At 32.9% G+C, this 144,179-nt stretch overlaps 2 pseudogenes; one reads left to right on the top strand and one right to left on the bottom strand.

The window, feature by feature from the left end:
* The first annotated feature begins 34,704 nt into the window (after window positions 1-34,704).
* Window positions 34,705-87,819, top strand: LOC149530266 (scarecrow-like protein 1; annotated as a pseudogene).
* Window positions 87,820-92,367: 4,548 nt separating this feature from the next.
* LOC149530265 (exocyst complex component EXO84B pseudogene) lies at window positions 92,368-99,801 on the bottom strand (annotated as a pseudogene).
* Between the last annotated feature and the right edge of the window lie 44,378 nt (window positions 99,802-144,179).

The raw sequence follows: 144,179 nt of genomic DNA, 5'->3' as shown, positions 1-144,179 counted from the left end.
ACGGGACTACATAAATATTTCAGAGTAAGGTCTAGTTATTGAGAGCTAGATATTCTCATAACATCTCAAAATCAAAGACATAAACTATAACCTACAAACAAAGTGCACCCTATAACTAGGTGAAAGATGAGACAAAATATTAAGGAATCCTAAAATCCTCTTTCCTATTTCATCAATCAAGAATTCACACAAAGTAATAGAAAGAAAGAAGGACAATTTTTTGGAAAATCTTCACAAATAATTCAGTCTATACATTTAGAATTTAGAATGAGTTACAAAAAAAAATTAGAATTAGACTCGGGGCCAAAGAAATGTCACCAAATTCTCCTATGTATAATAAGAACTGCCCAAAACAATAAGAGTCTAATAGACTAAGTACAAACCCCTTGGAGTCATAATCAACAAAAATGATGATGAACTACTACATAATTACCACTAAGTCATTAAGAAACCAATGACTTGTGCTAAATTGTTTGTATAATCATACTCAAATTGGCCATAAAGACCCCCAAACTGACTAGGAAGAGTCTAATCTAACCCAATCTAACTCCTATAATCACTCCTTATAACTCCAACTAATTTACAACACTAAGTCTCCTCATAATATCTTTGACTCTCAAGACTAAGTATTATGATACATGTCAAATTCCATAATAATATGATTAAATTCCCTCCATTTGCATTTTTTGAAAATAACAAACATATTAAATGGTTTATAACATACCATTTTATATATATATTGTTTTACAATATAGACCTTATGCAAATAAAAAGTTTCAAATTTTCAAAATTTAAACACCTCCTCAAGTCCACAACATACAGTATGCTCTAGCTTAAGTAGAAATAACTCATCAAAAAAGCATCAGACTCCAAACATATTATTTTTTAGTTTAAAACCATATATAGTGTTGAATTAAACCCTAAGCATTCATTTTGTACATTGCATGTTCTTGAAATTGAGAGATAAGAGGCATTTGTAGGGTTTTGAACTATGAATATCCATGGCTAATGCATACAATTTCATGGTGTTCTCTATATACTTCTTTGGTATCCATTTCTTGGACAAATTTAGAGTTTAGTTGGCATTTGTAAGAGCCATTACTCTTTTAAATTATCATTTTTCTATTCTAACCTACCTAGGATAAGGTATTTGTGAAATTTATGCACATGTTTTTTGAGAGTTGCATTTTCTACAAACTATGGCCCTAAATTTTGTTGTAGTGTTGCTTGGACACCATGTAGGGAAGGCTCTTATGACATGAGTTCTACTACTTTGAAGGTATTTTCCTTTATTTTTGGAAGCCATTTTGAAGTTTTTTTTGCCTACTATGGATGATTTTCTTTCTGGAACAAGTCATGGCTTTGATACACATGATTTTCCATTTCGTTTGATTTCTTCTTATGTTGATGTTGTGACCTAGATAGATATTGCCATTTATTTTAATGGAGTATAATAGTAATGTGATTCTTCATTTTGAGGTTCTCATACTTGATTATGGATTCACAAGTATTTGTTGGAACATTTTTTTCCTTGCATAGGTTTCTCTTGTCTCCTCCTATGGCCTCTCTTTTTGTGACATGCAATAATTTTGACATTTTCTCTTTTCGATATTGCATCTAGGTATTCTTTTTTTCCTAGAAACTTGTTGATAATGGTTTCATTATTTATGCCATGACTAATTTTTTCTTCTTTTCTAGCATATAAATGCTCTCTTTTGTATCAGAGATTGAACCCCAAAAGGATTTCTTTTCTTTCATGATGTTGAATAGAAGATAAGCTCATAGATTCATTTTCTTGACTTTCCATTTAAAGATGTAGCTGAAACTTTTCTTTCATTTTTCTCATGGAATGATATTCATTGATGCTGCTTCTTTTGTGACACAAAAGTACTCCCATGTTCTCTCAACACAAGTCCATGGCCATAATAGGTGGATATTATGTGCTTGATATTAGTGGATGCTTACTATTCCTTCTATGGCTACCAACTAGCATCAAGGGAGGTATTGTATTATCAATATACTTACCTCCAGCAAAAACCCCTACTTCTATTGGCATTGTCTTTAGCTTAGAGTCTCACAATCATCTCAACCTTGAATGAAATGTCATTTTCAAATTTTTAGATGATTTTCATTATCAACCTATTCCCACCTTTTCTATCAATTATGCTACATTATGGAACCTTTGTCCATGTTTCACCAGGTTCAAAATATTCCATCTATGCAAATGATATAGACTTGAACTTAAAATTTCATCATTATCTATATTTTTCATTATTTCCTAAAACACATTTTCTGATTACTATTTTTTTATGTTCATAGGCATACTCTTCTCAAAGGATCTAAAACTCTTTATATCATATATGAAGTACAAATTTTCTTATGAAACTTGCTAATGATATTTCATGCAAATTTGGAGCTTATCTTTAGTCACCTATTGATCTTATTGATGCCATGTACTTGACAATTCATTTATATATTTTTACTTGTTTCTTACCACACATCATTTTGCTTGACTTGTAGCTTTTACATTCATACTTTCCTCTAACACTTATGATGTAGATCATTACACTTGTTTAATGCTTCCATCTGTCATACCATTATTTGCAATAGCTTGAATATTATGGTTTCAACTTTTATACTTTGTTTTTTGTATACCATGCTCTTTTAGTTGACTATACTTTGAATGTAATAAACATCAACTTTGAAGTCTTTTGTCTACAACTGAACCAAGAAAGACTTATCACTTTAATGTTTATCTTTTCTAAAAATGAGTCTATTGTAGAACACTTCTATTATAAGATTAAAAGGGTCCATAAATGGATATGTCTCTTTAATACATTCATTGAACTTGTTCTGATCAGCTTCATAGGTCATATCTTTTATAGGCATGCTAAACTCAATAACCCTCGTAGGAGGCTATAGTTATATTTTCATAACTATAAAAGATAGATAGTTGGATAAAAAATAAACATGTTAGTAGTAAAGCATTGATGTCATCATTGTTTTACTTTCTTGATGATATATATACACACACACACACACATATATATACATATAGATATATATATATATATATATACATATACATATATGTACATATATGTATATATATGTATATACATATACATATACATATATGTATATGTATATGTATATGTATATACATATAGATATACATATATGTACATATATGTATATGTATATACATATATATACATATACATATATATATATACACATATAAATATATATATACATAAACATATACATATATGTACATATACATATACATATGTATATGTATATATATGTGTGTGTGTGTGTGTGTGTGTGTGTGTGTGTGTGTGTGTATGTATATGTATGTATGTATATAGATATATATTTATTTTGTGAAGATGGATGGCATGATAGGAAAATGAATATGAGGCAAGATGAGACACTTAGCATTGCTTAGATCCATTAGATCTAACAATATTTTCTATTAATACAGGGTTTAGATACATGGATGGGATGTGGTTCGAGGTAACGAAATGGGTGAAAGAAAATGGATGTAACTCAACTAGTCATTATAGGCAATGACTGGTGTCCATGACCTTTTCCTCTCTCTTTTTCTTTCATGTTATTTATTTTGACAAAGTAGGAATATATATCAGCAGTTTAGGGACTACTCTTGTGGTCAATTGTGTGACAGAATTTCACTTCCAACATTCTTTGATTATTTCAATTTTGTAATTATCGGTTGTATAATCAGAATGAATAATACAAGGACATTTTATATTCTTTGAATATGAATGAAATGTGTTTTCTACAATTTTGAGTATAAGTTGAAAATGACAAACATGTATGCTTTACTTCATTTGATCTTTTTCAGAACTGAATTTTAACATGAGTTAAAATTAAGTAATGTTTTTGGCAATCTTTTTCGATTGTTTGCTTGCTAGAGTTTTGATCAGTTGTCTTTCATCCGTTGGGCATGAGAGTCTAAAAATTATGCATTCCTAGGACCTAAAACTAACATGACATGACTTCTAAAGTTGTTGGTTAGGTTTGGGTATGCATATCAATGAGCCTATTATGACCTATGACACTTATTAGACTGACTTGTATGCATGAACATACTTAAGTAAAAACTTTAGGAGTTGAAACCTTTTGATATTTGTGTATGTTAGTCATGCATTTATGAATGAGTTTGTTGGATGGATAAATGTGGTTGGTAGAGACACACACACACATATATATATATATATATATATGCATATGAGTAAGACTAATAATGAGATAACAAGCATGAACTTTTGAGACTTGACTTGAAATAGTTACATAAACTAGTCATATATATATGGATGGATGTGCTAAATATCTACGTCTTTTCAATAGATGCATTTGTATATTTATGAATGATGTACATGACTACGAAAATGAGACTTGAACTCCTCAACTAGCAATTTAAAACAACAACTAGACCTAGGAAAAATAGGGAAACTACACTAGGAAAGAAAAAAAAAATGACTAGTCTTTGGACAACACTAAGGAAAAACCAAACCAAGATATAGATGCATTGATTGAAAGCAAGAAAGAGTAACCTAATATATTAAAAAAAGGACTAATCAATCATACCTCAAAACATTATTTGAGATGAATACCATTGACTAGTATTGAGAGCACATTTCTCTCCATAGTTGACAATTGATACACATTAAGCTCCTTACATTCCGCAATCATGAATGGTCCACTCCACATATGATCAAATTTTGAACTATGACTAGGTCTCCTTTTGAGCACATTCCACTAGAGAGCCATGTCCCCTTCCTTGAACAATTTTAGAGTTGTATTTTTATCAAAGAACATTTTTGTTTGTAGCTGATGATACTCCATATGATGTATAGCCTTACTTATGGCTTCTTCTAACTCCATGAATTAAGAATAGCTAACTCCTATAGGTTCTCCTTCTTTGAATAACATCAACTAAATTTCCATGTCCACTATAGGAAATTCTATAGAGATAGGTAACCATGACTCAATACCATATACTATATAACATAGGGAAAATTTTTGATAGCTTGCTTAGGTGTTATCCGATCAACCCATAATGCAGTCTTTAGCTTAGAGTGCCAATCCCTTTGATTGTCCTATAATGTGCACTTGATTATCTTAATCAAATTCTTATTTTTAGATTTAGCCAACCCATTACCATTAGGGTAGTATTTAGAAGAAGTATTAAGGTATATTCCATTTTTCAAAGCCCAATTCAGCAACCCTTAAACCAATGAATGCCAATACATTAACTAAGATAAAAGAATCTAGCATACCAAACCTGGTCACCAATATCTTCATAAAAGTTCAAGACAACAATTTCATTAGCTTCCTTCAAGACAATTGCTTCTGTCCATCTTGTGAAATAATTAGGTTTTGTCAAAATCCATTTATGTCTAGCACTAGAGGGTGGGTTTATAGAGCCTAAAATCAATTCCCCATCTCACAAAGGGTTGTTCCACTTGAACTGGATGTAGGGGTATTGCTGGTAATCTCTATTTTCCTACAAACATAGAATTCTTGATGCACTTCCTAGTCCAAGTATGAAAGTCTCTAAACAATGTATGCTAGTAATAACTAGCCCACATGATTTTCCATGTAGTAGTTCTAGCTAAAAAATGACCTCCAATAGAACCATCATGAAACTTGGAAAAGGATTTCTCCACCTAGTCCTTATCAATAAACCTCAATAGTACACCATTATGATCCTTTCTAAAAAGCACATCATCTATTAACACATAAGGAACAAAATACAACCTATAGTACTTCTTTTTGTCTTATCTAGCCTTAATCAACATTTACCAATTCTAAGGAAATGAGCCATATCTTTCAGCCAACTTCCTATCTTATTATTGTTTTCTATAATTTGTAGCACTAGAACCATCTCCTTTCATTCTTTGGCATTCAAAATATATTCACCACTCAGTTGCTCACAAATGCCCTTACCCCTAACTAGCTTGGTCACTTGTATATCTACATCTTATTCCATTAATTTTTTTATCCAATCAACCTTCTTTTCATTCAAGTCCTTACTTAATAGAAACTTGTTAACACTTGGATGAGCTACTCACAAAAACACCTTGTTTATGTGTCAAAAAATGTCTAATTTTTTTAAGGCTTTTAATAACAACAAGCACATGTCTTTTGACAAAACTATACCTTTGTTCATAGTCTTAAAGGCCTTTACTAAAGAATGTGATTGGCTATTCTAAACCCTCCAATATTTTGTACTAGCATAGTAGAAATGACTTCAATTCCTCAATATACATAAAGAATAAAATCCCTACTGAAATAAGGATTTACCAATACAAGGGTTGCTGCTAGAGCTTCTTTAATATCCTAAAAACTATTCTTTGTCTCTTTAGTCCAAGTAAAAACAACATTTTTCTTGAGCACAGTTGTTAGTGGCTTAAGAAATGTTGCAATGTTAGGTAGAAATCTTCTAATAAAATTAATATGACCAATGAAACTCAAAAGTCCCTCTTACGCTATGGTAAAGGTACCTCCAAGATTGATGCAACTTGCTTAAGTTCCATTGTGATTCCTTCTTTTGACACCATGTAACCAAGTAGCTTACCCTCATGGACAAAAAAATACACTTCTTGGGATTCAACAAAATACCAAACTCCTAATAGTGTTAAAAAATTTGCCTCAAATGATCAATTTGATCTATTGCCTTCTTGGAGTAGATGGTGATATCATCAAGATATACCAAAAGAAACTTGTACATTAAAGTGTTGAAGGTTATTCCCATTGCCTTTTGAAATGTTTCTCCCACCTTAGAAAATCCAAATAGCATTCTTTTGTACACCATTTTACCCCACTTTGTAGTTGAATGTTATCTTGAATTGGTCCTCTCCCTTCACCAAAACCTTGTTATAACTAGATTTTGGTGAAGGGAGAGGACCAATTCAAGAAATCCACCTAGTAAGGAAAACCACTCAGCTCTTGAAACATATTGCAATATCTATTCCATTGATGGGAGTGGATGCTTATCTTTAAATGAGATTCTATTCAAATCTCTTAAATCTACACACAACCTAAGTTCTTTGTTCTTCTTTCTTATAGGAACCAAGTTTGCAACCCAACTAGTATATTTGATGGAAATTTTCATTTTGCTTTCTATGAGCCTACAAGCCTCCTTTTCCATTAATGGCTCCAATCTAGGATTTACTAGCCTTTGTTTCTACCTAATAAGCTTGGCTATTGGTTCCAGTTCTATAGTATATTGTGTGAGCTGTGGATCAAAACCTTTCAAATATTTATATTCCCATGCAAAGATGTTGTTGAACTCTTGGAATAGATGAAGAAATTATTGTTTCTCATTAGAAAAATTTACCTTACCAATTTTAAGGGTTTTCCCAAGTGCAATCTCCAAATCTTCATACTGATTTAGTTGTACTAGCAAGTTACCTTTACCAGTTTTAATTTAGTCATCTGAATTGAAAGCACTCACTAGAGTAACCAACCCCTTAGGTAAGTTATTATTCTTCAATTGCAGTACTTGATCTCTATATTGCTCTTTATATCTCTACTAGTTTGAACTGGAAAAAAATCCTCTTCAAACAAAAATTGTAAAATCTGTTCATCATTTTTGAAAACTTACCAATTAACATTGTTATCAGGTACTAAAGGTTTAATAATGATCTTAATGTGTTGCTGGTCACAACCTATTATAAGGTTGTTTTTAATATCATACTGAGCTTCCACAACTTCCAACCTATTAGCATGCTGATTTTTATTTCTTGGGATGACAAGTATGTTGAAAGCATCAAAATCCTCAAGGGATCCAAAACTTTGTGCCTATAAGACTTAAGGATGTCATTTTTAACATCAATCAAACCCCTAATTAGGTTTACTACTAACTCAGTATCACCATGTACCTTTAAAACTTTAATACCTTATTTCCTTTCCCATTCCATCCCGTTGATCAAACCTTCATATTTCATTGTATTATTGGTGCAGGCAAAACTAAACCCAAATATTGCATAATACTTAACTCCATTAGGAGAAACCAACATGGTGCCTACACCAACACCCTTTTTACTCCTTCAGCCATCAAAAAACATACTCCAGACCTTATTTTTCTATTTAGAATCAATTTTTTCTCCTTATACTAAATTTGGCATAACCAAACCAGCTTCTTGAAATATGTGTTGCCCTTACCAATATCTAAAATAGGATTGCATTCAGTTTCCAAGGCATTCTTTGTTGCCTAGTCATCTAAAAGAATATCAAGAATATCTTTGGTTTGGGTTTTAGTTTGCAGAGCTAGAGAGGACATCATCTTCTTCTAATACAAGACAATTTCCATTAATTGCACAAGGAACATATGGCTCAATATTGTTCTTTTCAAGTACCTTAGACTTAATGGAAACCTTAGTACCATATTTGGTATGGAACAACATATGGGACCAATCTGATGAAAGGCATCCCCATATTTTTATAGTGATATCCTGTGAAAAATATAGGCCAAAATATGGGGAAATTAATAACATAAATATCCTAGGAGATAGAGAAATTGGGACAAGCATGTAAGGTCAAACAAAAAACTTAAATCAGACCTATGGAATTAATAGATGTACCATCTAATTAAACTACCCCCTTTTTGTACAAGCTCATATTGTAAACCAAGTTGATCTGCTACTTGCTTAGGCATCACAAAGCAAGCAGCCCCACTATCCACCATAGAATTATGTACTAGGTTCTTTCCAATGATTAGTGAAACATAGAAGGGAGGGGGTCTCATGTTCTTACCTTAAACCATTGTATTTGACTTCTTGTCCACATCATTTTTTTGCTCAACATTTTTCATGACTACCTTCTCATGATCACCAACAACTTATTTTTGTATATCTTTACCATTCAATGTCATCTTCAACATTTCATCTTTTCCAAGAACAAATAGGGAATCCCACATAGACATTGACAAGTTTATCCTCTTCATACTATCCAAGATGTTCTTAGGCATAGCAGGCTGCACCTTCTAATGTATCTTAGCAGCACCTGAATCTGCATCTTTGTGAGGTTGATTGCTAGTTTTCTGACTTGAAAACTTATGTAAGATACTTGGATTATGTATGGTTGATGATCCTATATTTGTAACTCCTTTGGATATACCTTCTACTTCTAATTCTCTTTTCTTTGCTTGAGCATATGTTATAATTGTTGGATCACCATTCACAATGCAAAACTTTTCACTTTGCCAATTTAAAAATGTTATCTTATTTGGATGTGTCTGTAGTTGTTTCTTAGGTATAGGAGTAGATGCATCAAGTTGTGTACTTATGAAATTTTGGACCATAAGCTCTTGGTTGAGTAATCCATGAGATGAAGTTGCTTGATAATGTGCTTCATTGCATAGATAACACCTTTCATAATCTACTACAAGATTGTTTTGAGCTAGAATAATATCTCTGACCAGATTTGTTGCATTCAAAGGTGCTGGATTATATGGCTGAAATGGCCTTTGATTAAAATTTTGACACCGTCTTAGATAATTTCCTTGGTATGGCTACCTATTCTATTGGTATTGTTGATTAAACCCTTGATTCTGATATGGCTGATTTTCTCCTTGCTCCTACTAGTTATATTGTTGAAATGGTAGCCTTTGACTTTGGTATTGATATTTTTTTGTGTTGGTTAACTCATTCCCCAAGCTCTACAAAAAGGCCTCTATCTTCTGTTGATTTCTTTTGAGGGTCCGGTAATGGTATTTTTTTGACTTCCAATAGACTATATAGTTGGAACAAGTATTTTAGCAAGAGGGGATGTAATGACATATTTGGTTGAATATCTGGAAAGTATGGCATATGATGCCTTGGGGCTATCCTTCTTACTTGAATAAGGCTATTTTTTGCTCCTATAGCTATACTATAGGCTTAAGGTAATGATTGACCCCCAATGAATTGTATCATTATAGATATATTACTATTAAGGCTCTTCAAGTAATATAAAAATGTGTGACCAGCAAAGGATCTTACCACAATAGGTATCCTATTCCAAGTTTTTTGAAATTGGATGTTGAAATCTGTCATTAGCTCTTGAGTAGCTCTCTTGATAGTGGTCAATTTCTATACTAATGAGAAATGATCAAACTTTTCTTCAAACTATTTTGTAAAAGTGTCCCCAAGCTCACCCCAAGTGGATATGGATGCCACAGGTAAACTTAAGAACCATTCTAATGCCTTCTTCTTGAATGACTTGGCTAACAATTTGATAGTCACACTTTCTTAAGTTTTATAGTGAACATTACATAATGCTACAACATCTATTATATGTTCAAAAGGCATGATTTTATCCTCTCCTATCAACTTTGGTAGTCCTTTCAAGGCTGTTAATCATATATCATTGTGCTATTGAAGATTTAGGAGGCTACCTTGGTTGAAAGGTATTGTTAACTCCTAAAATTGCACCCTTTCCAAATTCAACAAAAACTTGACATTTCAAGATAACAATGGAATCACTCCTAAGTTGTGGGTGACCTAAAACAGAGTGAATCTTTAGATAAGGATGAATCCTATCTTTCTCACACTTTAAACTACTAAATTTTCTAGGAAAACTAAATTGAGATACTAGTCACTATGAATAACATTAAAAATTAAAGCTTGAACTACACCTAAATTAGAGAGATATCAACTTTAACAAAGATGGATAGTTATGAATGATACTTAATCTCAAATGAAAAGAGGAAAGAATATCACAACATATTATGGACCTCAATGCATAAATATTTTAGTAACTAGTCAGAATTATATAAATACTAATAAGGAAAGATAAAATTCACAAATTAGTAACTGAACATTTTTATGACACAACTAATAACCCACACAAGAGAGGCACTTGTAGAAAGATGAAGAGGTGTGAAATAGAGGCCATAAAATAAAATGTTCAAATGACACTTCATATTTTCCTTATCAATCACATGACACATTAAACTACAATAACAAGCATGATGGAAAACTCTGCAAATAAGATCAGACCTGCTAAATATATTCAATCCTCTAATGAAAAAGAGTTTTAAAAAAATGATGCCAAAAAGACCAAGGATTGATGATAATCACTAAGTCTCTCTAAATCACTAATTAGAACTCCCTCAACAAAAAGAGTCCAAGAAAAGATCCTCTGTAATAGGAGTCTTAATCATCAAAATGATGACTAACTACTACAAAATTGCCACTAAGTCAAAAATGAACCTATGACTCATTCCTGACTGCCCATATAATACACAAACTACCTAGTCAAAGTCAAATATTTTTGTATGAATCTTAAGACTAAGTATTATGGCACATCTCAAATTTGGCCTAATTGCTAATTATAGCAAGACAATGAGTCATATAGAAAAAATCATGTTCTAACAATTTGCATAACAATAAAAATATAAAATAGTTTATAAAACACTATCTTATACCTTTATTTCACATATAACATATGCAAATATTTACAAGTGTTAATAAACACTTAAACACATAACCTATGGCCATCTAGAATACATATAATGTGGAAATAAATCACATCAAATGTCTCAAATTCAAAAGCTATGAAAACAAGTTTGGGACATTATATTTTCAATCTATAACCCTAAAATGATTCATCCCACATGTTACATTTTTGGAGAGCTTGCGGGGAATGAGACACATAGGGTTTTTGAAGAAAAATCAATGATGGCTATTGTTGGAGAATTGGAGAAAATTTCATTTTTAGAATTGTTCCATTCCATTTGGTGGGCAAATTATTTGATGTTTCAGTCACCATTAACAAAGTTTAATAGGCAAAAGATAACATTCTATCTTAGGAAGCTGCTATTCCCCTTCTCTTCCAGTCTTCTTGCTATTGTGTATGCTTTTTTGGATTTTTCTTTCTCATGGAACAAGTTTCATAAGGTATTAAACTCGTCATAGTTACATATTATGTTGCTTCTGAAAGATTCAATCACTTCTACGATATTTTTCATAACTGGAGCTAGGGTTGTAATATCTCCATTAGGGATGGCTCTTCTTTTCAGCCATATCTATAATCTTTTGATGAGAAAATCATGGCTTCATCTATTTTGATCATAGAGGGTTTTTATTTGTTGATCTTTATTGCAAAGATTTAGCTGAAGATGATTTTGATATTTCTTTGCTTCACTTGTATCTTTCTTGGGGTTCTATTACTTAATTTTAACTCATGTTAAAATTCAGTTCTAAAAGATAAAATGAAGTAAAGTATATGTTTTTCATTTTCAGACTCATATTCAAAATTACAAAAAAAAAACTTATCATTCATATTGAAAGAATAGAAAATGTCCTTGTAAATATTAAAGAATGCTGAAAATGAAATTCTCTCACAAAATTGACCATGAGAGTAGTCCCTAATTGTTGATATTTATCCTACTTTGTAGGTAAATAACATGAAAGGAAAAGAGAGAGGAAAGATTCATGGGCACCATTCATTGCCTATAATGAATGGTCATTTTGTATCCATGCACTTCCACCCATTTGCTACCTCGAAGTACATCCCATCTATGCATCCAATCCTTGCATTCACAATTTTTTTTTGTTAGATCTAATGGATATAAGCAATGCTATAACCAACAAAAAGGGAAAATAATCATGACAAGTATTTTAATGCTAACATGTTCATTTCTTGTGTAGCATCCTTTTTCTAACAGGTATGCAGATATAACAGTAGTCTCCCAAAATGGTTATTGAGCTTGGTGTACTCGCTAGAAACAAGACCTATGAAGATAATTAAAACAAGTAAGAATAGAAGAATGGAAGTATTAAAGGGAAATATTAATTTATGAAACCTTTTTCTTTTGTAATAGGTATACTCCAACTAGTTCAATATTTGATATATGAAAATATAAAAGGGATAGGTCTCTTGGGATTGAAACTTTCATTTCTTTTAAAAGCTAAAAGTCTTTCAAGGAATGAGATGTTGATTGAATAAAAGCTCCAGTGGAAAGTGTTTAATAAAAAGGTTGTAGCAAGTATTTCAAAGTAAAACATGATTTTTAGGGGTAATTAGATTGAATGATATAAGGAAAAATAATTAGATCAAATAAGTGATACATAGAATCAAAAAGTACAATATTCTTCATGCATATAATTTAGTAAGGCTACTATCTAAAGTTGTAGATGAAGGTAGTACAATTATAGAGCTATTATACAAACCAACTAATAGTTTTGAAGGAGATTTCACAAAGCAGACAAATTCAATAAACAATAGAAATACCAAGAATCCAAATTTCATGTCAAAGAAATTATATCAGATCAATGTGAAGAGATTGTATCAGTCCATAATTTGTTAAAGGTTAAACTTGTGTTTGAGGAAATACTATTCTCACTTCAAAATCCTTCTGATGTATCATCATTTTTATCTATGCATTTCTCAATTATCAGTCATTCTTACCCCTTTTTTCACAAGTTTAGTTGATCTTCCACTTTTAAAGTGATTCATCATTTAAAACTTATAGGAACTAGCCTAGAATCTAGAGGTTGTCTTGTTATAGGTCACCCACACCTTGGACTGATCCCATGTTCTTTAGAAATCTCTTGTATTTTGATACTTGAGATAGGGTGCAATTTCTAGAGTTAACAATTTTGGCACACTTGGTGGGACATCCTATCAATTTTCTAAAAATTTGTTATTTTGATACACAAAAAGAAAAGTATCCAATAGCTTAGGAGGTTATTTTGTATATATGGTGACTCTATTATGAAGAGATCAATGTTTTTCACTAAAGTGTATGAGAAAAGTTCTAGCTAGAAGTTCTACCATTTTTGAATACTTATAGTTGAAAACTCTAAAAAGAAGTGGGAGGACTATTTCTAGAACTAAACTAGTCAAGAGGACACAACTTTCAATACTTGATATTTGTTTGTATTTATAGGAGGAGAAATCAATCAAGTGAAATAATTACAAGGCATTTAGAAAGTAAAACTTCAAAGACTAATCCTTTTGAACCTGATACTTTTGTTGTTTCAAGTGTAACAATAATAGGTACAAGTGCTACAATAGAAAGTACAACTGATTTTGCAAATCAAACAACCCTAGTCAAAGCTCCTATTCAGAAACTACAAACACATTCACCTCAAATGGTGAGAAGGTTTGTGTTTGTGCTTTTCAATCAAGGAAGCCCCTTGAATTTTGTGCAGCATCATGATATACCTTTGGCTACCTTGAAGAGCTTACCAGATTTTACTGGAGGAACTCAAACTAAAGTGTTTGAAGATATTAGAGACATTGTAACATTGTGAAATGTTCATCATATCAAAGAAGAAGATGTTGCTATTAAGCTACTTTCAAATTCATTGAAGGGAAAATCTCTCCAGTAGTTCAAAATTCTAGCTATTGGCTCTATTGATTCATGGGATGTCCAAGGAGATGTGCTAAATAAGGCATTTTAAAGATAAGCCAAACTACCTATCTATTGTAGAGAAGCTCACAACTATAAAGTGTGCTCCCCAAGACTAGATGATGGATTTCGACAATAGATTCCAAAGGACTTGGACTAAATACATGTCTTGGTAAGACCTTTAATAGACCATGCATTTCTATATTTTTTGAGAAGCTTAAATAGTGATATTTTTGTGATGATCCAATCAATGGGAGGTGTCTTGCTACCTCAAACATATAATATTTCTATTAGAGCTAAGAATAGTTTATTCAAGAAGGAAAGATAGCCCCTAGGCCTCCAATGCCTATTTTCCCAAATATTTAGCCAAATATGCCATTATCAATTCTTCCTTTTAATACCTTACCTGTTGTTCCTAGCCAAGAAATAGTTGTAGTAGGCCCTTGATAGGAGTTGTAGGAGATTAAGAATAGCTCGGTTAAGATTAAGAATTTGATCCAAACCTTAAGAAATGAGTTAGTAAATTTGACAAGATAGCAATTTCAAGCTATGAAACCTTATCAACAACAAAATTAAGGTGTAAATCAACCTTACCATTAGTAGAACCAAGGCCAGATTCAAGAAAATGGACAATCATATCAAGCCAATATAGCTGGTTATAGGCCACATATCAAAGACCTTTCTAACCTTATAACCTAGTGCCTCTAAATGCTACTAATCCTATCAAAAACATTGTACTTGTCAAAAATAACCTAGCTACAAATTTTGAGTGGTGCTATCCCTATAATGAAGTGTATAATCAGACTACTTGCAAAAATGGGATGATTAAACAAACTTTGATGGTACAAAATATAGTTATGGATCAAGAAAATGCAACTGCTAATGTACTTGAACAACAACATGATACACATGCTCCTAAGATTGCATTCCTTAATTGGCACAGAGAGGAGTTCTATGTAGTAAATAATGACTCACCAGTATTAGCCAATACTAGAGCAAAGAAGAGAGCTCCTAAAATGGAGAAAATGGAAAATAAAGGAAAATGACCTGTTACTAATGAGTTAATATCTACTACAGAGGCTACAACTAGTATTCCTATCCCTAGAGTCAAAGATAGCATTCCAAAGCAAGTAGATCATGTTGTAATTCATACACATTAAAGATTACATCATGTTGTTCCATTTAGTATAGTAGACAATATGAAGAGGATGAACATGACTATGTCAATGTGGGATATGTTGGCAATTGTAGGGAAGATTGATATTCTAAGGCAAGCTTTATCTAATGAAGTGACTCTTAAAGAGGCTATGAATGAACCTCAACAACTTGTATTGACAAATGCCAATCACAATGATGAAAGACAAGATGGTGCAAGGGAGCCAACAGTGAATCAAGTAAGAGTGTTGAGCCTTGACCTTTCCATATTTCATTAATTATTGGTGATAAATTATTCCATAACTGTATGGTTGATAGTGGAGCTATAAGCTTAGTCATGCCTAAAAAAGTAGCAGATCAGTTAGGATTGAAATACTAGCCAAATGAAAAGGGAGTTATCCAACTTGATGGAAGATCCATTGGTACTATAGGTCTTATTAAAGATGCAAGCCTCACCCTCCATGCATGTCCTAATTTTTCTAGTTAGTAGGATGTCTATGTAATAGATTTACCATCATATTTCACTATTTTTTTATCTAGAGATTTCATTGCTAAGATTCTAGGGTATATATCATGTGAATGTTCCCACATGTTATTTAGGACTGGGTATGGTACCAAGGTAATGATTGAGTCATAATTTCTTGCAAAAGATCATATAGAACCATATGTACCTAGTGCCATAAATGCAAACTTAGTTTCATTTGATGAAGGATGACATGGTAATACTCTTGAGAATAAAACCCATCTAGACGATATCCCAGATATCCTTCCTAATGAATGGGCATCAAGTCAAAATATTGAAAGTTATTTTTCTGATTTATAGCATGTTGGTTTGAGAACTTATATTATTCATGAGCAAGATGAAACTATCCCAAATTTAATCAAGTCATAAAATCAGATGCAAGAAAAGAAAAATTAGATATGGGAAATGTTCTTTGATGGATCTAAAAGCAAAAATGTTGCTATGTTGGTTTCACCTTATGGAGAGAGGTGCTATGCTTCTTTTTTTTTCTCTTTTACATTCTCTAATAATATTGCAAAATACAAGGGTTTGATTCAAGGTTTGGAGTGGGCAAAGAAAAGAGGAGTTGAATGTATAAAGGTATATGGGGATAGCGAGTTGATTGTCAATCAAGTAAGAGGTTTAAACACAAAAAATAATGACACCTTTGAAGCTATATAAAAATTGAATTTGGGATATTATTGAGGATTTTTATGCCTTCAATATAATCTATATTCCAAGAAATTAGAATCAACAAGTTGAGAGACTTGCAGCAATTGGTGCTCAATTTGACATATGTATGAAAATCAACAAAGAGAATATCCAACATGATGTCAAGGTTGTAGTAAGACTGTCTATTTCTAGTAACAACACTAACTAGCAATTTTTTGATAGTGATGAGAAATTTTTTAGTTTTTTGTTAGAAGAAGATGTATTTTCTATTTCAAATCAGGATAAGCTAAAACAATATTACGATGATCAGATTATTCAACTTGAGTAAAATAAACTTCTAAAGGGTTTGGTCACTTTGGAGTCTATTTTCAATAGAGATGTTATGTTAAGGAAAAACAAATCTACTATGCAAGTAAAGGAAGAACAATATGAAAGTGTTGAAGTGACTGAAGGCAAGTTTTTGAAGGTTGGTAAAGTGTATATAGCAAAGGAAAAATCTGAATTTTTTGATTTATAAGAAGAATTTCCAAATGTTTTTGCCTAGAAGTATTCAAATCTCAAGGGTTTTGATCGAGATATAGCTCAGCATACTATTGAGCTACTTCCAAATGCTAAGCCTATAAAAAAAAAATGGAGGCATATTAACCCCAAGCTAGAACCTTTAATGTTCAAAGAATTGACTAAGCGGATTGAAGCCGGTATCATTATGAAATTAGACACACTAGTTGGGTTTCTAATTTGGTTCTAGTAAGAAAGAAAAATAGAGAAATCAGACTTTGTGTTGATTTCAAGGATTTAAATAGAGCATCACTAAAAGATTATTACTCATTACCCTCAATGGAACAAATAATCCAAGTTGTTGTTGGTTTAGCAAGATTCTCATCACTTGACAATTTTTTAAGGTATAATTAGGTACATGAGGAAGGCCAATATAAAGTAGCATTTATCACAAAATGGGTACAATGGCTTATCAAAGAATGCCTTTTGGCCTATCTAATGTTGGTTCCACATTCCATAGGGCAATGGACATGACCTTCAAGGGACTGTTGTAAAAAATAGTTTTGGTGTACCTTGATGATATAATTGTATTTTTAGAGGATGTTGATGATCATTTTGCTGATTTAAGGTTGGTTTTTGAGAGATACAAATAGTTTGGAATCTCATTAAATCCCAAGAAATGTATATTTGTCATGCATGAAGGAAAATTATTAGGTCACATTGTATCAAAGGAAGGCATAATAGTTGATCTAGAAGGAGTTGAAGCAATACTTGAGTTTTCATTGCCAAGCCACAAAAAAGGGATTCAAAGTTTCATTGGACAAATAAATTTTCCGAGAAGATTCATACTTGACATTGCTAGTTTACTTAAGCCTCTCGTAGTAATGCTTAAAAAGAATGCAGTTTTCATGTTGACTAAAGAAGGTAAGAAAAGTTATCAACTGTTTAAAGAAGCTTTTTCATCAGCCCCAACTTTGGTTAACCCAGATTTTTCTAAGGACTTCATTTTATATGCATATGGGAGTATGGATGTCATTTCAGCTATTCTAGATCAAAAAAAAATGAAGGATATGAACAACCTATTACTTTTTATAGCAGAGGCCTTGAAAACTATGAGCAACATTATACTTTTAAGGAGAAACATGCTTTTGTTGTCATTAAAATTCTCAAAAAGTTTAGGCATTTTTTGTCTAATTATAAAGTTCACCTTATGGTTTTGTACCCAAGTATTAAGGATTTCTTTCTTGGTAAAAATCTTTAAAAAAAGTATGCAGGTTGGATTACCAAGGTGATGGAGTACAACGTAGATATAAAAATCACCAAATTAGTAAGGGGAAAGGGGTTATGTGAACAAATGTTGGATCAATCCTTACAAGATGAAGAGTTTGATAATGAAAAAACATTATTTAATGGTGATATGGATATTTTAAATGAACATTGAGCTAGTTAATTGACAAAAATGATCCATTTCCTACAAACTAGAGAGTGTCCACCACTACTTGATAGAGCCAAGCAACAAGTTACAATCCACACCCTATGTCTTAACTGAAAGTGTTTTGTTAGGAAAGAAAAGAATTGTGTTCTCCTTAATTGTATTGATAATAGTCAAACCAGCAAGCATCTAGAGAAGTTTCATGATGTAGGGGGTCACTTTTTCCCAAAAACAACAACTTATAAAATAATGAGTTTTGGGTACTATTGGCCCAACCTATTCAAAGATGTTCATGTCTGGGAAAGGAAATAAAAACAATGTGTATTGTTTGTTTAGAAGGAGAGATTGGTTGCTTTACCCCTACATCATATTTTAGTTGATCAACCATTTTTTAAATGGGGTATCAATTTCATGGGGCCTATAAATCCAAACTCTAGTGCTGGTCATAAATGGATCCTCACTTCCACATATTACTTTTCTCATTTGATAGAGGCTATAACACTAAAGGACACAAATGAAAATTTTATTTTTGAATTTCTACGATGAGTTGGCTACAAGGTTTGGGGTCCCTGAATCTATAGTCTTAGATAATGCTTTAGTATTTGTGGGTGCTAGAAAAACTTATTGGGCTTTGAGAAATGGTGTCTATCTCAACATTTCATCAAATTATTCCCCTCTAAGTAATGGTTTGGCTGAAAGTACCAATAAAAATTTATTGAGGATAATTAAAAGGACTTTAGAAGAAAGCAAGAAAACAAGTGAGATTGGCATTCTAAACTAAGATCATCCTTGTGGCTTGACATAATAACTCCTAAACAAATTCTTGGCAATTCACCTTACATTCTAGTATATGGAAAGCAAGACAACATGCCAATTTCTACAGAATTCCCTTCATTGGAGTTAGCTAATAATTTAATGCTTTTAGAAGAGGATGATCCACTAAAGTTGAGGTATGCTAAATTGCTAGAGTTGGAGGAGGAAAGACTTAGAGCATTAAAAATATTGGAGTACCAATAGATTCAAACTAAAAAGGTGTTTGATAAGAAGTCTAGATCCATAAGCTTTAAAGAATGAGATCTCATCCTTAAGTGGGATGCCTTGAAAAGAAGACTAGATCACCATAACAAGGTCTATCACATGTGTCTTGGGACATTTCTGATAGTTTAATGTAAAGAGCACAATGTGTTTCAACTGGCTACAATGGAGGGAGATGTTTTACCAATACAAGTCAATGGTATTCACCTCAAGAATTGCTTCAAGGCATGATCTACCAATTTTTTTTTCTAGATTTGGTTTCTTGTTTCAAATAAATGCATTCGCCTATTAGTCAATTTTCCTAAGTGTTCTCCAAGCACATGTTAGTTTTTGTTTTCTTTCCTTTGATAGTTTCCTGTTTTCCTTAGGTTTTAGGTTTTTCAAGTTGTTGGTTTGGGTTGTTCAAGTTTCATTTTCCATACCTTTTCACCTCATTTATACCTATATCAATGCATGTGTTGAGTGCATACACCTAATCAACACACATATGCATATGCATACATTTAGTGTTGTAGCTATTTAGTGTTAAGCTATCAAGTTCATACCCATACTCTTGTTGTCAAACTCGTACATATGCATACGCACACATCTACCAATCACCCACATCCATTAAATACATACATTCTTATATTCATAACTAAGATGGTCAACTATGAAGGTTTCAGCTTCTAAAGTTGATACTTGAGTTTAATCATACATACCAATTAGTTCAATAAGAATTTTTAGGTCTCATTAGGATCATTCACATGCATCCCAAACCTAACCAACAACTTTAGAAGTTTTTTTGTGTCAAGTATAAGTTTCAAGAATTTATCAAGTTTAGAATCCATGCCCAATGGCTATCAAAGGCAATTGGTCAAAATTCTACTAAGCAGACAATTAGCAAGAGGTCGCTAAAAATGTTACTTAATTTTAACTCATGTTAAAATTCAGTTCTAAAAGATAAAATGAAGTAAATTATACATGTTTTTCATTTTCAAACTCATATTCAAAATTGCAGAAAAACACTTTTCATTCATATTGAAAAAATTGCAAATGCCTTTGTATTATTCATTTTTTAATACACAACTAATATTTATAAAATAAATGAAATGATCAAAGAATTCTGAAAATGAAATTCTCTCACACAATTGATCATGTGATTAGACCCTAATTGGTGATAAATAATATGAAAGGAAAAGAGAGAGGAAATATTCATGGTCACAAGTCATTCTAGGCAATGACTAGTCATTTTTCTTACATTCGCTTCCACCCATCCATTGCATCCCATCCACACATCCAATCCCTGCATTCACAAAAAATGTTTGTTAGATCCAATGGATCTAAGAAATGTCAACACCTCATCTCACCTCACATTAATATTCATAACATGTAATTCATCTCAGTAAGATAGGAACATACATTAGAAAAAAAGGGCAAATAATCAGGACAAGTGTTTTAATGCTAACATGTCTATTTCTCATGCAGTGTCCTATTTCTAACAGGTATGCAGATATAATAGTAGGCTCCTACAAGGGTTATTGATCCCAACATACCTGCTAGAAATAGGACCTATGAGTTTGATTAAAGAAAATAAGAATAGAAGAATGAAAGTATTAAAGGGATGTATTAATTTATGAAACCTTTTTCTTTTGTAACAGGTATACTCCAGCTTGTTCAACATTTGACAAATAAAAACATTAAAGGGACAAGTCTATTGGGCTTGAAACTTTTGTTTCTTTTAAAAGTTGAAATTCTTTTAAGGAATGGGATGTTGATTGAATAAAAGCTATAGTGGAAAGTGTTTAATAAAAAAGGTTGTAGCGAGTATTTCAAAGAAAAAAATGATGTTTAGGGGTAATTAGATTGAATGTTATAGGGAAAGATAATTAGATTAGAGAAGTGATACAAAGAATCAAAGGGTTCAATATTATTCATGCATATAATTCAGTAATTCTCCTATCTAAAGCTACAGATGAAGCTAGTACAACTATAGAGCTATTAGACAAAACAATTGATAGTTTTGAAGGAGATTTCACAAAGCGAACAAATTCAATAAACAATAGAAATACCAAGAATCCAAACTTCATGTGAAAGAAATTTTTGTGAAATATACATTCTCAAAAAAGGAAAAATAAATTTTAGGCTTCAATCATAATAGCAACTATGGTATCAAAGACCACAAAGCAACCAGTTTTTCCACCATGAAGACAACAAAAAAAATTACAAAGTTGTGACTAATGAAGGAATGATCACTAGATCTTAGAAAATGTGATTTCACTATTTTTGCACTTTTATAACTTGTAATATAGATGATAAAGCCCTCATGAAAATAGGGGTTCTAGAGTTATTTAAATTTATGTACCAACAAACAAGGATGTAATCACAACCCCTATAGTGGAATGAAAATAAAGTCCTTGTATTTTCTAGAAAATAAAGCTAAAGCAATGGAGTTTCATAAGTTTTTTTTTTCAAAAAACCCTACACAAATAGTAATGGAGTCCTCTAACAGAAAATGGACTTGACATTACTTCTAACACCAATATAGGTTAGAGTTATGATCTAAACACTTAGGAAAATGCATAGTAATTTATGTGTGAGAATGAGAATGTCTTACCTTGCTAAAAAATAAATGGAAAAGAAAATAGACTCACTTTTACAACCACAACATGAAAAGCAATGCCAAGTCAATGGCTACAGGTATAAAAACCCAAATGCATGAACATATATATCTTACATAAAATATATAGGAGAACTCATGGCATCCACAAAGCTCCAGATTAGTGTTGAATCTTCATGAGAAGAACATGAATATCTTCCAGTCATAGTATTAGAAAGGAGCAAAAAGTGGTTTAATCATTCCAAATCTAAAGATTTGTTCACTATTGAAAATGTAGAGTAGTCTTTAGAATGATGAGAAGGTCATAAGATGAATCAAATAATAGTTATGACAAAGAAGTCAACTTAATAATGACATTTTGGATGGAGAAAATACTATAAAAAATCTCCAGAAATGACTTCAATATTCATGATTCCAAATCATAGAAAATAACTCTAGAAGTTCACGACTATAGTAGAAGATGAAAATAGTGAAAATGTGCAAGAAACCTCCATTCCATCATGATGACAAACAAGAACTTTCTCTAGAAAACACTAGCTCTACAGAAAGTTTGAAAGCACAAATGAAAATAAAAAATGAGGAAATGAGTTAGGTTTTGTTTTAGTTTTCATTCTCAAAGAGTTGGAGAAAATTTTTCCACATTGCCTTTTCCTGGCCAAATGGTTTTTATTCCTTTTACCTTGTAATATTTATTTTCATCAATAATATGTGTTTAGGTGATATCATAAAATTTGTAAACATTAGTATTTTTTATATTGATTTTGCATCTTTCTATTGTAATTAATATTACTTATTTTGATAATTTATAAGTCAAATAAGTAATATTCCAATAAAAAATTAATATCAATGTTTTCATATTAGGGGTGATAAGACTCTATGACTTATTCTTTGTGACATATGGGGATTGGTTTTGAATAAGAAAAGGTCTTTTGGTTGGATAAATTCCTAATAAGAAGGTAACTAAGTTGTATTTTTGCCAACTAGTGAGATTGACTTGGAGTTTAAAGAGTATTTCTAGGGGTTGGTTTGGGTTGAATTTGACTTTTCCTACTCAGTTTGGGGGTCTTTATGGCCAATTGGAGCATTTTTTGGATAGTTAGGAGTGAGTAATAGGTTTTTTTTATGGCCTAGTAGATTTTATGTATCAATTAGTCATCATTTTGATGAGTATTGACTCCTATTGTGTAATGCCCTGCCAAGGGATCCAAAGAATTAACCTAGAATTTCACTAAGTTTAGTAGCATTTTTTTTTCATGAAAGTAAACATCACATATAACTTATGCACATTAACGGAAGCAATAGCAATGTCCATCTAAAAATAAACATAACATAAATAACATATTACATTCTTTAAGATCCCTTAACATTGAATTACATACATGAATCCATCTAGTACAACATCCACATGAAACAATAATGATAAGTCAATTGTTTATACATTATATTTCAAATACTTAATCATTCGATGTACATGTCACAGGATATGAAAAGCTCAAAAGAATATACATACATAGAATACGGTACATCATCCTATTCTAATCCATGATACATCAAAGTAGAGATAATCACATAATACAACATCATAGAGAACATATACATCCATCATAAAGATCAAACATAATAAACTAAGTGCACGGTTCCTCCCAACCGTCAATAGCATCATTAGACCATCGTGGATCCTAGCCATCCCTCCGTGCGTAACATTCCAAATCACCGAAGAGATCATCAGTATGACATAGTAGGAATGTCACTCCTAATAAATACAACATCATATGTAGAAGTAATCTAACATGCAAATAAAAGCATAAGATAACATCATCTAACATATGCTAATAAAAAAGGATACATATCCACCGTCATGAAGGATGCATCAGCCACGATGTCTCAATGAATCTCAAAATGATAAGAGTGGAAAATACACTACCACCCGACCGCGTGGTACCTAAGTGGTCCACTCCCACTGTGCCAAGGAGATAATCTCAAGTCCCAAATAGGCTATCAAAATCACATAGCACATATCTCTATAAGTCCAAGAATCCTAAAATTATACTAACTCAAAGGTTCCAAACACAAAATCTGATATCTAATCCCAGAGGCACACAATGACATGTAGGAACCTACTATGCAAGCGGGAAAGTGTCATCACAATTATCATGTACAAGTTACCCTGGCAGTTAGCTAAACTCCACTGCTCCATACTAATTTCATGCGGCCACTAGTCTCCTCTCATACTAACGAGGCATACTACGGAATGCAAGGTCATAACCATGCATCTCACTACTCCCATCCTATTTTGTACAAGCACTCAAGGCATGGGCGAGAACAAAACACTTATCTTTTTAGGTTCATTCAATTAGTATTAGGTGTGAATGTTATCACTTATTAATCCAACTTACAATGAGTTACCCCGGCAGCCTCTTAGGGCCCCGGCCCCCATTGCAAGCCACTTCCCATCACTACATGCAGATATCCTAACCTAATGCTCATGGACTCATAAATCTCAAAATCACAAAAGATAATCCATAAAATCATCAAATATGCATAAAAGCATCAAATCTCCATGAGCAAACAACCATAAAAAATCATGAACACCACAGCTCTCTATTGGCAATTGAAGTATCACTGATAATCAAATATCCAATGGTTCTCAATAACCAAAAAAAATATATATATATATATCAATCATACTGATCGAAGACTCCAAAAATGGTTGAGTCAACATGTCACAACATGACATAATTAAAATAAATCCACATTATAGTCCCATCATGGTGACTAGAAAAATAACCAAGGATAACTGATTGATGACCAAAATAATGGTTAAGTCAAGTGTCTCATACATAATAATCTCAACTATAACAATCAGTAATCACAATCAATACATAAAATATTGCATCACATAACCATGGTTGGGTTTATAAAGATCTAGATTAAAACATCATCATGTCACCACATTCACATAACCCCCAAGCCTCTGGTAGATGTCCTATACTGGTCAACACTAGTCAACCCAAAAGCCAAAACAATAGCATAAAGAATACACAATGCAAACACATGTTTTGGTTTTACAACTTGAATTTCAATGTAGAGATCTCAGTTTAAATTTCCAAGTTTGTAGAATATTTGAAGGAACATTTATATATGAATACAAATCCATTCTTTAATTATAATTTCAATCCAAACGTCCCCCTTCCAAATCCATTTTTAATAAAACAATTAATTTTAATCATGAGCCCTTGATATATACCAATTAACAAATTCATAATTATAAAACATATAATTATATTTACATATTATATGCATACTTATATATATATATTTATTAAAATATATATATATAAATACATATATGAATATATAAATTATTTATCATTTAACAAAATCGATTTAATCAAATTCGATTAATGCCAAATCGAATATGGCAAACATTTTTTTTTAAAAACAACACACACATTATTAATATAATCGCTAGTACGCAGGACCCTGCGGTTGCAGGGCCTGCAGTGTCAGTGGTACTGCGTACCATACCTGCGACGGGGTACATTGTGTCCGTAGTGGGGTGCGAGTCTCATCCCACCTTGACTCAATGCTTAAAAATGTTTTTTTTTTTAACAATCGCTACACGATTTTCATTTGCGAAAAACATTTATTAAAATATTTCCGCCCATAGGTATGTTATCTGATTTTTTTTACAACATATATATATATATATATATATATATACAAAATTAAAATATCAAAGCATATGAGCGTATATACATAAATATATATAATTGCATATATATATATGTATGTATCTATGTATGTATGTATGTATGCATGCAAACATGCATGTATGTATGTATGTATAAACAAATTGACAATATATGAATACAAACTTCAATTTTCAGAATTCCTCCATAGACCTTTAATCTCCAAAAATTTCCAATAATTAATCTAATGGGTTTGACTATAAATTTCAACCCTAGCCCCGTGTTTTTTTTTTTTTTTTTTAAGATCCATGCATATAAAAACTCTCAAATAAATTAATCTACCCATATTGAGATTGCACAGTAAATTATGAAATTTTTCAGAAGACATATGGAAGACACGAAGAAGATAGGAAATGCATGATGCAGAAATAGCATAAGTGAAAACACAAAAATTTACCCAGATTCTGATGCTAAATTTCTCTTCCTCAAAAAACCTACAGAGCAAGCTCCCTTCTTCAGAATTCTTGAATCCTCCAATGCTCCAATTGCACTCCAAATGCTATGACTAAGCTTCTAGGAATGCCTGAATATAAAGAGCTTTCAGGAAACATCTAGAATGCTTCTAGAAACAGCTGGAAGGTGTCACCAACTAAGCATGGGTCTTTTCCAACCTTCAAGATGAGCCTTAGGGTTGTAGACACCATGTGCTTAATTGATGCACTAACCCCCGTGTTGTTGACACATGAGAAATAGAGAAGTGCGTTAATTCCCATGCAAGCTTATAACTCCAATTCACTCTTTATATAATTTCTATTTAAATATTTATAACTTTCATTTTAACTTTATAACTTTTATTATTATTATTTATTTATTACTTCATTATTATTTTATTATTATTAATTTTAATTTCTAATTTTTTTTTATTTAATTCATTTTCCTCAATAATTCACATTTAATTTATTAAAATATCAAATAACATGATATTTTATATTAATCTTCTCAAATAATTAATTAATTAATTAAATCTATTTATTAAGACTTAATTAATAGAAAATTCACCATAGACCTCCAAGATAAAATATGAAAACCCATCATAGAGAAAATCACTCAAAATCAGTCTAAAGGGTTAAAAATCATGAATCATGTCATCTGACACATTCGGTGGGTAAAATATCTAGATACTTGTCCTACCTCACTAGGACAATTGGCTTAAAGGTTTGGGATTTGGAGTTGAGAATTTATCTCCCTTCTCTTATCACTGAGATAGTATAATAGGGTACGCTCATCCTGGCAATTCAGGGAAGTTGATACTCAGTACTTGCAACCTGCAAAAAAACTATGCATGTACATACAATATATATAATGCTAAGCTAAATAGACAATGGCAAGAAGTGGTGCATTGTGTAGATCCCGACTAAGCAGGTGACTATGACTCCCTTCCTTAACCACATTAGAAATGCCATACAATAAGAAAACACGCACACCATACACATGCAAGTATGGGGTAAGTATCCATAATAAAACACATAAGATAATAAACCATCCATCTAATCATAAATAATAATTGAAAGCAGTATAATGATCATCATGTATGCATGAAATATAAAATCTAAATGATCTCATCATATAACCACTAAATCCATAACATAATGTCTGATAGTGTCAAAACAATACCACTAATCCATCAACATAAAACTAGTCTATCATAGTCTGAAGATAATAACAATGTCCAGAAAAGATGTGAATGAGGGTAGGCACTACATCCACCCCCCCTTGGGTTAGGCTTACTCCTAGAAGCCTACAAACAAGTAGGGATATAACTCCCTCAATCTAGCTGCATCCTCCCAAGTAGCTGAAGAATCATCAGTAGGGTCCCATTGGACCCTTACCTGCTCAATGATTTGACCCCTGAGGGTCAACTCCCGCTGCTCTAGAATACGAATCGGCTCCAAAGCCAACTGCCCATCCTCTACCTACAACGCATTCCAATCAAGAACATGTACAATATTAGGTATATACTGTCAAAATACTGAAACATGGAAAATATCATGAATGCGAGCTAGGCTGGGCAGTAGAGCAAGATGGTAAGCAACTAGGCCAATCCTCTCTAGAATCTCGAATGGTCCCACAAAGTGAGGTGCTAGCTTAGAACCCTTTCCATATCGGATCGGACTCTTTCACGGTCGCACTCTCAAGAAGACCTTATCACCCACAGAAAACTGCTTATCAGTCCTATAAGCATCGGCATACTTCTTCTGCCTATCATGTGCCGTAGTCAAATGCTCACGGATACGCACTACCTGTTGCTCCATATCATGAAGCATCTCAGGACCCAACATGATGCGATCCTCAAGACTGTCCCAACTCAATGGTGTATGACAAGGATGTCCATATAATGCCTGAAATGGTGCCATACCAATAACACTATGATACCCATTGTTGTAAGAAAACTCCACTAAGTAGAGATAATCCTCCCAATGTGTCTGCCTATCCATCACATACATCTGTAACATATCCTCCAAAACTTGATTCACCCTCTCTATCTGACCATCAGTCTCTGGATGATATGCTAAACTGAAGTTTAACTGTGCTCCAAGCTCATGCTGCAGCGATGTCCAGAATGCAGATGTGAATATAGGATCCCTGTCAGAAATGATCTTTCTAGGAATACCATGTAATCTCACAATATCATGCATAAAGACATTAGCTACAGAAGCTGCTGTGTAGGAAGACCTAATCGGTGAAAAATGTGCCACCTTAGTCAACCAATCAATGGTGACCATGATAGCATCATGACATTGAGTTGTCATAGGTAATCCCACAATAAAATCCATGGAGATGACATCCCACTTCCAAGAAGGAATGAGATTAGGCTTCAAAAGTCCAGTCGGGTGCTAATGTTTTGCGTTAACTCTCTGACACTCAAGGCACCTAGCCACAAAATCAGCAATATCTCGCTTCATCCCAGACCAAAAGAACAAACGTCTCAAATCAGCATGCATCTTCTTGACACCTGGATGTGCTAAGTAAGGTGTACGATAGGCTTCTGCCAGTATCAAGGTGCGAAGCTCATTCAAAAATGGCACATAAATCCTCCCTAAATGTCTCAGAAGACCATATGACTCTCGAACATAACCTGCAAACTTACCTTCCAAAGATCTTCCTGAATCAATCTCTTCACACACTTCTTGATACCAGGAATCCGTAGTAAGTGCCTAAAGAATCCGACTCCTCAAATCCACAATAAGAGTCATCGATGATAACACATGTCTCCTGTGACTCAAAGCATCTGCCACCACATTCTCCTTACCCTAAATGTACTTAATCTCAAAATCATACTCGCATAGAAACTCCATCCATCACCTCTGGCGAACATTCAAATTAGGCTGAGTAAAAATGTACTAAAGACTACGATGATCACTATGTAGCTCAAATCTATGCCCCAACAAGAAATGTCTCCACCTTGTCAAAGCATGAACTACTGCTGCTAACTCAAGATCATGTGTAGGATAATTTAACTCATGATCCTTGAGCTTGCGTGATTCATATGCAATCACCTATCCATTCTGCATTAATACTGCCCCAATCCCTTCAAGAGAAGCATCTGTACATACCATGAAATCACCTTCTGGATCCGATACAACTAGTATCGATGCACTAGTCAATAGCTCCTTGAGCTTTTGAAAAGCTTCCTCACATTTTTCTGTCCATATGAACCTCTTTCCTTTCCTTTGAAGAGAAGTGATAGGATGTGCTATCCTAGAGAAGTTTTGGACAAATCTGCGATAATAACCAGCTAAACCCATGAAACTACGAATCTCTGATACATTAGTCAGTGTCGGCCAATCTATTATCACCTGAATCTTTACAGAATCCACTGAAATACCATCACCTAAAATAACATGCCATAAATACTGAATCTTCGATTTGAAGAATTCACATTTAGCTGCATTAGCATAAAGCTGTCCAGATAAGATCAAAACACACCATTCATCAAACTCATGAAAATCAATGGAGCATTAATCAATCCAAAAGGTACCACTATGAACTCATAATTCCCATAACGAGTTCGAAAAGTAGTCTTGTGAATATTGGCTTCCTTAATGCGAAGCTGGTGGTATCCTGACTTAAGATCAATCTTAGAGAATACTATAGCTCCCTTGATCTAGTCAAATAAGTCATCAATCCTAGGTAAAGGATACCTATTCTTAATAGTCACCTTATTCAACTATCTATAGTCAATACAAAGGTGCAAAGAACTGTCTTTCTTCTTCACAAAGAGCACTGGAGCTCCCCATGGTGATACACTAGGTCAAATGCTCCCTTTGGCTAGAAGTTCCTCTAGCTGAAGACGTAGCTCACCCAATTCCTAAGTAGTCATGCGATAAGGAGCTTTAGAGATAGGCTCCACTCTAGGAATCAAATCAATACTAAAGTCAATGTGCCTCTTTGGAGGCATGCCTAGAATCTCACTTGGAAAAACATCTGCATAATCCTGCAAAATCAGGTGATCTAAAGTCTCCCCCATGGAATCTTCCTCATCAAGATCATTTACCATAACAAAAAATATCTAACATCCCTTACGAAAACTTTGCTTCAATTGCATAGCAGAAATCATCCGCAAAGATATAGGCCTCGGTATCCCAACTATCTGCACATCATTCCCTTGGTCATCTTAGCACATAATAATCTTCTTCTTGCAATCTATACTAGCTCTATGAGATCCAAAGCCAGTCCATGCCTAGAACCACATCATAGGAACTAAGGGGTATGACTCAAAGATCCACTGCCGTATCGAAGCTTCCTAAACTAAGCCCACACATATGAACTACAGAATCTATGGAGACCTTAATGCCTGAGGCTAGTTCCACTTGCCAACCATGATCTTGCTTCACCACATCCAGCTTACACTTAGAAACTATAGATGGTGAAATAAATGAATCTATAGCTCTTGAATCAAACAATACTGAAATAGATATACCTCTAATAGCACTTGTGGTCTCAACCACTATTCCTTGATGATCAGCCTGACGCTGATCAACTGCTGCAAAAACTCTATGAGTTCTACCTGCATCATCCACTGTAGGCTCTAAAACTATAGGTCTAGGTCCTGAAAATTGAGGTGCTCACTAAGGACACTGAGCTACATAATGTCCAATCTGACCACACAAAAAATATTCTGTATTTCTGCCAGAACCTCTTCCCATAGGTGGTACATTTGATTGCTGACAACTGTTCCTGCGCACAAAGGACTGGCTACTCTGAGCTGGCTGATTGGTCTAATTTTGTTTATTGCATTGAGCATTGTGGTTTTTCTTAGTGTTAGAAGCTTTTCCACCACCTTGAGCTTGAGAATTTGAGCCCTTCTGTTGCTGTGTCTGTTGAGACTGCTGTTGATACTGTTTCCCCTTAGAGAAAAAAAACTTCTTGTTACCACCTGAATTGTAGTTGCTTTTAGATCCTGATGTTGTTGGTGCTCCTACAAAACCACCTTGACCAAGGTTGACACTTTTCTCAATAAGGATAGCTCGATGCACCACATCCTTGAGGATTTTTGGCTCAAATACCTTAACTCCCCCAATAATATGGTTATTCAAACCCCTAATAAAATGTTGTGTCAACTGAGCTGAATTTTCACTAAACCCTGAAAAAGGCATAAGCTCATAAAACTTACACTCATACTCAATCACTGATAAAGTGTACTGTTTGAGATTATGAAATTCATCAGCCCTTTGTTGTTTCCATTCCTCTGGTAGGAATCGTTCATAAAATAACTCCCATGTAACACTGCTCATATCAATTCCCAACTTCTTCTCCTCAATCGTCCACCAAGTGGCCCCAAAATTCTCTAGATTAGTGATCGCAAACCTTGCCTTAACATTGTTTTCGAACTCCTGCATGGCAAAAATCTTGTCAAGAGAAATAAGCCATTGCTCAGCCATATAACCAGAACCTTGCCCATTGAAAGGCTTAACCTTGGATCTTGAAAGATCCTTCATCTGAGTGGACACAATGGACCTCTGACGTTCCTTCTGAGGACTTCTAGATCTGGGTCTATGCTCTTGTTCTGTCTGATGCACTTTAGGCTATTCTTGAATACAAGGTAGATGTTCTAGAATAGTCTTCATCATCTACCTCAAATCAACCTCTTCAGACTCAGCTTGGTCCTCTCTATGACTCTCTTCCTGTTGCCTACTAGAGTGCTCTTCCTTGCTCTCTACATGAGTCGATCCCTCATGGGCAGAATCATGGACACTAATAGTTTTGCCACATCCACGACCTCTACCACAGCCTCTAATAGAAGACCTAGTCCCAAATACCATCCTACAATAGTACAAGGTACTAAGTTTAGTTCTATGTTTAGGTTTAAGGAAAATTTTTAGTTTTGAAACTAAGTGTTGAAGTATGAAAAATACTCAAGTAACAGTTTGAGTCCTATTTTGTTTCAGTTCACCTAGATCAAGTTTGGAAAGTTATACTTAATAGTTCATAGTCCTAGTTGTTCCAAAATACCCAGAGCTCCCAATGTAGAAACTCGGGCTCTAATACCAAATATAATGCCCCGCCAAGGGATCCAAAGAATTAACCTAAAATTTCACTAAGTTTAGTAGCATTTTTTTTCATGAAAGTAAACATCATATATAACTTATGCATAATAACAGAAGCAATAGCAATGTCCATCTAAAAATAAACATAACATAAATAACAGATTACATTCTTTAATATCCCTTAACATTGAATTACATACATGAATCCATCTAGTACAACATCCACATGAAACAATAATGATAAGTCCAATGTTTATACATTATATTTCAAATACTTAATCATCCACTGTACATGTCACAGGGTATGACAAGCTCAAAATAATATACATACATAGAATATGGTACATCATCCTATTCTAATCCATGATACATCAAAGTAGAGATAATCACATGATACAACATCATAGAGAACATATACATCCATCATAAAGATCAAACATAATAAACTAAGTGCACGGTTCCTCCCAACCATCAATAGCATCATTAGACCATCATGGATCCTAGCCATCCCTCTGTGCGTAACATTCCAAATCACCGAAGAGATCATCGGTATTCCATAGTAGGAATGTCACTCCTAATAAATACAACATCATATGTAGAAGTAATCTAACATGCAAATAAAAGCATAAGATAACATCATCTAACATATGCTAATAAAAAAGGATACATATCCACCATCGTGAAGGATGCATCAGCCATGATGTCTCAATGAATCTCAAAATGATAAGAGTGGAAAATACACTACCACCCGACCGCGTGGTACCTAAGTGGTCCACTCCCACTGTGCCAAGGAGATAATCTCAAGTCCCAAATAGGCTATCAAAATCACATAGCACATATCTCTATAAGTCCAAGAATCCTAAAAGTATACTAACTCAAAGGTTCCAAACAGAAAATCTGACATCTAATCCCAAAGGCACACAATGACATGTAGGAACCTACTATGCAAGCGGAAAAGTGTCATCATAATTATCACGTACAAGTTACCTTGGCAGTTAGCTAAACTCCACAGGTCCATACTAATTTCATGCAACCACTAGTATCCTCTCATACTGATGAGGCATACTATGGAATGCAAGGTCGCAACCATGCATCTCACTACTCCCATCCTAGTTTGTACAAGCACTCAAGGCATGGGCAAGAACAAAACACTTATCTTTTTAGGTTCATTTAGTTAGTATTAGGTGTGAATGTTATCACTTATTAATCCAACTTACAATGAGTTACCTTGGCAGCCTCTTAGGGCCCCGACCCCCATTGCAAGCCACTTCCCGTCACTACATGCAGATATCCTACCCTAATGCTGATGGACTCATAAATCTCAAAATCACAAAAGATAATCCATAAAATCATCAAATATGCATAAAAGCATCAAATCTCCATGAGAAAACAACCATAAAAAATCATGAACACCACAATTCTCTATTGGCAACTGAAGTATCACTGATAATCAAATATCCAATGGTTCTCTAATACCAAAAAAAAAATATATATATATATATATATCAATCATACTGATCGAAGACTCCAAAAATGGTTGAGTCAACATGTCACAACATGACATCATCAAAATAAATCCACATTACAGTCCCATCATGGTGACTAGAAAAATAACCAAGGATAACTGATCGATGACCAAAATAATGGTTAGGTCAAGTGTCTCATACATAAGAATCTCAACTATAACAATCAGTAATCACAATCAATACATAGAGCATTCCATCACATAACCATGGTTGGGTTTATAAAGATCGAGACTAAAACATCATCATGTCACCACAAGCACATAACCCCCAAGCCTCTGGTAGACGTCCTATACTGGCAACACTAGTCAACCCAAAACCCAAAACAATAGCATAAAGAATACACAATGCAAACACATGTTTTGGTTTTACAACTTGAATTTAAATGTAGAGATCTCAGTTTAAATTTCCAAGTCTGAAGAATGAATTTGAAGGAACATTTATATATGAATAGAAATCCATTCTTTAATTATAATTTCAATCCAAACGTCCCCCTTCCAAATCCATTTTTAATAAAACAATTAATTTAATCATGAGCCCTTAATATATACCAATTAACAAATTCATAATTATAAAATAATATATATATACATATAAATACATATATGAATATATAAATTATTTATCATTTAACAAAATCAATTTAATCAAATTCGATTAATGCCAAATCGAAAATGGCAAACGTTTTAAAAAAAAAACAACACACACATTATTAATATAATCACCGGTACGTAGGACCCTGTGGTTGCAGGGCCTACGGCGTCAGTGGTACTGTGGACCATTGCTATCACAGTACCTAAGACAGGGTACGCTGCGTCTGCAGTGGGGTGCGAGTCTCGTCCCACCCCGACTCAATGCTTAAAAATGTTTTTTTTTTAACAATCACTATGCGATTTTCATTTGTGAAAAATGTTTATTAAAACATTTCCGCCCACGGGTATGTTATCCCATTTTTTTTACAACATATATATATTATATACATATGTATGTATATATATATATATATACATATATATATATATATCTATATAAAGGTATATGTATATATATATATATAAATATATACAAAATTAAAATATCATAGCATATGAACATATATATATATATATATATATATGTTTGTATGTATGTATATATGTATAAACAAATTGACAATATATGAATACAAACTTCAATTTTCAGAATTCCTCCATAGACCTTTAATCTCCAAAAATTTCCAATAATTAATCTAATGGGTTTGACTATAAATTTCAACCCTAGACCCGTGTTTTTTTTTTTTTTTTTAGATCCATGCATATAAAAACTCTCAAATAAATTAATCTACCCATATTGAGATTGCACAGTAAATTATGAAATTCTTCAGAAGACATATGGAAGACATGAAGAAGACAAGAAATGCATGATGCAAAAATAGCATAAGTGAAAATACAAGAATCTACCTAGATTCTGATGCTAAATTTCTCTTCCTCAGAAAACCCGCAGAGCAAGCTCCCTTCTTTAGAATTCTCAAATCGTCCAATGCTCCAAACGTTATGACTAAGCTTCTAGGAATGCCTAAATATAAAGAGCTTTCAGGAAACATCTAGAATGCTTCTAGAAACAACTAAAAGGTGTCACCAACTAAGCATGGGTCTTTTCCAACCTTCAAGATGAGCCTTAGGGTTGTAGACACCATGTGCTTAATTGATGCACTAACCCCCGTGTTGTTGACACATGAGAAATAGAGAAGTGTGTTAATTCCCATGCAAGCTTATAACTCCAATTCACTCTTTATATAATTTCTATTTAAATATTTATAACTTTCATTTTAACTTTATAACTTTTATTATTATTATTTATTTATTACTTTATTATTATTTTATTATTATTATTAATTTTAATTTCTAATTTTTTTTTATTTAATTCATTTTCCTCAATAATTCACATTTAATTTATTAAAATATCAAATAACATGATATTTTATATTAATCTTCTCAAATAATTAATTTATTAATTAAATCTATTTATTAAGACTTAATTAATAAAAAATTCACCATAGACCTCCAAGATAAAATATGAAAACCCATCATAGAGCAAATCACTCAAAATCAGTCTAAAGGGTTAAAAATCATGAATCATGTCATCCGACACATTCGGTGGGTAAAATATCCAAATACTTGTCCTACCTCACTAGGACAATTGGCTTAAAGGTTTGGGATTTGGACTTGAGAATTTATCTTCCTTCTCTTATCATTGAGATAGTATAATAGGGTACGCTCATCCTGGCAATTCAGAGAAGTCGATACCCGGTACCTGCAACCTGCAAAAAAACCATGCATGTACATACAATATATATAATGCTAAGCTAAATAGACAATGGTAGGAAGTGGTGCATCGTGTAGATCCCGACTAAGCAGGTGACTACGACTCCCTTCCTTAACCACATCAGAAACGCCATACAATAAGAAAACACGCACACCATACACATGCAAGTATGGGGTAAGTATCCATAATAAAACACATAAGATAATAAACCATCCGTCTAATCATCAATAATAACTGAAAATAGTATAATGATCATCATGTATGCATGAAATGTAAAATTTAAATGATCTCATCATATAACCACTGAATCCATAACATAATGTCTGATAGTGTCAAAACAATACCACTAATCCATCAACATAAAACTAGTCTATCATAGTCTAAAGATAATAAGAATGTCTAGAAAAGATGTGAATGAGGGTAGGCACTACATATTGTAGAGGTTCTTTTCATGATTTTGACCCAAGGTGGCTCCTCATTTTTAGGTTCATTTGTTAAGTAATGAAGGAGGATTTTGATATATTCTATCACTTGTACTTGAAAAGGCATTTAATATTGAGGAGAGACCTTTGATTTCTACTCATTGTGTCTTCAATATTGTTTCAGATTGGAAATATATTTTTAGAACCTTGGCTATATTGAGCATTTGGTATCTATCTTTGGTGTGATGTAATTTGTATGCAAATTAATGGTTGATATCCCTTATACTATTTTTCTGAAACCTTTAAGATTTTTCTTATTAAGCATCTTTTCATGTTTGTTATTGTTCTTTACAAGTCAAAAGTCATACTAGTTTTGGCATGTGTTAAATGTGATTAAGTTTTTTTAATACCTTCCAATACTAGGCCTTCTTTTGAAATACTTATGTGCAGATCAATGTGTCAGAGATTGTATTATTTCATAAATTACTAAAGGTTCAACTTGCATTTGAGGAAATACTATTTTCACTTGAAAATTCTTCTGGTGTATCACCATTTCTATCTTTGTATTTCTTAATTATCAGTCATTCTTATCACTTTTTCTTCCAAATTTAGTTGATCTTTCATTTTTGAAGTGATTCACTATTAAAACTTATAGGAATCAACCTAGAATTCAGAGGTTCAATCTTGTTATATGTCATCGACACCTTGGAGTGATCCCATGTTCTCTAGAAATCTCTAGTATTTTGATACTTGAGATAGGGTGCAATTTCTAGAGTTAACAGGTTCCTTTTCATCTATTATATCTCGAAACTTGGTCTGTGTGTTAAGTTGTTATATATTTTCTTTGTGATTTTCTTCATACTGTAGCTAAAATTTTTCCTTCCCATTTCACTATTACATGGCTATCACTTTCTTTTTCTTTTATATAGCCACAAACTTGGATAATTTGCACAAACAATCACTCATAACCATAGTAGAGGGTTTTACTCTTTTGTCTCTAACTGTTCCTTATAGTAGAAATGCAAAATATTTCCATTATTTATATACATAAAGGGGATTCTTTCGAGTATCTTTTGTTGTTACTCCCAATTGTAGATGATTTTGGTATGAAAACATTTGTTGAAGGGTTTCAGTTTGCTGGGTTTTTAAAACATGAATCTTTGTTGGATTTTCTTGGAGCTTTTCACATAATTGGATACTCTCTCACTATTTCTATCTATTGGTACCATTATATTATTTATTTTTTGTGTACATGCCTTGAAGGCTCATGGCTACAACTATTATGAAGATCTCTGAGTTTTTTATAAAAAATAAAACCCTTGTCATTTTCTAGATTCCTCCTATTTGATAAAATTTCTTGCTACTCCTTGAAATTCTAATGTATTTGTATGGAGTGCACTCATGAAAATATTTGTTATTGAATTGGATTTTTCCATTAATTCTTAAGCAAGAAGCTTATATCTTCTATTTTATGGATGCTTCAATTTTTTATGGTTCCTTGGAGTTGAGATCTGATCTTTTTGAAATTCACCCTTACTAAAGGAAATTCTTTCTAGGATAATACTGAAAATACCTTTCAAATTTCTCTTCTATTTGAAAGCACATTCTCTTTATGTTCCAGCCACTTATTAAATACCAAATTTCACTTGTAATCAATCAATTAACTATTTTATTTGTTATCACATTTGCATCTACTACTTTCAGGCTAACAAGACACACTTTCCACGATAGCTAAAATAAAATTGCATTCTTCTAATATGTTCTTCTTCTCCATGTTCATTGCCTTACAAAGCTCCATGTTTCAATTTTTTTTGTAGTATTATCAATTGATAAAACTTTAATTCCTTCACTAAAATTTTATTAGAAGTCCTTTTTATAGCATGACATTTTAGATTAAGGTAAAAATAAGTTTTGAAGGGACACAAAACCCTTTAACAAAAGCAAAATATTAGCATTAGGAACAAACTAGGTTTTACAAGGACTTGAAACCTAGAGTAAAGCAAGAAAAACTCAAAAATCAAGTTGTACAATGACTTTAAATTAAAAGTTAAACTAAACACACACAAGTTTTATAGCATGAAGTTATCTTTGTTGTTGTTGTTCTTTATCTCACACTTTCTTGTCTCAATGTTTTATCACTTCTGAACATACATTTGTCTATTCATATTGTAACTTTTTCCTTCATATCTTCCACCCTGCAACTTTTAATATATATCATTACACTTATTTAATATTTTTAGTTGAAACATCCATTTCTTAAAATGAATTTTTAGTTGAAAATTCATTTCTCCTACAACTCTTCCTATAAAATTTCTCATTTTTCTTGTTGACCATTTTTACATACTGCATCTATGATTACTGATCAACTATAAGAGATAGTTGTCCCTTAAACAATTATTTTTTCTTATTTATCTTTCTTTGTGATTAGCAATGTGATAATAAAAGGTTTCATGTGAAAATAGACATATGTCCCTTTGATATTGTGATCTTTCTTTATGTGGTTGATATAAACATGTTAATAAATGGTACATTGGGCTCAAACCCTTGTGGGAGCCACATATTACATCTATGTGACATTGATCTTTTCCTACATATGACACAACTAGTTAGAAAAATGAAGTATAGCTTAGGATTTTGGATGTAGATACATAGCCATTTCTTATATCCTTTAGATCTAACTCATTTTTTGCAATTGCAAGACTTGGAGAAGGAGCATGGATAGGGGGCCAATAGGGGAATGTGCATGAACAAAGTGGCAACATGATCAGTCATTATAGGACAAGGTTAGCACCCATGACCCTTCTTACTTTTTCTTTTTTCTTTTTTATATTTATTCAAAGTCAAGGTTTGGTTTATTTCTTTGATTGGTTAGTTTCATGACTTGTGTGAAACATTCTAGATATTTGATGTGAATAGAATTACATTTTCAAAAAAAATTATGACACTTGTTTTACTTTATGAGATATTGTTCTATTTTTCATCATAAAATGCAATTTACAGACATAAATGATCAAATGTTTGCATAATGTTATGCTTTGAATGTAAACACTTAGATAATTAGTCATTTCTAGTAGTATAGCTCTTTTTGTTTGCACTGGTAGGTCAAATAGGTAGTAGCTACAAAAGAAAAAGTTGTTGGTATGGCCATATTATGAGACTATTTTGATATGTTTTTTGACACCAACTTTGTGCTTGCTGATACAATATTTGAAAGTGATGAAAAAGTACTTGTATTGCTTGAGAAGTTGAAATTCCTAGAAACAACATATAGTGGCTCTTCTTTGATAGTTGGTGATGTTGAATGTCTCACATGACATTTACTATGCAATGATCTTCTTCTTCTAACATATACTCTTGGAGGAGTTGTTTGAACTCTCTTTTTCAAGGAGTTCACTCAAGAGTCCTTCCTTTCCTCTTGGGTGATGATAACTACAAATACTCAAAAGACTTTGAACTTCTGGTTTGTACCTTTTTAATATAAACTTTTCCATTGGTCACCTTCCTTTACCAATGGAGTCACCAAATATGCTAAAACTCAACTTATTAAAAGCTATAAACTAGCTATACCACATCAAAATGACAAAAACTTCTAAAAATTTTGACTTCATGTCCCATTGGGCATGCCAAAATATTAAAGCATGAAATTTGCACCCTACAAACTCACTGAAATGAATTGAAAATTTTAGGTAACATTGAATCACTCATAGGAAGTGGGCTTTCCCTATTAAATTGAGTGAATCTCTAGGTTGTGATAATTATCTAAGTTTTGAATATTGAAACAAATAAACTTGAGTGGAAAAGGGGAAGAAATGCAAAAATAAATACCTAAAGTTGAAACTAAACTAATAGGCAATACACCAAAACTTGTGAATATTGAGGAAACAACTAATGGTTGTTGTTAATATTTTCCTTGGTTTACAAAACACTTTAGTCCTATACAGGTTTGCATAACTATGTCAGAGTAAGGTCTGATTATTGAGAGCTAAGGAAAAGAAAGATATTCTCATAACATCTCAAAATTGAAGACACAAACTATAACCTACAAACAAAGTACACCCTGCAACTAGGTGAAATATAAGACAAAATATTAAGGAATCCTAAAATCCTTTTTCCTATTTCATCAATTCAAAATTCACACAAAGTAACAGAAAGAAAGAAGGCCAACTTTTTGGAAAAAAATTCACAAATAATTTAGTCTATATATTTAGAATTCAAAATGAGTTACAAAAAAATTATTAGAATTAGACTTAGGACCAAAGAAATGTCACCAAATTCTCCTCTACCTAATCAGACTACCTAAAACAATAAGAAATTGAGTAAAAACCCCTTGGGGTCAAATCTATGAAAGGAACCTCTAAAATAGGAGTCATAATCACCAAAAATGATGACTAACTACTATATAATTGCCACTAAGTTATTAAGAAACCAATGACTCATGCTAAACTATCCAATTACTACTCAAACTAGCCATAAAGAACTCCAAACTGACCCCTAGAATTACTTCTTCTAACTCCAATTGATTTACAACACTAAGTCTCCTCATAATATCTCTATGACTCTCAACACTAAGTATTATGACACATGTCAAATTCCATAAGAATATGCTTAAATTCTCTCCATTTGCATTTTTTGAAAATAAAAAACATATTAAATGGTTTATAACATACCACTTTATATATATTGTTTTAAACTATAGACCATATGCAAATAAAATGTTTCTAAAATTTCAAACTTAAACACCTCATCAAGTTCACAGTAGGAAAAAATAAAAAAACCATAAAAAATGCATCAGACTCCAAATATATTATGTTTTAGTTTAAAAGCATATATGGTGTTGAATTTAAACCCAAGAATTCATTTTGTACATTGAATGCTCTTGAAATTGAGAGACAAGAGGTATTTGTAGGGTTTTGAACTTTGAATATATATGTAGCTAGTGCATATAGTTTCATGGAATTCTCTATATACTTCTCTAGTATTCATTTCTTGGATAGATTTGGAGTTTAGTTGGCATTTGTGACAGCCATTTCTCTTTTCCACTATTATTTTTTTGTTCTAAGCCGCCAAGGATGAGGTGTTTGTGAAATTTTTGGGCATGATTTTTGAGTGTTTTCTTTTTCTACAAACTGTGGCCGTAAGGTATGTTGTAAGTGTTGCTTGGCCACCATGAAGGGAAAGCTCTTATGGCATAAGTTGTACTACTTTGAAGGTATTTTCCTTTATTTTTAGAAGCCATTTTGAAGTTCTTTTTGCCTACTATGGATGAATTTCTATCTAGAACAAGTTATGGCTTGCATACATGTGATTTTCCATTTCTTTTTATTTCTTTTGATGCTAATGCCATGACCTAGATAGAGATTTTCATTTCTTTTGATAGAGTATAATATTAATGTGATTCTTCATTTTGAGGTTCTCATACTTTATTATGGATTTAAGGGTATTTTTTGGAACCATTTTTTCCTTGCATAGGTTTCTCATATCTCCTCCAACAACTTCTCTTTTTGTGACTTGCTCTTAATTTTGACAATTGCTCTTTGTGATATTGCATTTGGGTATTCTATTTTTCTTAGGAACTTTCTGATAAGGGTTTCATTCTTCATGCCATGATTGAATTTTTCTTCTTTTCTACCATATAAATGCTCTCTTTTGTATCAGACTTTGAACCCCAAATGGCTTTCTTTTTTTTTCATGATATTGAACAAAAGATAGGCTCATAGATTCATTTTCTTGACTTTCCATTTAAAGATACAGCTGAAACTTTGCTTTTATTTTACTCATGGATTGATATTCATTGATGCTTCTTCTTTTTTCATGTAGAAGTACTCCCATGTGTTCTCGACACCATTCCATGGCCATAACAGGTGGATATCTTGTGATTGATATTAGTGGATGCTTAGTATTCCTTCCACAACTATTATCTATCATCAAGGGAGGTATTTTATTATCAATATACTTAACTCCACCATAAACCCCTACTATTGTTTGCATGGTCTTTAGCTTAGAGTGTCACAATTAGCTGAACCTTGGATGAAATGCCATTTTCAATTTTTTAGATGATTGTCATTATCAACCTATTCCCATCTTTTCTATCAATTACTATACATTATGGAACCCTTGTCCATGTTTCACCAGGTGAAAAATATTCCATCTATGTAAAAGATATAGATTTTTACATAAACACTCATCCTTAATTGTAACTTTCATTGTTTCCTAAAACACATTTTTTGATAATGGTTGTTGTCATGTTCATAGACATACTCCTCTCAAAGGATCTAAAACTCTCTATCTCATATCTAAAGTAGAACTTTTCTTATGAAACTTGCACATGATATTTCATTTATATCTTGAGCTTACCTTTAGTCACCTATTGCTCTTATTAATGCCATGTACTTGAAAAATCATTTATATCACTTTTCTTGTTGCTTACCACACATCATTCTGCTTGCGTTGTAGGTTTTACATTCATACTTGCCTCTAACACTTATGATGTAGATCATTACACTTGTTTAATACTTCCAGCTGTCATACAATGATTTACAATAGATTCAATATTTTGGTTTCACTTGCATACTTTTTTCTTTATATACCATGCTCTTTTACTTGAATGTAACTTGAATGTAATAAACATCAACTTTGAAGTCTTTTGTGTGTAGTTGAACCAAGAAAGACTCATCCCTTTATTGTTTATCTTTTCAAAAATTGAGTCTATTGTAGCACACTTCTATTATAAGAGTAAAATGTTTCATAAATTGATATGTTCCTTTAATAATTTTGTTGAACTTGTTCTGATCATCTCCATAGGACCTATCTTTTATAGGGACATTGAACTCAATAACCCTCATTGGAGCCTAAAGTTATATTTGTGTACCTATAAAAGATAGAATGTTGTACAAGAAAAAAACATACTAGTAACAAAGCATTTATGATGGGGACATGACCCAACCATAGAATGGACACAACAGGAAAGGGAAAATTTTATTAACTATAAAAATATGATAGTACACTTAGTGCAGAGAAACAAACTCCAAAACATGCCCTATGGGCTTACAATAGTATAAATCTGGAGATAAATTCTTCTCCCAGTACCTTCTCTCAAACTCCACTCCTAACTACCTTTTACAATGCCAGAGATGTCCTTAAATAGACCCCAAAGGGTTAAGGATTAGGAATACATTCTAGAAAGTGCTAGTTGGCATCCACCGACCAAATAGAAGGCTCTAGAAGTTGCATTAGAAGTCGGCACAAAATTAGAAGAATCTAGAAATGGTAACCAAACTTTCGTGAGGCATAACTTTTGAACCATAGCTCCGATTGACGAACTGTTTACATTTTTAGAAAGCTATCGAAGCGCTCTATAGTCTTATGGATGAGCTTTTCTCATCCCCCATTTTTTAGCCCTGTTTGAGGTCATTTAATGCCCCTAGCTTGACTTTGAAGCATTTTTAGGAGGTCTCCAAAAACCAAAAAATTGCAATAACTTTCAAATCGTGGGGCCTTTTGACCTGGTTCTTTTTTTGGAATGCTCTAAATTACAATTACATTCATTCAACCAACTTACACCTTCTAATTCACCAAAATTATGGCTCAATTACATACTCCCTTTTTTTGGCATTTATACGTATCCCAAGGTGCTTAAATACTTTATCCTAGAACACTGATATTGGAACTGTGAGAGTTGGAACCTTTATTTGACCCAAATGGGTATCCAAAAATGAAAACACATGAAATAGAAACTAAGTCTAAGTACATTTTTTTTGCGTGACACAAGATTGCCCTTATACCTCTGGATGCTCTTACATCAATTTATGTCATGATTGTTTTCCTTTCATGATGATATATTCATTATGAAGATGAATGGCATGATAGAGAAATGAATATGAGGTGAGATGAGACACTTAGCATTGCTTAGATCCATTGTATTTAACAATCATTTCTATGAATGTAGGGTTTAGATACATGGATGAGATGCAGTTTGAGGCAGCAAATGGGTGAAAGTGACTGGATGTAACTCAACTAGTCATTACATACAATGAATTGGTGAAGGTTTTGCAAATAGGGTTGCAAGCAGAGTGGGTTTAACCATGGAGGAAACTTCATAGTTAAGTGAACTCTAGCTAGAATAGTATTGGGATGAGTGACCTCTCGAGAAGTTCTGGTGCTTCACCTATATGAGCATCACCTAGATCCAATGAGTGTTAAGTGTTCCATTTATTCTCATGAGAGATGAATTCATTTTGAATCACTCCTCATGAAATATGGGTCAATGAGTCTAACTCAAAAACTACATGACAGTTAAATCTTGATAGCAATATCATAATTTGAATTGTTGTGGAAATTATCTTCTATTTGTCAAATGTCCTATGAAACATTCTAATGCAAAGGGCTTAAGGTTCCAACTAATTAACCTTTAGCTAATGTCCAATCTTGAATCTTCCTAAGATTATTTTTCTTGTCCTTATCACCAATACAATCCTCCAAGGCTTCTCTACCAACTTGCCTCCTAGGTATAGTTGATTTGATATAGACTCAACTCCCTTCTAAGGCACTAGTTCAACTAGTCCTCCTTCTATAAACCTAACCTCTACTTAGGATCTTAACCTTCCACTACCCTAGAGTCTATTGGGATTTAACAATCATTTCTATGAATGTAGGGTTTAGATACATGGATGAGATGAAGTTTGAGGCAGCAAATGGGTGAAAGTGACTGGATGTAACTCAACTAGTCATTACATACAAGGAATTGGTGAAGGTTTTGCAAATAGGGTTGCAAGCAGAGTGGGTTTAACCATGGAGGACACTTCATAGTTAAGTGCACTCTAGCTAAAATAGTATTGGGATGAGTGACCTCTCGTGAAGTTCTGGTGCTTCACCTCTATGAGCATCACCTAGATCCAATGAGTGTTAAGTGTTCCATTTATTCTCATGAGAGATGGATTCATTTTGAATCATTCCTCATGAAATATGGGTCAATGAGTCTGACTCAAAAACTACATGACAATTAAATCTTGATAGCAATATCACAATTTGAACTGTTGTGGAAATTATCTTCTATTTGTCAAATGTCCTATGAAATATTCTAATGCAAAGGGCTTAAGGTTCCAACTAATTAACCTTTAGTTAACATCCAATCTTGAATCTTCCTAAGATTCTTTTTCTTGTCCTTATCACCAATACAATCCTCCAAGGCTTCTCTACCAACTTGCCTCCTAGGTATAGTTGATTTGATATAGACTCAACTCCCTTCTAAGGCACTAGTCCAACTAGTCCTCCTTCTATAAACCTAACCTCTACTTAGGATCTTAACCTTCCACTACCCTAACCTCTACTTTGGATTTAACCTTCCACTACCCTAGAGTCTACCATGGAGGAAACTTAATAGTTAAGTGCACTCTAGCTAGAATAGTATTGGGATGAGTGACCTCTCATGAAGTTTTGGTGCTTCAACTCTATGAGCATCACCTAGATCCAATGAGTGTTAAGTGTTCCATTTATTCTCATGAGAGATGGATTCATTTTGAATCACTACTCATGAAATATAGGTCAATGAGTCTGACTCAAAAGCTACATGACAACTAAATCTTGATAGCAATATCACAATTTGAATTGCTGTGGAAATTATCTTCTATTTGTCAAATGTCCTAGGAAACATTCTAATGCAAAGGGCTTAAGGTTCCAACTAATTAACCTTTAGTTAACATCCAATCTTGAATCTTCCTAAGATTCTTGTTCTTGTCCTTATCACCAATACAATCATCCAAGGCTTCTCTACCAACTTGCCTCCTAGGTATAGTTCATTTGATATAAACTCAACTCCCTTCTAAGGCACTAGTCCAACTAGTCCTCCTTCTATAAACCTAACATCTACTTAGGATCTTAACCTTCCACTACCCTAGAGTCTATTGACCATGCATATATACTCCCCATAGCCTTCTTGACCTCACTTTAACCTTCTAGTCACAAAAAAACACCAAGAAGTTCCAAATACTTCACATAGGCTAAATAGGCCTATTGTCTATTAGATCTAATGACCCTATTTTTCTTCCATTCTTCAATTTTCTCCAAAAAACCCTAAAACCAACTTAGGAATTGGGTAGCTATCTCCTAGTGTACACTTTATTTGTGTCACACTCTAAACCCTTCTATCTAGGTGATTCCATGTGTTCAGAATGCTTGGATACTAGCTTAGAGCTCCCTATCCATGGAGTGCAAGAGAGTATGATTCAAATATGAAGGCTCTAAGCTGACCCTTAGAGATAATCTTCTTTCTATTAAACCATGCAATAGGATGTTTGAAAGATGAGATGGAAGAATGCAAATGCCCACAAGGAGTTCCTCAAGGATGGAATGCAAATATGAAGTAAGCTAAGATGAAATGCAAAATGCAGCTATGTTAAACAAGATGAGAGTGTTACAAGATCCAAGTTAATTACTAAGTTATTTAAGCTATTTCAAAGACATTAAACTAGCATGAAACTATAATAAAATTCCATATGATCTTAAGATAGTATGTGATGGATGAGAGAATGAGACAAGGGATGAGAAGTTCTCCACAAAGCTCCATAGAAACTTGTTAGAAAACTTGAGCATAACAATATTCAAAAGGTAGATGGATCCTTTGACAAGGGAAGCACTCTATCTTTTAAAGTTGTATGGATGGTAGAGATCAAGGTGAAGATGGTGGAAGATCAAGGGTGGAGTTTGAAAATAGGAATGATCCATGTGTGCACATAAGTCAACCAATGAAATAGAAGTTGACTTCCCATAGAAGTTTAACCTAGATATTTTCATGCTTTATCCTTTGTGGTCAACTCTAGTCAAATTGGGGCATTCTATCATTCATGTATGGTCACTCTTTGGTTCTAATCATATATCTATCATCTTGGACACTACAATATCTCCATTTACTCATATCTAGCTTGTTTTTGCATTTCCCTTATCTCATTTCAATTTTGATCTTGAGGGGGTAGAAATACTTTATCATTGCTTGCTACAGCTATCTATTTCTTAGGAGCATATGTCTAATATTTTCATTTTCTATTGATCTATCTTCTTTTCTTGGTGCTAACATTCTTCTTGAGTGCTTACACTATTAGACTATACATTTATAATTTGTTATCTATTTCTGCATTTTGTTCTTCAAAATCAATTATCTCTATCTATTGTTACCTACTCGGCTTCTATTTTCTTTGACATAATGTGTTCCTAGATTGATCACACATTAGTCAAAGAGGGGTAAATTTAATCACCTAAAATGGTCATCTAGACTATTAGCCCCCTCCTCGACATTTTGGCTAATTTAATTACTCATTTACCTAGACCAAATTGTTAATAATCAAATTAATTTGATTATAACCTATAGTTCGACTATGCTATCCTAAGTATATTATTTGATTAAAAAAACATGTCCCATTTTAATTAAATAAAAGTCCCTCTTTCTTCTAACCCACTCAATGCGCACACATAAAGTCCATATTTTACAAATTAAAAGAAAAGGCTTTGTGACTTTTTTCTTATATGGGAAGTCAACTTCTATTTTATTGGTTGACTTGTGTGTGCACATGGATCATACCTATTTTCAAACTCAACCCTTGATCTTCCACCATCTTGACCTTGATCTCTACTATCTGTACGACTTTAAAAGAGAGAGTTCTTCCCTTATCAAAGGATCCATCCATCTTTTGAATATTTTTATGCTATAGGTTTTCTAATAGGTTTCTTTGGAGCTTTATGAAGAACTTCTCATCCCTTGTCTCATTCTCTCATCCATCGCATACTAGCTAAAGATCATATGGAATTTTAGTATAGTTGCATGTTAGTTTAGTTTCTTTGCAATAGCTTAAATCACTTAGTAATTAGCTTGGATCTTGTAACACTCTCATCTTGTTTAACATAGCTACATTTTGTATTTCATCTTAGCTTACTTCATATTTGCATTGCATCCTTGAGGAACTCCTTGTGGACATTTGCATTATTGCATCTCATCTTTGGAACCTCCCATTGCATGGTTAACTAGTAAGAAGAGTATCTCTAATGCTCAATTGAGAGTTCATATTTGAATCATACTCTCTTACACTTCATGGATAGGGAGCTCTAATCCAGTATCCAAGCATTCTAAACTCATGGAATCACTTGGATAGAAGGGTTTAGAGTGTGACACAAATTGAGTGTACACTATCTTGTTTGGAAAACTAGCTTCTGGAATCAAGTTCATATGGTGACTAATATATCTCACTAGTGGTAATCCATCAAGTACATTAGGAGATTTAATATTTGGAAACTCTTTCAATATATTTTCAACTTTTGTAGCCACCTCTTCTACTTCTTTATCATCTTTTGGAATTATAACAAAATAGATATTCTCATACCTCATACACTCTAGGTACTTCTTTCCATCAACAAAATATACTTTAGCAACACTAAATACCTTCTCATCTATGTCCATCAATGACTTCAATTTATTTTTCATTCCATCCTTTGTATGAGTGTAAGTTTTTAGATACCCATAATGTACAATATACCTATAAAACTACCATAGTCTTGCTAGCAATATATGACATATGTCCATAGGCATGATATCAGAGATTACATCATCCTGGTAGCTTCCTATCTTGAACTTCACTATGAATTTCTCATTGACTATGATTTTATGGTCATCTTGCACTCGGGCAATATAGTATGGAGGAAAATGTTTCTACTTCTAGAGTTTTAACTTTGTGACCATCTTTTTTGACACTAGATTGTTAGAATTTCTAATATCAATGATCACATCACAATACTTATCTTCACATTTGCACCTTGTGTGAAACAAACTCCTCTTTTATTTAGGTTCATTCTCACTACTCACTAAGAGCATTTTGTTAACTAGGACTTGCCCTCTTTTAACATCCTTAGAAGTGATGAGATGGCATCTTCATAGACATGTGCAACTTTGGAGTGTCCTTAAGTTCTCCTATCAATCCTTTTTTGGCACCAATGACATTCAAATTCCCTATGTCCTTCTTCTCCATAATGAAAACATTTTCTATAGAAACCTCCTCTTGCAAAGCCTTTCCCTCTTCCTCTTGCTCTCTGGTCTCTATGGTTATGACCATGTAAATGATTAGAATTGTTTTCCCTTTGGTTATGATTGTTGTTTTTGGCCTCATCCACATTCTTTTCATCATCATTTTGGCCTCCATAAGATTGTCCACCATGACCTCTTCCACTATTCTTTCTATCAAACTTCTTGTTCAAATTTTTGTTTACTCTTAGGGAAAACTAGTATGCCTCCTCAATACTCATTCAACCTAGACATAACTCCTCCTAAATGGTTGGCCTCAACCCATTAAGATAACAAGAAACTTTTTCCTTATCATTTTTTGCATTGCATGTTCTAATGAGAACTCAGTAGAACTCTTATGTATATCCTTGAAAAAATCTTCCCACTTGCTTTAACCCTTGCATTTTCTTTAGCAAATCAAGCTTATAATAAATGCAAATGAACCACCACTTCAATTTAGTTATCATTCTATTTGATCTTGTGATTTTATCATGTCCTCTTCTATTTTGCTCCAATTGGATCTCCTTCCCCTAAATCTTCTCATTACCCTTGAATTTGGCATTCAGAAACTAGACCCTATCAAGGTTTTCAATATCTTCATAATCAAAATATTCCTCTAATTTTTTGAATCAATTGATCAATTTATCAGTGTTAAGATTTCTTGAAAATATGGTAATCTCAAGCTTAGGTCATTTTCCAAGCTTGGAAATGGCCCTACAAAGTTTTGTTCCTCTCAGTTTAGAACTTCATTTTCTACTCTTTGACCAATATTTCTCTCATCTTCTCTTTGATCCTCATTTTCATCTCTTACAAAAAGTTTATCTCTCTAAGCATTTATTCTTTCAATGCTTACATTTTTCTATAGAGAGCTTTAAAACCCTCCACTATAACACCTACAAATCTTACACCACACTCTCTTCATGGAGGCATTTTTGTGGTTTGGATGAAACATTGGTGCAAGGTGCCTCCCAATTGGTAATTTATCTATGCAAGAAACCCAAATCGCATTTCCTGGTGCAAACTGCCTCATAGTCTATCATTTTGTCCACACACTTAGTAAAACTTTTCTCTTATTTCAGACCATAAACACATAACAAAAACAAAGAAATAACAGTAATTTGTAAGAAAAAAATATGGATTTTTTATTATTGTTATAAATTTAGAATTAAAATATGTAAATCCACATGGGCACTTGCATCGCAATAATTTGTAAGACAAAGTTTTGAACTATCACCTTGAGCTGTCCTAGATAAATTATGGGTCTTGCTAATATAGGAAGTTTTACACCACTCAAGAAGTTTCTAGATATCAAACCCTAACCCTTGAGGCTGACCTACCCTAAAATTACATATAGAATCAACCCAATACATTTATGAAATTTATTTTGGAATTTTTATTGGCCCAACTTTAGAGGAGCATAACTTGTGAATTATTGATCTTATTAGCTATTAGATGCAATTTTAGAATCCTTGACATCTTATCTATAGGGCCTCACTAGGGAAAGCTTTAGTCAACATCATTTTGGATCCCATTCAAAGCCTCTAAGCCCCTTAAAGTTGAGCCTAAAGTTTTTATACCAAACTTTCATACCAAAAATCCATAATAACTTCACAAATATTCATGATATGGAAATGAGCCTCAATTAACAAGGTGATATATCCAAGAGGAACCTCTATCTTTGAAGTCTGGACATTCCAAGGTCATATGAATGACTTACTAAGTAGCAAGCCTCTGGAGACAACTCTGCATTGTGACAATTATTATTCAAGAAACATAAAGGAAGGTTTTTTTGGGTGATGCAAGATATCTCTTTCACAAATGAATCTGTTGTTGTTAAGAGCTACAACTGTATGCAATGGTGAGAAAGAAATCTAATCTTAGATCTAAGGACAACACTAGCTTTCCTTGTAGATCTCTATTGCATATCCTTGAACATGTTCTAATCTTCTTTTTTCTTCTTCTTATTAAGTGAGCCTTTTAGTCTAACCTATTTTCTTCTTTATTTGACAACCTATGTATTGTATCACTTCACTAACTCTTTTATCTTACTCCTTGAGCACTCTTCTCTATTGACTTTACTATGACCAACATCACAAAAATGAAGTCTAAGTGTCTTTATGGACTTTTGTAATGTCAGGCCATAGATACACATAACTAAAATCCTACTTGATTTCAAATTTTGAATTACATGTCTATGTAGTTCACAAAGAACATGTGAGCCCTACTCCTAGGGTCTAAACTAGTAGTCATACTAGTTCTTTTATGAGCCTATGTGTAGCCTTTTTCCTTGTTACAACCTCTTCTACCTTATTTTCTATCACATCAACTTTTTTTTTCTTCATGTCTACTCACATCCTTGGTGACTCACTTTATAAATGATCGATGATTAGCTAGGTTCTAGACTAGTATTCTTGCTAGTTCTTTTATGAGCCTATGGGTATCCTTTTTCCTTGCTTTCTACCACCTCTTTTACCTTTTTTTTGTCACATCAACTTTTTTTATCTTCATTTCTAGTCACATCCTTGGTGGCTTACTTTTTAGAGGATTGGTGATCACCTACCCTTCATGTTTATCTTCTAATGGTGGCACATGCTACCTTGCTTTGTGCATGTATTAGTTCCACCCTCAAATGATGGTAGTGTACCTTCTAACATCTTCTTCTCCTCTTTGACTGGTTTCCAATCAATAAAAACACTATTTTACAATATTTATCACAATGAGAATTGTGGGGTCAAAGTATCCTTCTAAGTGAATTCACTTGTTTGTACTACTTTCATATTTAAACTATCTCACTATTTAATTTAGGTCCCCTTTTTGGTCAAAAACATGGTCATCTTTAAATTCTCCTTCATTTTGTCTCCCCTTTCATCATCTATTTATTTTCTTATCCTCCTTGGTTATTTCTTTCCCCATTGTATTCTCCCACCTTTTTGTCATCAAGGACAAAGGGTGTTATAGATTATTAAACACATCTTAGTAGTAACTTTGGCTGTTGGCAAGATCGGCTTCCCATGATTCCTTAAGAGTTTTGAATGTAATTCTCTTACTTCTTATATCATTAAAGAGATTTTCAATTCTATTTAGAGTACTAATTAGTGTTCTAGCAATTAGTGCTTCTGCATCATTGATCTATCCTTGTATGATTTCTGTTAATGGTGAGAGTATGCATTGTACTTTTTTCATTCATATAATTCTCTTTCTATACTCTTTTTTGGTTTGATGAATGCAATGTAGTGTTCCCTATGCCTTGGATAGATAGTTAGCTATAGAATCAATAACTACATTGTATATACTCTTTAATGTATGAAGATCCTATTGAGATTTTTGTAAAGCTTTTTCTAAGCTTGGTGTTGGTAAACTTGGATTATATGCCTTCTATAGAATTAGCACCATGGCCTTGAAGGTCTCTATCAAATTATCTTTCACTTTCTATAGAGCTGAATTTTTGAGTTCTACTAGATTGATCATCTTTTCAATCCTTCTTGTTTCCAATTTCTTCTCAACTAGATCTTCAACACTTCCTAGTTCTTCCTTGATGTTGTAAACTAATGTAGTCAGTTGATTAATTAAATTTGTATCTAGATCATATGATGCATAAAAATATAGTTATGTGATTATGTCTCTAGTAACTTGGTAATGTTCTTACCCTTTAATTCTTCTTTCTCTCTAAATTAAAATTCTTGCACCTCTTTAGAAGTTTTTTATATTCCTTGATCTCATCTAGATCCATGTGTTTGATCATTGGATTCTTCTACACAATGATGACATGTAGGGTCTTCTTTCCTTCATTTGTGTCTATATCATTTTCAAAGAATTCTCATTCATCCTATGATCTTAAATATGATGTGGGTGATAATGATAATTTCATCATATACCTTCTTGTTCCTCTTCTCTTCCTTATTTTTTGACACTCTACATCTTGAAGATGTTGGACCTACTACCATTTTTTCTTCCTTGTTATGTTGCACTTCTTCCACATTAAGTTTAAATGTATCTTTCTTCAGTGACATTTGTGGCACTTTCTCTAGTTTTGGAGTTTATTCTTTTGGAAGTTCCTCAACTGATTCCAATATAAAATTAATGATTTTTTCTTTTTCTTCTTTATTAGTATTTGGTGAGGATTCAACTATAATAGTTGCTACTTTGATTCACTAACCAACTTATTGTTCATAATAGATGTAGCTTTGATTTTCTCATTAATTTGTTGTTGATTCATTTATTTTAGCGACTTCACTTTATCTCTAGTAACTTTCCTCGCATCATATGTGACTAGTGGGGTCTCTTCTTCACTAGTAAATTGTAGAAAATATGTGACTATGTGACTAAAAATTTTAGTCACACCACTAAATTTTTAAGTCACATGACTAAAACTGATCACATTCTACTATTTATTTACAATTCACAACTATAGGTGACTAAATAAGTGATTAATTTGGCCATAATGTAAAATCAAAAGTTCAACCAAATAAAGGTGACTAAATAAACTACTAAATACATACCTGAATAGTTAGTTACCAATAATTACTCACCTAAACAAAAACTACTAAATAGTTAGTCACTAATAATCAATCACCCAAAAAAAGTGATTAAATAAATTATTATTTCTTTATAAGAACATTTTAAAATATCATAGACTTAAAAGCTCCATTTCACTAGTAATATTTTTTCTCCAATAGAATAAAACAAAGGATTAAAAAGATTCAAACAACAAACTATTGACTCCATGATAATAGTGTGATGAGAGATCTGTAAAGAATAAATTATTTTTAGAGTTTAGATGAAAACTCATGATCTCTCCCTCAATAAATATATTACATATAATTGAACATACAAATGGTGAAGGGATATACATATGCTATACATAGTGTGATGAGAGATTTGTAAAGAATAAATTATTTTTAGAGTTTAGATGAAAACTCATGATCTCTCCCTCAATAAATATATTACATATAATTGAACATACAAATGGTGAAGGGATATATATATATATATATATAGAGAGAGAGAGAGAGAGAGATAATTAATGTGAATATTGTCTTATTTCAATGCATGGTATGTTGAAAAACTATAGTCAGCATTGTATTAAGCAAGTTAGCTTTAACCCAAACTAAGGACATGGAATCAAAACATGAAAGAAAAGTAAGTGGTGTTTAATTTTCATCACATGAATTTGTTGGATTCGTAGGATGTTCAATCAATGATCGATACTAGTTATCTATGAGTGTATGCCAAACAATGGCCTTGATATAATATTATTTGGTTGATAATTTTATCTACTTCAGCATCATAAGAGGTGGGTTGGAGTATTTTATCTTCTTCTCTTTGAAATACCATCAATACTAGTAGTCTTATTCAATTTTATTTCAATATGGTGGATTGAGCATTATTCTTCAACCATGTAGTGCATTACCAATATCATTTTAAAAATATGGCTATAATTATGTCCCTCACCTCCCCCACTATCCCTCATTAACACCTCATCATTATAAAAACCCTCAAGTATTCTTCACAAAAATTTGATGGCTACAAAAGCTCCACACCTCCTAATTTTAATGTTAGGCATGACTCTCTTATGAGTAGGTATATGCCATTTCTAGAATTTATTGTTCTTCTATTTACACTTTAAATTTTTTAAGCCCCAATTTTCACACAATATTCTTTATTAAGTAAATATCTTCATTAATTAAGTGTTGACACTAGTACATACAAATGTGTGTTAAGAAATAAATTTAAAATAAAATAAATATTTATCTTAAAAACATTTTAAAAAATTAAATTATTTTAAGTTTAATTATTTCAAGTGAAATTTATAATTAAGAGAAAACAAAACATATATTTCTTAAAACATAAAGGAGTTCATGAATTATCATTTTCCTTGTGCACATGAATGACAAGTAAACTAGGTAGAGGAATGATAGGAAGTGAATCGACATGTTTTTGGAGCTAAAATCTGCATCCTTCCCCTATATTTACCCATGGAAAGAAAGAATGAAAAAACATATATAACCACCTCTACTACTTGGTTTGAGATAATACCTTTAGGAATTAAATGATTTTGGGTTCATTAAAGGTTATTTTATCAAGTAATGTTGTGAAATATGGTTGTTCCAGATTTAAATATTATCCCTCTAAATTTTCAATGACTATTTTTTAATGGATTTGATAGTGGCTATGTGTAGCGTAAGAGGGAGCTTCAAGTTTAGGGTTAACAAATGCATCATTATGACCACACAACTCCAACATAAAATTATCCCTTCATTCTCTAGAGCTACAATTGATCTTTATCTTTTAGGGATTCTAGAATTTATTGAGATTATGATTATTTCAATCCATTCAACATTAATATAATAGATGGGGCTCCACTAATATTTCTTCTTTTTCAAATTTTAAAAATAGATCAATACAAGGTGTTGAAAATTAATCTCTATAGAGGGTAGTCCAATGATTAATTCTTCATTTAGAACCTTTACACTCTTAAAGTCAATTTTTTTTAAGAACATAGACATGTTGAGGTGATAAAAAGATTCTTAGGGTCTTTTTAGAGTCTTTTGAATTTGAAGATGGAAAGGGGTCTTCTCATGTTTTCCCTTGATTTTTTCATTTTCATATGGCTTCAACATAATCTTCACACTCTTCCAATGCCAAGCTAATTGTGTCCCTTATATCTTCTATTTATGATCTACTTGAATTTCTAGATTGTTGGGTAGAGGAAAATTCTAGCCACTATTGTACATAGGCTAGGGTTTAATGGGATACTTTTGATTGTATTATCAACTTGGATATCTCAAACATGTAATGTTTTAGTTGAATTGTGCCTCAAATAGGTCATTTCCATAGTCTCATCAATTTTGGTGCAATATGTAATGTGATAACTAGGTAAAGTACTAGAGTATTGATAAAAATCAAGATAAATAGAAAGATAAATAACTATATTGTAAATTTTGAGACCACATCTAGAAATAGGAGACAAAAATGAGTTCCCCATGATTCAAAAATTAACTTGTAATTCAAATTCAAGTTTGAAAATGCTAGATCTAGAGTAAAGTACCCTTAACAAGAGGTGTCTTTATCAACTTTAATGTGTTCATCTAGATCAGGATGCTCAGTAGATCATTTTGTCAAAATTTCAACAAAAAAACATCAGTCACTGGAGAAACAATCCTTAGCTAGGGATTTTTGTCTATTTAAAATCCTAATCTATGTGTCTCAAACCACTCTTTGCAAATTTGTAACACTTTGTTATCAGATCTACCAGAACCTTGAAGGAAATATAGAATTGACAAATGGTAACTATTGGTACTCAAAATCACCTTCCCAATTTGAGCATCATTCCAAGCTTTGAATCCCTTTAAAGTTTATTTAATGCATGTGTACCCAGCTCTCTATTTGAGGCCTAATAGCTATTTAATGTTTCTAACACCTTGCATTCAATATATCCACTTGTTCCATGAAGATAAATTGTCATTCACAATTATGTTTCATGACTCACCACTTTGGGAGTGTTTAATATCCATACCAAAGAACCTGCATTTTTGGTTTTGAGTCATTTTGATATGTTTTGATGTGGTTTTGAATCCCTCAAAGTCAGTTGTTTAATATTTCCATGTTGATGGAAATTATTCAAAATTTTAGGAGGTCCTATTTAACCAGTTGTAACTTTGACCTAGTTGACCTAAATGAGAAAATTCCTTTTGCATTGCATTCTAGAGGTGAGAGACTTGCTATGTTTCAATTTTGAGCTTATGAAAAATTGATTTGATAAGTTTTCGAATGTGATTCCAAATGTAATTTGTAAAGTTTTACTAGTGTCATAAAGTGCAAATTGGTTGGTACCCCTATTTGGGATGTTATAACTCTAAATCTATGATAGGTGAGATCAAATGGATTGTGTACCATTATGTTCTACTCTAAAAATTCTTGAAGTGTGCCAATTTGCAAGTCTTGATGAATCCACCTACATACTTTCCCAAGTCCATTCTATTTGAGAAAATCACTTTTCAGCCATTGTTCCCACTTCTGCAAATCCAAGTACCTCACTTTGTCCACTTGCCAAATTTTTCCTATTATTTTCCATGAGCCCTAATCACATATTTATATTTTCCTCATGCCAATGAACTAATGACCTAGTTTTCATTGCCCGAAGTGTCAATTTGACCTATTTGTGAAGCCAAAGTAGAACATGGTTTATTGTTTTCTGACATGTTTGCTTGCCAGCAGTTTCAAGAAGATGACTTCAATAGTTAATATCTTTTGACCTTGAATTTTTTATGGCATGAGATTTGGCAGAGTGTAAAAATGTGGAACAAAGAATTAGTAGGCTTGATTTCAGAGTGTGCTCAGGTGTTTTGGTCAATTTTTAAGGCCAATCAAAGGATCTCTTGGCATGAAGTTGGTAGTTTGCAAAAAGAGGTGAAAATGAGTTTTAAAAGTTGAAGCAACGATGTAGATTGATTCTAGTTAGAATCTAGTGTTCAAAAGATCAATTTAAGGTGTCAGTTGTTCAAAAATGATTTTTTTTTAGTTAGACCCACTTTGGGGCACAACTAATATCATTAGATTGCTAAGGTATGGATTGGAAATGGAGGATGTTTGAGTAATAATATGATATTCCTAATTATTACATCATCTCAATAAGAATGGAAAAATTTGTAGATCAAAGTGAATTGTATGGTTTTCTAATTTACAATGATCATAAAAGGAATTTTGAGCATACCAAAAGAGATCCCAACGTTTTAAATAACATGGAGTTGTACATAAGTGTTGATCCTTGTGTAAGCTCAAGTATATGTTTGACAAGATAACAACCATCAAGTACAATATGAAGAAATTGGAAATCACAATCTAGCAAAGTGGGATGTGTAGGAGTTGAGAATCCAACTTCAAAAATGTGCCAAGATCACTTACAATGCAAATAGCTTGCCGAAGAGAAACCTAAGGAGCAAGAGCTAGAAGCAAGAACTGCACAAGAAAATATTTCACAATAGGAAATTAGAATTGCTATGTGAATGGATGAATTTACAATGAGAGAGAGACCACTTATAAAGGCCTCAAGGAATCTTGTAGAACAAGCTTAGAAGGTGGTAGAAGATAAGTTTGAAAACTAAGCGCACTTTCCACAAAAAGGTGGAACATGCTAGAAGGGAAAAAACTCTCGTGTTGTCAACAACTTATCTCTACAACTATTAACTACATGCATTTACCTAAGTAAGCTTAAGTAATAGAATAAATAATAAATAAATAAATATTTATTCTAACACTCCCCCTTAAGTGTAACTTAGGGGAATGCCTTAAGCTCACAAAAACTAATATGAAATGCAGGATGGGTCCCAACAACAAGGCCATGTTAGGTACCTATGTACAATGCAAGAAAATGCAACCTCTAAAAATGGAGAAAGAGGGAAAACCACATGGGAAAAACCCTCCTCCAAAAAGAGGTAAAAAAAACAAGCTAAAAAAAAACATGAAGTGAAGGAAGGAAGGTCTCAACTAGTCCCCCAAAGGACAACTTTCGTAACCCCAAGCATAGATCGCAACTGAAGATAGCGGAGTGATGTAAAAGGTTTAGTGAAGATGTCTACAACCTAACCAATAGTAGGAATGTACTCCAATGCAATAACACCATCCTAGATCAACTAATGGATGAAATGCATATGCAACTCAATGTGCATGGTATGTTGATGCTCCACCAGGTTGTGTGAAATATGGATGGCACTCTGATTATCACACCACAAAATAGTGGGATGATCAAGAGGAAAGCCAAACTCAGTCATCAATTGACAAAGCCATAAAGCCTCCTGACTAGCAAGAACTGTGACCCTGTACTTAGCCTCTATAGATGAAAGTGCTTGAGCATGTTGCTTATTGCATGACCATTTGATAGGACCAGAGCCAACACAAAACACAAAGCTAGAAGTAGACTTTCGATCATCAACATCACTGACCCAATTTGAGTTAGTGTAGCCAAAAATGTGTGGATTCCCTATAGTATAGTGGATTCCATACATAAGTGTGTCCTGAATTTAGCACAAAATATGCTTGGAAGCTTGCTAATGAATCTCATGAGGTTCCTAAGAAAACTAAGAGACAAGGCCAATTGCTAAGGAAAGATCAAGGTGAGTGTGTGTTAGGTACAACAAGCTTCCAACCAACTATCAATACAAAGTAGCATCCACTGAAGGTGAAGAGAAAGAGGTAGACAAAGTGACACTTGACTAAAATGGTGTAGGAGAAGGCTTACAATCAACCATGTGAAAATGATGAAGCATGTCAAGAGCATACTTCTACTGATACACAAAAATCCCAGTAGGAGACTGATCAATCTGAAGACCAAGAAAATAGTGTAGCAAACCAAGATCAGTCATCTCAAACTGGCCCATCAGTGCATGCTTTACATCCTAGAGTATGGATGATGAGCTACTTGTTAGGATAAGATCATCAACATACAAAACAAGAATCAAAATCTCATCACCAAGACACTGTATGTACACTATGGGATCAGAATGGTAGCGAGTGAAGCCTGTAGATAGCAGAAAGGAGTCCATCTCCTCATACCAAGCTCAAGGGGTTTGTTTGAGACCATATAATGAATGTTGAAGCTTGTAAACCAAGGTAGGATCCTACACAAAACCTAGAGGCTACTCCATATAAATCTCCTCAATGAATCACTATGTAGGAAGGCACTTTTCACATCCATCTAATAAACTAGCCATCCCTATGAAGCTACAAGGGATAAGACAAGGCAAATAGAATTCATCTTGGTGATAGGGGAAAAAGTCTCAGATTAATCAACACCCTCAACTTGCAAAAAACCATTCGCAACAAGATGAGCCTTATGCTTATCAATAGAATCATCAGCAGCATAACTAGTACTATAAATCCACTTACATCACACTAGCTTTCTCCCCTTGGGAAGAGGACAAAGATCCCATGTGTGATTCTTCATCAAAGAAGAATATTCCTCCTCCATTGCACTATCCCATTTAGAATGTCCTATCGCTTCTACAAATGTCTAAGGATCAACACTAATAGCATGATTGAGAAGATTGGAACCCACAGTGTGAGAATGGGTGTGACAGGAGGTGGATGGGTCACCAGCTAGAGATCATGTAGCCTCAACTATAGTTCGAGCCCATTTAGGCATCTAGGGAGGATCCTATGGTAAAGGTAAATGGGGATCACCATGATCATCATCCTCATCATCTATGGAATAATTTGGAAATGAAGAGGGAGGAGTGGGAGCTGTAGGAGGCATTAGAGGTGAGGAATGAATTGTATGAGGGCTCTCATCAAACTGGATATCCCATCAAAATAGGACCTCTTTGGAATTAGGATCAAATAACCTATAAGCCTTTACATCCTCACAATAGCCAACAAAAATCAAAGGTTGGCTCTTCCATTCCATTGCTTTCCTCTAAGCATCAGGTACAAAGGCATATGTTATACTCATAAAAACTCTAAATGATGATACATCAGGCTTGACATGGGACCTAGCATCCTTAGGAGTCATATGTCGAAGTGCTTTGTGAGGCATCTAATTCTAAATGTAATTGGCACAATTGACTGCCTCTACCCAAAAACATGAATCCATGGACCTAGACTAAATCATGCAATTTTCCATCTCCCAAAGGGTTCTATTCTTCCTCTCAGCCACACCATTCTACTAAGGAGTGTAGGGCACTAAAAATTGATACTAAAGACCATGCTCAGAATAGAAATCTCTGAAATCCTGGTTCACATACTCCCCCCATTATTTGTGCTTATCCACTGAATAGAAAGCCCAAACTGCTTCTCTACAAGTACCTTGAAAACTTGAAATGAGTCAAAGACATTAGACTTCTACTTAAGAAAGTATACCCACATGCATCTGGAGAAGTCATCAATAAATGTAAGCACATATCTGACACCCAAAAAAGGAGTAGGAAATGACATGAGGTCACTATGAATCAACTCCAAAGGTTCTAATTCATGAGTGGCTTGTCCATGTCGAAAAGAATCCCTATGTTTCTTGCCAAGTGCACATCCCTAACAAACACCATCTAGAGAAGAAAATTGGGGAAGCCCAAGAACAAGTGCCTATGTGCTCATCTATTGAAGATATTTGTAATTGACATGCCCAAAACATTCATGCCAAAGTCTACTTACTGAATCTGCATGTTCAACTAAGCATGAACCTATGTCATCAAAAGACTCACATCCATCAAATCTATAGAGGCGAGATGCAGAGTTGACACTCCCAGTGGCCACAATCATCTCTGGATCATGCAAGTCCTAAATAACCACATCATGTGGTGAGAACTCAACTATCTTCCCAGAGCCAGAGTGGCAAATCTAATAGATAGACAGAAGGTTCATTGAAATATTAGGAACACAAAGTACATCCTGTAGAGAGCCCCCAGCCAAAGAAATAGTACTAGAACCTAAAACTAAAAGTTGTGAAGAGTTCACAACTACAATCTATGTGGTGCAACAAGGAGCAAGTGAAGTAAGAAACTTAGGAGTGTTTGTGATGTGGTGAGAAGCTCCAAAATCAAGAATCCATGAAGGTGCTAAAGTCGTAGCTCATGCAAAAAGAGCATGACCTTTCACTGTAGGTGGAGATGAAGTCTAAGGAGCTAAAATTTGATGCTCCTTCATGGCTTCCTCTAAAGCCTCCAATCATTTTCAACACCTAGAAACTAAATATCCATCTTTCCCACAAAAACTACAATTTTCACTAGATTTCTTCTTGGTCTTGGAGGTAGACTCACCCAACTTTCAAGAATCTTTACCTTTGGGAGGGTTTGTTGGAGGATTAGCTAGAGGCTTAGGATCATATTTTAATGTGTCTTTCTTTGATTTTCCTTTCTTCTTTTCTTTCCCCTTAGAATTTTGAGCAACCAATGCTTGGTTGAAAGAGCTAGAGGCACCCACCTGTTGGATCTTTGCTTGTTCCCTAGTCAACCTATCACAAAATGTCTCAAATGTAGGCATCCTATGTCTATCTCCAAGGTCATCCATGGTGGAGTAGAAAGTAGAAGAAAAAATCTAATACTACCCCTTTAGCTTTGAGAGTATCAAGAATATGCACTCATCATCAATTTTGTTCTTCCCACATCCCTGTAAAACTACATGTATGGATTTGAACTTCATATGGTGGGAAAGTTTCTTGGTGACAAAGAAGTAAACTTTGCATCCAATTGAAGTGCCTACAACTCATTCACCTAACCAAATAAAGTCTAAAATTTCTACCAATAAGCTCATGGAGTAGTCAAACCATCCAAATGAAATAGCAAACTATCTAAAATGTTGAGTGCAATCAATCCCATGGCTTCATCCATTTTGTTCCTATGTTGTAGAAACTCAAAAGGTTGCATAAGAATAGGTTGATTCTCATCTAGACAAGACCATGGACCTCTTGACATGAGAAGCCTATTCATTTGTGCCTTCCAGGTGTGGTAGTTGTGTGGTGTGAGATGGGTCACAGATGGATCTGCCATTGAGAGAAAGAAAAATATGAAAGTAGAAAGGTCTTACGTAAAAAAAATTATAGAAAAGAAAATACTGCCCCACAAATGTACAATTATATCCCTCAAATACCACAAAAAGAAAAACTATGAAAAGCAAAAAACTGGAAAAGAACCTGGATTTGTTGATGCAAAGAAGGAGGAAACATAAGCCTCTACTTTGATGCTAAAACGTGGAGCTCAAATGTACTCAAAATTTGATGAAACTAGCACCACTATCTCCATCTCTAAGTTAGCTTTCAATGATTCTTTTGGATCAGAAAAAGACCTCTGTATGCCCAAGTTATGGCAAAAAAATTGACTGCTGCTCCAAAAATGCACCTTGCTAGAAAATTACAGAGACTGTCTTAAATTTGACAGTCATACGGATATCACAAGAATGTTACCAAAAAAAAATTTGGTAGCTGGATTACTGAGATCAATAGCCAAATTGATAACATCACTTAGCTAGGATATGATGTCAGCATAAGGTCTTGTAGTGATGACATCACTCATCGAGAAGATGATGTGGGCTACCAAATTACTGATGTAAGCTCTATAAAGTTAGTAAAAAATGATGTAGGCCTATCTACAAGTGATGTCAACTTGTTGAAGCAGCTATAGAGCTGCAGATCAGTGAAAACTACTAGCAATAGTGGTGCCCAGGAGGAAAACTTGATGGTACCACTATCTCTAGCGGGGTGGAGGCAGAGCTTCAGTAGAGCGGTTCTACAGAAGAGCTGGGCAAGGGAGCCGCTAGCTGAGTGGCATGCTAGAGGCTAGTGGGTGGCCACCAGGTGGTTGCACAATGGTGCTTTGGCATTGCTATGGTGGCAAGTTTTTTTTTTTTTTAATTCTTTTCCCATCCTTACAGTCCATACGACAGCATTCAAGGAGAGAATTTTTTTTTTCCAAAATGCCCTATCTCCAAAAACAAAAAGTTTTATATAAATCTTAGCTATAAACAACCTTCTGGATCTAATGGCAATGTCTATTTGACTCTAAAGTACTCTGAAAAATTTCTCTACCCCTAATTTGAAGAAAAATGCACAAACAAACTAGGGTTTGTGACTCCAAATTATTGCTTCAAAAATCCTTCCAACAAGAAGTAGTAGGGAAACTCTGATACCATGTAGGAGTTGAGAATCCATCTCCAAAAATGCACCAAAATCACCTGCAATGCAAATAGCTTGCCAAAGATAAACCTAAGGAGCAAGAGCTAGAAGCAAGAACCACACAAGAAGATATTTCACAATAGGAAATTAGAATTGCTATGTGAATGGATGAATTTACAATAAGAGAGAGACTACTTATAAAGGCCTCAAGGAAGCTTGTAGAACAAGCTTGGAAGGTGGTAGAAGATAACATTGACAACTAAGTGCACTTTCCACAAAAAGGTGGAACATGCTAGAAGGGAACAAACTCCCCTATTGTCAACAACTTATCTCTACAACTATTAACTACATGCATTTACCTAAGTAAGCTTAAGTAATAGAATAAATAATTAATTAATTATTTACTCTAACAAGATGGAATATCATCAAATCTCTATGAGTAGAAAACCTGTGATTGAATTACCTTCTAATAAGATTGCTAATGGACTCACATCTTTACAAGGAACATACATAAGGTTTTGTCCTGACAATTAAGTCTTCACAAGCACTATAGAATTTGATTGTGATTAATAGCTCTTTAATCACCACCAATGTAGCTTTTTAGTGGTGCTCTAACCAATGTAATCAATTGAAGAATCCATAGATCAATGATCAATGCAACCAAAGGACCATTTGAACTCCTTAGCAGTAGTGTGTTTTAATAATGGTTTCATTTTAGCCGGCAGGATATTATTATTATGAGGAAAGCCCTTCCACACCTAAAAAAGTCTGATGACCACTTCAACCCTTGTCCATAGGGCTTAAACACCAATCGAGCACTTATAAGTCACCTAATATGGATTTTATATAGATTCCCTAATGTTGATCATATTAAATTAGATATTGAATGGGGTGTAGAATTTTTTTGTGTGTAGAATTTTTTTCCTATCATATTAAGCTACGAAAAATCTAATGGGAAGTAAATAAAGTCACCTTCAAAACTAGCATTGCCAATGGATCATTCATCTACTATAGCTATCCACAAATAAAAGGGAGTTCAATGGTGGTGGTCTTAAGGAGTTGAGTAAAAGAAATTGAAGAGTCACATATGAGATGATGACAGAGTAAGGAGGTGCCACCATGAGTGAAAGGGGGTATGGTTAGACAAATCTCCACTAAGAAACTTGTGTGGCCAGTAGTAAACTAGAGAGTTTGTTCTACATGTGACACCTCCAAACATGGAAGAATATGATGAAGGAGATATCAAGTCATTATATGAAAAGAACCTTACCATGTTGTTGGCTCCAGCTCTAGCTTGTGATAAAGAAGAAATCCACGCAAGGCAATATCTTTGTGAATGTGCCTCAAAGCCTTTTGTCCCAAATTGGTCCTCTAGTCACATTTTTTGTCTTTTAATATTCAAGTACTTAGCTCTATAGTATCTTTAAGACACAAGGCTTTTGAGCTGCCAAAAACTATGTATGGGGTCCCACATAGCCATCCATAGGAGCTAGAAAGTTAAATTTTGAACAACACGCATGATGATGTGGATGGATGACATGGATAGTGATGACAATGATAATGTGGAAATTTGATCAACAAAAATGTGACATGTGGAAATTGAAGAACCAATTGTAGAATGACACAAGGCAAGGATGTTCTATCCTAGCACAAAAACTAAGGTGCCTATGTGGCATAGTGAGACATGTGTCAAAAGGGCACATTCCTACATACATAGTTAGTAGCTATTGACTATGCATGTGGGGATGCACCTAGCTACCACATGGTAGTGGGCCCCAAGTCAAAAGTGACATGAAAAAGTGTCATGTGGAAATGACATGGTGGGTGTCATATTGAGGGTGGTGTGGCAATGATGGGGTAGTCAGGAGGCCCAATGAGATATTGACATGTGGTGGTGATGTGTGAACTAGTCAAAGGGTTCTACATGGCACCTGGGTGGAAGGTGAAATGATAGATGTTGACCAATGGTGTGCTACCATGTGGCATAGATGATCAAACCTAAGTTTGACTCAAATGGATGGGTAAGGGAAAAAATAAAAAATAATGAAAAAATGATTTTTAAAATGTTTTCCTCAAAAATCACCTGTAGATTTTTAAAAGAAAGAGGGATATATTATAAAGTATGAACTTTAGGGACTTTTAAAATTTTATGTAAAATTTAAAAAGCAAGTGAAGACTAGAGCCATGAAAGAAGCTTGATTTTCAAAATGAGATTCTAGGTGTTTCTAGTAAAAAAATATGGCACTATTATATATCACCAAAATTGGAAGAGAAAGAACTTTCCATTTTTGTAGTTTTTTTTTTTGCATAGGAGGCCACTAGTTGAAGTTCTACAAGATTTTGTGTTAGGGTATTTTTCAATTTCATTCAGTTAAGACATTTTAGAATTGATTTCTAGTGAAATGGTGAACTAAATGAACATCAAAGGCAGTGGGGATGTAGTTAGGGCTAGATTTTGTCAGTTCTAAGCCAGTTCAATGGATGGATTATTGACATTTTAGATGCATTTCAGATATTTTGGTAACACAAGAGTTTTCATCATTTTTAAGAGATATTTCCAAGTTTGTTATAGAATAATGATGAAAATCATATCAAATTTCATGGGTAGAAAGATGATAGATGTTTTACAACTACACAGAATGAAGATTCAAGTGGAAACATGTCACTTCCAGATTAGATCTAGGATTTCATTCTTCTCCTATATCTCTCTCTTTCTGATTCATTGTAAGGGCTCCAATCTTGAGTTTTCTCATATTTGTGAGACCAAGGGTTCCAGTTTTGAACATTTTTCACTAGTGTGATGTCATTTTCTTTAGCATGTTTCTCCTCTATGAACAAAAATAGTTAAGCTAATATAGCTATTTATAATCTATTTAGTGGTTTTATGAATTGTTTTACATGCATTTGAATGTATAGTTTCAAAGAAATGAATATAATGAGAAAAAATCTCCTTAGTTTCATTTTGATTCTCATCTCATATCCCTATAATCTGTAATCTTATGTGGTTTAGGGACAAAGAAATGAGACCCATTTGCATCCCCTTAAGGTTGTATGTCTAATATGTTTTTCTATTGGAACAAAGAGACAAGTAAATGCTTGATATATTTAATAGGGTTGCTGGTTATTTGAGAAGGATACTTCATGAGAATGAGGTCTTTATGAACACCGATGTCTGATTCACAAAGTGATAAGATAGATCTGATATCTTGATGTATGGAATATGTCACTGGTATCATAGATGTATGTATGTAATTTTTAGAATTACCCAATATATGTATGTAATTTGTAGAATTGCCCAATAGATAAGGAGGGAATGTGATGCCTATATAATGAGAATTCTCAACCAGAAGGACCTTACTATTCTAAGGCAATGCTGAGATAGTATTATAGGACTATAGAGTAAAGGGCAACTAGAAAAATTAGTAGGAAGGTCAAAAGGAAGGTCTATTGCTCGAAGGACTATTGGTCCCCCACATTGATCAGCTATAGGATCAACTTGTTCTTACTGCTCCATATTTGGGGTTTTTCTAAAAACAACATTTTAATCGTCTATTTCTCTTTCTATTTAAAGAGTTGAAAGGATGCCCTTACTTAACTTATCAATTTCTTAGGCCATGTTATTAGCTATTTCATGTCTTGGATCTTTTCATAAGTGTTAGAAGATTTTGGGTTTTATCTACTTTGTCAAGATTCAAGTGTATGTTTTAGCACTAGTACCATAATGAGGTCCACTCACCTAGGTTTTGCAGAGCCTAAAGTAGAAGAAGGGTATAGCCTTATGGTTGGCCTAGTGTCTGAAAGGGTATGTTGAAGATGGGAAGTAGTTTCCCCAAATATATCTTGTTCTCATTAGGGTAATTTGAAACTGTGATGTTTTAAAACACCAATAGTACCTTTGCTATGATATTCTTTCCATGAAGCCTCATTTAAGGTTTATGTGAATTGATAGTAGTTCATAAATGCCTTCACTCACAAAGGGTACACATAAACTTGATCATGGATGCTAACTTGAGTGCCTAAATTCAAATCTCTCCTTCAAGTCCTTGAAGATACATGATTACTTCTCTTAATTAAACACATATGAGTATGCACTTATAAGATGCACAAATAATTGGATGAAATTTTTATATATACACTACTTCACAAATTGTGAAATATGATAATGAAATATAACATTAATGGTAGTCTATGGGATTCATAGATCAAATTTTTTATTAAATCTAATCAACATTCTATGGGATTTGTTTATATAATCCATCCTATCCTTAATAATCATGATGATTCAATTAAATAAAAATTATATAACCTTCAAATGTTTCATAATCATTTGATGCAATAAAAATACTTTTATATCTTTAGACAATCTCAGTTATTGAGCTCATCCTTTGGATCATTCAAATGGAAGGTTGATTAAACATCACTACCAAGGAATGACCATAATAATTTATACTAGACATACTTCTCAGACTAGTCACCAAACAAAAATAGAGAATCCTCATACTAAATTTACTATTTATCACAACAAAACTATCTCTTGGATTGCATTTTATGTTTTGTGGATATAAATAGGCTTATTATTGGTTGTGTACTCATAAGCTTCATCTGTTGAAGTCTTTCTAAATAGAGCTATACATGTGTAACCATGTCTTGATTTGAAGTACTCAGTTGCCTTCCTATCTTCTTCTTTCTCAAAATGATCAATTGGAAAACATAAGAAATTTGGTAAGAAGTAGTTGTTTGAAACTAGGTGAGTGCACATGCTTAAAATACTTTAGTGTAGGAAGCTCCAAAGAGTTCAAAATTAGTTGTACAGAACCAACCACCCTTATTTTTATCAACATCCAATAGGGAAATATCTACAAATAAATTATATTTTTTGTAAAATGATCTTTTAACAAACATAAAAAATTCATAATAATAATAAATATGAAAGTATATTAGATTTGATTACCTTGACAAATTGTGAACAAGGCTTTATGGAAAATATGGTGACACATGTGATACTCAAGTTATTCAATCTATCCCATATCCTCCAAACCATGTATCCATGAAAGCTACCAATTTATTTTTACTTCAAACTTCTCCAATGATGTGTAATATTGGATACCTTTTAGGCTAGAAATATTGGGGTAGTTGGAGCATTGTTAGTTCTTCTAACGATCTACAATATTGGATGTCTTCTATTCCAAAAGTCATTAAGCATTTGAACATATCAAAATTCTCTAGCAAAGTGAGAGATGTAAAAGAAGGGACATCATCTAACTTGTAGTAGTTAGATCTATCTAATTCACCAAGCTTTTGAATATCTCCAAGACACTTAACAGTCTTGAGAACTTTACAGACCAACAATGATATTTTGTTAATTGATGTTTGCAAGTTTTTATCTACATCATTGGGAATTGCAAGAAATGTTTAGATCCTTAATATTGGGACAATTATCTTTAGCTATGGATAACTTGGACAATCTTGAAACATGTAAGTGTATTTTTTATAGTTTGTGAAGTCAAAAATTCCCTATTGCAAAAAGTAACTCTCTAACTCCTACCAATTATAGATTTAATTCCATGAAGAGTTTGACACCCAAAACATAGTGTCTATAGGTTCCAATTTATCACAACTAATAATATAGAAGTATGTTAAGGAGGAAAAGTTTCCAATAGAAGCTGGTAAGACTATCAATAATGGGAGTTGAATAAAATTATGGGTTAAGCAAGATAATTTTCCAAGAGAAGTTTCAACCATCTACTACCAATTTATCACTTATTCAAGTTGTAAAGCAGAACAATTTCTTTTGGGAAATCCCTTGAAATAATCCCATCCCCAATGAGTCTTTTCAAAGATGTCTTCTTTGTAATTATAGGTGGCATCCTTGGAGGTCTAGAATTCATAGCTTTTCTATCTCTTCCACCATGTGTTTTCCCTAATCTTGAGATTGTGTAATGTGATAAGTTCAAAAATTCCAAATGTACAACAATAGCTAGTTGTTACCCAAATGTAAAATAAAAGCCTCTTGTTGCCCAAAGTGAGATGGAAATTTTAGTGAATTGTTACCCAAATGTACAACAAAATCTGTAGACAAAATTTCTAGAGACTTTTGTGAGTTTATGAGTTAAGTTGCATTCATTCATTACATAGAAATATTTTGACATGAAAAGTTGTGGATTAAGTTTTCCTTTCTCTTAATTATTTCTTCTACCCTCTTCTACATTCTTGTCCATGTTATATTACTTTGAAATCCACAACCTTATTTAAATGTCTTGGTCATTTCTTTGAAATATCCAAAAAACAATTCCTTCTCATCTATATTTGGAGGCAAAAAATGTGTATTTTTACTACTGAAATAGGAATCAGTACTGAATTTTATTTTGATTCTAGAGAAAAAAGGTTAATTCATATAATTTTATATAGATATGATGTATAATTAATAATAACCTTTTTTAGAAATAGAAATGTTCTAGATTGACATGAAAAAAGTTTGAACTTCTTCCTTTAGGAAAATCACTCTACTTGATATTAATTTTCTTATACAATCTAATTTTTCTTCCTTTAGGCAATTGCTAGAATGATTAGGTTTTCAAAGATTGTGGACACACCACTTTATTTTGTTCATGTAATGAGTATTGATGCCCTTGATGAGATTGTGAATGTTTTTCTTTTCTTTTCTTTTGCATGCATCCTGATGATGAATCATGGAGTGTGATCTAAAATGTTGATGTTAAAAAATTGTTCACACAATCAAGTCTAGGAAAAAATAACAACACAGATGGATTGTGCAAATTTGATAGCTCTAAGAGATTGTCAATGCTTGTAGATATTGTATCTTCTATATCTAAGAATTACTTTTGCTGCACATTTGTGCATGATTATGTTTTTCATGGAGTTATTTATTTCGGGACTTGGTGCCTTTTCTTTGGATTGAAGTACAATAGAAGCTTTCATTTTAAGCCCTTTGATTTGACATTGTTTTCTATTACCAATATGTTGGTGGGATATATTCTGATGGTATACTTTGTTCTGATTCTCACCGATTTTTAAATACACCCTACAAGACCTTGCAAAAAGAAGTAGAATACCCCCTAGTTTCAAGACCACAGTAGTGAGCTTGTATCAAAAAAAAGTGAAACACACTCCCTACATAGGTATTATCATGCTCAATTTCAAGGGAGTTTCTAAGTCTACTCATGTCAAAATCCCTAGATTTTCTAATAATGGAAATTGGGTAAGCACCCCTTGTATCATGCTAATTAGAAAGTGTATCGAGAACACTATAATGGAAAAGTTGAGAAATTTCTCCCTTGAATTAAAATAGAAAAATTCATAATACTTATGTTAGAAGCTAGATGGTTTGTTTTGTGAACTAAAAAATAAGATTGTCCCTTAAGAGTTGCAATAGAAAAAAACTACAAATTTGATGAGGAGGCCTCGAGCCCACAAACTTCAAGGACCAAACTACAATTTCCTCAAAAATTCAAATTCGTAATTCTAATTAGACATCTTGTTTGTTTTTTACATCTCATGACTCCATTTCTATCACAATCACAACTATGGATCACACTCTCACCATGGGACATTACATCCTCACCTTATGTCCAGACTTTGGACTACTCATATACTATTCCAACCCCTTGATCAAAAAATGACCTCCCTCAATTTGATTACAACTGTAATGCTTACTTTTTGTACACTAGGGATATATGCCACTCCAAAATACTATATTAGGCATCAGATGTTACTTAGGATCCTACACCCTCACTAATCCCATTACGACTCTATCTCCCATTCATAGAAATATATATCATGCCCACATCCCTCTTGTCTATGTCCCTTCTTTTTCAACACTTAAACAATCCCATATGATTGTCCCTTTTACATATTGTCACGTGTTCACTCCCAAACACTCCCTCTATCTATTAAATCACTCAAAAAGTGCTAAAAAATATCATTCACCCTTCTAGTTACTCTTAGGCTTTGTCCACACTACTATCTATTTCTCATAACCTATTCCCCAAAAGTCACAAATTATTCATCCATATATAGTGTCTACTATTTTTTGTATTTTCAAACTATCATAGTTAAGTCTCATCCCACAAAAGAATTCTCAAAAATATGGCTATGCATCCTTCCATTCCCAAATATTTGGATATCTAAATGAATTTATTTTACATTATTTAGATCCAACATACCACTGGCAACTACTCTGTATGAACAAAATATTACACATCTTTTCACACTTTTGTTGTGTCTATACTAGGGCAATGGGACAATTACCTGTCAATGCTCAACTCATGTGGTGAGTTGTACATGGTTATCTGCAACATTCTAAACAAGTAACTATAATGTAATTCCCTCCTAATAGCTAGGTTTGAGTCCTTATTGCATGTTACATTGACCAAAAATCTATATTTCTAAGGTGACCGATACCCCAATTAAGTGTTTAAACAACCCCTAGAAAAATTGAGATGTCTTTATTGTTTCTTAATAAAAATTGATGAACCAAAGAGAAATTTACAAAGGATTCCTCCCCTTATCTTCTCCAATAGGAATTTGAACAAAACACCAAGATAATCACAATGAAAATTTCTTGTAAACAAATTGTAAATTAAATAAAATGGGAAGAAGTAAGAAAAACACCAACATTATATTGGTATTATAGTTCTTACATTGATTTCAACTTGTGCCAACCAACACAACTCCTAAGTTCCTTTACAAACAAACTTTTCTTTGTTTATCTCTTAAAGTTTATTACCAATAATGTTAAGTTTTACAACTTTTGACCCTTTTTTCCCACTTCAGAAATATCTATTTCAACTTTATTACATGTGAATGGTCCTTTAGAGACCTTATTTAAATATATTATAAATCAAATACTAACTACAACCCAAATCCCACATCTGACCCTCATAAGGATTGCATTAGCATCCTTTTTTCTTGGGCTTATTTACATCCAAATGGCACTACTGGCAATATTTATATTATTCAATGACTCTATAGGTCTTACTAGGTCTTCATATGCTTGTACATCACCATGTGATCCTTTTAGTATTCCTTGAGCCTCTTATGCTCTACACTAGATTTTGAAAAAACTAACTACACCAGTTTATTTGATTCTACATATTTGAAGATCTCCAAGCAATTACAACCTAAAATTATAAAAAAGATCACAAATAAATTTAATACAAAGATCATTAATGGTAATACTACTATATATGATATGAAAATCAACAATTCTAGCATACCTCTTACAAATCATAACCTTGTGAATGGGCCAATACACTATTTCCTTCATTGGCATGATCCAAATGCACATATATTATTTCCCCTCCAATTTCTCCCTATTTCTCTCCACAAATAGTTTCTTTTTCACTAAGCAACAATAAACTCATTTCATCCATGCAATTCTTGATAGATTCTTCTCCATCTACATAGCTATGCTCTTTAGCATACTTCTTGGCGAAGGGTGCTCCCCATAATACCATAAACCCATAATAGAAACAAAGAAACAACAACAAATGTGAGAAAAAAATATGGACTTCTTATTATCACCACAAATGCAAAATTGAAAAATTCACAAGTACAATATGCTAACCCACATGGGAACCTTCATTATAGTAATTTGAAAGACAATGTTGTGAACTACACCCAAAGTTATCCTAGACAATGTCTGGGCCTTTCTTAAATAGGAAATTTTATGCCACCCGAGAAGGTTCTAGACATTGAAACTTAATACCTAGGGTCGACAGACCCTAATAATACATATAGAGTCCACCAAATACATCTTTGATTATTATTTTAGATATTTAAGGTAGCCCAACTTTGGAAGGCCATAACTCTCAAAGCGTTGCTCAAATTAGCTATTATAACCACTTTGTGGAAATACCAACTCTTGATCTACATGCTTAGAACATCACTAGAGCCCTTCCACCAAGTTTCTAGACCTTATTAAAATAGAAAATACTGAAATAAAATTATTTTTGGGTGATGTAAGATTGCTCCTACACGTGGGATGCTCCTTCATTAGACACTTGGGGTAATTTAAGAAGTGACTCCATCAAAACTCATACCTCCTCCCTTGCTAACCATGATGAATCCTCTACTAGCCTCCCTTTCCATTTGACCAAGTATTTTTCATAAGTTTTGTTCCTTGTACTTTTTCCAATATGATTGTCCAATCTCTTCAATCTCCTTTGTAGCTAAACTAGCTGCTAGAATACTCCACTACACTTTTACAACTTCATCTCCATCACCTCCTTCATAATACTCTATTAATTATAAATATTAAATATTTGTAAAATTTTTAATTTAGCAAGCAATTCCACTTCATAAGAATTTTCAGAATCATGCATTTTAACTATTTTGCATGGTCCAAACTTCTTCATCTTCAACTTATTATATGTACCAACTAGAAAATGTTCCTTTCTCAAATAAACCATGACTTCATCTCCAATCTAAAATTACTTATACCTCCTTCTCACATATACCTTAGCCTTGTACTATGTATTCATATTTATGATGTGCTTCCTCACCTCCTCATGAATGTTCGTCAAATGTTCAACAAACTCTTTGCTTCAGTACTACTCATCTCTCTTTTATCCAACTGCCTCAATTTAGAATCATTTCTAGGACTACTCCCATATATAATCTAGAATGGTGATTTACCAGTACTCCTATTGATGAAATTATTATATGCAAATTCTACATATGGTAAAAATTTATTCCATCCTTTTGGCTTATCTCCAACTAGGCATCTCAACAAGTTTCCCAAACTATGATTCACAATTTTTATTTCTCCATCAATCTATGGATGATGTGATGAACTAAACTTCAAATCTATCTTCACCTTCTTACACAATGTATGCCAGAAATACCCAAAAATTTTGGTATCTTGATCTGAAACTATACTCTTTGGCATACCATGTAGTCTCACCACTTCTATAAAAAACAACTCTTCCACATGAACAACATCACTGGTCTTCTTAAAAGGAGTAAAATGTGCCATCTTTGGAAACTTTTCAACCACCACAAAAATGGAATCATGCCCACATTGTGTCCTCAGTAATCCAAGAACAAAATCCATGCTAACATCCTCCCACAGCTTCTTTGATATAGGTAATAGCTAATACAACCCTATATTATGCTTCACTCCTTTATCTAACATACTCTGCAACTCTATACAAACTTTGTCAAATCTTGCCACAACTATAGCTAGTAATAATTCTCAGCAAGAAAAGCTATGGTTTTATATCTACCAAAATGTCTAGCTAATCCTCCACTATACTTCTCCTTGATTAGATTCTCTCTCATTGAAATTCTAAGAATGCATAATTGGCTTTCTTTGAACAACATACTATCATGGATCATAAAATCCAACCACTTTATCCTATCAAGTGTAACAGGTTCTATAAAAGCCTTCCATGCTTCACCAAAATTAGAATCATCTGGATACAAAGTACTAAGTTCCTTGAACTCAACCACCTCTCTCTACATTTATGTTAACAAAATTTTTCTTCTAGTAAGAGAATCAACAACTTTGTTAGACTTTCCACTCTTGTATTTCAAAAGAAATGTATAACTCTATAAAAAATCAACCCACTTTAAATGTTTTTGTTCAATTTTCCTTGACTGTTAAAATATTGCAGATCTTGATTATCAATATACAAAAAAAAAAAAAAAAAATCTTAGGAAGAAGGTAGTCTCTCCACTTCTTTAATTCTTAAACTATAGCATAAAATTCTTGATCATAAACAAAATATTTTCTTTTTACATCACAAGTTCTTACTAAAATAAGTAATAGGTCAACCTTCATGGCTCAAAATAGCTCCTATTACAATACCACTAGCATCATAGTCTACTTGAAACACCTTGTTAAAATCAAGAAGTGCTAAAATAGGCTACTTAATAACTTTCTATTTTAACAGATTAAAATTCTTATCTGCTCCTATAGTCCACTTAAATTCTTTCTTATCCCCTCTCATTGTTTCAATAAGGGGTCCACAAATACTGCTAAAATCTCTTATGAATTTTTTGTAAAAACTAGCCAAACCATGAAAAGATCTTACCTTTGTTGCACTCCTTAGAGTAGGTCATTCAAGGATAGCCTTCACTTTCTCTAGGTCCACTTTTAGACCTTCTAATAAGACTACAAATCTTGGGTACACCAACTCCTTTACAAAACTACACTTCTTTAGGTTTATCAACAACTTTTGTTCCCTCAACTTATCAAACACCTTGTGAATATAGATCAAATGCTCCTCCAATGTCTTGCTAAAGATCAAAATATCATCTAGGTAAATAATGAAAAACACACCCAAAAACTCCTTTAGTACCTCATTCATGAGCCACATGAAACTGCTTGATGCACTGGTTAGCCCAAAAGGCATGAATAACCATTCATATAGTCCTTCCCTCATCTTGAGTGTAGTCTTCAACTCATCACCTTCTCTAATTTGAATCTAATGGTACCCACTCTTTAGATCTATCTTTATGAAATACTTAGACCCACTCAAATAGTCCATAATATCATCCATCCTTGGCAATGGAAATATGCACTTGATTTTGATCTTGTTCATAGCATGATAATCTATGCACATCCTCCATTCTCCATTCTTCTTTGGTGCTAATATAGTTGGTACAATACATGGACTTATACTCTCTCAAATCAACAACAACTCATGAACTTGCATGTTCACTCTTCACTTTATAATGGTCTCATTAATAGAAACAATTGGTATCAGAGCATCCGGTCCTTGAAGATAAATTTTAACAACTTTAGGATATCCATGACAAGCATGTTCAGGAAAGATAGTCCTAAATTTGGCAGAGGAAATTTGGATACTTGAATGGTGGAAATTTTTAGTGAGTTATCGAATTTGTGTAAAGAATAGAGCATTGAGTTTTAGATCCAAAATCCTTCTATTATATATAGAAGAACCAAAGCTCAAGAAAAGATGGATATATATCCAAAGAATACATAATGATAAAGGAAGGTATTGATCTACTTACAAAGAGAGAACTAGAAGTTATGAAAAAAATTGTTTGTTTGTCATTTAAAGAGTTTTGCCATTTTTAATCTAGATTTCCTAAGAGATTAAAGAAAACTAGAAAGAGTTTACTTTCTGATCAAGTTGAAGAATTTAAAGTATGGAAAGATTATTGAATAATTGTGATAATGAACCTAGATTGGTTAATGAAGCCAAAGTAATAAAAGAGACAACTTTGGTGACTATTATGCGAATTGGAAATGTAAGAGTTGATGAGAAATTTAGGATACAAGAAAGAATAGTTGATTACAATTTAAATGATGATGTTGTTACTAAACCAAGGAATGATGAAGTATTTCTAGAGACTAACAATGATTTCTAGAATGAAGGAGATCCAAGAAAAGAACAAATCTCAGAACCTTCAGCAGAGCCAAGAGTTGACATAACAAGTCCTACTTTGGGAAAGAATATGACAAAGAATCATCCACCTGAGTAGATTATCGAAAGCAGAGATAAAGGTGTGATAAAAAGAAGCAAAGTCAATGAAGAACTATGTTTGATATCTCAAGCTGAGCCTAAGAATGCAAATGAATCATGTAAAGGTTACTTGAGACCTATGCTCCTATGGCTAGAATTCAAGCAGTAAGATTATTCTTGGCATATATAGCATATAAGAAATTCAAAGCATATTAGATGGATGTCAAGTCAACATTCCTGAATGGAGAACTTGAAGAAAAGGTATACATCAAATATCCCAAAGGTTGTCTTTTAAAATATGAAAAGGACATAGTATGAACATTGAAGAAAGCATTGTATGGCTTGAAGGAAGCACCCAGAACCTAGTATGCAAGGTTGGATAGGCATTTGATGAAGCTTGGATATAGCAAAGGTATGGTAGATAGTAATCTCTATTGAAAAGAAATTGATGATGGAATAATGATTTTGGCAATATTTGTTGATGATATCATATTTGTAGATGATGATATTTTACATTCATGACCATGTTTGTCATTGATGTCAACATAGCAATTTTTTGTGGTATCTGATAGAAGAACAGTGGAAATATCACATTTGTATGAATGGCTAGTTAAGTATTCTCAGTATCCAAAGTTATGATAGACACTTCTTAGTATCTAGTATATGTAGTTAACACTATGTGAAGAAATTTTAAGTGTAGAAGAAGTTATGTAAGTTTTGGTAATGTTTGTTTTGAGATAGAGTTTATAGAAGCATGTTTTGGTAAACTTGTTATATCTCTTAGTAGAATTGTTATTATGAGAATTAAGGTTGAGGATGTAAAGAAGACATATTGATGATGATGTGGTTAATCTTGTTTGTCATAATATTAAATGTACAAAAATTTATTCAAGTTACAATGCAGAAGATTAATGTTATCGCTAAGTGTAACATGTTCTTAATGTGGTCCTATAATAATTAATTAAGAAGTCGTAATAGCCAACTTAGGGAATTTCTTTATGGATTTGGTATAAAGGAAGGACATTTTCCTTTATCTTAGAAGTATGACATGAGATAATTGTAAGCAACACAAAGAGCAGAATGTGAAGTTGAGCAAAGTAGAGCAAAAGTGAAGGAAACTTAATTGCTAAGGTTTTGTTGTGTGATCTGATGTTTGATATTTGGATTAGAGGTTTGTGACCTAGTCTAGAAGGTCTGATAGTGATTGGTTCAATTGAAAAAATAGAGGAAAGGGGAACTTAATAGTAGATTACTTGTTTGGGAAGTAAGTTCTTCTTGTAATTGAAATTGCATGTTTGGGCAGTGGGCTCTTCTTACATACTTTGTACTACAACTCCTCATAGGGTCGGCACAACTCCTAATAGGGTTGGAATCTCTTAAAAAGGATTCAAATTCTCCTAACAAGGACTCTATGTATTGAATGTTGTACTAGACTCCTAAAAGGTTTCATCCTCTAACAAGCAATATTTGTATTAGTACATCATCATGTGGGCATCATTCCCACTAGTATTTTCCATTTGATCAAGGGTTTCCCTAGTTAGCATAGCTGGTGTAATTGTCTATGTGCATCTTGCTATGGTTACTATTTACTTTAATTGAATGGATAAGATTGGTTAAGGATAATAAATGTTTTAATTATTGGATAACTAATTCACACCCCCCCCCCCCCCCTTGTCAGTAATCTTGGTGGACCATTATTTCTAACTGTCATTCTATGTGTTTCCTTGTTTGGAAAAATGGCTTCTAGAACTAAATCCATCTGGTGATTGATCTTCTTCATTAGGGGCAATCCATCAGGTACATTATCTAATATAATATCAAAAAACTCTCCCAACATATCTGCAACTTCTACAGTTATCTCCTCTACTTCTTCTTTACTATCTTTTGGAATTATAGAAAAATACATATGCTCACACTTCATACCTTTGAGAAACTCTTTTCCATCAATAAAACATATTCTAGTAGCATTTCATACTATTTCTTCTTTCTCATTCAATGGTTTCAACTTATGCTTCACTCCATCTTCGATCAGAGTGTACGCATTTGCTCACCCATTGTGTCTAGCATGCTTTTCAAACTTCCACAGCTTACCCAGCAACATATGACATGTGTTCATAGGTAACATAGTACTTCATCCTAGTATCTTCCAATCTTGAATTTCATTGAGCACTACTCATTGGCCATGACTTGTGGTCATCTTGCACCAAAGCAATATGGTATGGATGTGGGTGTTTTTGTCTCTTTAGCTTCAACTTTGTGACCATCATGTCTAACACCAGATTGTTAGTACTTCCACCATCAAAGATCACATTACAACACTCATGTTCATATCTACACCTATTATGAAAAAAGCTCCTTCTTTGATCAGGTTCATTCTCACCACTTAGCAGGACTCTTCTATTAACTAGGACTTCTCCTCTTTCAGCATCTTTAGAATGTGATGATATGGCATCTTCATAAACATGTGCCACTCTAGCCAAGTCTTTTTTCCTTTGATCTATCCTTCCTTGGTGCTAGGAAAATTCAAATTCTTTATGCTCTTCTTCTCCATAGTGTAAAACATTTCCCACAAAAGTCTCCTATTCTAGATCCTTGTCCTCTACCTCTTCCTCTCTGATCTCTGTTTTTCTAATCATGGAAATGATTGGAATTTTTTCCCCTTTGGTTTGAATTTCTACTTCTAGCCTCATCCTTATTCTTTTGATCATCATTACGACCACTATAAGATCATCTACCAAATCTTCCATCACGACCTCTTCCACTATTCTTGTTATCAAACTTCTTGCTCAATTTTTCCTCAACTCTTAGGGAGAACTAGTATACCTCCTCAATATTATTCTTTCAAACTAGACTCAACACATCCTAAATACTTGGCCTTAATCCATTAAGATAATGAGCACACTTTCTCCTTATCAGCTTCTGTATGGCTACTTTTATTGAGAACTCAATAGAACTCTTTGGTATACTCTTGAACAAATTTTCTTGATTGCTTCAGCCCTTACATCTTCTTCAATACACCAAGCTCATAATCCATGGGAATGAATTGTCACTTCATTTTAGCTATCATCTAACCCCATCTAGTGATTGTGACCTTTCCCTTTCTATTTCACTCCAACTAAACCTCCTACCTCCAAATATTTGCATGTCCCTTTAGTTTTTCCTTCACAAACTTAACCGTATCAGGATCATCAATATCTTCATACTCAAAGTACTCCTCAAGTTCATTGATCCAATCGATCAACTCCTTTGGCTTAATATTTCCTAAAAATGTGGGAACTTTAAACTTAGGTCTTTTCCAATCTTGGAGATGGCCCTAAAAAACCTCTCTTCCTCTGGGTTTAAAATTGCCTCTGATTCAACAATTTCTTCTTCTTCCTCCTCATCCTCACTTTCATCTCTTACAATAAGTTTTATTCCTCTATGCATTTTTCTTCCAATGCTTGCATTTGTCTTTGGAGGGCTCTAAAACCTTCAGGTGTAACACTTACAACTCTTCCACCATGCTCTCTTCATAGAGATAGTTTTGTGCTTCCACTAAAACCCTAGTACAAACTACCTTACAATCAAGATTTGTCTATATGCTCAGCCCAAACCATGGTCTTTGTATGAACTGCCTCACACACTATGATCTATTCATACTCTCAAGAACTCTTACTCTAATACCACTTGATGAAGGGTGCTCCCCTTAATACCATAAATCCATAACTGAAAAAAAGAAACAATAGAAAATGCGAGAAAAAAAAAAGTACTTATTATCACCACAAATGTGGAATTACATGATTCACAAGTATAATATGCTAACCCACATGGGTTCCTTCAATATAGTAATCTACAAGACAATGTTGTGAACTACACCTAGAGCTATCCTAGACAATATTTGGGCCTTTCTTAAATAGGCAATTTTATGCTACCCTAGAAGGTTCTAGACATTGAAACTTGATACCTAGGGCTGACAGACCCTAACAATACATATAGAGTTAGGAAAATACATCTTTGACAATTATTTTAGATATTTTGGGTAGCCCAACTTTGGAAGGCCATAACCCTCGAACCATTGCTCTAATTGGCTATTATAACCACTTTTCAAAACTATCATCTCCTAATCTATAGGCTTGGAATGGTGTTAGTGCCCTTCCATCAAGTTTTTGGATCTCATCCAAGCACTCTAAGGCTTCCAATGGTGAGCCTGAAGATTTTTCTATAAATTTTTCCACTGAAAATCTACCATAACTTCTCTGATACTTAAGCTAGAGCAATGATATTTTTATGATAATATTATAACTCTAAAATAAACCTTCCTATAGAAAATGAGAATATTCTAAGCTCATATGAAAAATTTACTAAAAATAGCAAGCTCCCAGAAATAGCAACCCCCTTATCTACTAGTCCTTATTAAAATAGAAAAGACTGAAATAAAAATATGTTTGGATGATGCAAGATTGCTCTTACACCTAGGATGCTCCTACATCACTTCCTTACATCCTCTGTATTTTTTGTGGAACAAAGCTTTGCTTCACACATAGAAAAAATGAACCTTTCCACCTTCTATAGGAAAGGTCTCATTGTGAAATTGCATTAGGATCAAGAGACAATGCAAATTGATATTTCCAAGGAAACTAAAGCATGTCTTACTCTAAGTATTACCCCATGCTTGAGAAAGAGGATGTTGTTTTGCTAAATCTATTGGATGGGCAACAATCTTGCATGCTATGGTGCTAGTATTGACATTATCTTGATTAGGCAAGCCGAGATTCTCTTTAGGAGTAACATAAAAAAGAAGTGTAGTTATATTAACAACACCAATAATTGAGGTTATATGGTCATAAACAAGAGCAATATCTATCGTTATTGGGCCAAGCATTTAAAAATATTCCTCATTAAACCAGTCCAATTATTTTTTTGTATTTTCAAGATTATTATGCATTAGGATATGACTAGGTCCTTCATTCATTACCTACACATCCTTTTTACCAAGAATGATGAATAATCTTACCTCGAGTAGTAGGTTCTACAAATTATGCAACATCTTTGATATCATAAATAGAACTAGATCTCAACCCATCTATAAAAAGAGAAATGTCATATAGGTTACAAATGTCAAGGATTTCATCCCAATGCTCATCTAAAATTTTCTTTATGAAATGTCAAGTACCATTTTGCATGGTTTCTACTTACAAGTTGTAGCATGACAAGATCAGTCTAATGTATTCTTCTTAAGTGTTGCTATCAAAACAAAATACCTAACATCCAATTCTTGAAAGCTCTAGAGTATACCTAGCTCTTGTAGTAATTAATAATTAGATAATCTTTCACAACCCCTTGTATTCAAAACATTCCATTTAAGGTTCCTACTAGTGAATATTGAAAAATCCATCTCCAAAAATGACGTCCAATACTCCAAGCTTATCCAATGAAGTTATCTTAAAAATATAGATTGGTTAATCATTAAGGCTTTCTATTCTTAGATAAAACACATGCCTTATTTACCTTGGAATTTTTAGTACCATATAGACATATCCTTTATACTTACCATTTGAATCTTGCAAATTACCTATTTGATATCTTCGTGACTATTCTAATTTTTTTATTGCTATCCTCTTTTTCTTAGGATTGTATCATGTCATGAAATAGTATTCCTTCTTTGATTTTATACTTCTCATTGTTAATGTATTGCTTTTTTACATAAAGAAAATCTCATCAACTAATCCAAGCCATAAAAATCATATGGAAATGTAAGTTGGTACCTTTTACTTCAATCATACATCCTTTCATTGTTTTATTGTTGTCCTTTCTTACCATTTGCATGATAGGCCTACAGAATGAATTCTAAAACCACATTTTCCTATTCAAATAATGCTCCTATTAGTATTATCAATAGATTTCCATTATAACATTTTATATGATTTTTTCAAAGACTTTTATAGTGAAATTTGTATTTGCCCCCTTTTTCCCTCTAATATCTATTCCAAAACCCTCATTACTATTCTTAAGGTTGTCACATATACATTTGTTGAAAAATAATACAAATACTTAACCAAAATGTGTGCACTACCAAGGAAGATATCGAAACACTTATAAGGTTTTTAAAATAAACACACAAATCTATTATCTATATATCAACAAGACTACTTAATGTTGTCTTTAATATCTTTACATTTATCGTGATGAGCTCCATATAGGGATTCTAATTAGAGACCCCTCTAGTAGTTGGGTATGCTATTTCTTTATTCTCGAAATACCTCTTCTTGCATGTAATGTGGTGCAAACTCCATGACAACTCTCTTAAATTCAACATTTTCTTGAAAACTCTTTCAAATTCACCTACATGCTAGAAATATCTTTATGGAATTATTCTCCTTTAAAAATGGTACTTTGTAACAATCCAAACTATAATATGCATCCAGTGTCTTCAAACTCAGTGTTAGGGAGAATTGATTTGTTGAGATCTTTCCAATATAGTATTGTAAGAGGGATTTTGTAACTATAAAACCTTAACAAAACTATTAAGGAAGACTTTCCTCAAAAGTATGTGATTTTGGAGAATGAAGAAAATCCTAAATATTCCTTTTCTATGCAATAAACCTTTACACAATGATCCTAAAGAAAGAAAATCATACAATCAGCCAAAGATCCAAAATAAAACTAGAAAATACTTCTTAAACTAGATTTGTATACAAGCTTCAAGAAAATATGTGTACAAATAGTATGTGTATCCCTTGAAACCATGAAAATATATGCAAAAACACCATCAATTATTCCCTAAGAACAATGTAACCCTTGTTGTGTATAAGAAGTACAATTGGCACCAATCTCACTAACTTGCAACATAAATGCAACCCCCTAACCCATCTATACAACATGCCCATTCCATGGCATTGACCCTGAACCATACACCATGTACATGCACAATGCATATATTACCTACTTTCCCTACAAATCGATAGTACTACTACTTACAAACCCCTAGAAGCAATCAACAATCAGAAATAATAATAAAAGGATAATAATAATATCAAACAGTGCACTTTCTCAAAAGAAGATCTTGATCCTTCTTTATACCATATAACCTATTTGTATATCTAAATAGATCATACCTCCATCTTAACATACTAGGCATACCTCAAATATCCAATGACCACCTATATACTATCATCACACATAATATTAGCATGAACATGACTAATAAAGTAAAAGAGTTGTGTTTTCTAGTTTCTTGAATTTTTTGTCAATGATGAGATTAGTAAAATCACAAAAATGAACACAAACAAATTCAACACAATTTAACCTCGCATTACTCCAACTTTCTCAAACTTGGCTTTGAAATCACAATGATTTAAAATAGTATATTGCTTGTGACTTGATAAAGACACATAATTTTATATATTATGAAGTAATAACCTCATAATAACCTCCACTAAATGCTAACAAGAATAAATAGGAGGTGGAAGCTATTAATCAAATACAAGATATCCACCTCTTGGATTGTGTTTAATAGATGGATTGCGTACAAATTCTAAAGATAAGCTATATCAAATCTATAGAACAAGAAGAAAAAAATAATTATAATTCATTGTAGAAATTAAAATTTTCATCTTTGATAGTTTCTCTAGAAGTGGAATTTAATTAACACTCACATAAGAAGGCTTATATGGATTAACAAAATAGTAAAAGCATACTCACAACTTTTGTTCTTTCATTGATAGGCTATTAATAGCAAAAAAATATGCATCTATCATTACCATGACCATACTAGAAGCCAATAAATGAATGTGCCAAAAGATAAAGATAGGTGGCACTATATGATAATCTTGAACCCTAATAATTGAACTTCTTTATAAATTAAAAGTATTAGATCTATAGTCACTAATGAGGTCATGCCTACAATTTGAAATACCACAACCAAAACAAATTTTGAAAATAAATGATTGAGAGTTTTAATATCAAATAAGTGATTCATGTTGTTGATGTTGTTCCAGTGCTCAAGCCATCGTTTGTAAACTCTAGTGTTATTTAGTCCATACATAAGAAGAAAGAATTTTTTTAACATCTTGCTGTTAGGCATCATGTTTTCACCCAGTTGGAAATTGGTGCCAATCCTTTCATCCATTCGATGAAACTTAGCTTATAAGAGCTAATGTAAGAGGCTTCCTTTCTAGCTACTATAATAAGTGCTTTTGTTAGTAAACTTAGGAAAATTTACATGATTATACTCATGTAAGATAGAACATCTACATCAAAAAACTTAGGAAATGTGACAAGATTATACTCATGTAAAATAGAAATTAATAACACAAATTTACATCCTTGTGGTCTAAATCATTCACCAACATTAGAAATTTATTTTTAAATAAAATATGGTGTCTCCAATAGGACATATCTAAGACATAAAGACATGCTATATAGAGGATGGTGAGGCAAAAGAATCATAACTTTCCACTCTTACCATTTCCCTCTTTAGATTCTATTTTTATATCTAAATTTTTTAGATTCTTTGCCTCAATGTATCTGGTCAATCATCTCCCATAAGGGACAACTAAGTATTAGTCTTCATATCCAAGGATCTTTTCATATCTTAACATCATTATCACTATAGAGTATTTCATATTCCAGTGGTGATGATTTCCTTATCTTGCTAATTCTATAAAGGTAATCCTCTAAAAGGTTTGATGTCTCATGAGAATTTTGCACAAACGTACTCCTTTTTACCAAAAATAAAATCATTTGATATCCAGAATCTTCCTCTGGGTGGTGGTGATACAATAGTTGGAGACCAAGAAGGTATCCAACATAGGATAGAAGAATTGGAGAGGTATTTTCTAAGAGACAGTGATGATTCAGCTATTACAAGTGTCATTACCCCTAAACAATGTAATCACCTGGATCAATAATGAGTTGTCTATACCATGTGGACCCTTCTATCGGATAATGACACTGTCAACTCTAAGCATTTTTAGTTAATCCTATTATCATCCTTACATCAAGAAGGAAAGTACAACAAGCCAAACTTGTAGACCTCATAAAGAAAATCAAAGACAACTACTTTATGTTGCCAATAGAGTGCAAGACATCACTCATTCGAGCACAAATTGGTCAAGGTAGTTATACCCTGAAGCTATTGGAGGATTGTGCAACTACCACCTTTGAGAAAAATGTTCATTGAGTATCAACCTTGATAAGAAAGTTAGAGTTCTTAGTAGATGGTGATATGTAATGACTTACTACATATAGAGTTGAAATCCTTGTTGTACATCCTAGCCCATTAGCATAAGGCCAACATAATTCTTTGAAATTGAAAGAAAGATCCTGTAGGGATCATTTTTTTGCAACTAACTTAGTATTTGAAGTATTTTCACACATTAAGTATGGGTTAATGGTAGAGAACTATAGGATCCTTCAAGCTTTTGAGAATTAGGATAAGGTATACATTATATATTTTGAAATCAAGTAGGGAAGCCAACACATCAGCCTTATTTGTGGTCTTACAGGAAGCACTAGTGCATCTCACAAGGTTTACATGATTGTAGTAGGTGACTTTGAGTCAATCTTTCATATTTTTGGAATCTTGCATGTGGTAGGTGAAGGACTTCAAAAAATTATAAATTTTGTAGGCATTAATTTAGAGTTCCACATGATTTTTGAAAAGGAAAAAAATGTGTGACCACTGATATTGGGATGTAGTAGTAATTTTTCCATTCTAGCTACATCACATACCTAATCAAAGTGTCTCTACAAAGAATCTCGATGATCAAATTTTGAGAATGGAAAAAATCTTGAATCCTAAAGTTGCAACTATAGTGGAAAATTAAATCAATATTGATACTTCTTGTTTCATGCCATAATTCATGGAAGCACTAAACTACTATTTAATTGTATTTGAATCCCTAGATATTCACCTTGAAAGTGAGCAAAAGATAGGATCAACATTCAGAAGTATTAGTTTTCACTCACAACATAGTAAATATTATTGCATGTGAGGGGCCAAAAATATCTAACAGGTGTGAAGTAGCAAGAAAATGGAAGGAAAAATGATGATGGTTGGTTTTTGTTGCCACAATTTTGTAATATATATTTACTATGATCTATATTTATTGCTTTCAATTTTTACTAGAAATAATATGTTATCTTCATATTCTTTAGATGTAGATAACTAAAAAGTTCCATCACAACTATTTCTTTATCCTTGGATGTAATTACATTATTTGATGTACAAAACATCTCATATTCACCTATTCAAGGTTCATACCAAGTTTTCTTGTAATCATTTGGCCATTGGTAAGTGTTGTAGAGTCATGAAAAAAAGATTCACCATTTTCTCTAAAGCCAATAGTTTTCCTTTGTAAATTCCTTAATTTTCTATACCTTAGCACTAAATTTTGGAACATCTAATCCTTGACATAGATAATATGGATAACTAGTCACAAAAAAATTTGCATCCAAATTTTTTTTAATCATTGTATCCACGTTTCTTGTGATATTGTTGCAAAACAAATTATTGGAAGAATATTTGTCATAAATGTTGTACCTAGTGAGAACTCCTTTTGCTAATCATAGAAATTCTTGACTTCTCAAGTGGAAGTTGACCTTGGAAAGCAATTTATGTGTAGGAAAAAGAGATAATCAAAACATCAAAAGATGCTTAACCAAATTTCTTATTCACAGAGAAACACATTGTGTTCATAGAAGAGACATCCTTTAGCATATGTTTGAAAATAATGGACTCTTCTTCATCTTCATCCCCTTTTACTGATTATGGGAATGAATTTGTCCGTATGAATTTTTTTCCTTAAATTCACCTATACATACTCAATATTAGGTATACTAGAAATAATTTGGTTAGATTCAATCACCTCTTTATCTATAATATGTCAATTTATAGATGCCTTTTCATCATTCATATTCCCAACCAAGTAAAATTTCCCAATCATTTTATTATAGGCAATTCCTCTCTAGTGCCTCTCAATATTGTTCCAATGGTATTTTTTTAGAAGTTCAATGCAATCTTTTCAAAAGAAATGTCTTGCATTTCCTTGCTTTTCAATATTGTTCATCCTCTGTAATTGAAATTGTTACCTCTTTCCAACAATCCAACCATACCATGAAAATTAACAATGTAGGCAAAAAATATGTCACTAACATTATTTTTATTTACACATCTACGCATAAGGTGGTTACAAACTCAAATGTCATGGTCAATGCATTCTGTAATAATTCAAAGTGATGAAAATTTTCAACATAAGTTGATTGTTTCTTTCTTAGTATGACTCCCAACATCTAATATAAGAATTCTATCTCTTTTTTAGACAAAAATGAGAAGCTCCCACTAGAATGCAATTGGGAACACATCTTGAACCCTTTGGTTCTTTTTCCAACAACAAGAAATATTATGTTCTAAATGGTCTTGTCTCCCTAAGTTTTTTGAGGAGCCTCCCTTGGCATGGTCAGTAAATATGATGTGATTTGGAGTAATTTTAATTTCTCTATTTTTTTTTACCTATATTTGATGCTATAGTAGAAACTGAAATCAATACTAATACTTAGTCTTTCATGCCATATTTAATGGATGTGCCAAACTACTATTCAATAATATTTGAATCCCTAGATATTCACCTTGAAAGTGACAAAAAGATAGGATAAACATTCAAAAGTATTAGTTTGCACTCACAACATAGTAAATATTATTGCATGTGAGGGGCCAAAAATAACTAACAGGTATGGAGTAGTAGGAAAATGGAAGGAGAGAATGATGATGGTTGGTTTTTTTTGCACACTTTTGCAATCTATATTCATTGTGATCTATATTTCATTTCTCTAGAATTTTACTAGAAATAATATGATCTCTTCATATTCTTTAGATGAAAACAACTACAAATTTTCATCACAATCATTCCTTTATCCTTGGGTGTAATTACATTATTTGATCTACCAAACATCTCATATTCACCTCTTCAAGGTTCATACCAAGTTTTCTTGTAATCATCTGGCCATTGGTAAGTTTTGTAGAGTCTTACAAATTAGATTTACCATTTTCTCTAAAGCCAATAGTTTTCCTTTGTAAATTCCTTAATTTTCTACACCTTAGCACTAAATTTTGGAACATCCAATCCTTGAGATAGATAATATGGATAGCTAGTCACAAAAAATTTGCATCAAGATTTTTTTTAATCATTGTGTCCATGTTTCTTGTGATATTGTTTCAAATTTTGTTATTGGAATAATATTTGTTGTAAATGTTGTACTTAGTGAGCACCTTTTGATAATCATAGAAATTTATGACTTCTCAAGTAGAAGTTGACCTTGGAAAGAAATTGATGAGTAGGAAAAAGAGATATTTAGAACATCAAAAAATGCTTCACCAGATTTCTTATTCATAGAGAAATATATTATGTTCATAGAAGAGACATCCTTTATCATAGGTTTGAAAATAATAGACTTTTCTTCATCGTCATCCCCCTTTACTAATTATGGGAATGCATTTGTCCCTACTAATTATTTTCTTTAAATTCACTGATACATACTTGGTATTAGGTACACTAAAAATGCTTTGGTTAGATTCAACCACCTCTATAATATGTCAATTTAAAGATGCCTTGTCATCATTCATATTCTCAGCCAAGTAAAACTTTCCAGTCATTTTATTATAGGAAATTCCTCTTCTTGTGCCTCTAAATATTGTTCCAATGGTATTTTTTTAGAAATTCAATGCACTATTTCCAAAAGAAATACCTTGAATGTGCTTTCTTTTCAATGTTCATCCTCTACAATTGAAATTGTTACCTCTTTCCAGCAAGCCAACCATACCATGAAAATTAACATTGCCAACAAAAAATATGCCACTAAAATTATTTTCATTTACACATCTACACATAAGGTAGCTGCAAACTCAAATGTCATGGTCAATGCATTCTGTAATAATTTAGAGCGATAAGAATTTTCAACATAAGTTGATTCTTGCTTTCTTAGTATGACTCTCAACATCCAATATAAGAATTCTACCAACTACTACTTTCTTGTTGGTTCCCAGCTTCTTTCTATCTCTTTTTTTAGACAAAAATGAGACATCATTTTTTGGTATAGACTACAAAGTAGTACCATGAGGAGATTCACAAGGAAAGCTCCCAATAGCATGTAATTGGGAAGAAATCTTGAGCCATTTGTTTGACTCTTTTTCCAACAACAAGAAATATTATGTTCTAAATGGTCTTGTCTCCCTAGGTTTGTTGAGGAGCATCCCTTAGCATGGTCACTAAATATGATGTCATTCAAAGTAATTTTAATTTCTCTATTGTTTTTACATATATTTGATGTAGCATTCAAGAACATTGCTAAAGGTAAATAAGAATTTCATAAAATGGAGGAATTGAAAGTGTAGGCTGAAGCATTAGATGTTGTGAAATTAGTATTTTATGCCACTTTTTCTCTGGTTTGAAATTATAACTTTTATGCTCAAATCTTTTCACATAACATTTTTGCATACTACTTTGATACTTTATTTTTTTCATTTTTATTTACTCTATTAAGATTTTTGTTTGTAGTTACTACAAGTTTCTAGCGATTATTTCTCATAAGATAAGGATCCCCATGAAAGGTGGTAGGTAAGATAGATATGTTTTCATTAAAATCCATAAAATCTTGTATGGAACCTCTATCATAATATACATCATATCTATTAAGAAAACAATACAAACATTTTTTTGACATCTTTTAATAGGAATGTTGGGAATGTTTTTTCTATTCTCTGGAAAATCTCAAGGGCATTGAGCTACACTCACAATTTGTGTTCTATCAATAAATAAATGAATGTTTTGTAATTCCTATAAAGCCATATCTAAATTTATTATAGTTTTTTCTCACTTAAGGGGATTTTTTTTTTTTTGACAATACAAAATGGTCAACAGTTTGTGCAACATTGTGACAGTAAAATTCAATTTCAAATAAATTATATATATGTAAAGGCATTTGAATTTTCAAGAAACAAAAGTAGAGCTTCAATTTCCTAAGTAGTGAGAATGTTTTTCAAGAAATCATGTTGGAAGTAACATTATCTTTTGAGTATGACTCATAATTGCTCCTCGCATGATGATATGATGCAATAAAGACATCCTATGAAACTTGGGCTACAATATTATTTTTACTAGTGGTGTATCTTCCAAACCACTTATTCTTTATAAACCCAAAAAATTATATGGAAAACATCCTCCACATGAAGTTTCCATCAACTTTACAATCTTTTCATGGAGGAAAAGTATGTACAAAATTGACTCCTCTCCACTATGTTGGTATACATGTAGTCATGTTCCAACATCCACTTTATATTGAACCTTTGAAAAGCAATTGAAGTTGATGAATCAATACTAAAATCACTCCAAAAAGGTATGTACCTTATACCAACATCAAAAATTCATGCAAGAAATAAATTCAGAGTCTTTCATGATCAATATCTCTTACAAACTATAGGGTTGATTTGGAAAATAGATCACAACATAAACATGTCCTCTAAAATTCTCATGTAAAATAAATAAATATTATGAACTTCCATGTGACCTCACTAAAGACATAGACTATGAAAACATAAACACTATGAGACATTTGGTTCTCTATCTCCATTAACACTTCTTGACCCTCCACTTAATTTAAGCATGGCATCATGAAAAAATCAACAAACCACTTAACTTTAGGAAAAATAGTATTTGGATCCATCCCAACGTTAGAAATGAGAAGAAAAGACATATATAGCTCTTGAGATAATGTGCCTAACTACTTGGTGTATATCTAGATAAGTAGCATCCTTGAGATGCAAACTACATAGACAACACAAATTATTGCAAACCAAAATGTCCTAAATATTTAAGTCCATTTTCAATATCCTTCCAAAAATTATTATCATTAGAAAGACAATTATATCAATTTCAATGAGTATCATCAATAGCATGTGATGTCTCTTTCTCTACTAGGTAATATTTCAATGGCAATGTATCATAACTTGTTCAACTTGGTAAAGAGATCTTGAAATATTGGAGAGGAAAAAGCATCTTGATGCCATGAGCTACTATCAACCTTTCTATTAAAATTAATGTACATATATGTACCTAATTTTGCATCACCATCTTTAGTAAAAATCAAATCTAGAGCATGTTACCAGTAGAAATTATCATGGAATTTATCAAAACTCCATTGTAACCACTTTCACCAATCTCTAAGTGTTAGATAATAGTTCTATTTTTTGACTAATCTCTTTTGAGGATCTTCCTTACCACTAGAATAATTAGGGATGAGTTTTAGTATGACACATGGTAGCAACTCATCTACTAGAGTAGCTACATTTCCAAAGAGGACAATTTTTTAAATCTCAATATCAACTTATCTTACTATTTTATTTTTTGACACCTCCAAGTTGCCATCCTCTTCCACTGTTGTAGGAAAAGCCTTTATTAATAGGTTTCCATAGCATCAAACACCTTTTTGAGACCACCCAAGTTTGGTCATCCCAATTACATGCTCAAAAATGGATCTACGTCATCAAAAAACTCTTGAACCAATATTGAATTGAATCTATGTGTATTGTTTGAAAGGTTTAGTTGGAATGAACTTCCACCTATTGAAATGCTTGAAGCTCTATTGAAAGCTAAGTTATCTATAAGTGAATGTGTCAACACCTAATTATTAGTTATAGCAAGAGTAATAATGCTTTCCTTAATATATTTTAATTTTGCATCTAATGCTTGTTCTACACTAGGTCTAAGAATCTTCAGGACAATAGGACATATTGTAATGCCCTAACCTTCCAGTAAAGAGCAATGACTAAAGGATACATCAACACATTATGTAGCATCTTGAAGTCCTCCAGTAGTTGAAGAAGCAAGTGCATGCCTTTTCACAAGGAGTGAAAATTCCTTAGTGTGTTTGTTAGCCCACATTAAAATATCTAAGGCATACACCTATTCCTCTACAAAAATAATTGAATAATCACTTCTAGCTTGTGCAATAGTAGAAAAACAAGTTGTGAAAGGGCTACAGTATAAGCACCACTATAAGAAGTACCATTGGGTGGTCATAAACCTTGTATATTATACTATAGGCATTGGTAGTGAGCGTTAAATATAAGAACATGGAGATGAATCGACCCCCCGCGCCCCCCCCCCCCCCCCCCCCCACCCTCACCCCTTTTTCCCCATATCTTAGAGATAGGGATGCACTAGGGACTTGGGGACTCCATTCTTCGAGCCCCAATGACACCACCAAATTCTACCTTTTTTGTTGAGGATGGAGGGATGTACCACTATTACCTATTTTTTGATTGGACTATTTATATTCAATGTTTGATGTTCCAATTCAATAAAATGTTCAAGTATTTACTCTTTTTCATCTTTATATCTTATATTGCAATTCATCTTTTCATAACTAGCATTTTTAGTACCATATTTATGGTACATACACCCCCTGTCCTTGGCTACTATCCCCCTATCATCCCCAAATTAAGACCCCTCTATCACCATGTCCCAAAAACTTGTCCCCCCATTTCAATATCCCCTAGAGTTGTGTAACTATCAGGTTAAGAAATAATGTGTGTGCATGAAGGCCATCACCTCACATTTCTAAAATTTTCAAGTTGCAGTGCTAGTTCTAATTATTTCACTTCAAAAAAATTATTTTTTACATATTATCAATTCAAAGCCACAATACTTGGGAGTAAATAATTCATCTAGATAAATAAAATTAGTTAAAAATGTCCAAACTAAGATTTCTTACAATAGATTGTTTAAATGAAACCTTTATTAACTTGGCAAATATGTTGATATATTAAGTGTTTTTTGTATCTCTTGCACCTAATTTTATTGAGCAAGGAATCTCTCTCAAAATATCCTCTTATGTATGACTAATAGAGACTATAATAGTGCAACCACTCACTTACAAGAGGTTGTCAATAATATGTTGGTGAAAGGTACGTATGATGCAAAGTTTCCACCATCCTGAAGAGATGACACAAGCATTCTAAGATGAATTTATAATGGGATAGGTTAGCATTCCTATTGGCTGATAATAGTATGAGAATTTATTGGTGTTAGTAAAAAAAATTCCTTTTACAAATTATTTTATTAGAGAATCCAAAAATAATGGTGTCTTAGTTCTTACTTTTCCCTTTTTGAGAATTCCATGGGGAATACAAGGGAAAAGACATCCAAAACACAAATCAAGAATTAGTTATCATTTGAAGTACCTCCAAGTGTTATCACAAATATTATAGAAGAAAATGTTTCCATAGGCACAAATTTTCTTCAACCAAACACTATGTGTGAATATACTTCATCTAAAATAATATGAAAGTTTAAGCATTCAACATGCTTTGTAATCTATAATAAAAAAATAAGTTCTCATTAATTTATATCTCTGTGCTACAAAGGTTTTTTTTATTAATAAAATGCATGGAAATTAAAAATGATTTACATAAAATATTATTGTCTAGAACTAGACTGCAATTTCACTTTCTCAGAGTTTTTGAAATACTTGTGCCATTTTTTTAGCACTTTTATCCATTAATATAACCTAATTTCTTGTTGTGTTACTAGAAATCCATTTATATTTTTTATTAATATCTACCTATTTTGTGAATTATGAATAGAAACTAGGTATAAATCACTAAAGAAATTATAATGGGGTTAATTCAAAAGATAAGACCAAATATAATGTAGAAAGTTGTACATTATATTATTATTTTAAAAGAGTGCTAGCTCAATGGAAGAGCACCTACTTAAAGAGAAGAAGGATGGTGGTTTGATTCCATCATGCCTTATTATAACCAAATGTACTACTAAATATGTGATGAAATATCCTACTAAATATGTGATTAAATATACTATTAAATATGTGACCAAATATACTATTAAAGATACTACTAAATATGTGGCTAAATTAACTAAATATGTGACCAGATATATGGGCTAGATATACTACTAAAAATACCACTAAATATGTGACTAAATAAACTATTAAATATATGACTAAATATGTGATTAAATATAATATTAAATATATTATTAAATGTGTGACTAAATCAATGATCAAAATCATTGATCAAATAAGAGACTAAAATCATTTAGTAGTAAATTGAGTAGTGCTATAAATAACTAGATATTAACTACTATTAGTCATGTGACTAAGTTTAGTCACTTATAGACAAATTGCAGTAGTTTTTTTAGTCATGTATTGTAATTTTTGTACTAGTGCTTGTTGTTGAATATTCATAGTTTGAGTTTCCAGTGTGTTCTCCTACAATTGAGGCTCTGTAAACTCTTCTTAAGTCACAACTATTTCCTTTTCCATGCTTTCTTATTATGCCTTTGTCTCCACTTGATGACTAGGAGTTTATTCTCTTCCTCCTTCCTTACTTGTGCATATCTTAGATCTTTCACTTTGTTCTTTAATTCTTTCTTTGTCTCTTCTTCTTTGTTTCATGAACTAAATAGTTTCTTGGTGTTGCCTTATGGTTGATTTTTTTCACCAGACTTATTTATCTCATGAGAAATTTCTTGCCAATTTTGAGCTATACTTGTGCCTCAATGATACTTCTATGCATAGTGGTGCTGAAATTGCCTCTGTATACTTCTATGCATAGCCATTTGTGTGTTTTTCTTATAGTTGATCTCATTTAGGATAGGTGTTCATATAATTTTTTTCCAAAACTTTGTATAACAATGCTCCCTTTTTCTTGAAGTATCTTTCTCAACTCTCTAAGTATCCATACTCCAATGTCATCTTGTTTCTCAACAATTTCTCTTACTTGTAAGTACAACCTTTATGTCTTTGTTTTTATTATCCTTAGAAAACTTAGAAAATCTATTCCTAAATATGGATTGATTATGCTTCTTAATAATTGTCTCTATAATTTCATCAATAAAGAGTGGTTTGGATCTCTTCTTACCTTTATTTGAAGTCTTTACTACCTCATCTACCTTAGTTGCCTCTATAGCTTCTATGGTAGTCTATGTCTCTAATGAGTCTTTTTCTAGTTGAGAAGCAAGTTATCATGTCTCTTCCATGTGTGCTTGAGAATTTTGTGGAGAACTACTTGCAAGTTTAGCTTTCATTTCCCTTATAATTATCTCTTTTTTTTATGACCCTTGAATGACTTTCTAACTTGACTCCTCACTACCCTTTTTGGTGCATGCTCCTCAATTTTCTTCTTTTCCCTAGGAAGTCTATTCCTTATCTCTAAACAAGTTCAAAACCCTAGAGAAATTGACCTTTCTACCATTTCTAATAACCATTCTATGTATGAATTTACTTCTTCTTCTCTAACCTCATATCTAAAAAGGCATCAACTAGTGTGTCCTTGGTTACACTACACAAATTATGCACCTATGTGTGGTTGCTAGAAAACATGTGTCACCTATGTATTTCCTTCTAAAAATTCATGAAATACTCCCATAGGATGGTGTTTCCTTTACCTTCCAACTTCTAGTAAAGTTTACTTACTTCTACATCATTACAAGTTGATCTTCTCTCCACTTGTAGAGTGGGAATCCTATAATTTCTCTTTTGAGATAAAATACTACACAAATAAGTATGGGACCAAATCTTAGGGTTTTACCTTTGTGATCCTTCATGATCCTATACCTAGGTTCTCCATCATTTAACTATGCAAGAATCTACATAGGCCAATCATTGACCTATTGTAGATGGCTTGATATGCTCTATAGGTTGCACTTGTAGGAATTTCATTTTCTCCACTAGAGTAGTACAATTTATATCAAAACATCATGGCTTCAAATATTATGTTTTGGTCTAGAATTAATGGTATATCTAAGTTTTTTTGTCTATTAGTGTCAAACACTTAGTCATATATAAGACAGGGTTAGTTGGTCATCACTATGATCGAGCTACTCTATATAGGTTGAGTCATGTAAAGACTTATAAATAATCATGTATATGTCAAGCTCCATAGCAGTTGAGAAAGCCTTTGGTCATAGAGTATTTTTATTATAAGCTAAGTATAGTGAATGCCAAGTAGATAGAGCACATATATGTCAAATTATACTAAAGGAGCTGAGTAAGTTAAGGTTGAGCAACATAACAAAGAATAGTTATGATCAAGCATCAGAGATAGTGAGTTTCAAGCAACATAGAGATCAAAACATAAAGGTATATAATGATACAAAATTTAAGGTAAACCATTTTGAACTAACATGGACACAACTTTTGGTGATTGTAAGATGCATTCTGATATGGATCATTGATCCCTATGAGGAAAGAACATATAATCAGATGAAGAGGGCAAAAGGGAAGTGTTTAGAAGACTCTAAAAATGTCTTGAAATAGATATATCCAAACCCTTTTTCAATATACAATGTGGATGATATAAAGAGTGAGCTATCATAGAAGATTATGCAAATTATGTGAATAAAGTGAAGAAGTTAAGTTTTGGATGTTGCATGCAAACGTTGTAAAGAATAGAGTTAGCAACCTAATGAAGAAATGAAGAACAAAGTTAGCAACCTAATGAAGTAGTAAAGGAAAAATTAGATGTTGGACTAACTACCAACATTACCCTTTAGGATTCATGACATGGTAAGTGCCTCCTATGTTTTATAAGTCTAGTGTTTGTATTAGGCATTGACATGTTGATCTTTTGGTGCAATGACAACTCTAGCTTGTAACAAGTGGTATCAGATCTTGGTCATAAGTTTGAATCTCCTCAAGTAATTCTAAGGGGGAATTTTTGGACTAACTACCAATGTTTCCATTTGGGATTCATGACATGGCTTAACTATCTCTTGTGTCTTATAAGTCTAGTGGTTCTATCAAGCATTGACAAGTTGATCTTTTGGTGTAACAACAATTCTAACTTGTAAAAATAAAGGCACATAAGATTGGAGATCAGATTAGAGATTAGGAGGATATCTATAATCAATAATTGTATTTGTAGGCTAAAGGATCAGGTACTAAATTAGTTTTATTAGATTGAATCGAGAAAAATCTCTTAACAAAGTGGTTTTAACAAACCTTTATAAATCTCCTTACAAAGTTCTTACTTCATTATAAGTGTAAAATCCTTTAATCAAGGTAGACTTAATAGTCTTAAAGGTTTTAATAGAGTAGGCCCCTCATAGCTAGATCATCAAAAGTGATCACAATTGTAACCCTAATAGGTTAACTTTGCTACTACAGTAGTAAATATTTGTGGGTGCCATCCCCACCCTAGTTTTACCTTCTTCTTGGAGGGTTTCTAGATTACCAAATTTCTATGTTATATGTTTACATTTTATGGATGTGATACTTAGATAGACTTATTTCATAATTTGATATTTGAAGTTATGCATAAGTTAGATATGATATGATTAATGTGGTGAATGCAATAAAGTTGTTTTGAAGGATAAAATTTTTTATAGTTCATGATTCACACCCCTCCCCCACCCACCGCCCCCCTAAGTATCTTAGTTTCCTAATTAAAATTTCAATAACAATATCATTTACTATGCATCCCATTGCATCTTGCATTAGTCATTATTTTGTGATTATGACCGCTTGTCTCATTGATACAACATTCTTGGGTAAATGATTCCACTTGCATTGAATTTAGTTAATATTTGGGTCAAAACCTTTATGATCTTATACTACTTGTCCATATAGATGTGTTGTTCATGGAGTCTATTCAAAATATATCTTATCTATTCTTCATGGAAGAAATTAGGTATATCTTCTACTCTTCTTAGTGTATACTTCTCTAGCTTCTTGTCTTAGTCTTTCAGATCACTTTATAAGCATACTGAGCTATACAAATCACCTATTTCCTTATTACCCAATTCTTGCACTTCAAAATCTAGGAATAAATTGATGTCCCCAATATGTAAAACATAATCATATAGGGATGATAATGCAACTTTCACATCCTTTCCTTTCAATTGTATGCCCTCATGTTCTCTATTGTCAACTAAATCAACCTTGTTCAAGTCTTCAGCCATTGCGATTGTATGAATCTATTGATTTTCTACTACACTAGATTATGTGAGTTTCTCCTTGCAATCAGTTCTTTAACAAATTCACTATGACAACTTAGTGGTTGGAAACCTTAAAAGAATGAATGACTTCAATTTTGTGAAGTTACAATTGATTTTCAATGCCCCTTTTTATGTCATAGAATTGTAATATTAGGGTTACAACGGTTAGCAATTGCTTCACCTACCACAAGACATAAGTTATTAATTGATTTAGGAGCACTTATTCATTGGATGAATCATGGAGAATTTAATATTTCATGTTGTTCTTAATATAGTTCTAGTATTACGTAAGGTTCTAAAGAATATTTTGAATCCATTTCAAATGATTTTTTAAGGCTATTAAAGCCATTAAAATCACAGTGACCTATAAGGTTTTAAAAATGTAAAGTATGGTAAAACCACTCAAATTTATAAAAATAGAGTGGAACTAATATAATTTCAGTTTTAAAATAAAATTTATCATATTTTAAAGGTTTAGGGAAACTTTGAGGTCATTTGAATAATAATTGTAAAAGTTGTTCAAAAGTTGCCAAAATTATAATGACATCTTTTATAACTTGGTGACAACTTTTTAAGAGTTTGTTAACTGTTATTAATGGGCAGTTTTAGGTTGGTGTTGAGAATAGATTGAAGAAGCTAGTGAAAGAAGGAGATTTTTGAAAGAGGGAGACTATTGAGAAAATACAAGTATGACAAATATGCTTCAATCATTGTTTCCTCATTGATGTCAAACTTGTTATTTGATGGTGAGATAATTGCTTATAAGATTCAAGTACTATCACTTATTTGATTGATGAAGAGGATTTGATCAAAAGATGTAACAATAGCACTTAGAGGAAAAGTTGAGTTATGATTATGTAAAAGAGTACAAGAATCAATTAAGACAGTGATGACATGATGTATTGATAATCTACTTAAGGTTACAAAGATTGGTTACACTAAGAAAGTTTAGAAGAACAAGTTACACAAAGTTTTTATGTGAAGCTTGATTGAGTGTATAGTAAGTGCCAAGAAGAACAGTGGATGCCGAGTAAAGTTTAATTGATGTCAAACACCAGTAAACTTTAGTTTGTGTTGAGTAATTGCATAGAAGATGTTGAGCAATGTAGTATGTGTTAAGCATTAGAAGAAAGATAATGTCAAGCTACTACATTATTTAAAATATCATGAATTTTATGGATCTAAGCTCACAAGTTTTTTTTCTTAGATTATGTGGACTAGGTGGAAGATAAGAGAGATGAGCTGGAGGCACAAAATTCAAGGTAAACCATTTTTAGGTGAATTCAAAGAGGATTCTAGGAGAATTTTCTAGAAGAGATATAGAATGTGGGGTAGATTCATTGTATCATACCTAATCCATCCTAACCCTATATTGGATGATGGAGAATGAGTGGCAAAAGATCTTAATTTCCTATTTATAGAAATGGTTGGTCATGAAGCAAGATTGTCATGTGTGAGAACCTAAGGAAGAAAAGGAGTCAAGGGTTTTGATTCATCAAGTGACCTAAGAGAAGAGTCCACAATGGCACGTTAAGCAAGAAGGCTTAAGGATATGAATGCTTGAAGGGTGATCAAGCTATAAAAGCTGCAATGTATGAAGGCCAAGTAGAATGGAGGACTAAATAATGATCTATAATCTACAAATGAAGATGTAAGTTTTTATCAGATCAAACCTTATTGTTTCTCTCTAACAATTGTATTTGTCTAGGGTAAATCCTTTGGATTAAGGTTGACCTAATAGTCATTTGTAAATCCTTTAACTAGGTGAAATTCCAAGTGAATGGTCTAAAGTCCTGTAACAAAGCTCACTCCTAACAAGGTGATTGAAATCCTTTAACAAGGTCACATTTAACTATGTGTATTGTAATCTTTAACAGGGTTGGTCTTTCATAGGGCATCACTTCAGAAGGGTGAAAAAGAGTAGCATGTTACTGGTGGTTTTTTCCAAATTGGGTTTCCACATAAATCATTATGTCAAGCATTTTGATGAATCTATTATGTTTCATGTTTACATTTTTGCAAGTTAATTTGATAGTAACCTACAATTTTTTAGTAATTACATAATATTATGGATGCATGCAAGATGAATAATATTTTATGGCTTTACTAAGTTGTGAAAAGTTTTATTTATACATCTAGACCTCGAATAACTGATTCACCCCCCCTCCCCCCCTCCTCAATTATTCTAAGGTATTCCAACAATTGATATCAAAGCCATCTACTTAAGAGGACTAGTTTGAAGGTACTAGAAGCATAAAGATCAAGATATCAAAAAGAGAAGTATCCAAGCTCAATATAGATAACTTTCTTGCATGGAAAAGTTTTATGAAGCTACACCTTGGAGGACTTAGAGATCATGCACAATCTACCATTATCACTAAGCATGTTAATCTTACTAGTGCCCCAACTGCCGAGGATATGAGAAAGAAGAAAGAACACAACCAAGCAATGTTGGAGATTTCCTCTACCCTAAGCTATACTAAATTTGATGATATCAAAGGTCTTGATAGTGCAAAGAAAATGTGGAATGCCCTAACCACTATCTATGGAAGAGATGCAAATGTTGTAAGAACCAAAGCTAAAAGTCTTAGAGGTAACTTTGATGATATGAAAATGGAAGAAGGTGAAAATATTGCTCAATATGTTGCAAGGATAAAAGAAGTTGTTAATGCAATAAGAGGAGCTATTAGTAAATTAGATGATGACACTATACTAAGTAAAGTCTTAAGAACACTACTGCATGTATATGCTATTTGAGTTTCTACAATTCAAGAACTGAGATGTATACTAGGGAATGATCTATCACTTGAAGGTATGGTAGGTAGACTCACTACTTTTGAGCTATCTAACTTTGATAATTACAAACCTAAAAGTATTGAATCTACTTTCAAAGCTAAGGTATAATTAAAGGAACCTGAAGAGAAGAAAAAGAAGAAGTATGTGTCCAGTGACAATGATACAGATGAGGAGGATGTAGAACAACTTGAAGTACTACCAACAAGAAGATTCCACAAAGGTAAAGGAAAGTTCAAAGGTAAATTACCTATCATTTGTTTCAGTTGAAATGAGGTTGGTCATATTGCTACTAGATGTCTAGAGAAAAAGAACTAAAAAGGTGGTGACAAATATAACAGCAAAAGAGATGAAGACAACAAGGATTACAAAGACAAAGGCAACAAGTCTTGTTACATTGCTAAAGAGGAAATAAAGGATGATTATGATGAAGTGGTTTATGTTGCAATGAAGGACAAATCTAATGAGCACTAGTAAATTTGGACTCAATTTTTGACAAAATTTGGTCAAAATTTTGACCAAGCAGTTCATGGAAATTTTTCTCGTCAAAATTTTGACCAACTTGTAGGTTGGTCAAAATTTTGATGAATACACTCATCAAAAATTTTTTGTCTCTACTAACTTTGATTTGTCATTTTTGGTTGAAATTTTGACCAAATATTGGTTGAAAAATGTCAAGAAATGGTTAAAATTTTGACCAATACTTGGTAAAAAACTTTCAAGAATTGGTGAAATTTCCACCAATGTTTGGTAAAAAACATTCAAGAATTCTGCCCATGGATTGCATGGATTCTCTCTTAGATCATCTTCTTGGACTAGCACAATTTCAAAAGAGGCTTGGCAATGGTTGCCATTGTATAGTGCATCTATTCAGTGATTTTGAAGTTGATCTAATGGTGTGCCCTTATTTAGCATTAGGTGGCTACTTGGCACTCTAGACATTTGGTATGAACCTATCATGGCTAATGGGAGATTTGATAATAAAAAAAGCTCCTAGCGACCTTCCAGTAGAATCAGTGTTGGTGTTCAAGAAAGAAACATTTTCTAGATTTTAAATATTTGCATTGGGATCCTTTCTATTGGAGATCATGAAGCATCTTGATTGCTATGCAAGGGCTCCCCAAAGTCATCTTTATGCAACTTCATTAGCACAATTTGTGGAATGGTTTGATAGCCATTGTCATTATGGTTGCCTAGAAAGCAATTTAAAGGGTAAGCCATCACCTAGCAATTATGTTGCTTATCATGAGTGATGAGGGAGCCATTTCCAAGAATGAGAAAAGGATGAATGCAATACCTAATTCCAAATAAAATTAATGAAACACCATTCTTAGGCAGGATACCTATCACTGAGAGGGTCAACTTGTACAATTTTAGGAGAAAGGAAAAAGTATACCCACTAGAACCTTTCTCAAGGTGTTTGGACAACCATAACAGAATGATTGAGCCCAACATTTTACAAGGGTGGTAAAATCCAACCCAAAAATATATTTCTCACTATAGTGATCTTATGAGCATGCTCAAATAGGAATTGATAGAATATTAGTAAGCCATTCATATTCATCTTGAGATAAAAAGGTCAAGAAAAATGACAAGACAAGTAGTTTTACTATGAGACATGGAAATACTAATAGTATATGCTAAAACTAAAATATGTTGAATTTTCTCATTGTAAAATATTGATGACTCAAGTCTTCGGCATTTAACCAAAAATGAAATACATAAACAAGTGTGATCAAGGGAATGCAAATAACATAGTTAAGAAATTGGACACTGCACACTAAAATTTGGAATTTGTTGCAAAATTTTGTAGATTCTAAAGACAAAGGATACAATCCAACTCAAACAACATATTTTGTTTCATTTCTTTTGTTTCTATTATAGAAATATCATCTGCAGTATCTCAAATATCACAGAGTTGATTAAAAGAGAAATTGCAAACCTTGTGCAACTTCTTTCTATGCCCTCTTGATTCTAGTGAGAAATGCCTTACCATAAAAAAGAGCCTACAGAAATAGCATTGATGCTTGAAATATGAAAGGAAATATAGCAATTCTAAATCATATTAATCAAGCCACAAGTTTAAATAGCAAAAACTAAATGCAGATAGATGTTGCTATATTGCATTACCTTCCTCCATAAATAAACAAATCAATCATAGCAAACAATGACATAGCTACAAGAACCATGTGTATCTAAGTTAGAAAAAACCCTCCTATAATATAAGATTCTTTGTAGTGATTTCAAATACAATTTGATACTTTCAACAACTATAGAGATAGAATTTAGCATGTATCATGAATAATTATCACTTTCTTTTAATGTAATAGAATGCTAAACATTTCATTACAAAGTAAAAGAAATGAACCTACAAAGAAAAGCTTTCCAATTGCCTCAGAAATGTCGTTATCATCTATCCCTATGTATATCCAAATGCAAACCTAATGTCAAAAAGAAGATGCATCAAATGTCGCAGCAAAGAAATAAACATTCTAATAAACAATTTTCTAAAAAATCATCATATTGTTCAAACTTTATTTATACATTTTAAGAGTGCCTCTTGAAAAGGAAAATTTGAAATTAAGTACATACTTGTACAAAATAGACAATACCATTGACTATTGCATAGGTAGGCCAAAGTATATCAGTAGAAAAGCTTCTTGCCTATAACAAAAGATCCAATTCTGGTGCCATTGCATTTAGTATTTAAATTTCAATAGGATACTAAATATACATAAGTACTACAATAAAAATATAATTTGATTGCATACCTAATAATATATCTCTTCCCAGAACAAAACAAGCAATGTGTATATAGAAAAAAAAAAAGATTGAGAACATCTAACATCATTTCTATTAAAACCTGCAATCATTTAGAAGCAAACAAGATTCATGAAAGTGTGTTAGAAAGACATGAGTGTAAACAAGAATAATAAAGTAGAATTAAGAATGTTATAATAAAGACAAATCATCAAGATACAACTCTTATACCAATAATATTTTGAAGCTTGCATGATTTTGAGACTCAATGTTCATATTACTCTAGTACAGTTGGTTCTCTCCATGTGAAGAGCACAAAATATGAGATAAAATCATTTAGTAGCTATTCAAATATCCTAATTTTACATAATCATTTATAATATTATTTAATTTACATAGTTTTTGGTTATTTAATTTCAAATTTGCTCCAAGCCCTATGGAATACTACAATTAAAAAGGAGTCAAAAGACCTAATGATATAAGAAAATGAGGACTATCAACTTCAAAAAATATTTATATTTCTAAAGCTTAAGAAAGTATAACATCTAAACTTGGGAATAGTATTTGATTATATCCTCTCATGAAGTCATAGAAGAAACATCAGTCATTCAGAAGAAATTATTGAGGAAACCAACATATTTCTTCCCCACATGTTGTTGGAATACACTAACCACTGAGATGGGGGGTTGTAAATCAGTGGCCTATAAAGACAAGGCTTCCTTTATGTAAAAAAAATAGACTTACCAAGTATTAAAATAATATACTAAATCAGCATAAAACATGTACCAATCTGCAAAACAATAGAAACATATGCACACCATGACACATGAATTTATGAGTGGAAAAACCTTTACACTAGAAAATAACACTCTAAAAATACCTTAAATAAGCTTCACTAGAATCTTGTTGATTACATTCTTAATGCCTCACTACCCACTAGTAATAGCTTTTCAAGGCACCAACTCTAGGAGCACCAATCCCTTCCAAGTACAAGCACCAACTCTATACATGTTAAAAAAATTATGTACAGAGAATCACTCTATTTCACTTCATAATATTAACTTCACTACTCTTTGTCTGTAACAATCTGAGCATGTATAATCTTCTTATATCCTCAATGATTACAAGGAAAAAATTATTGTACCTTATCTTTCTATTATATCAAATTACACTCTAGCAAAGTATCTCAATCAAAACCAATGGAACTCTCATAAACTCATTACTATTGTAACAGCAAATACATGATATGAATATCTAATGAATTAAAACATTTACTCACTAGAAATTTTATCATATTTGTAGGAGAACTATTACACATCCAATGCACATTCCAACCTCTTTCAAAAAAAGTTCCTCATGTTTCAATCTTTATTAGGTAGTTGAAACAATCAATTATTTCACAAAACTAAACCATTAGCATTTGAAAACTAAACTGTCTATTTTTTGTCTCAATAACTAGTCATTATTATTTAAAACTTGAACCTCATACCCACACATATAAAAAAGTGAATATCAACCTTTTTCATTACAATAATGTTTAATGTTATTGAAATACACTAATATGTTGTTAAAAGTAATCAGTAAAGCTCTTACTGTTGAAATTTATCCTTTGTTACAGGGTCCTATCACCATGGTAACAAGATGCAAAAACTTATGTTGCAAATCTTTGATTTAAAAACCTTGACTTGTCTATAGAAAAGCCTCACTAAGGATCCCACATAACAATCCCAACCAGATCTAAACTCATCTTATTTCACAAAAGGTTATATCTTGTATTGATACACACAACACATCTTAGTTGTTTTGTTTCAAGGTAAAAAGAAATTGGTTATCTCCTAAACTATAAAGTATCTGACTAGACAAATGATAAAGTTCTAATGTTCAAATCTCACTTTTTGCAATCTTGATGAGAATGTTATTATGTCACAACTTTATCACATGCCAATAGCTTGACAAAAATGACAAACACAAGCCAACATGGGTTATAGACCATTGCGTTTGTTGCAAGCCCATAGTATTTACAGTGTTATTTGTATTGTGATGTGATCAAAGCATTGGTTTGGTCATGCAATTATATTGTCAAAGAAGGGTCCACAAAAGAGTGTAACATGCAATTATATTGTGAGGTCTTATAATATGCTCATTATCACAATCCATGGCTCCAAAGAAAAGTAGGAAATGTAGAGAGCGAAACCATAAATAAGAGAAGGCTTGAAGCTAACTACATAAAGCTAGAAATTAGACTCAGGCAGATTTCTTTGTCAGTTCTAGATTTGTCGCCCTTTGTCAAAACAAAATCAGATTTCAACCTCTACACTTAAGAGACTCCAGATCTATAAAGATTATTTTGGAAAAAGATGCATGCAAAATGAAAAAGATAACCATCTAAGTCTACAAGATAGCACATCCTAGTTAAAATTAGGTGGAATGACAATATAATAAACAAATTTGACAAAAATCAATCTGCATTTCAGATACAAGCTTAAACACTCATCTTGATGGTTAGGGATGAGGAAGCTTTCACAATTGGATTTCTCTAAAATCTATAGCATTTAATTCTAGTATAAACCTAATTTTATTAAACTTGTTATTTACCCCTCAATTCTTATCACCATTACTTCAAATTGCAAATTACTTCATCTATGAACTTGTCTTGTACTTAAGGTATTCCTTTTGTAATCCCCTAATTTGGTAAATAGCACACATGAAAAAATTAAATAGTCATGAATTCTACTTTTACAAGGTCCATATATTTATATGTAGTTATGAGCCAAATATGGATTCATATTTCAATTTTTTAATAGATCTATTCTATAATTTGATATTACCCTATACCATGTTTTTGTTCTTTCAATCATGCTAATTATATGCATGCAAATTGAAGAGATTCTTTTAAGAATTGATATCTTGTCTCTTTGGTGTTATACAATGATTAAACAAAGGTATGGTGTATGGAGTCTTCTTTGGTGGTCTGACCATTGTAGCTTAGATTATATGAGCTCCTATTATTTGAGTGAAAGTTCACTTATGTACCTTTCCTGGACATGGAATAAAATCTTATCCTGAGCTAGATGAGAAAGAGCTAACACATGATCTAATAATGAATTATATTAAAGAATAAGATGATGTTGACATGAGCAGTAACAAATCAAAGATTGATGATCATCCTCTTCCCAAGAAAAGATTGAAAAAACCTAGAAGTAGTGTTCGACTAGATGTTAACATAAGAGTGTCCATTGTGTATGGCTTTGTGTAGGAGGCATCCATCGATACCACTGTGAGATTGTGTGATGCAACCTTGAAAAAGAGGTGATTATTGACTGCAATATTGACAATATGAAGAAGATATGTTTTGCCATGTTGTATAGTGAACCTTGTTGCTCCTACATACATCAAATTTCATTTCTCACTATGTTCATTTTGTTTAAGTTAGAAATGGACAAATTGTTCAGAATTAATTGTTTTTGATCTATCAAGCTATACCCAATTGAATTCAAAGCCTTTTCTAACAAAAAGAACATGGGTACCTGACATTGAGCATGAATAGAGGTCTCATGGTTGTCCATTTATAGTGAAAACATCTAAAATATTGGGTGCACCTCCAATTTCATTTGCTTTAGCTTCAACTTCAATGGCATCATTGGTCCACCACTCTCCTATTCATTTATGCAAATGTAAAGTTATAGGAGTGGGTAGCAATATAATAAACACTCAAATTAATAAGGTTTTCATAATTCATATTTTCTATGGAAAGAAATGTTTTTGGATTTTAATATCCACATTTTAGATCACATTTTATGATCCATCATAATTACAATAAATCATGATCCACATTTTGAACAATAGTTCACATGGTCCTACACTTTTTTGGACACTTTCTTTCCCACACCAACAAGCACTTGCAATGTTTCTATTTGTTTAGTTACTATGAAACAACTTGCATCTATCATGGCCCTATAAGTTATTTTTTTGTACTCCACCCTTTAGATGTAGAAAAAATATATGGATTCATATTTTAATATATATGCATTCAACTCACATAGTAACTTGTCGTAGAGAATATAGTTAGCAAAACTTGTGAAGTGAGAAAGTGAGCTTTCTCCACTGATGCATTAGTATCAACCACAAAAAGATACAAAGTATTGTTAGTAACATGTATAGGAATATATATGACTAAATAGTATGCTATTAATTAGAAATAACTTATCTAGATGCATTAATGTTAGTCAAATGAGTTGTGAAGGATGTATCCCATAATAACACTTTCCTTTTAATGGCTATCTAGTGTATTTGATGTTATAGTGTCTGGAGTTATCTTTTTTTGAGTGTCTCTTCATTTCATTTGTAAATTTGAAAGGTCATTCTTTGTTGTAACTGCCTAACCCTTCATTATGAAGATGATGAAGGGTCAAGACAAGCATATATATGTCTTGATGGTATTCACATTGGTAGCTGATTATTGTTTTCAATTAAGTCTAGCATTTGGTAATATTGTAAATCAGTTGTTATGATCCTTCATTAATAGAAGTTATTTTTTGGGTGTAGGTGGATTTATCCTCAAAGTTGGAGGGATTTCCCAGGGTAATCCTGTGTCTAGTGTTTTTAAGTTCTCTACTCTCTATTTTGTTCAATTTTTTGTATATTTTTGGTTCAAAATGTAATAGGATACCTTCAACTATGTACTTTTAGTACTATTTTTTTAATTGATCCACATTTCAATTTTTTATTGTTGGTTTGTTTAATCATTCCCATTGGTTGACTTGGAAACATTGCCATTCCATTGCACATGTATGGCAATCTTGTGCATCAATGCACTACAATTTGACTCCTTTTTTTTCACATTTCCACTCATTTTGGCCTCTGTATCTTAACAATAGTTCACCTGGTCTTGCACTTTTTTGGACACTTTTTTTTCACACACTAACAAGCATGTGCAGAGTTCTATATTGTCTTAGTTACTATGATACAACTTGTATTGATCATCGCCTAATAAGTAATCTTTATTTTTTGTGCTCCACCCTATGGATGTAGAATAATATATGGATTCATACATTAACATGTATGCATTTAAATTTTACAATAAATTGTCTTATTTTATATTAAGAGATTATAGTAAGCACAACTTGTAAAGTGAGAAAGTTAACTGTGTTCACTGATGCAACAATATCAATCACAAAAGATACAGAGTATTATTAATAACATGTTTAGGAATATATATGATTATAGTGGTATGTTATTCATCATAAAATCATTTATCTCAATGCACTTATGTTAGTATCTTAGAGTTGTGAATGGTGTAGACTAGCATGACACTTTCTATTAAAAGCTTATCTAGTGTGTTTGATGAGTTCCCTATCTTGTAGCTTTGTAATATAAAAGACCACATATAATCAATTCTCATAATGTATGCTAGTATTTTTTGTAAATATGGCATGACTATTGTTTTGAAAAAAAATGTGTAAAGCTAATTATAATATTTCAACTCCATCATTAATCATTGTAAACATTTCTAACTTAATTAGGAGGTAGCTTGCTACATTTGCTGCTAACCAGGGTGTCTACTATAAATAGTAAGGTTGGCCCTTTTCAACACACTTACTACAAATGATAAGTATATTAAAATGATGCCAAAACACCCTACATAACAATATGTCAATAAATGCCAAGGAATTAGGGATGAAAACTATCAATTGTGAAACTAGATATCTCTAAAATAGGGCCCTCTAAACATCATTATTAGCATACAAGAACCTAGTGATAGGATAAACCACTAAAAACTGATGCTCACAAAAATTGGGCTATTACAATAAACTCCCAAGCTTCTCCAAGATCTCAAATTTCATTAGATCTCTTCTTAAGCTTTAAATCTCTCTCATCTATTCCCCAAATAGAATAATCAAATAACACAGTGAGTCCCCTTTATGTGTGGAAGAAATTTCAACTCAACAATAAACTAGATTTAACCCAACCTTGACCCAAAGATCAACTCAAAATCCCATTTAATATAAATAAAATCTAGAAGGGCTAAGAAGGATCTAAAAAGAATACCAAGATGCTTGAAGTATGTTTTACTTCCCTAAAATAAATCTTAAATTCTATTTTAAGAACCCAAATATCAAATATATTCCCTAAAGGGTCATATATTTGAAATTCATTTAAAATGAACTAAATGTAAAAGCACTTTCATTATGATATTCTCCAAGAAGTATGGAAATCAATCAAAACACAGGGGGAAGAAAAAAGAGTTATAACAATTCAATTTTACACACAAAAGCAAAGGGTATCCTAGAAGACCATTTAGACTAAACAAATTGGTCAGCACATGGAAATAAATCTAGAAATTCCATTAGTACATTTGAGATGATTAAGTAATATTCATGATGTTCTTTACATGTCTTTCATTTACTATTAAATAATATTTCACAATGAAATTGTGGATTTGGGGATTGCCTAAATCCTGATAAGAAATAAAAAACAATTATGCATTCTCCAACCAGTTGTTCCTCCATTCCATCTACCACTTCTCCATTTTCAGCTACTTGTACAAGTCTTGTTGCCTCTTTCTTTCAAAACATTTATCCAACTTTCCCAAATCAATTCTTTCACAATGCAGTGATAATTATACTTGATTTCAATCCAAACACTTTGGATATAGATGTCATGGTTTTATGAAGTGAATTGTGTGCTAGAAAAGCTATGAAAGAATGTTTGATGATGTGGAAGACATACTAATGGAAATTGTGCCAAATAGTACATTGAATGAGAAGACTCCAATCTTGGAAAAATTGATGCAACTATTGAAAAAATTAATGAACCTAATGTGGATACCAATTCTAAGCTAATGGAAAGAGATAAGAAGAAATTTGAACATAAAGTGTTGGAAATAATTGCAATATAGCAAGTGGGTTGTCTATCCAAGTTACCTAGTTAGAAACAATTGTATAAATAAGTATAAATCAAACAATCACTGCCTTCCAACACCACACAAATTTACATGAATTATGAATTCTGAAGGTTAATAGCTACTATTTATTATAGAACACCACACAAAGTTATATGAATACATATCAATAGACCCTTAAACATTGCTAATGACCAGATTAGGGAATATTTCTAATCCATCATGGTGACCATAGATTTGTAGACACAAGATAGCAAGCCTAATTCTAATCCTAATATTCCTTAGTATCATATAAGCTCTGGGAAAAATCAAAATGTTAAGATGCAACCATGATACATATTCTAAGCTTTTGAGGTGTACACAAAAAAGAAGGTACTGGTGGCCAAAGAATTACACACCTCTCTTGTTGCATGGTTGATGCACATTAGTGAGATACATATTCTCTCTTTATTAATGCATCATTTTTTCATAATAGTTCAACCCCTTGGAAATGCTTGTAATAAGGATTATTATTTAATCAGTACATAAATTTCAGGTTCATAATTGCCTTGATTCTGAGAATTACATTTCTAAAGACATTAGATTCCTATAGCCTATGATATCAAGTTGTTACAATATTTAGATACGAATGTATAAATATTTTCAAGATCAATATTTCATAACATTCTTTATCATCTATTAGCAGAATGTAGGGAATTTGACAAAAGAAATAAAATAATAAATAGTTATGTAGCTCTTACATTCTGATACATCATGAACTATAATCCAAAACATAAATGAGAAAAATGCATACATAGTCATATCTAGAAACTCTAATATATGACAACATAATTTTAACCCTAATCAATATAAATAGCAGGTTTCTATGTTATATAATTTTATTTTAGTTAATATTATTCTAAGCTTGTTTGTTGTTTTGAAAAGAGGATGGATTGCATAAGTCATCTTTGTCAAACAACTTCTGTGCTTTTTTCTTCACCACCAAATACTCCTACTTTAGTCACAACCTTCGAATATGCTAGTAAGGCAACCAAGCCAGCATTTAGAATCCCTCCTTTTTCTTGTTTTCTCATTTTTGAGTGACTTCTTCCCTTTTTTGTATCATGTCAAATAAACCTCTTTTACTTGCAATCATGAATCATGTATTAAAAACCTTATTGTACTCTACAATATGAAGATACTTACATAAGGAGCTTTGATATGTAATTCATGTACGTTATCATAGCAATGGACTAGAAATCTCTTTATATTTTGAAGCTTAGTCTTATAAGTATTCTTCTAATTTGTGGCTAAATCTCATGCCCAATACTTTTTTTTCCTTATTTTTTTCTCACAAGGCTATGAGGGTAGAATCAAAAGGGCAAGCTAGAGGGTAGAGAGGGTTTACAGGCTCATTCTAGATGACCATAGGAAAGATCTAGAAGAAGAATATGTCAAAGAAGAAGCCAAGGATTTTGTACACATTTTACTATCATCATTCACAAAATGCACTTTCAAACAAATGAAGCCCCAAAATATACTTTTACTACTCATCATTTGCAAACCTACATACTTTCAAACCATACAAAATACCATGTTCATCATTTAAAAACCTATATACTTTCAAGCCATACAAAATACTGTGAGCTCCTCGGATGCACGAATGAAGCCCCAATTTCGCTGCTACCACTCATACTTTTACTAATACAATGCGCAATAATATAATATACTTTTTTCTTTTTTTGTTATGATCTAAGTTGGTCAAAATATTGACCAACTTGGGAAAACGTAATTTCAACCAATGTAGTGATTTTTTTTAAAAAAGAGATGGAATCATTGCTTTGGTTGAAAATTTTGGTAGAATACCAAGTGCAAATGTACTAGTGGAGGATAAGGCAACTGTACTTGTGACTTGTATGAACAAGAATGATAAATAGATCATTGGTAGTGGGTGTTCACATCATATGACTAGAGACAAAAGTAAGTTCATACTGTTGAATTGTTATGATGGAAATAGTGTAAGATTTGGTAATGATGCACCATGTTTGATAAAAGGAAAAGATTCTATCAAACTCACAAATAAGAGTTTATGTGACAATGTTTACTATGTTGAAGGACTTAACCATAATTTGTTGAGTGTGTCACAGTTGAATAATTTGGGATCTAAGGTTGAGTTTGAAAACAAGATTGCTAAGATATATGACACTGATGTGAAATTGATTAGAAAGTATGATCAAACTAGAAGTAATATATTCTATCTTGAAATAGAGGATGCTACTTGTCTTGTTGTAAAATTTGATGATGTGTGTTTGTGGCACAAAAGGTTATGTCATGTCAATTTTGATAGCCTGGTTAGTATCAGTAAAATGAGAAAAGTTAGAGGTTTTCCTAAATTGAAGAAGCCTGATAATGTAATGTGCAAACAATGTTAGTTAGGAAAAATGAAAAAGTGTTAATACTAAAGATTGTTCATCCTAACTTGTGTGATCTAGTTGATGTGCAAAGCTAAAAAGGAGATAAGTACATTATGTTGCTTGTTGATTATTATTCTAGAATGATGATAGTTACGTTTTTGAAATAGAAATCTAATGCTTTCCAAATTTTTAAGTGGTACTTAGCAAGAGTTGAGAAGGGAACAAGTAAAAGCCTGAAGTGTTTGAGATCTGACAGAGGAGGAGAATTCACATCAAATGAGTTTGAGATGTTCTGTAATGATAGAGGAATCAAAAAACAAACATCTAAACCTAGAACCCCTCCACAAAATGGAATAGCTAAAAGAAGGAACGTATTTATAATGGACTATGCTAGAACACTCATGGAGAAGAATGTTGCTTTGAAATACTAGAGAGAAGTTTTAAGTAAGTTGTCTATACCTTGAATTGTATACAAGTCAAGAAAAGTACTCATTCAACACCTTTTGAACTATGGTATGGATACTCACCCAATGTAAAATATTTTAAGGTATTTGGAAGTAAATGTTACATTCTTTAAGACTTCAAGAATGGTAAACTTGATGCAAAAAGTGATGAAAGTATATTCCTAGGATACTCTACAAGAAGTAAATCTTATAAGTGTTAAAATACTAACACTAACAAAATTGTGGAAAGTGCAAATGTGAACTTTGATGAATATACAATGGTATATGAGACTGAAACTATGAAAGAATGAAAAGAATATAAATCATTTGTATACTTTTATGAAGGTATGCCTACTGAAAAAGATGTTGCAAATCAAGCTATAAATCAATAGCAAGTTTCAGTGACTATTGAGTCACACCCTATTAATGCCAAGTTCAATTTAGGAACTAAGCTACATTCAGATGCTAAGTTACAAAATAAAGTGGGAGCACATTTTAATTCTTGAGATTAGTGTACATGAAAGAGATGTTGAGCTTCTTGATAAACATGCACACAGTGATTCTAAAGCTGGAAAACACAATGAAGAAACTTGTGTTGAGCCAAGATTATCCAATGTCAAAATACATCATCATACGACTCAAATTAATGGAGATAAAGATGCTAGACCAATGACAAGAAATAGATTGAGAAATTATGCATGTTTTCTAAGAATGAAGGAACCCAAATCAATGAGAGATCCATTAAAAGATGTAGACTGGAGTAAAGCCATGGAAGAAGAAATTGAACAAATAGAGAAAAATAAAACATGGAGTCTAGTTCCTAAACAAGAAGACAAAAATGTGATTGGCACCAAATGGGTTTTTAGAAACAAGCTAGATGAAAATGGTGAAGTCGCAAGGAACAAAGCAATATTAGTTTGCAAGGGATATATGCACAAGAAGGAATTGACTATGGAAAGACATTTTCTCCTATTGCTTGATTGGAAGGAGTAAGAATTTCACTTGCTTATTCTACATACAAAGGTTTCAAAGTTTATTAGATGGGTGTTAAATATGTATTTCTGAATGGTATATTAGAGGAAAAAGTTTACATAGAATAGCCAAAAGGTTTTGTTGATGTTAAAAATTAGAACATGGTATGTAGATTACATAAAGCTCTATATGGTTTGAAACAAGCACCAAGAACATGGTATGAGAGACTTCATAATTATCTTGTGAAGATTGGATTCAAAAGGACTGATGATAACAACAATCTATATATGAAGATAGAGAAAGGTAAAGTTATTTTGTTATCTAAAATGTTTGTTGATGATATCATATTTGGAGGTCAAGATGCTTTATGTAAGGACTTTGCAAATTAGATGAAGCAAGACTTTGAATTGTCTATGTTTGCAAAGATCAAATTCCTTGTGGGTTTGCAAGTATATTAGATGAAATATGGTATATACATCACTCAGTTGAAGTATATCAAAGAAATATTGAAAACTTTTGGATTGGAGGATTCTAAACCAGTAAGTACACCTATAGTGATAGGACACAAGTTGTCAAAGAATGATGATTCAGTTGAGGTGAATCAAACATTATACAGGTCTATGATTGGTAAATTGCAATCTATAGTAAATAGCAAACCTAATATTGCATTATCTATAGGGATAGTTTTAATATTCTTTGCTAATCCTAGGGAGAATCACTTGATGGTTGTAAAGAGAATAATGAGATATCTAAAAGGAATAGAAAAGTTTGGTCTATAGTATAAGAAGAATTAGAAATTTGAATTAAGAGACTATACTAATGTTGATTAGGCTAGAAACATTGATGAAAGGAAGAGCACCAGTGGAGGAGAATTTTTCTTAGGCAAGAGGCTAGTTACATAGACTAGCAAGAAACTAAATTGCACTTCACAATGTACTACTGAAGCTAAATATGTTGTTGCTGTTGTAAATTGTACAAAAATTGTATGGATCGAATAGCTACTCAAAGGAATGAAGGAAGATATCACAAAAATTGTAACACTTTATTTTGATAATACAAGTGTTATCAATATATCAAAGAATTTAGTGATGCACATAAAGACTAAGCACATTGCAATCAAGTATCATTACTTGAAAGAGTTTGTTCAAAATAAAGAGGTAAAGATGGAATATGGTAACACAAAGGAGCAAATTGCTCATATCTTCACAAAAGCATTACCTAAGGATGCTCATGAGTATCTAAGAGGTAAACTAAGGGTGATACTCCTATTAAAAGCTATCTAAGTAATAAGAGGAGTTCCCTGTATCAAACAAGCTAATGTTCTTATGTTACAAATTGGTATAGTGTATCTTACTTTAGGAACTATGTAAAGTAATCAAAGCAATAAAACTTCAAATTAGTTGCAAGCAAGGTGACAGAGGGAGACACTAAAGAAACTGAAAAGCCCATATCTGTCATGTTAAGATGAAAAGTCTTTGGCATTGTTTTCAAAGAGGAAGATATTCTGTTGATCAAGCCAATATTTATAATTATTGATGGAGAGTTCTATTGATCATAGGGAAATAAGATGGATCTTAGAGGGAGACAAGATGGATCTTAGAGGGAGATAATTGTTGATGTCAATTGCTGATCCAAGGAAAACACAAGAATGCTGAGGGAAATAGTAATATGAAAGAAAGAGGGAGAAATCCTAATCTACCTAATAAGAGGTAGTTATAAGAAAGATTTTTGTAACCTATTCAGAAGATGGAAGTTGTTGATAGAGGGAGAGATTTCAATACAAGGAATTACAATCTAGTTCATTTGGTTGATCAGTTTGGTTTTCCATCAATGCCAAAGAGGGAGATTGTTTAGAATAAATTGAAGAAGCTATTCAAAGAAGGAGATTGTTGAAAGAGAGAGATTGTTGAGAACATACAAGTATGATAAATATGCTTTAATCATTGTTTTGTCACTAATGTCAAAGATGCTATTTGTTGGTGAGACAATTGCTTCTAAGATTCAAGTACTATCACTTATTTGATTGATGTAAAGGATTTGATCAAAAGATGTAACAATAGCACCTAGAGGAAAGGCTGAAGAATTATGATTATGTAAAAGAGTACAAAAATCAGTTAAGATAGTGCTGACATGATGTATTGATAATCTACTTAAGGTTACAAAGACTAGTTACACTAAGAAAGTTTAGAAGAACAAGTTACACAAAGTTTGTTTTCCAAGCTTGATCGAGTGGATAGTAGATGCTGAGAAAAGTTAGTGCAAGCTGAGTAAAAAATTAGTTGGAGCCAAGTAAAAGTATATTCTAGTGTATGTCAAGCTAAATAGTGGATGCCAAGTAAAGTTTAATTGATGTTGAGCACCAATAAACTTTAGTTCATGCTAAGTAATTTCATAGAGGATGCCAAGCAATGCAGTATGTGTCGAGCATTAGAAGTAAGATAATGTCGAGCTATTGCATTATTTAAAAGATTGTGAATTTGATGGATCTAAGCTGACAAGTTTGTTTTCTTAGATTATGTGAACCAGGTGGAAGATAAGAGTGATGAGCTCAAAGCACAAAATTCAAGATAAATCATTTTTTTAAAAATTCAAAGAGGATTCTAGGAGAAGCTTCTAGAAGAGATATGGAATGTGGGGTAGATTCATTGTATCGTACCTAATCCATCCTAATCCTATATTGGACAATGGAGAATGAGTGGAAAAAGATCTTAATTTCCTATTTATAGGAAGGGTTGGTCATGAAGTAAGGTTGTCATATGCGAGAACCTAAGGAAGATAAGGAGTCAAGGATTTTACTTCAACAAGTGACCTAAGATAAGAGTTTGCAATGACATGTTAAGCAAGAAGGCTTGAGGATATGAATGCTTGAAGGGTGATCAAGCTATTAGAGCTGCAATGTATGAAGGCCAAGAAAAATGGAGGACTAAATAGTGATCTATTATCTACAAATGAAGTTATAAGTTGTTATAAAATCAAGCCTTATGGTTACTCTCTAACAATTGTATCAATCTAGGGTAAATTCTTTGGATTAAGGTTGACCTAATAGTCATTTGTAAGTCCTTTGACCAAGTTACATTCCAAGTGAATGGTCTAAAATCCTCTAACAAGGCTCCCTCCTAATAGGGTGATTGAAATCCTTTAACAAGGTCACATTTAACAATGTGTGTTGTAACCTTTAATAGGGTTTTCCTTTCATAGGACATCACTTCAAAAGAGTGAAAAAGAGTAGCATGTTATTGGTGGTTTTTTCCAAATTGGATTTTCACATAAATCATTGTATCAAGTATGTTGATGAATCTGTTATGTTTCATGTTTACATTTTTGCAAGTTAATTTGATAGTAACCTACAAGTTTTTAGTAATTGCATAATCTTATGGATGCATGCAATATGAATAATATTTTATGGATTATAACTAATTCAACCCCCAGTTATTCTAAAGTATTCCAACAAGTTGGATGGTTTGTAATGGTTCAAAATTATATAAATTTGGTACCCAAAACAAGAAATTTAAAGTTATAGGAGTTTAAAGAAGGATTTGGAATGGAAGAAAACTTATTTTATATGTTACATATATGAGTTCTCTTGTTATTATTCCCATAATATTTGTCTAATATTTTGATTGGCACAAAAATATTTAAAATTTTAAAGATCTATAACTTATATTTTTAGAAATTTATATGAGTTAGATTTTAATTGGTTGATTTTTATTAATATTGGAAGAAGTTATAGTCATTTTGGGGAAGACTAGTCAGTTTCTATCCTACAATGAGTAGTTTTAGAAAAAAACAATAAGTTGTATTTCCTTTCTTGGATTTAGCTATAAATTGGGTAAATTATTAGTAATTCATTTTTTCCTATCCCACCAAATAAATTGGCTTCATTATTTCACTTGTGAATTATATTAATAAATAATTAACAATTTAATTTTTTTCCCCTAATTTTAGAAATTGTTCTCAAAATTAAAAAATGCTTGCATTTATTTGAATGGTTTGAAAAAAGGTTATAAATGTCAACCATACCACTACATAAAATTTGTATCAGAGTACTAAAAGGTTTGGGAAAAAGATATTGTGCAGTTGTGTGTTTATCTTTTGATGGTTGAAGAGGGAACCTTGATTCGATAGAGTAGGCCAAGAGAGAAAAGATGATAAAGGTCTATGGAGGGGTATCAAAGACAAGAGGAAGCCAAGTAAAATAAACTTTCTTTAGAATGTATTTTTGTAGGAAATGGACACATGGTGATTTGAAGGGTATACATTAACAAAAGAAGAAGAATTTTTAAAAAAAGGAAAAGACAAGAGAAGATAGAAGGGTTGGAAGTAGAAGTAAAGGAGCGTACAAAGAAGTTGGAAGCAGTTCTTAAAATTGTAGAGTAGTGAGAACTTGATGATGCTAAAGTTAAAGATGTTGAAGTAATGCAAAATGGTGAAGAAGAGGAAGAACCTATTGTTGAAGAGGTTCAAGAAGTTTAAATAGATGTGAAAAATCATAATGAACTTAGGGAAGAACAAAGAAAAACAAGGATAGAAGAAACAAAAGAGGAAGAGTTGATTGAATCTAAAGAAAAAGATGAACCAATTGAAGACCCAATGAAGATTGAAATTTTTGATAATGATGCTAGTCATAATTTTGAATTTTTTAGAAATAAAGGATGATAATGAATAAGTAGTAGAGTGTGAACAAATCTATGATGAGAATGATGGTAGAAGGGAAAAGTTTCCAAGAAGATTTGAGAAGAAAGATGCAAATTTTGTGATTAATTTTGATACTAATCAATTAATTTTTTTCCATGAATTTTTTATTATGTTCAGTTTAATGTAGGAGGTCGAGAAATCTAATTGGAAGGGACTTAAATTTGTTCTTAATATGATCATATTCTTAAGGAAAAGGATTGAAATACCAAAAGTTAAGATGAAGAGGTATATTTGAAACTACATTTCCAAGGGACTTGGAAAACTTTCAAGGTCAGGAGTAAGGTACAAGAGTAACTATTAATTGAATGTCATATGGAGAATTTCATATTTATTATTTTCCTTAGTATAGCTTTAGTATTGTGTAAGGTCCTAAAGAATACTTGGAATCCAATTAAACCATTTGGTAAGGCCATTAAATCTATTAAAATCATAGTGACATATGAGGCCTTGAAAAAAGTCAAGTGTGGTAAAGCCACTCAAATTTGTAAAAATACAAGGGAACTAATATAATTTTAGTCTTAAAGTAATTTTTATCATATTTTAAAGGTTTAGGAAAATTTTGAGGTCATTTGAATAATAATTATAGAAGTTGTTCAAAAGTTGCCAAAATTTTAATGACAACTTTTTAAAAGTTTGTGAAAAGTTGTTAATGGGTAGTTGTTTAGAGGGAAAAGGGAGGCACTTTAATATGACTGCAGGTCTCCATATTTTTTTGGCCACTAAGCCATTCAAATATGTATGAAAGGAAAAGAGGGGAAATTCTAAATATTATTCCACTTCTAATCCAAATTGGATTTGATAGGACCCAAAGGAAGAAGGGTGCTAATGCTAAATTCAAATTATAAGGTGAATGAAATACAAGGATATGTACTCTTTGGCTCTTGATAGAATAGTGTGAATGTGAAATTGAACCAATTTCTTAAATAAAGTAAATCTAGATGCTACATGTATACAATTATCCCAATTAAGATATAAATCTTAGGTAAATATATGAAAGGAAATAAAATATGAAAGACTCACCCTAAAATGCCTAGAGGAAGAGGTATTTTAGCTCTGAAATTTACATTTTGAATTATTTTTAAATATTTATCTGAGAATCTCAAAATGAAATGACAAAAGGAACAAAACTAGAAATCTCCCTAGAAAAGGACACTAAAGTTCTAGCTTGACTTGGAAGGGCATATTTCCATCAGGTTGATGTTGTCCGATGACTTAAAAAATACTTCTAGAGAAAGCTCCCAAAAACTAGGTACCAGATTTGTAAGCTCTGATTGGTCTCCTGCAAATCAACATGAAAAATAATTGTTTTGTAGTTGGAGTTTAATGAGGGTTTTCCTTGGTCAAGCCTGAGGTTAAGGAATTAACTATAAATAAAATAGACTTTATAAGGGAAATTCTTGCATGTAGTTGATCTAAATAGTATCAAATAAGAGATACAATTATCTTCAAAGATGTAATTGACTTTGATATATGCTCTAGTATGTATGTGTAATAGCCTTGACTCAAAGAAACCATAAGGAAATCAAAGAATATAAAACCTCATGTATGGAAATGTATATGACATACTATGGATGATTAGTAGAAGAAATTGAATGTATTGGAATGATAGAGCTTCTCCTTAGAACCAAAATCCACTAGCATCTTGAAGGAAGAATCTTGATGCAAGAAGGAGATGCTTGGACTTGAATACTTGGAGATGCTTTCTTGAAGAACAATGCCTTAATTTCTAACTTGTCAAAACAAGATAAGTTGAGAATTGGATGAGATGATATGATATGAAAATGAATCCCTGAAGCCTCCTTTTATATAAGTTTTTGGGCTAGAAAATAACTAAGGCTAAGGAGAGAGTCAATTAAATTATATGGAAAACTCTAGGACTTTCAAGCTTTGAATCCCTTAACTACAAGGGACTAGGTCAACCTAGGTTGAGCTAGTCTAGTCTAGGTCAACTTGGGTCAACCTAGTGCAAGAGGATAGGATAGAAAGACCACAGAAATCTCTTTAAGGAGGCATAGGTAAAACTTAGAGATAATGAGATTACTAGGCTATATGGTCAAAAGGTTATCAAAACGACACCTAGAAGACCATGTTAGAAAGGTCAGAGATGACAAAATGGAAGAGGTGAGGAGAAAAAGAGACCAAGACCACACTAAGGAAGGCTAAAAGATCTCAAAATAAAGTGCATCCATTTGAAGCCAATACATTTAGCCCTCACTGTAGCTAGAGTATGAGACAAGTCATACTCTCAGTAAAGGAAGGAAAGAAAGACAATGTCACATAGAGCCCCAAACCTAGGATCGTAACTTCATTCCCATGCATAAGAGAACAAAAACAAAGATAAACAAAGATAAAGAAAAAAAAGGAAAACAAAGCCCAAAAGACCCAAAAAATTTGAGTACCAAAGCCCAAATCAACTAGTGAAAGAGACCTTAGGTAAAGAAATGTTTCACTTACTAGTATCATATTTGGAAGGCTATTAAAAAACATAAGAGATCATATAAGAAATGAAAAATCACCACAAATTATTTCATCCTTCATGATTCCATCCCACCAACATCATAATGTGAGTGTGTGTGTGTGTGTGTGTGTGTGTGTGTGTGTGTGTGTGTGTGTGTGTGTGTGTGTGTGTGAGAGAGAGAGAGAGAGAGAGAGATTATCTAGCCTTGTAGGGTTTGTGTCCCATACCGTGAATCACAATGAGGAAGGATTGAATGGTCTAGTACATTTTTGTTCCTGATAGTCAATCCTAAAAACAAAAAATAAAAACCAAGATCAAATGGTCTAAGCAAGTTTATTTTCTCAATAATCAATCTCATGCACCTTTTGATGGCTTATGCATGCATATGTATGTATGTATGTATCCACCCATAGAATATTTTTTTGGTATCACCACAAAGTCTAAAAATGTGTGTGTTAGCCTAGGAGAGATTTAGATAAAATAAGAAAGTAAAAAGGTGTGTTTCCTCAAGATGGAGAATTATCACTAATACCTATAGAGGATTTAGAAAATGTACATGAGTTACCCATATGTATGAGATTTGGCATATGTGATCATGTGTGCAAAAGAGACAAGAAGCCACAATGCATATATTTGAGGGTGACCTAGAAATATACCTAGTGTGCAAGGCTAAAGAACTCCAAGTCATGCTTAGAATCCATGTTTGTGCTTCATGAAAACTATGTACAAAGGGGGCATACATATTCCCCCTTCTTAGGATGACTATGTATCCATAGATATCATGAAGAAGATAATAAAGGATAGCTACTTCCATCAACAAAGAGTATCCTTTATCAAAAATGTATACCATAAACTTAGCAAAGGGCATGAACTATGATAAGCTAAGGAAATAGATAAATTATGAAAGGTTATATCACAAATGAGAAGAGACCTTTGAAAGAAAGAGATTTTTTATACAAGACATCTAACTTCAAGAGGATTGTCATGAACAAAGATATAACTTAGAACAATGATACATCTATTTAGTCCCCTGAATATATGTGGAATAGGGATCCATGGAAGAAGAATGATAAACTTCAAAGCACATAGTAAGGGTAAATGCTAAATATGAACATGGGTTTACAAATAAAGAAGAGGTTTGATCAAGGACATGCACCTCTTGTATACAAGAGAGAAACATGATCAAGACACCATTCCTTATAAGAAAAGAATGTAACATAATAAACAAATGCAACTATTCTAAGGAAAGTCAATCCTTAGGTAAATAGATAAAGGAATATATAAAAGGCCTTTCTGCCCAAACATGATACAATAAAGAAAGTCTATGATAAGATTAGGCCACAATATCTCACGAAATATTAAAGATGTAGGCGATAACCAATAGTTATACACAAACCAACAAGAAATGTTATAGAATGATGTCATACCATAGAAGCACATATCAAAGAAAACATCAGAGGATAACCTACTCTAAACATCTTAATACAATAAGAGAAGATATCACTTATGATGTCAACTATAGATGATTACTACATGAGAAACATTAGAGTTTATGATATCGAAAGAAATTTGTTAGGCAAAAGACACATGTCCTCTATGTAACAAAATATTTTCATACCTAAAGATATAAATGTACTATAAAATTATACTATCTATAGAGAATTAAGTGAAAAGATAGAGGAGAAGCATGATATACCTATAAGAAAAGATAACATGAAGAAAGAAGGAAGATGCCAACATCCATTAATGTGAGATCCTTATAACATTCACGAAACATATTAAATAATACACACTTAAAAAGGATAAAAAGGCAAAGAGATGGCATAAGAGGCTATATTGATACTAAATATACACTTAAGAAATGATATCTATACATCAAATAACCAAAATAGAAACATGAGACAATAAAGAAAGTCTATGATAAGATTAGGCCACAATATCTCACGAAATATTAAAGATGTAGGCGATAACCAATAGTTATACACAAACCAACAAGAAATGTTATAGAATGATGTCATACCATAGAAGCAAATATCAAAGAAAACATCAGAGGATAACCTACTCTAAACATCTTAATACAATAAGAGAAGATATCACTTATGATGTCAACTATAGATGATTACCACATGAGAAACATTAGAGTTTAAGATATCGAAAGAAATTTGTTAGGCAAAAGACACATGTCCTCTATGTAACAAAATATTTTCATACCTAAAGATATAAATGTACTATAAAATTATACTATCTATAGAGAATTAAGTGAAAAGATAGAGGAGAAGCATGATATACCTATAAGAAAAGATAACATGAAGAAAGAAGGAAGATGCCAACATCCATTAATGTGAGATCCTTATAACATTCACGAAACATATTAAATAATACACACTTAAAAAGGATAAAAAGGCAAAGAGATGGCATAAGAGGCTATATTGATACTAAATATACACTTAAGAAATGATATCTATACATAAAATAACCAAAATAGATACCAAGAAAGGTGTAAATGCTCCAAAATGGTTTGATTCTACTATTTCGTCACATTTTCATATTAACAAATCCCATTTTCTCATTTTACTAATTCTAATCTTTTGGCCAACTTGATCATCATTCAAGCATATTTATACATGTTATTCATCATTCACCCTCACTTTTCAAATCAAATATAGATCATTTTAAAATCAACTCCTATTTTATCTTAACTTTTTAGAACCGACTCTAAATCATTTCAGCATCATCAAAATCTCATCTGATTAACTCTAAACCATTTCAATGTCATTAGAATCCCTTCTAACCAACCCTAAACCATTCTAAGTTGACCCTAATCAATCTAAAACATGTCAAACATCCATAATCAACCATCATTTATCTAGTCATAGGCATTGTCATATCCCTTAGTACCTTGTCAGTCTATCAGATCTGACCTTAGCACCACATGTCCCTCAACACTAGGTTAACTTATTATTTTTATCATTCAATCATCAACATTATCTAGTCCCCCAATGTGAAATCATGGCCATTTTAAATCAATTTAATAATATTGACAATGTTTGTTGATGTTATTATGATCAATCTTATAAATTAACTTTGATCTTGTGGTATTTACAATGTCAATTAAATGTCACATGTCCTTAATCCATGTCATATTTCCTTGGCATATCATCAACCTAATCATCCAATCAATTTGATTATAGATTTTATCTACCCACCATTATCCTAGTCGATCTACATAATCAACTTAATTCATTGAAAGGGTGATCCAACATTTATTTCATCAAGTTAGCCATGGTTGTTCCTTATCTAGGGTCTCAAATATACCTATACACTTGATATTCATTATTGCAAGCACACAAAGATTACAAAGGAGACTAAGTGCTCACATTTTTGTGTGATGTCACTATAGATGAACTCACTATTAAAGCTTTGATTGAAATTGTTATAATAGCATTGTGATCATTATTATTTTTACTTAATATGGAAAAATATTTTGGTTGGTATCATTCATTCTAAGAAATTTTATTTTTTTGTAATTCTGGTAATCTTAGATTTTTTTGCACTTAGTAATTATTATCTTTGTATTAGCATAATAGGGCTCATCAATTGATGAAGAGTGCTCCCCTTGATACCAAAAATCATAGCAAAAATAAAGAAACAATGGCAAATGCAAGAATAAAATATGGACTTCTTATTTGTGCCGCCAATGCAAAATTATAGAATTCACAAGTACAATATGCTAACCCACATGGGTGCCTTCATTATAGTAATCTACAAGACAAGCTGTGAACTATCACCCAGAGTTGTCCTAGACAATGTTTGGACCTTTCTTAAATAAGCAATTTTATGCCAACCCAAGAAGGTTCTAGACATTGAAACTTAATACCTAGGGCCAACATACTCTAACAATACATATAGAGTTGGCCAAATACATCTTTGACAATTATTTTAGATATTTTGAGTATCCTAACTTTGAAAGGCCATAACTCACAAACCGTTGCTCCTATTGGCTATTATAACAACTTTTTGGAAATGTCAGCTCCTAGTCTACATGCTTGAAATAGCACAAGCATCTTTTTGTTGAGTTTTTGGACCTCATCTGGGCACTCTAAGGCCTCCAACAATGAGCCTAAAGATTTTTCTACAAATTTTTTCATCAAAAATCTGCAATAACTTCTCTAATACTTAAGTTGAAGCAATGATATTTTTATGGTAAGCCTACAATTTTACAATGAATGAAGGTAGAAAATGAGAACATTCTCAGCTCATATGACAAACTTACTAAAAATAGCAAGTTCTCATAAATAGTAACCACCCTGCCTACTAGTCCTTATTAAAATAGAAAAGATTGAAATGCAAATATTTTTGGTTGATGCAAGATTTCTCCTACACCCAGGATGCTCTTACATCAGACATCTAGGGTAATTTTGAGAAGTGACCCCATCATGTCTCATATTTTTAGAGATAAACCAAGATGGTTAACCTCCTCCTTTGCTAGCCAAGATGAATCCTCAACTAGCTACCCTTTCCATTTGACCAAATATTCCTCATAAGTTCTATTCTTGGTAGTTTTTTCAACATGACTATCGAGTATCTCTTCAATCTCCTTTGTAGTTGAACTAGCTGCTAGAATACTCCACTGCATTTTTGCAACTTCATCTCCATCACCTCCTTCATAATACTCTATCAAATTTGAAATATTAAATACTGGTGAAATATTCAATTTAGTAGGCAACTCCACAGCATAGGCATTTCCAAAATCATGCCTTTTCACTATCTTGCACGATCCAAACTTCTTCATCTTTATCTTATTATATGTACCCACTAGAAAACTCTCCTTTCTTAAATGAACCATGACTTCATCTCTAATCCAAAATTCCTTATACTTCCTTTTCACATCTTTCTTGGCCTTATACTATGTTATCATTTTTATGATGTGCTTCTTCACCTCCTCATGGATGTTCTTCAAATGTTTAGCAAAATATTTAACTTTAGCACTACTTATCTCTCCTTTATCCAACTACCTCAATTCAAAAGCATTTCTTGGACTACTCCCATATACAATTTGGAATGGTGATTTACCAATACTCTTGTTGATAGAATTATTATATGCAAATTATTCCTATGGTAAAATCATATCCCATCCTTTTGGTTTATCTCCAACCAAACATCTAAACAAGTTTCCCAAACTATGATTCACAACTTGTGTTTATCCATCAGTTATGGATGATGTGATGAACTAAACTTCAAATTTGTCTTCAACTTCTTCCACAATGTACACCAAAAATACTCAACAAATTTGGTATCTTGATCTGAAACTATAGTCTTTGGTAGACCATGTAGTCTCACTACTTCTTTGAAAAACAACTCTACCACATGAACAACATCACTAGTCTTCTTGCAAGGAATAAAATGTGCCATCTTTTAAAACCTATCAACCACCACAAAAATAGAATCATGCCCATGTTGAGTCCTCAATAATCCAAGAAAAAAATCCATGCTAACATCCTCCCATGGCTTCTCTAGTATAGGTAATGGTTGATACAATCTTATATTCTACTTTGCTCCTTTCACCATCTGACATACTCCGCACCTCTGGACAAACTTCTTCACATCTTGTTGCAACTATGGCTAGTAATAATTTTTAGCAACCAAAGTTATTGTTTTATCTCTACCAAAATGTCCAACCAACCCTCCACTATGCTTCTCTTTGATGAGATTCTCTCTCATTGAACTTCTAGAAATGCACAACTAGATTACTTTAAACAACATACTATCCTAGATCATGAAATCCAACCACTTTATCCTATCAAATGTAAAAAAATTTGTACAAGCCTTCCATGCTTCACCAAAATTAGGATCATCTAGATACAAAGTAATGAGTTCCTTGAACCCAATCACCTCTATCTGCATTTATGTCAACACAAGTTGTCTTCTACTAAGAGCATTTGCAACTCTATTATAATTCCCACTCCTATGTTTCAAAATAAATGTATAAATCTACAAAAACTCAACCCACTTCAAATGCCTTTGGTTCAATTTTCCTTGACTATTCAAATATTCCAAAGCTTGATGATTAGTATACAAAACAACTCCTTAGGAAGATGATAGTGTCTACACTTCTTCAATTCTTGAACTATAGTATAAAATCCCTAATCATAAATAGAATATTTTCTTTTTGCATTATTAAACTTCTCACTAAAATAAGCAACATGTCTACCTTCTTGGCTCATAAAAGCTCCTATTATAGTACCACTAGCATCATAGTCTACTTGAAAAACCTTGTTAAAATTAGGAAGTGCTAAAATAGGATGCTCAGTAACTTTCTATTTCAACAAATTAAAACTCTTATCTACTCTTATAGTCCTCTTAAATTCTTTCCTATCCCCTCTCATTGTTTCATTCAAGGGTTCACAAATATTGCTAAAATCTATTATGAACTTTTTGTAAAAACTAGCCAATCCATGAAAAGATCTTACCTCTATTGCACTCCTTAGAGTAGTTCATTCAAGGATAGTCTTCACTTTCTTTGGGTCCATTTTCAAACCTTCTACTGAGACTAAAAATCCCAAGTACACCAACTCCTTTACAAAACTACACTTCTTCAGGTTTATTAGTAATTCTTCTTCCCTCAACTTATCAAACATCTTGCGAATATGGATCAAATGCTCCTCCAATGTCTTACTAAAGATCAAATATCATTTAGGTAAACAATGAAAAACTTACCTAGAAACTCCTTTAGTACCTCATTCATGAGCCGCATGAAAGTGCTCAGTGCATTGGTTAGCTCAAAAGGCATGACTAACCACTCATACAGTCCTTCTTTAGTCTTAAAAGTAGTCTTCCACTTATCACCTTCTCTAATACGAATCTAATGGTACCCACTCTTTAGATCTATCTTTGTGAAATACTCAGCTCCACTCAAATAGTCCATAATATCATCCATCTTTGGCAATGGAAATATGTACTTAATTGTGATCTTGTTGATAGCACAAGAATCTATGTACATCCTCCATTCTCTATTCTTCTTTGGTGATAATACTATGAGTACAAAACATGGACTCAAACTCTCTCAAATCAACCCATTCTGCAACAACTCATGAACTTTCCTGTTCAACTCTTCACTTTCTATTGATGTCATTATGTGTGTTTCCTTGTTTGAAAAATTGGCTCTTAGAACCAAATCCATCTGGTGACTGATATTCCTCATTGGGAGCAATCCATCAGGTACATTATCTAATACAATATTATAAAACTCTCCCAACATATCTACAACTTCTATAGGTACCTCCTCTATTTCTTCTTTACTATCTTTTGGAATTATAGAAAAACACACATGCATACACTTCATGTTAGTTTGTGGTGACTGATCAGGAAAGTACTTTACATACTTCATAAAGTACTATACATACGTATGGCCAACATATGGTCGACATATTGTAACCCTAAAATGGCATAAAATACTTTTATAAAAGGGCTTAGGGTTAGGTTTTTTTATTATGTTGTGATGCGAAATTGGTTCTTGTGGTGGTATTGAGCTATAAGGGATTAGAGATTATAATCAGGTTGTAATCACTAGATTGTAATGAGATCAGACTTGTTGTTTGGTGGACATAGCCCAAGAATTAGGTGAACCACGTTAAATCTTGGTGCCTTGTGTTCTTTTCTGTTTGATCTATTATTTTTTGTTATTGTTTATATTTGCATGTAATTTTTATTTATGTCCATGGTTTAATCCTAACAAGTGGTATCAGAGCCTAGTTGTTTTTTCAATTATCCTCTACAAGAAAGTCTCACGGTTGAGTGGGAGAAATGGCAGACGAGGATAAGTTGAGGGTTGATAGGTTTAATGGGCAGAACTTCCAGTTATGGAAGATGCAAATAGAAGACTATCTTTATTAGAAGGACTTATGGAAGCCGTTAGAAGGCAAAGCCAAAAATTAGGGATCTCTTTCAAATGATGAATGGGATCTTTTGGACAAAAAGGCACTCGAAAGCATTCAATTATGCCTGGCACTATCGGAGGCATTTAATATTACAAAAGTAAAGATGATAGAAGAGTTGATGAAAAACCAAGCAACACTATATGAGAAGTCCTCTGCTTCAAACAAGGTATTTCTCATGAAGTGTTTATTTAATATGAAAATGGCAGAAGGTGGATCTGTTGCAGATCATTTAAATGAGTTTAATACTATTACTAGTTAGTTATCTTCTGTGGGTATCAATTTTGATGAATAAATTAGGGCTCTCTTGATTTTGTGTTCTTTTCCTGAAAGCTAGAATGGCTTGGTAATGGTTATGAGTAATTTTGTTCCTGGATCTAGTACCCTAAAATGTGAAGATGTGATCGGTCTTGTTTTGAGTGAGGAAACTCGTAGGAAACCCTCAGGTGGATCTACATCAGAAAGTGCTTTGAATGCACAAAGCAGGGGCAAAATGACTGAGAGAGGAAATAACTCTAGAAATCATGAAAAATCAAGAGGAAAGTCAAATGGGAAGAGGTCTTAATCAAGATGATCGAACAACTGCTGGTATTGTGGGAAACTAGGTCATAAAAAGAAAGATTGTTGGAATTAAAAGAAAAATAAAGGAGATAAATTAGATAGAGACAAGGAGGTAAATGTGGTAAGTAACAAATGTGAAGAGGATTCTTTTCTTCTATCTTTAGAAAGTGTTGATGATTCATGGGTTTTGGATTCTAGTGTTTCATTTCATTCTACACCTCATAGAGGTTATTTCATTGATTATGTCCAAGGGGATTTTGGGTTTGTTTACTTGGGGGATAATGAACCCTGTTAGATTGTTGGAAAGGGAAAATTAAGATTAAGTTGCAAAATAGGAATCATTGGCTACTACATGAGGTAAGACATGTTTCAAGGCTGAGTAAGAATTTAATTTCGGTAGGGCAACTTGGTGATGAGGGTTGTGTAGTTATTTTTAATGATAAAAATTGGAAGGTTTCAAAAGGTTCCCTTGTAGTAGAAAAAGGTTTGAAAGTAGGCACCTTATATCTTTGTATAGGTCATATTGTTTCTTCCACTTTAATTGTTTCGGAGAAAAATGAATATTCAGGAACAATTGCTATAGTTGAGTAGGAAGAACAAATAGCTACTTTAGATTCTGATACGACACTATGGCACAATAAACTTGGGCACATGAGTGAGAAAGGTATGAAAGTACTTCATTCAAAGAAAGTTTTACCAGGTCTAAGATGTGTTAATATGGAGTTCTGTGAAAGTTGTGTATGGAAAATAAAAGTGAGTGAGTTTTGTAAAGACTGGGAAGGAAAACAAAAAGGAGAAATTAGAGCTTGTGCATATTGATGTATGGGGACCAGCTCAGGTATCTTCCCTTGGAGGCTCTCATTAGTATGTTACATTTATTGATGATGCAACAAGAAAGGTATGGGTTTATTTCCTTAGACATAAATCTGATGTATTTCAAACTTTTAAGAAATGGAAATGCTTGGTTGAAAATGAGACTGGTAAGAAATTAAAATGTCTTAGATCTGATAATTGTGGTGATTATTGCAATCATGAATTTGAAGATTATTGTTCCACTAATGGTATTTGTAGACAGAAAACTATTTCAAGGACTCCATAGGAAAATAGAGTGGTTGAACGCATGAATAGGACTATAATGGAATGTGCAAGGAGCATGAAGTTGCATTCTAGGTTGCCCTTACACATGTGGGTGGAGGCTATCAATATTATTGTATATTTGATTAATAGAGGTCCCTCTACTCCTTTGGGTTGTGGTATTCTATAGGAAGCATGGATTGGTAAGAAAGTGAGTTATTCTTTTCTCAAGACTTTCGATTGTGAAGCATTTTCTCACATAGATTTTGAAAATAGAACCAAGCTAGAAGCTAAGTCAAAGAAATGTGTATTTGTTAGATATGGCATTAATGAATCTGGTTATAGGCTTTCAGATTTTGAAAATCAAAAAATTGTAAGAAGCGGGGATGTCATATTCAATGAGAAAGTGTTGTACAAAGATCTATTGCAGCAACATGAGAAGAAAGAAGATGGATTATGTAGTGTTGGATGATACTCCAAAAGCGAATGTTCCAGCCATTCCTTATGATGTGTAACAATCGCAACAACAAATACCACACACATCAATGAATGTTAGATGGTCAACAAGGCAAATCAGATCTCCACAAAGATTTTCTCCCTCTTTGTATTCTATTTTACTAAAGATGCTAGTGAACTTGAAAGTTATGATAAAGTTGTGCAGGTGGATACTAAGATTTAGTGGGAGTCTACAATGAAAGAAGAAATGGACTCTTTGCTAAAGAATAAGACATGGGATTTATGCAAGTTGCCTAAACATAAAAGAGCTTTATAGAATAAGTGAGATTACAGATTGAAAGAAGAGGAAGGAGGTAAGAAAAGATTTAAAGCCAGGTTAGTTGTCAAAGGATTTACACAAAAAAAAGAATTGATTTTGATGAGATATTTTATCCTATTGTTAAAATGACTTCTATCCATATTGTTTTAAGTATTGTGGCTATTGAAGATTTGCATTTAGAGTAGCTGTATGTTAAAATAGCCTTCCTTCATGGTGATTCGGATGAAGAGATATATATGGCTCAACCATAGGGATTTGCAGTCAAAGGTAAGGAGAACTTAGTGTGCAAATTGAAGAAAAGTTTATATGGCTTGAAGTCAGCACCTCAACAATGGGATCTAAAATTTAACAATTTTATGCATGAGCATGATTATAGTAGGTGTCATTTAGATAATTGTGTCTACTTTAAAAGGTTGGATGATAATAGCTACACTATTTTATGTTTATATGTTGATGATATGCTTGTAGCTGGGTCTAACATGGATCACATTACGGGGCTGAAAAGCCAATTATCACATGCATTTGCTATGAAAGATTTGGAGGCAGAAAAACAAATCCTTGGTATGAAGATTTATAGAGATAGGAAAAATAGAACATTGACACTATCGCAGACTGATTATGTTGAGAAGGTGTTGCAATGTTTCTCTAAGGAGAATGCTAAAGCTGTCAGCACAACCTTACTTGCTCATTTGAAGTTGACTAAGGAGATGTGTCCTAAGACACAGGAAGAGGAGGATAAGATGTCCAAGGTACCCTATGCTTCAACTATAGGAAGCTTGATGTATGCTATGGTATGTACTAGGCTAGATATTGCACATGCAATGGGAGTTGTTAGCAAGTATATGAGTCATCTAGGAATTGAGCATTGGAATGCAATCAAATGGATTCTCAAATATTTGAGAGGCACATCCAATAAGTGTTTACACTTTGGGGGCTCTACTATTGATTTACAGGGCTATGTTGACTCAGATTTGGTAGGGGATATTGATACCAGGCGGAGTACTACAGGTTACATCTTTACTATTGGTGAGGTAGCTATGAGTTGGGTTTCTAGGTTATAGAAGATTAATGCTCTATCCACTATAGAGGTAGAGTATGTTTTTTCTATAGAGGCAACCAAGGAGATGATATGGATTTAGTTCTTCTTTGAAGAATTGGGACATCCTCAGAAGGATAATTATTTGTTCACAAATAGTCAGAGTGCCATTCATCTTGCAAAGAATTCAGCTTTACATTCAAAGACCAAACACATACAGTTGTGGTACCATTTCATTCGGTCAATTTTGGAAGATGGACAGTTAAAGCTAGAGAAGATACATACAAATGAAAATCCAACAAATATGTTGACAAAGGTAGTAACAAGAGAGAAGCTGAATTCATCTTCAACTTTGATTGGTCTTCTAGATTGAACATGAAAACATAGAATAGTAGAGTCTAGGGTGGTTTGATCCAATGGGAGCCCCCTGTGGTAGCGATATTGCTACAGGATCAGTCTCCAAGTGGGAGATTGTTGTTTAGTGTGGAGCCTGATCAGTCCCCAAGTGGAAGATTGTTAGTTTTTGGTGACTAATTAAGAAAGTACTATACATACTTCATAAATTCTTTAGGGTGGTCGATGTGTGGCTAACATTATGGCTGACATATGGTCGACATGTTGTAACCTTAAAATGGCATAAAATACTTGTATAAAAGGGCTTAGGGTTAGGTTTTATTATTATTTTGTGATGTGAAATTGGTTCTTATAGTAGTATTGAGCTATAAGGGATTACAAATTGTAATCAGGTTGTAATCACTGGATTGTAATAAGATCAGACTTGTTGTTTGGTGGATGTAGCCCAGGGATTGGGTGAACCATGTTAAATCTTGGTGCCTTATGTTCTTTTCTATGTGATCTATTTTTTTTTTTTATTGGTTATATTTGCATGTAATTGTTATTTATGTCTGTGGTTTAATCCTAACACTTCATACCTTTGAGAAACTCTTTTCTATCAACAAAACATATTTTGGTAGCACTACATACCTTTTCTTCTTTATCTTTCAATGGTTTCAACTTATCTTTCACTCCATCCTTGGTCAGAGTGTATTTGTTCACCCATTGTGCACAACATGTCTATCAAACTGCCACAGCCTACTCAGCAATATATGACATATGTCCATAGGTATGATATCACATAGTTCCTCATCATGGTAGCTTCAAATCTTGAACTTCACAAAGGACTGCTCATTGTCCATGACCTTGTGGTCATCTTGCATCCAAGCAATATGGTATTGATGTGGGTGTTTCTTTCTCTTTAGCTTCAACTTGGTGACCATCATTTCTAACACCAGATTATCAATACTTCCACCATCAATTATCACATCACAACACCTATCTTCACATCTGTCCCTTGTGTGAAACAAGATCCTTGTTTGATCAGGTTCATTCTCACCACTCAACAAGACTCTTTTGTTCACTAGGACTTCTCCTCTTTTAGCATCTTTAGAATATGATGATATGGCATCTTCATCAACTTGTGCAACTCTGGCCTAGCCTTCTATCCTTCCTTGGCACTAGGAACATTCAAATGCTCTATGCCCTTCTTCTTTTTAGTCAAAACATTTCCCACAGAAGCCTCCTCTTCCAAATCCTTGTCCTCTGCCTCTTCCTCTTTGATCTCTATTCATCTAATCATGGAAATGATTAAAATTGTTTCCCCTTTGGTTTTGACTACTACTTCCAGCCACATCCTTATTCTTCTAATCATCATTACGGCCTCCATAAGATCATCTACCAAATCTTCCACCATGACCTCTTTCTCTATTCTTGTTGTCAAACTTCTTGCTCAATTTCTCCTCAACTTTTAGGGAAAATTGATATGCCTCCTTAATATTGTTCATTCAAACCAAACTTAGCTCATCCTAAATGCTTGGCCTTAACCTATAAAGATAATGGACCACATTCTCCTTATCATACTTTGCATGGCTGATTCTAATGAGAACTTGGTAGAACTCTTCGATATACTCTTAAACAGATTTTCTCACTTTCTTCAACCCTTGCATTTTCTTCAAAAGATCAAGCTCATAATCCATGGAAATGAATTGTTGCTTTAGTTTAGCTATCATTCATTCCCATGCATTTCCCTTTAGTTTTGCCTTCGCAAACTTGACCTAATCAATATCCTCAATATCTTCATACTCAAATTAATCCTCTAGTTCATTGATTCAATTGATCGGCTCCGCTGGGTTAAGATTTCTTGAAAATGTGGGAACTTCAAACTTAGGTTTTTTTCCAATATTGGAGATGGACCTAAAAAGCCTCTCTTCTTCTGGTTTTAGAATTGCCTATGCTTCACATTTTTTTCTACTTCATCCTCATCCTTAGTTTCATCTCTTACAAGAAGATTTATTCCTCTATGCATTTTTTCTTCCAATGCTTATATTTGTCTTTGGAGGGCTCAAAAACCCTCAGTTGTAACACCTACAACTCTTCCACCATGCTCTCTTTCTGGAGGCATTTTTGTGCTTCTACTGAAACCCTAGTGCAAACTACCTCACAATCGAAAATCTATCTACATGCTCAGCACAAACCTCAGTCCTAGTGCGAACTGCCTCACAATCAGTGATCTATCCACACACTCAAGAACTCTAGCTCTAATATCACTTGATGAAGGGTGCTCCCCTTAATACCATAAACCATAACAAAAATAAAGAAACAACAATGAATGTGAGAAAAAAATATGGACTTCTTGTTTGTGCCACTAATGTGGAATTACAGAATTCATAAATACAATATGCTAACCCACATGGGCACCTTCATTATACTAATTTGCAAGACAAGCTACGAACTATCACCCAGAATTGTCCTAGACAATGTTCAGGCCTTTCTTAAATAGGCACTTTTATACCACCCGAGAAGGTTCTAGACATTGAAACTTAATACCTAGGGCTGATAGACCCTAACAACACATATAGAGTCAACCAAATACATCTTTGACAATTATTTTAGATATTTTAGGTAGCCCAACTTTTAAAGGCCATAACTCATGAACTATTGCTCTAATTAGCTATTATAACCACTTTTCAAAAATTCCAGCTCATGGTCTATAGGCTTGGAATAGTGCAAATAGTAGCACTCTAAGGCCTCCAATGGTGAGCTTGAAGCTTTTTCTACAATTTTTTGTGTTGAAAATATACAATTAATTCTCTGATACTTAAGTTGAAGCAATGAGATTTTTATGGTACGCTTACAACTCTAAAATGAACCTTCATGTAGAAAATGAGAACATTTTGAGCTCATTTGACAAACTTGCTAAAAATAGCAAGTTCCCATAGATAGTAACCACCCTGTCTACTAGTCCTTATGAAAACAGAAAAGACTACAATGAAAATATTTTTGGGGGATGCAAGATTGCTCTTACACCCAGGATGCTCCTGCGTCATCAATGAAGGTTGGAGAATAATGAGGGGGTGTAAGTAAGGACATAAAGAGAGCCTCATAATGGGTTACAATCAAAACTAGGTGGTTATCAAGTGAAAATATTTTCTCACCAAGGCCCTACATCAAACTTTCATGCATCAAAGAAATATTCCATCAAGAAAGGGTTTCAAGGCTTTATCAAAATTTTAACTGAGATATTATAGTTGAATCATTCTTAAAGTATTTAAGAATAATCTTAAATTGTAATTCCCCACCTGGAGATCCTTGGAACTCAAGGATAAAACATGCACAAAAGAATTTATTTCTTAAGATAAGTTACTAACAACAACATAAAGTAACCAAGTGCAAGAGTGAAATGTTTATACAAGATAATAAAATAGGGAACATGGCTAAATTCACATGTTTGCGTACACCAATGGAAGTCTTACAAACACCTCCAAAGATCTCCAAGCACTAAACCATAACTTAAAAAGAAAAGATCACATGAATTGTGATAATACACAAGGAGAGATGTTATTTTTAAACCCCAAAGAACAAGTTCCTAGCATGGTTAAATATACAAGTCCATTTCCACTAATCATAACATAATCAAGAATTACAAGCAGAGACCAACATCAACCATGCACAAGATGAGGGCTAAAATTTTCAACCACTCATCTATTGGATACCATGCTAAAATATTAATATTGAATCCTAAAATTTGCCTAAGTCTAAAATCTTGAACCCCTAAAATTTGGCTAAGTCTAAATTTTGAAGCCCTAAAATTTCCTAGAATATTTATCTTAACTCGAAGAGGTCTGGAACCTATCTCAAATGAATCATCACATATAATAAAATATATCTTAATTATAAGGAATTAAATATATGTCAACTTATACTTAAGTGATATATTTTATCCACCTTATAATTGATTTGTTTTCAACTACAAAGGGGTAGAACCCAATAGGGTGTCCTAAAACTAACTTCCAAACTTTCCTCCACTAAGCCAAAATGCTCTCCCTTATAGTTTCACACAAGGCTTCACATTGCTATGAAAAATGCTTCAAATTGCCACACACAATGCTTCACATTACTACACACGATGATTTACATTGTCATGGGCAAGATTTCACATTGCCACACGCGAGGATTTGCATTGTTATACACAAGGCTTTGTTTCTCTATGTGAGGAAGTACATGATCATGTGAGGAAGTACATGATTGCATTAGGAAATACATACTCATACAAGGGAGAATGTATATTTGCACAAGAGAATACATTCTCATGTAAGAAATTTCCCTTCCCATGTGAGAAATGTCAACAGGGCATCAACAAGACAAGAAGAAAATGTATAAAAATATGAAACCTCCACACTGGGGAGTACCGGATCCATGTATGTCATGGAATGATCACTTAAGAGCATAAAGGAGATCAAATAACACAACCTCTAATCTATAGCATCAAATACAATCATGCGGAAAGAAACATTGCAATGAACATACATGTGCATAAATCAACTATCACAAGAAGGAAAATACAAGCAATGAAGCCACCAAACTAAAAATAATCATGCTCGTTTCCTCCCAACCATAATGGCATCATGAGACCTCAAAGGCCCTATCTATCCCCTAAGCATGAATCTCAAATTTCCAACAAGATAGTTGGAGTTATTTCATGAGTTCATTCTACCAATAGCCCACAAATAACATCATAAGAACAAGTACATCCAACATGTTAATCTACCAATCAATTTAAGCCCATTAGTCTTTTTAATTAATTCTACAAGATCATTTAAAATATGTTGACATCTAGAATCCTTAATGTTCTTCCTTTGATCATATCTCAGTAGTAGATGGGTTTTGTTCCTGGAAGACAGATCTTGGATTCTATCATGATGGTTCATGAAGTCATTCATTCACTAGAAGTAGGTAAAAGACAAGGACTTCTACTAAAGTTGGATCTCTCCAAAGCCTATGACTAAGTGGACTAGACTTTTCTTGGTTATGTTCTCCAAGCTTGTGGTTTTGATCATGAGGTGCATAAACTCATTTCTCAACTTGTTTCTACTTCTTTTCTTGCTAGAATGATTAATGGGGCTCCTTCTGATTTCTTCAAACCCTCAAGAGGCTTATGGCAAGGGGATCTCCTATCTTGTTTATTATCATGGTTGAGTGTATTGGTAGGTTGATTTAGAGAAAAAAATAGGATGGGATATTAAGAGGAATTAAGCCTTCTTCAAGACATGTTTCTTTTACCCATCAACAATTTGTGGATGACACTATCATGGGAGGGGAAGCTTTAGTTCAGGAGGCTAAAGAAATAAATAAAGTACTAGATATGTATATCAGGGGATCAAGCCAGCTCATTAATTGGGCAAAAAACTCAATTTTTCTTATTAATACTCCTATTGAAAGATAAAGGAAGATTGTTGGGATTCTTGGGTGTGGGGTTGACAACCTTCCAACTAGCTATCTTGGTCTCCCATTGAGAACTAAGCCACTAGATTATTTTTGGAATGGGATTCTTGATAGGTTCAGTAAGAAGTTGGTAGGATGGAAAGGTACCACTTTAAGCCAAGCTGGAAAATGTCTTTTGGTGAAATCCTCTCTTCAAAATCTTCCAATGTACCCCCTAAGTCTCTTTGGGATACTAGTTAAATACATTGATAAAATGGAAAAGATCCAGAGATATTTTCTTTGGTTTGGTCTTGAGGAACACAAAAGATACCCTCTTGTGGCTTGGGATAATGTTTGCCTACCCAAGAGTTATGGAGGTCTTGGAATTAGAAAACTAAGACATCTTAATAAGGCTCTTCTAACTAAGCAGATCTGGCACATTTTCAATAGTTCAAGGGAACGAAGAGATATTTTAGTGAAGTATATTAGAAGGTCTTCTCTAAGGTTTTTTCTCAATGATCCTGACATCCCAAATGGTTCGATCATTTGGAATGGTATTCTTAAGGAAAAAGACCTGGTTAATTCTAAGACCAAGTGGAAAGTGGGAAATGGTGAAAACATCATCTTCTGGCATGATAATTGGTTGTTTTAGGGTCCTCTCATTAACAATCCTATTTATGATAACTGGGAAAATATTTGTATTAGACAATTTGGATCAAAAGTTAGAAACTATAGAACAGACCAAGGATGGAGAGACCTGTCTATCATCTTGAATGGTCTCAAGCTAATAATGGTGATGTTGAATTCAATGATTTTGAACAATAAGAGGGATGAATTAATATTGTAGGATAATCCTAATGGTTGCTACTCGGTGGCATTGGGGTATAATTCCCTTTAGAGCATGAAAGAGAAACCTCCATGGGCTAAGGCCTAGTTGCCTAGCCTTACCCCTAAGATTAATATGTTCTTTTGGCTGATGTTACAAGTTAAAATTCTCACTTTAGATAATTTGGCAAAGAAAGTTCAGTATATCCCAAATAGATTTATTCTTTGCAAGCATCAATTGGAGTCAATTAATCATATTTTTATCCATTGTCCTTACTCCATGGAGGTTTGGGATTTGTTCACAAAGAAATATGGGGTTAGTTGGTATAAGCCAGGTAATGTTTTGGATTTCTTTTGTCAATGGGATAGTATGTATAAAGGCACAAATTTGCATGCTATAAGCTCCTAGACTTTGCCTCACTTCTACTGGAGAGTTTGGAAGGAGAGAAACAATTGAATTTTTAGAGATAGGGAGGAACCTGCTTATGTGCTTGTGGACAAAATCAATAGTAATATGAAGGAAAAATTCCAGATAAGAAAGGGGGGAGATATTGAAGATGGAGGTAGGAATAAGGAAAAGGAAAAGGACAAGAGAACTAAAAGACATGAGCTAAAATGGAAACTCCCACCTGAGGGTTGGCATAAAGCCAACTTCGATAGAGTGGCTAAAGGGAATTTTAGTCTTTCAGGATGTGGAGGAATAATTAGAAACTGTCATGGTGGAGGAGTTATTGCTCTCTCCTACCCCTTTGGAATCCAGACAAACCATTTTTCTAAAGCCAGTGCTGCTCTCCATACTATTAAATTACCCCTAGATGTAGGAGTCAAAAAATTATAGCTAGAGGGAGACTCAAATAATATTATTAGATGTATCAAAGGGCTTCTTCATCTAGCTTAGACAATTGCAAATATAATTGAAGAAATCTGTAAAACACTTGGCAAATTTGAATGCGTTTATGTAAGCCATGATTATAGGGAGGCTAATTTGATGGTTGATTGGTTTGCCAACGAAGCAGTAAAGAAAGATACAATGATGATATGGAACACCAACAAGAATATTCTAGTAGACACAAAAAGCCTAATCGATCAAGAGAGGTTCCAGGGAGGTACGAGTGAAATCCTAAGTTAATTATGGAAATTAATGCAAGTATGGTGCAAGGCAATACATTTATGGTAAATACGAAAGGAATAGGTGGGTGATGTTTTCTGTGTCAAATCGACATGATGGGTCATCTATTTCCTTTACCATTTTTATGGAATCAAAAGACAAAGTGGTTTCAAATAGAGTATACATTAGATTGAGGAAGGGAAATAGAGGATGACATTTATGAGAATTGTAAATATTTAGGCTATGGAGATAGTGGGTGAAAGGAGCAAGAAAGAGCTAGTAGGTGAAGTGGACAAATGGAAGCAAAGAACCAAAGTTTGGGAGAAGCTTGAAAAGGGTGGAATTGCAAATCATATCCCCAAGTTTCATGGATATGACCTAGCGATAACCAATCTTATGGTAAATTCATGTAAGGATGGTCGGGTCAAAGTGGATGAGGTGTCATATCAAATTACTTTGGAGGTCATTGCCCATGTCACTGAAATTCCAAACGAGGGGTTAAAGTTCTATAGAGATAAAAGGTGTCTGCAAATGTGGTTAAGGATTTTGTCAAGAATACAAAAGAGAAAAAGGAACTAGTGAAATGTGAGACATACTATGAGATGGACTTCATTAAGAAGCTCTAGAGGCATGTGCTGAGGGTCACTATTGAGTATATATCTCTAGATGCAAGATTTGATAGGGTTAAAACCCATCATTTTATTTTTCTTAATCATTTTTGTTATGGGGTTAAGGTTTTCTTTCTGTTTTATTTGTATTCTTCCATGCACAAGAGCATTTATGGGCACAAGAAAAAACCTAGTTCTAACCTAGCCCTAAATGAGGGCTTACTTCTCTTGATCTATGAGCATTTTAAGGCTCAATCTAGGAGTAAAACCCTGGCTCATGTAGGGGCCACTTCTGAGGAGATGGGGAGTTCTAACTTCTCCTCAGATACGAAAATGTTTAGAGTATAAGCTTGGAGGAGGAGGAAGATTATCTCTCTTCTGGAAAGAAGGCAAGGGGAAAAGATAAGGAAACACCTAATTCAACTAAAGTTTTGTATAGGAAAAGCCCCAAGGGCCTTGGGCCCAAAACTATTGGTCAAGGGGGAGAAGAGTATAATGAGGAAGGTGAAGACAGAGAGGAGCTGGTTGATAACCCTAGAATAAGGAGAATAAGGAGAGGAAGATAAGGGTGAGGAAGATGAAGATAGAGAGGAGCTGGTTGATAACCCTAGAGGAGCTGGTTGATAGATGAGGAGAATAAGGGGAGGAAGATGAAGATAAAGAGGAGCTGGTTGATAACCCTAGAAAGAATCAGAGGAGGATGAAAGAGGAGGACATACCCTTAGAGGGAAAAAAATTTTCTGATCCAGAGATCTCAATGGTTCCTCCCTCTCCAAGTCCCCCACAAGAGCATGAAAAGGAGAAAATAGAGGAAGGAAGTGGTAAGGTGGTTATAAAAGATAGGCATATGGCTTGGAAAAATTTCAATGTTAGAACTTCAAAGATGGGGATTGTGAGAGAAGTCATGAATCCCCAAATCCTTGAAGAAAAAGAGGAAAAGATCTAGATGGAGGAAATAATTGATTTAGCGCTAGTGGCCATGACTAACAATGCAAGGGAGTGGGAATGAACCTACTTAACAATACAAGAAATAACATGATAGACAATTTCAGATCATTTAAATGGTTGTTTCATGAATTGGAGGAAGTTAAAGAAAGAATGAGATAGTTGGAAAGCTAGGGGAAGAAAGTTGAGAAAGGGAATTCAACAGATCAGGGAGATGGTATCAAGTTGGTCAAAAAAAGGATGAAAATTTTGGAGACTTTCAACCATAACATGGCTAACTAGATGATCTCTATTCTGAACTCTC

Source organism: Cupressus sempervirens, chromosome 11, assembly GCF_028749045.1.
Source record: "Cupressus sempervirens isolate cs-2001-9-10 chromosome 11, ASM2874904v1, whole genome shotgun sequence".
In the NCBI taxonomy this organism is placed as follows: domain Eukaryota; kingdom Viridiplantae; phylum Streptophyta; class Pinopsida; order Cupressales; family Cupressaceae; genus Cupressus; species Cupressus sempervirens.
The sequence above is the reverse complement of the archived record's forward strand: the minus strand, read 5'-3'. Positions and strand labels throughout refer to the sequence as shown.